Source organism: Bacillus rossius, chromosome 8 (assembly GCF_032445375.1).
Source record: "Bacillus rossius redtenbacheri isolate Brsri chromosome 8, Brsri_v3, whole genome shotgun sequence".
NCBI classification, from domain to species: domain Eukaryota; kingdom Metazoa; phylum Arthropoda; class Insecta; order Phasmatodea; family Bacillidae; genus Bacillus; species Bacillus rossius.
This window is the reverse complement of record NC_086336.1, coordinates 58,730,428-58,840,517: the sequence shown is the minus strand read 5'-3', so window position 1 is coordinate 58,840,517 and position 110,090 is coordinate 58,730,428. Positions and strand designations below refer to the sequence as shown.

The 110,090-nt window shown below is 39.9% G+C and overlaps 2 protein-coding genes across 2 annotated transcripts; one reads left to right on the top strand and one right to left on the bottom strand.

Annotated features, from left to right (window-relative positions):
• Positions 1–1,427: 1,427 nt before the first annotated feature.
• Positions 1,428–71,376, bottom strand: LOC134535030 (GTP-binding protein Di-Ras2). Its single transcript, XM_063373861.1, has 4 exons — positions 71,099–71,376; positions 15,105–15,271; positions 6,076–6,429; positions 1,428–2,685 (listed from the first exon to the last, which is right to left on the bottom strand). Exons 1-4 carry the CDS (start codon positions 71,106–71,108, stop codon positions 2,569–2,571), a joined length of 648 nt encoding a protein of 215 aa, XP_063229931.1. The 5' UTR covers positions 71,109–71,376; the 3' UTR covers positions 1,428–2,568.
• An 11,651-nt stretch (positions 71,377–83,027) lies between these two features.
• LOC134535332 (uncharacterized) lies at positions 83,028–87,072 on the top strand. The gene is made up of 2 exons (XM_063374403.1): positions 83,028–85,160; positions 86,836–87,072. Exons 1-2 carry the CDS (start codon positions 83,392–83,394, stop codon positions 87,020–87,022), a joined length of 1,956 nt encoding a protein of 651 aa, XP_063230473.1. The 5' UTR covers positions 83,028–83,391; the 3' UTR covers positions 87,023–87,072.
• Positions 87,073–110,090: the final 23,018 nt, after the last annotated feature.

Sequence of the window (110,090 nt, the reverse complement as noted above, 5' to 3'; positions counted from 1 at the left end):
CATTAATTTTACGATTGCAATTATTAAATAAATACAAATAGATTTTTAATCAATAATTTTTACAGATATCTGAAATATTAGCCAACTGTGAAGTGTATTGTATTAATAATAAATACATTCAAAAATTTTAATTATTATTTAAGCTATTATTATAAATTACAAGTTTCCGTAACAATATGACTTACATGCCAGAAAAGAAATGTATATTTAATGAAACCAGCCACTTGTAATTTTACAAGACTTTGCCATAAATTAAGTTTTAAATAAAATTATAAAAATCTACAGGTATGAATACATCTAATACTCAGTGTCAATCCATACAAATAAACTATGAAATGAAATATTCTGAGGGCTATAATTTATTAAAAGAACGCATTTAATCTGTTACAATTATACATTTTTCCAGAGTATAAAATTGAAAAAGGTCATTGCTGATGCGTTAATATATGTACGTAAATGCCATATCGGACATGGCGAATTAAAATTATTTTTGTCATTATTCATTCTATAATTTCACTACGAGCTTTTTGGTCAGGAAAATGCCGCTATTTTTTGAAGTCGTAGGAGTATTTGGAAGCAGAAAATGTCAAACGATGATTGAAAACTCTTGAGAAAAAGAGTTCAATAACTTTTTTAAGTTTAAAACTATGTGTAAACGTAAGGTATGTGAAAGCCGAATAAAAATGTTATTGGCTATGCTAAACATTTGAATTCATGAGTATTGTAAATTATGTTTTAAACAACGAAATTAACCTTCGTGATAATTAAGGACAAAGAACTGAGTACCTTATCACCAGAGACTATTTGTGTGGACACTTGTTTATTTTTTTTAAATTTGCTGATTGCAAACAATTTATAAGCAAATAAAATACCTAATAATTAAAACGTTATCACAATAACCATTTCTAAACAAGAAGAAATATTTCGCAAAATTTTACAATTTTTTAACAATTTCTCAGACAAAATACAAACACAAGTGCTGATTTCATCGCAATTATAAAAATAAAGTGTTTAATAGTTCTTACCTACGTGACAAAAATAATAAAGAAAGATGAACAAGACAAACACATAACATACAAATTCACTTTCAACCGCTTTTATGCAATTAAAAAATGATACAAATTTATGTTAGTGCTTCTTTACTCATTTTTTTATCTAATTCTCTATACAAGCTACAAAATATTATAAAACTCTTAGGCTAGAAAATTTGTTTAAAAAAGTTCAACATTATTTATGTCACATTCTTTTCTGAAATAACAGTTTAAATCAGTCGTGGACATAAATTACTTTAGTATTTACAACCTCTTTTCATTATTAATCTCTCAAACTCACAGAATCCTATTGCACATGTAAGGCATAAAACGCGTATTGCAATAGTAAGCTATTGTATTTTTATTTTTACTTTAAAGCTGAGTTAAAATTGAGTATTTTTGTTGAGGACAGAACTAAACAAAATGCATGAAACAAGAGAATAGTACATAAATGGACTATATTTAGCTAAATATTGAAAGATTTAGTTTTGAGGCCATGCTTCACGATTTTTCAGAGTAAAATTAAAATTTATATTTCAATTCTAAGAAAAAAAAATACTTTCCAACCTACATAACTTCTGTTTAGTCACAATATAAATTTGCATAGATGGTTTCTTCTAATAACAAAAAAAAAATTGTTTTTAATTACTATTTTACAGTTAGCGTGAAAATAAATGTAACTATCTGGCAAATGTGCGAAAGAATTAAAAAAAATAATTTAGCTGATATAATGACACCAATTGAATGTCAATTTTCAAAAGACGCTTTCCTTTATTTGTCATTATTTCTTGTTACGAATGCAGTTTATTAAGTTATTTTTTTAATTAGTAAAATCACGAAACATCGAACACTATAATCAAGTAGCAGAGACTCTTTTTTTAACTTTACACTTAATTTCATAATAAAAAGCTACAATCTACATAATATTACATATCGACATCCACTCCGCCTGGTTCTGCGTTTCTCGTCACAAAAAAATATATAATAAACAGTAGTGAAAGAGAAGCCGAGAAACGAACACAAGCGAACTCCTTCTTCTGAGAGACTGTTTCTTCGGAACGAACGATCACCCGAAATGTCACGCGCCCCAGTGTCCACTGGATTGGTTGCAGTCCTCCCGGTGATTTGAACCGGTTTTGGGAGAAGGGGGGGGAAGAAGATTAGAGGGGGGGGGGGGAAGGAGGGGAATTGGGGGAGGCTAGGTGGGAGAACGTTGGCTACGGGAGAGACTGTCTTCGTTATTTGTCGATTCTTCGGACACCCGCGACTATCGTCACCTGTCGCCGCGGAGGTGCCGAGAGCGAGAAAGTGCGGTTTGTAGTCCGTGCTACGTGAGAGAGTGTGCGCGCGCGCCGGAGAGAGTGAGAGTGAGAGAGGGAGAGGGGGAGAGAGAGTCCGTTGCGCGCACGGTGACGACCCGACGAGGAATGCTGGCGCAGAAGGGGGTTGATGAGAGGGGGGGAGAAATGACTTCCCCTCCCGCCCTTCAGTTGCCCCGGAAGCAAGTGTTCCAGCAGCATTCCTTCAGGTCACTCAGTCACATCACGCAGCACTTCTCCTTCAGCTTGCCGGAGCCGGGCAGCTTCTGGCGCCCGCCCTTTTTCGGGTCCAGCTGCAGCGAGATGTTGCGGTTCTTCTCCATGTTCAGCAGCTCCTGCGCAGACACAGCAATATTGCAACAGATTACTCTGGAAACAAGTTTGCGGTACTTACAACAATAGGTACGTTTTTTTTATAGAGACAATACTGAGTATTTTATATTTTATTATCTTTGAAAGATTTGTGCAATGGGAGTGCATGACTTGATGTAGGCTTTTGGACATACGCCATTGCTAAGCACACGTATGTCTGTAGAAGAAAACTACAAAAAAAACACAAATTAAGCAAAAAATTGCTGTTGTCAGGATATAAACACCACACAATACTCCACAACAGGAATATGGTCAACAAACAAAGAAAAAACAAAGAAAAATGGACTAACAGAACTAAAAAAAAACCGTAAATGATGACAGCACAAAAATACCGAACCCAAAAAATTCAGCACAACAGACATACATGTGTTTAGCAATGGCGTATGTCCAAAAGCCTACATCAAGTCATTTTATATTTTAACTACCTAATACCCGACATGCATTGCAATGCCTCTATGTATTTTTTTATGTTTGAACACACATACAAAGCATCTCTCTATCTATCTCTCTGTAACTCTATACATCTCTTAATATCTCTTCATATTCATCTCTCCATATCACTACATATCTCTCACTCTCCCTATCTCTATACATTTTTTATCTCATATATATCTATATCTGTGTATCACTATATACATATGGCTGTATAATTCGCTATATCTCTAACCTTTTTATGTTTATCTATGTATGTATATATTTCACTCTATCTTTATATCACTCTATATATTTCTCTAGCTCTATTCCTATCCATACATTTATAGCTCTCTTCATCACTCTGTATTATCTATCACTATCTCTATGCCTCTCTATCTCACTCCGTCACTCTCTACCTCTCTCTTCTCTAAAGCAACGCACATGCTCTGTCTCGTGCCGAGTGAACTAAATTTAAAAGCCCGCATTCTTTCGTGGTTAGTCTGAACTACGACAATGGAATGGCAAGATTTCACCAAGAATAATTAATTATGCTTTAAAGGTTTTGTTTCATCGAAATCTCGCCTAGGAGGTGACCTTCCCCTTGTTTCGAAGGTCAAGTGTGCAAAGTTTAAACTCAGTCGGATGAACGATGCGTGAGACGAACACGCATTCATTTTTATATACAAGCAGAAGAAGAAGAAGAAGAAGAAGAAGAAGGAGAATATTGATGTTTCATTCAAGCATATATATGTATATATTAAAAAACCATGGAAAATATAATTGAATATTCAAAAATTTCTATTTATTTTGTAGTAGCGTGCTTATTGTGTGCGCAGTTAATACTGGAAAGCTATTCTGGGAAATAAAATCACTTTAACTATCGGAAGTACTGGGTCAACAACACAGCATAAATACCCTGATAAGAATTCGAGAATGTACAGGTTTACAAAATTCTGCAATTTTACGTGAATATTTTTGTTCCATTTACAGTTTGTGGGATATCACAACTACAGTGCTGCCAACTCAATACCTACATGCCTACTCTGCGCTGATTACTGCCTAAACTATTACAAAAAGAAAAAGAAAATTGGCCACTACAAATATTGTGACTACTCACTGTTAATTATCTTGTAGTGATAAAACAATAATATTTTATAGGGTGCACAAAGTGGTTTATTAGTGACCATAAGATTTTATCACTAATAAATCTCACTTTGAAAAAAAAAGACGTTGATTGTTTTACATGTTAGTTATATTTTATTGTCACATATCGTCGACATTATCGTATAGTGGTGTGATTTTTTTTGTGTGGCCTTCTCACATAAGATTCGTGAATATTATTTTGTGAAGTAAATTTTCTAGCTTTTGCTTTTACGGTGGAGCTTTGTGAACCCTGCAAAATTATTTTGTAGTCACCATTAAATATTTGCTGGAGGTGAATGTTTACAAAATTTCTGTGGCGACTTGAAAAAAAAAAAATTTCCCCAGGACAAGGATGATTCCAAGACACTAATAAACGCTCTTCTTGGCACAAAAAGTGATTTTATGCGGAAAAAAAAGTGTTTTAAAATAAACTATTATTAAGAATATGTTGCTGAAAGCAAATTTTTTGTTAGAAATGTAAACTTTTAGTGCAAAATCTTGAATATCCATTAAAAATAGCTCAAAAACTTTCTTGTTTAACAAACTATTAATTTCTGGTACGTAAGAAAACGTTTTTTGCAAGCTAAATTATTTTTATCTTAATAAATACTGGTAAAACAAACCAAATATATATCCAAATAAATTTTACTAGCAATAAAAATGCGATTCTTTAATATTTCACTCTATTTATGATAAGACTAGACTAGTTTGACAAGTACTACAAGGAACTTTCGTACTTTGAAAGATGAATATCAACAAGAAAATTACAATATAATTATCGTTGCGTTTTTTTTTTTTTAGTTTGGTACTTCACAATAGTTACCTGCCAAACTCTGAATGTATTCTGAAGCACCTTATATCGAATAGAGAGCATCATTATTTAACGATTAATTGGGATGGAATGAGTTTAAAGTCTTGTCGATATCGGGGTCAGTAGAGAGTAGGAGGTGCTATGAAGTGAGAATAAAGCAATGATGAATTGAATGGGTTGGGGAAATGGGATAACCCAGATAAAACCCTTTGGCTCGCGGCAACGTTCAACATTCACCACGTTGCCAAATGGTGCCAAAAAAAATCCCAGGTATAACGCCACCGGAAATTGAAACCAATCCGATGGGAGGGGAGTGATTTGACTAATTAAGTTTTTAGATATTACATATTTGACCATTTCCTTGATTTCATGACATACTGGTGACTAATTTTGGACATAACTAAATATACCTTACCAGAGACTCGAAATTGAAAAATTTCGCACCGGAAGCCAGCTTGCATCCTAATTTTTTTGAAGTTATACATTTTAGATGCGTTATGAAAAAAAAAAAAAAAAGACTTTTTCCGAGTGTGCAGATGATCGTGGAGTTTATTCTTATCATGAGAAACCTACTGTGTTCATCATCGGCGTCGTCGTTGTGTTGTCCACAATACCTGTTAGGGTCATCGTTGTTTAGTCCATAATACCTGTTAGGGTATTCGTTGTTTTGTCTATAATACCTGGTTAGGGTCATCGATGTTTTGTTCATAATACCAGTTAGAGTCATCGTTGTTTTGTCTATAATACCTGGTTAGGGTCATCGATGTTTTGTTCATAATACCAGTTAGAGTCATCGTTGTTTTGTCTATAATACCTGGTTAGGGTCATCGATGTTTTGTTCATAATACCTGGTTGGGGTCATCGTTTGGTTTATCTGTTCGGCACCAGCTGATTTAGGCTTGTTTTCTCTGTGGTTTTGTGTTTTCAGTTTTGCATTGAAGAATGTTTCCCAAGACACGAGTCCCTGGAGTGACGGGGGACGCACCTGGAAGAGCTCCTTCACGTTGTGATTGGTCTTGGCCGACGTCTCCATGAAGTTGCAGCCCCAGCGCTGCGCCTCCGCCTCGCCCTCCGAGGCGTCCACCTCGCGGTTCTCCGTCTCGTCGCACTTGTTGCCCACCAGCATGACCGGGATGCTGGCCAGCTCGGAGCCCTTCATCTCGCGGATCACCTCCCAGATGGGCCGCAGCTCCTCCAGCGACTGGCGCGACGTCGCCGAGTACACCAGGATGAAGGCGTGCCCTTTCGAGATGGACAGCCGCTGCATGGCGGGGAACTGGTGCGAGCCCGTCGTGTCGGTGATCTGCAGCGTGCAGATGTTCTTGTTGCAGCTGATCACCTGCAAGGCAACACGACGACAGTTAGATACCCCCAGCGACTGGCACGACGTCGCCGAGTACACCAGGATGAAGGCATGCCCCTTGGAGATGGACAGGCGCTGCATGGCGGGGAACTGGTGCGAGCCCGTCGTGTTGGTGATCTGCAGCGTGCAGATGTTCTTGTTGCAGCTGATCACCTGCGAGGCAACACGACGACAGTTAGATCCCCCAGCGACTGCCGCGATGTAGCGCTCTTCTTCGGGTGCGCTACGGGGATAAATGATCATGCAACGAGGAGGATGGATGGGGATACAAAAGTGCGACTCTTTACAGTTGTGCGCGACATCTATTGGGGTAAGTCCAGCAGACCGATCACTGCCTAATACTGCGGAAAGAAGACTGAAGAGATGTCTACCAGCTCCACCAAGACCGGAAGACGCTGGCGTGAAACGGAGAAGAGAGCCCAGCAGAACGATTACCTCCCTGGATTATGAATTTTTTTTTCTTTTCCTGTTTTGCGCCTCTGTGCATTTTTATGTAACTCTGTTACAAGCATGTTTATTCAAATTCTTTGTTATTTGTTTAATAAACGAGTTCTACAAGCAAAAATGAAACCCTCGGAAAGAAGGGTCAAATACACAGTGTTAGCAGTGGCGAGGCGTGAGGTTTACATGAGGGGAAGCAACAACTCCGTTCACCCCAAAACATGTCGGGGGGGGGGGGGGGGAAGGGGATCCGGGTGCCCTCCCCCGGGAAAATATGGATTTCAAGGTACAAAAGGGTGCTATTTATGTAGTTTTCTTACTGAACATTGACTATTCCACAGGTAGAAAAACTGACATTTTTTTAATTATAAATTATTTTTGAAAAATAATAATTTTTGACTTACATTATTCTGATAATAAAATACCTACTCTACATTATTTATATACTAATTGGGAGTGTAGTATCATCGATATCTGGTACAAAATATATAAACAGACAACACATGGCAAAGTAAGTACTTAAAATAAAGAGAAGAACCTCATAAAAATGTACTTCTTACCTTAAATTTTATATTTCAGCTCAATTCTGCGGTTTTTAGTTGCGAAGATATCGATCACATCATCATTAAAAGATGATCCACGACGTAGTTTCTGCAGAAGTTTTTTTTCAATGCTGAGTAGTGCAAGGGCAGACAATCTTTCCTGACGCTGGCTGTTCCGCAAGTAGTCTTTAATTCGCTTCAAAGCTGAGAATGATCTCTCAGCTGAAGCACTTGTAGCTGGCATTGTCAAGATAAGCTTTGACAGTTTTAGTGTTTCTGGAAATACGTCACTTAGTTCGGATGCTACCAAATACAATTGGAAATCTGACACAGTACATTTGTGCATGTCACTGTCCGTGAATAAAACGTACAACTCACTTCTTAAGCTTGGTAAATCAAAGAATTTCCCGTAGTTTTTCTTCAGAGATACGAAAGCTTCTTCTGGGAAGTTTTGTGAATGCTGAAGGAAAAGTTTGCTATCCAACAAGCTTACGAATTTTAGCTTGGGTACTTCTGAAAATCTTTGATTTACATGCACAATAATGGCATCCACAATTTGAAAAAAAAGTCTTCTGTAAATAACTTTTCTATCCTCACCCGAGGAAAAATCTACACGAGCGCGTTTTGCTGTTGGGAGAGTATTTTCACACTCTGAGCAAACATTTCCCCACACTCGGTCAAAATCATTTCTCAAATCGTTTAGAAAGGTTTTAAAGTTTTCAATCTTCTTCATACAGAAATTTATGTCACTGATTTTAGTTTGAAGTATTTGGAAAATTGAATCAGAATGCGGGAAAATGTACGAAAATATGACAAGAAAGAAATTAAAATCGAAATCATTCAAATGTGATAAAAGACCACGGGCAGAACATAATGTTTCGGAATCCCACTTGTCAGCATTTTCTATCATAGCTCTTAGAAGATCTGCTATATTTTCCTTGTGTTCGTTCACAGTTTCTACAAGCTTACTATTGTAATTCCAGCGAGTTGGAGCAAGCGCGGGAAACCTCTTTTTCACCTCTGCATCTAGAGCCTGCATCCTCTTCGTTGATTTTCCAAAAAAACTACCAAACGCTGTTAGAGAGATGAAAAATACCTTGCACTGTTTGATGTAACTTACAGACTGCGAAAGAACAAGATTTAACTTGTGGGCGTAACAGTGAACAAAAATAGCTTGATCACAGACTGCTCTAAGTTTTGTTTGTAGTCCACCATGCTCTCCAGCCATCACTGCAGCTCCATCATATGTCTGCGCTACTAATTTATCGACACATTTAAAGTCTTCTAAAATTTGTATGGCATGTTGGTAAAGTCCATTAGCTGTTCTATCATCACTGACATCCACGAACTTTAAAAATCTTTCCTCAACATCCCCATTTCTTGTAACATATCGTAGTACTGAGGATAATTGAGATTTGACTGATATGTCGGTTGTCTCATCCAAAATCAGTGCCACAAAAGGTGACTCCGATATTTCTTTTTTTACTTCACGTATCAGTAAGTCAGACAGAGAAAACAGAATATCATTCTGGATGTCACTCGATAAACCTGTGAAAACTGTTGAGTTCTCAAGGTGAGCTTTGAGCTCATTGTCATATTCAGCCAATTCATTAAGAAATTCTATATAATTACCCTTGTTAAGTGACAAAGTAGACTCATCGTGACCACGAAAGGCCAGTTCTTGTTTAGCCAAAAAACAAGTTGCTCTTATCAGATGGCTCACGATCCGTCTGTTTTTCCGCACTTTCTCATTATGCATCTCAATGCCTAGCCGATACTGACTGCTTACCGCGAATTCAATACGTGTTTTACCGAACTGTTTGAGTTCTTTCAAACACATAATATGGCTGTGGGATAATTTGTGCCGTTTTTCTGCTTTCTGAAGATTATTTAAATCGCAAAAACCGGAAGTACTCCACACTGAATTTTCTTTTGAAAAGAGTAAGCAAGGCCAACAAAAAAGTTTCATCAGTTTCTTGCAGCCACATAACCAGGTTATATGTTCGTAAGTGCGTGGATGAAAATGCCTAGTAAATGCTTTTACTTTTGTCTCCAGAGCTAACGGAGGTATAGGTCTGCCACTGAGGATTATTATTTAATTTTTTTGTTCAAAAGTTAAAGCACTAAACGGACTGTTTATTAGTTTTTCTATAATACATTTACAATTATTGACGCATGATTCCTCTGAGTCCAACAAAAAAGCATTACCTGAAAATCCAGGTTGAGAAACCTCACTACTCGCCATTATTCTGGCGTGGAAGCTCTCTTCACCACAGCTTCCCTTATTGTTCTATGCAGCCCGCTATAGCCCGCCACACTACGCATGCATATCGCAGCTCGTGTATTGAAAGAAAAGTTTACGGTTTATTTATAGACCACAACTATTCACTTTAACAAAACAAAACGTTTAAGCATATTTTAAGATAATCGATACTCATTAGTTAACGTTAAAACATACGTATAATGTTTTATCCTTTATATTTCACACGTGGTTCTTATACTGTTTTTGCACAACTGGAAGCTGCAGGCGAGGCCGCTTCCAGGCCAACGGCAACTCCCGCAAGCCCAGTTCGTAGTTCCTTTTATCCCTCCTAGATAGAAGCACCAGTCCAGCTGCGCGCGCAGATAGCAGCTGGTCGTTGTTAGTATGGGCGGACTGCTCGTACGGTTAGATTGTGACATGCATCTACACTGCCCATGATTTTTTTTGTTACTTATTACATTTTCTAGATAATATAAAAATTAAATATTTTTATTGTTGTTTACTGGTTAATGGAAGGGAAGCGCCGCTTCCACAGCTTCCATGGACGCCTCGCCTCTGAGTGTTAGGTATATAGTGTCAATTCAGCTACTTAACGACTAACCGATTTAAACTGTGCGAGAATCTCTTAATGCTGTTTTGTAATAAAAAAAAGAACACGTCAGCTATATAAATTAACAGGAGATGCAACGTTTCTGGTATGCCACACCACCAAACATGTAGCTACCAAAATAAAAAATGAATTAATTTTCACTAGTTTGTTTGCCTGATAACGGCTTAAGCATTGCTTCTCACAGTCAGTGAAGCTATGTTAGTAATATATGTTAAGAAAACTACTATCTAGAGGGTGGAAAAAGTTTCAGTCTACGCATTTAGAGTTTCTCCTCCATGAAAATGATGAGAGTGAATTTTTTACGATGTGCATACACCATGCAACGACATTTTCACAGGAAGATGGCGGACCCACGTGTATGAACTTAACCCATTATATAATCACTTTCATAAAAAAATAGGGGACATTACAAACGTGTAAGTGTGCTAAATGAAACTTTGTTATAGTGAAACTACCCTGCAAAATATTTGGTAAACTAAAATAGTCATAGTAAAGAGTACTCTAAAGATACTGGTATTACAAATTCTCCTTACGATCTTCCTTTAAGCATCATAGCTCTGTGACATAGTGCGCGGTTATTAAGTTAAAGGATCGTGGTTCAGAACTTGGCAACTGAAGAAGTTTTTACTTTTTTTTAATTAGAGATTACTAAATTATACATTGAACCTTAAGCAATTGTTTATGAATACATTTCATTTTTTTTATCGTACGTATATAAAATTATTAAATACACAGCTCAGTAAATTGACTTGATTATTTTATACTAAGTAGGCCTATATCCTCTTTTTTATTTAAAGAAATGTTAAAATGATTACGTTTGATAGGAAATTAATTTACACAAAATCGCATAGTTAATAAAATAAAAAATAAAACTTAAAATATTTCAAATGGAACAGAAATATTCCTGTAAACTCAAAGATATTTGTCAATTTGTACATTTACATGAAAACAACTGTATCACTACAAAATAGTGTTCACAGTAATACTGGGTTCGGATTCTTACCCGGGAATTTATACTATTAAATATTCTTTTATCTTTTCCTCGGTTTAAAAAAAAATTTGCTTGAATTAAACCTGAATTAAAATATAAAAATATGCATCAATTTTTTAGTAAGAAATACCCAGTATTATCTGTAAGAACGTATTTCATACACGCAAAAATTAACCATAGCCTTGTGTTGTAAAAATTTACAATATCTTTCTTGTAGTACGGTATTACAAACTATTTCTGGGAAACTGGTTTTCAAAGGAAACTTTTGTAAAATTGGTAGACTCTTTGAGTGGCCGAACTTCATCCAAAAAAAAAAAAATATATATATATATATATATATATATATATATATATACATATAGTGCATAATTATTAACATTTTTGTGCATTTTTGTGCAGTATGGATAATGAGAACAAAATCGAATAAATAACTGAAAATGTTTTTATTTAAAAGGGCAATGTTGGTGGCCACTGCGTGGTATGGTATTAATTTATGTCAGAAAACTTATTTAATTTTATTTAGCCTCTTAAAATTATAAATATTCCGATGATTTTAAAAGGCCATGTAAAATTAAATATTATTTTCTGAAAGAAATTAATATCACATAGCAGCCAGTTAAATTGACTTTAAACCAAAAATGTTCCAATTTCATAGTCTATTTTATTTTCCTTATCTATATTGCACAAAAAAAGTTCAAATTGCAACTTACCCAGCTAATTATGCTAAATGTGTATAGTATAATCACTATTTTTCTTCTTTCATTTTGTGAAAGTTCAGCCACTCAAAGTGTCAACAAGTTTAATCGTGTATAAATTGATGATCTGGAATGGGACGCACGCCCTTAAGAGAAGAAAAATAGTCGAAAATTATTATACTAAGACATTCTGTTTTTTTTACTTTGACGAGAAGACAGTTTATAAATTTGGTGAATCAGCTACTCACTGCCAACCTAGTGTATGACTACCAGTCACATTAAGATGATTCCCAAGTTTAGTTACATTTCTCTTAGATTATTCTTACCCAATAAAATATAAAGTTTGGGAGCGGTAGAAATTGTATTCTGTCACGATACGTTCCATTCGTGTCACCGCGAAAATGATTTAAAAGCATTTCATGATATTTACGGTGTCAGCCGGTTACACAGTTTGAAAGTTTTTTTTTTTGCTTTCGTAAGTAATTTGTCAATTTTAAAAATGCCACGTTCTCTGGACAGCTGTAGGCTAAAACGGGTGACGGTATAAATTGTCTGTATCGATCCATCAAATTAACCTCTCCCACTGCGCAGCCCATGGAAACTTCCCCATTAAATAAACCAGCTCGGATCTTATTCCTGTCGCATTAGCAGGATTAGATTACCCTACGCTATTTGCAAATTGGCTATGCCACGTAATAAAATTTCTGAAAGGAGCAAGAGTTAATCAGGTTCATAACGGGGACAGGTTGCGTCGTCTTTTGATAGCTGTCAATCTGAAATGGCAATCCACCTAAAGGAATGTAATACTGCAAAGGGAGAAAATTATGCCTGTTGCCTACTCACACGAACAAATAACTTCTTATTCTATGCAGGGCAGCCTTGAATTACTCTCAGGAAGTAGTATATATTGATGGGGGCTCCTGAAAATGGTTCTGGTTTGAGGAGCAAGGAGCCGCCCGCCATTTTGGATTGTGACGTCACGACAGCCATTTTTAATGTAAAATTTCTTCAAAATTCCTCCAAAATGACTCAAAATTCCTAGAAAAACATATTTCGAGGGAGAAATACCTGTTTTGAGGGAAAATGTAAAGACTCTAATGTTCTGGTGATGTAAACATTGTAATGTTCTGGCAATGTAAACATTGTAATAATGTTCCGGCAATGTGAGCATTGTTATGTTACTGCAATGTGAACACTGCAACGTTTTTTTCATTATGAACACTGTAATGTTACTGCAATGTGAACATTATTTGTTCCTGCAGTGTGAACATAATGTTTCTGCAATGTCAGCAAAATAATATTTATGTAATGCAAAGACTGTAATGTTAACATTGTAATGTTATGGCAATGTGAACATTGTAATGTTCCTGAAATGTGAACACTGTAACGTTTTTTGCAATATGAACTTTGTAATGTTCCTGAAATGTATACATTATCATGTCCTTGCAGTGTGAACATTAATGTTTCTGCAATGTCAACAAATTAATATTTACGTAATGCAGAGACTGCAATGTTCCGGCAATGTAAACATTGTAATGTTCCGGCAATGTGAGGATTGTTATGTTACTGCAATGTGAACATTATTTGTTCCTGCAGTGCGAACATAATATTTCTGCAATGTCAACGAAATAATATTTACGTAATGCAAAGACTGTAATGTACCGGCAATGTAAACATTGTAATAATGTTCCGGCAACGTGAGCATTGTTATGTTACTGCAATGTGAACAGTGTAATGTTCCTGCAATGTGAACACTGTAATGTTCGTGCAATGTAAACAGTGCAAAGTTCCGGCGATGGCACGTGCTTGACAGGCAGCAACGCGCACAGCAAGAGAGGGAGAGAGGGAGAGAGGAAGAGAGGGGGAGAGGAAGATAGGAAGAGAGGGAGAGAGGGAGAGAGGGAGAGAGGAAGAGAGGGAGAGAGGGAGAGAGGAAGAGAGGGAGAGAGGGAGAGAGGAAGAGAGGAAGAGAGGGAGAGAGGAAGAGGGGGAGAGAGGAAGAGAGGGAGAGAGGAAGAGAGGGAGAGAGGAAGCGAGGAAGAGAGGGAGAGAGGAATAGAGGGAGAGAGGAAGAGAGGAAGAGAGGAAGAGGGAGAGAGAAAGAGCGGGAGAGAGTAAGAGAGGAAGAGAGAGAGAGGAAGAGAGGAAGAGAGGGAGAGAGGGAGAGAGGAAGAGAGGAAGAGAGGGAGAGAGGAAGAGGGGGAGAGAGGAAGAGAGGGAGAGAGGAAGAGAGGGAGAGAGGAAGCGAGGAAGAGAGGGAGAGAGGAATAGAGGGAGAGAGGGAGAGAGGGAGAGAGGGAGAGAGGAAGAGAGGGAGATAGGGAGAGAGGAAGAGGGGGAGAGAGGAAGAGAGGGAGAGAGGAAGAGAGGGAGAGAGGAAGCGAGGAAGAGAGGGAGAGAGGAAGAGAGGGAGAGAGGGAGAGAGGAAGAGAGGAAGAGAGGGAGAGAGGAAGAGGGGGAGAGAGGAAGAGAGGGAGAGAGGAAGAGAGGGAGAGAGGAAGCGAGGAAGAGAGGGAGAGAGGAATAGAGGGAGAGAGGAAGAGAGGAAGAGAGGAAGAGGGAGAGAGAAAGAGCGGGAGAGAGTAAGAGAGGAAGAGAGAGAGGAAGAGAGGAAGAGAGGGAGAGAGGGAGAGAGGAAGAGAGGAAGAGAGGGAGAGTGGAAGAGGGGGAGAGAGGAAGAGAGGGAGAGAGGAAGAGAGGGAGAGAGGAAGCGAGGAAGAGAGGGAGAGAGGAATAGAGGGAGAGAGGGAGAGAGGGAGAGAGGGAGAGAGGAAGAGAGGGAGATAGGGAGAGAGGAAGAGGGGGAGAGAGGAAGAGAGGGAGAGAGGAAGAGAGGGAGAGAGGAAGAGAGGGAGAGAGGAAGCGAGGAAGAGAGGGAGAGAGGAAGAGAGGAAGAGAGGGAGAGAGGAAGAGAGGAAGAGAGGGAGAGAGGAAGAGGGGGAGAGAGGAAGAGAGGGAGAGAGGAAGAGAGGGAGAGAGGAAGCGAGGAAGAGAGGGAGAGAGGAATAGAGGGAGAGAGGAAGAGAGGAAGAGAGGAAGAGGGAGAGAGAAAGAGCGGGAGAGAGTAAGAGAGGAAGAGAGAGAGAGGAAGAGAGGGAGGTCGGCTCACCTGCCGGTAGGTGTCCTCGATGGTGGGTATGTAGGACTCGCGGAAGGTGCCCTTGACGAACCGGAGCACCAGCGAGCTCTTGCCCACGCCGCCGGCGCCGAACACCACCACGCGGTAGTCGTTGCTCTGTTCCGGCATCCTGACGCTGCAGCTCGCATTCACCGCCACTGCAACACCGGCCAGCACCAGCCATCAGCACCGCTCAGGCCCGCGGCCGTCGTCACACTAGTTCAAGTCGCTCGGCAATCAAGTCGCCAGTGGCGTAGCCAGGATTTGTGTATGGGGGGTGTTAGGAAGCATGGGCTCCTCCCCCCCCGTATTAAAGCGGGGGGTCCGGGGGTCCTCCCCCGGGAAAATTTGTATTTTAAGGTGAAAAATAGTGCTATATTAGCAGTTTTCGGTACTTAAATTTAAATATTTTAATGGTAAAATTTTTATTAATTTTAATATGAATTTGTTTGAGTGATGAACAATAAATTAATTAAAGATTTGGAGCTAAGGGGGAAGGGGGGTTTGAACCCCTAAACTCCCCCTGGCTACGCCCCTGCAAGTCGCTCGGCAGAAAATGCTTTGGCAAAACAAACTGCAGCTGTATGAAGGTTATTGCAAAAAAAAAACTTTTGATAATTTAATAAAAAAATCACCATGGATAATAGTGAATCTGCTGCTATGAAGTGACTATTGTTAAACAAACATGCTTAACAGCACACCAGCAAGGAATTTATGTTAAACTTCATTAAAAGTGCGTATGCAATGAAAACGAAACAAAAAAAAGTGGGCGGGGAAGCTGCTTCCTCTCGAAAGTAGAAACTATTTATGAAAAAAAAAATTTAATAACGGATGTTCTTACTTATGTTATTGTTTATTATTGCATGGTGCCAAAAACCCTTCTCCTCCCTTAAATAGCCCGGATTCTCAAAAAATGCCATACCAATATCTGTTTGGAAATGGATATGCTCTTGCTTCATTGTAACAAAAAAAAATTGTTTGGATACCAGATGAGATCATTTTGACTTTAATAATTGGAAAAATTACATACTTAACGAACCAAAATTATCAATATTACACATACATCAAACCAAAATTAATTCTACCGAAGTGTTTCGTCATGACTTTATAACCTCACCCACACGCACATGATATCACTTCGTCTGTATGCTAGACTTTCTCACAGTGACTGATGGTATCGGTAGTGAACTGCCATTCAATTGTTTTAGTTGATATATAACTGCTTCCTTCCCCTTACGAGCTATTATCACCTCTCCACTAAGACAAGCTCTTATATCGGCCATTGTTTTAACGTTTGGACCAGCCCACTATGGTGAATTATTGAATCTTCATACCACCATTTCTATTTAAGATAAATTTCCTAACTCTGAATACTAGGTTTCGGTCGTTAAGTAGGAGCATATGTAGAAATTAATTTTCTTGGTAGGATAGAGGAAGAGGTGAGAAGAAGAGAGAAACATTTTCCCCGCTGTTTTCTTTCAAATTATTTCATGCGTATGCCTCTGGTCGTAAGTTATGGCACTAGATATAAGCTAAATAATCCGCTATTTGTAAGAAGTCAGGCGAGTTTCAATAAAATAAGATTTTTTTTAATTGACTGATTGAGTCTTTATAACCCTCTGTGAGGTAATTTTCTATGTCTTCATAGGTCGGCAATGCATGCAACTTAAAGGCTAAATACATAAATTCGATATAATTCTTCATTAAAAATTTATATGAAGAAAAACTCAAAATTCAACTGGACGGGTGGCACAGAGCGTTAGTGGATATTATCCTAACTTATTGTGATTTCATGAATTCGGGATTTTGCCTATAACATTAAGTAAATTCATAAAATAACAAGGGTTAATTGTTTATAACGTATTTATTAATTATTCCGAGTAATTGTTACATATGTTTTTTTTTTTGAGAAATACAAAGGCCATTTTTATATTTCAATCGTAGGATTAACAAAAGGGGATAAATTTGATTAAAAAAAAACATGCTGAATGGAAACTGTTAAATAAATATTTTATAACATAAAATTTCAAACTCTCAAATAACGCTAGGGTTGACATACAAACGGGCGATTACGAACGTGGTAGAAACATTCGTGAGGGCATCGAATGCAGTTACATTATTATTGTTTCGGTTTGAATCACCAGAAAAAAAAAAAAAATTTTTTTTTTGTAGACGTGATGATGATTGAGCTAACGACCCCCCCCCCCCCCCCAAATGAGGGGCCGAGTCAGTCCGCGGGGGTCAGGAGAGGGCTGACGAGTCACGGGGTGGACGGGAACTCGCGAGGCTGTCGCGATCACGAGCAGATAGGGCTAATGGCGGTGCGGTCAAGCTGATGGCAGCAGCGTCGGGACCCCCCGGGGGCCCGCAGGGATCAATACCCGAACACGCGCCTCCGGTGTCACATTGCCGGGACATTACAATGTCCACTATTGCCGGAACATTACAATCTTTACCATTGCCGGAACATTACAATGTTCACTATTGTCGGAACATTACAATGTTTACTATCGCAGGAAGATTACAATGTTTACAATTGCAGGAACATTACTATGTTTACCATTGCAGGAACATTACAATGTTTACCATTACCGGAGAATTACAATGTTTGCCATTGCAGGAACATTACAATGTTCACTGTTGCTGGAACATTACAATGTTCACTATTGCCGGAACATCACATTGTTTACTATTGCCGGAAAATTACAATGTTTACCATTGCCGGAACATTACAATCGTTTCAATTACCGGAACATTACAATCTTTACTATTGCCGGAACATTACAATTTTTACTATTACCGGAACATTACAATGTTTACCATTACCGCAATATTACAATCTTTACTATTGCTGGAACATTACAATGTTTACATCGCCAGAACTTTACAGGCTTTGCATCTCATGAATATTATTTTGTTTACATTGCAGGAACATAATAATGTTCTCACACAGTGTAGACCCCGGTCCGCGACAGTCCGGTGCCTGCTGGCGATCCCACGTGCCCGACCCAACGTCGCACAGAGAAAAAGGTTTGTTTTAATCCAACAAATATTTGTTTGTATGTGGCGAAACAAATATTTACTTGCTGCAACAAAATATTTTGTTAGCCTAACCAAAATTGGTAAGTAACAAAATTGATTTGTTAAACCTAACCAAATACACAGTTGAGTTGACAATATAATTTTGGTTAGGTCAACAAAATCTTTCCTACTACAAAATATTTGTTTGAATTAACAAAATATATTCATTTCGCCATATACAAACAAATATTTTGTTGAGGCAAACAAACCTTTCTCTCAGTGGCGCCCCGCGGAAAACCTTCATGTCGGCCACTGTGACGCCCTATGTCCTAAACTAACAGGTTTATAGAAGTAGTCACCACGGCCCAGTAAATTTACAGCACCTAAATAAATCATCTTCGATTGTTTCCATTAACTGATTTAACACATTATAAATTAGTAGGCCTACGTAGCTAAGTTTTGAATATTCAATTAAAACTTGTGAAGGTTCGTGGGAGTTTAATGGCATTTATTTATTAATTCTGTAAGGGGGTTGAAAAAGCTAATAAATGAATTCCAACAATCACCCTGCAAAAAAAAAAAAATGAATTCGTGTGTTCGGCCTTTGAAAAGCGTCGGTCGCAAACGGACAGGCAGTGCTGATCAAAAATTTGTCTTGGTGTTCTTGGCTTCCTAACGCATCGTCCCTTATTTTCTGTTCACTTTTTTTTGATGGATTTCAAAGAAATACCACCTATTGTAGCCGTTACCGTGATACGACTTTCGGAAAATTTTTGTATATAGTCCATAGACAGTTTAAACCATCGTCAACTCAAAAGTTTATATAAATCACAATTTTGTGGATAAGATAACTGTCGCAATTTTTCACAAATAACTTCCAAAATGATACATAAAATCTAGTAGTGGAAAATCTCGGCCGAGTTCCTTAATGGGCAATATTCGATAGAAGGAGTGAAAATGGAGAAGGTTTTTTTTTTACTGCACTACGTTCTGGACAGTTGTCGGCCCTCCAGCGGAAGGATATGTCCGTGGTCGGCGTCCCCTGCCCCCCGCCAAGATGCCATGGGCAAGCCTTCTTTTCACAGACGAGAGAGCCAAACGCCCGATCGTGCATCTTCGGTTTTTTTTGTCCATTGTTACTCTTGATAACTAATGGTCAATGAGGTTAGGTTAGCTGCATTATAAATACTTTAAAACATTGTGGACGGTTGAATTGGTTAGGATAGCTACATTAAAGATACTGTGAAATCATGTAAACTGTTTTCTAGCCCTGGATAGCTACATATTAAAAAGTTATTTGCTAAGCAACTATAAAATGATTTTACAGTATTTTTAATGTAGTTATACTTACCTAATATAACCAACCATCCACAATGTTTTAAAGTATTTATAATGTAGCTAACCTATCCTAATCGACCACAAAATTTAATGCCACACCGGTTTATACAATGAGATAGAACGGAAAAAAAAGCAAGAATGAACTTCGGGGAACTTCGAGTGTGGCCCTCTCGTCTGTGAAATGAAGGCTTCCCGATGCCGAGAGTGCTGCACCGAGAGAAAGGTTTGTTCGCCTCAACAAAATATATGTTTGCATATGGCGAAATAAATATATTTTGTTAATTAAAACAAATATTTTGTAGTAGGAAAGATTCTGTTGATCCAACAAAATGATTTGTCAACTCAAATATACATTTGGTTAGGTGTAACAAATCATTTATATTACTTACCGAGTTTATGGTTAAGCTAACAAAATATTTTGTTCCGCCAGGTAAATATTTGTTTCGCCATATATAAACAAATATTTGTTTGATTCAAGCAAACCTCCGCGACCAGTCAGCCCCTTTGTTGTCGGCGTTCCGTGCTTCCGGTGATTCGCGGGGCAATTTGCTTGAATACGATGCAGTCTCTCCCAAAATACAGCGTGTCCACAAAAGAATGTCCTAGTTTCAATGGTATATAGGCTAATAGCAGTTTAATTTAGACAATTTGCAACGAATCATGCATCAAATTGAAGGTAAACTATAACCTAGATTTTTATTTTACTCGTGTTCAATATGTGAACCTTTGAGCTATACGGCACACATCCAAACTAAAATCCAATTCTTCCCACACTTCGGTCAACAAGTCCGGAGACATGGAAACAAAAATCCTCTTCAATTCTGTGTCTCAACTCTGGCAAATCATTAGGTAGCGGCGAAACGTAGACACGATCTTTTAAAAAAAAAAAAAAAAAAAAAAAAAATTCTCATGGCGTTACATCAGGTGAACGCGGAGGCCAGCGGAAAAAAAAAAAGATGTGTCGTCTCGATGATTACGACCAATCCAAATAAAACTTTAATACGAAACGCGCATTGAACTGAAATTTATTACAGATCCAAACTTGGCAAATCGCATAACACAACACACTTTACACCCAGCAGTCGGCATTTTGCGGAGGTGGCGCTGCAAGCGAAAAAAAAAAAAAACAAAAAAAAAACAACAAAGCAGTACTCGCGCATGCGCTTATACAAAACAGTTTGAGTTTTTTTTTAATTGTGACGTTGAACCAAAACTCTACAACGCTTACAGTTGATACTTTTAAAATGTATTACTGGGACATATTTTATGGGCATACAGTATATAACATACGATAAAATGTATATTATATATAAACGAAGGATTAATATCTTATAGATAGAGACCTGCAAAATTCGCGGTTTCGATGGCCTTCAGGATAGACTGCACATACCCCTGTACACTCGGGCAAATAATGCAAGTTCATTGGCTGCCGACTTGTAAGTCGTCTCAGCTGGTTTGTCTGTGATTCGATCATTCTTTGGTTGAGGGTTTATAACTGGTTGAGATTCGTCCAGACGAACAGTAAGCCAATAGAAAAATTATCTAAGAGGTATATGTGTTTGAATTCTAGCCTATCACCGAATGAATCCGCGAATTTTGCAGGTTTCTACTTATAGAATATGTAAAAATATTTAAGGATTTAGATGTGTTTGCCTGCATCGGCCTGCGTGAATTCTTCCCGTACCCGAGTAATACCAGTCCTTATTTAGTGTGCGCCGTTACCCAGTTTGTTTCGACCTCCCCTAATGCGCTATTTAGTCACGAAAGCTGGTCTCGACCGTGTGGTTTACGCGGGGAATTTGGGTCAGCGGGCGGTTACTTGCAGCGAAAGTGCTTCTGCAGGAACAGGACGTTTAAAATAATGTCCAGTGGCTTACCCCGCATTTGGCTGGTGTCGGATCTTCCTTGGGAGCTTAGGGAGAGGCGGAATAAGGGAAGCTGCAGTTAATGGATAGCTTTATCATTGAAATAAGTGTTTTTTAAATGAATGGTTTGAAAATGTTTGAATGCCGATTTTCAATTTCATTCCAGCACGATGTGAAAGCGCTGTATTCACGATATGGCCATTTTTGGACCAACTAACAATGGCTGCTACTACCTGAACTGCTTTATTCTCCTCAGGATTTCATTAAAAAATGTTTAAATATTAGTTTTTTTTTTAATCTTGGAAACTAAAATTTTTAAGAATTTTCGCAGGCTTTCACGGCTATTGTTTGAAGTAGCTTGGCTTCTGGGTTGTAGCCGTGTCCTTGGCGATAAATTCACCGACGTTTCGGTCGACATTGCGCCACTGAGGCCGACGTCCTCTTTTTATATATCAGCCGCCATTTCTGGAACTTTCGAGCGCGGCTGGGGCCAGTCGCGTCATTCCGCGCCGGCACGAAGGCAGAAATCTCTCGAAACACGTGTCTGCGGCTCGCGTAACACCGCAGCTGTGAGGTGTCAGTTACCTGTCAAAGGCAGGGCACCGCGCGGGGAGTGGTGGGAAGGAGGAGGGAAAGCGACAATCCTTGTTATCTTCCAGGCGCGCGCGGTGCATATCATGTTGCGGCAGCCGCAAGCCAGCTCTGCACCTGCACGTGTACCTGCCTTGCTCAAGTTCATAACAATATTATAGCAATAATATAAACAAATAAAACATATTCATATTTATTCTTTGAAGAAAAATTTGTATATTTAAGTAATGCATTATTAAAGAAGTAAAACAATATTCTCTCTGACGAAGGTTGAACCACATTCCTCGAAATCTTTAAGCGCTGCTCGACCGTTACGCTACCAAGCTTGCTGAAAGTACATAACGAGAATTAACATTAGAGCACTCAGGCCAGTATTGTTAGGTTTTAAAAACTTGAGATTAATTTTTAATTTGACTATTTTAGTTTACCGTATATATTTCAAGGTAATTTCGCTATCGAAATGTTTCATTTGGAACACCAATACGTTTGGTATGTCCCTTGAAGTTTATAAAAGTGACTATATGTATATGAGTTTATGAAGTGTTAATGCCATATTCCTTTGAAAATTTCGTTGCATGGTGCGTGCGCATCGTAAAAAAAACCACACTCATAATGTTTTCCATAATGCACCTAAGGAAGTATAACTTTAAAATCAATTTTATAATTGAATTTATAAATGAGTTAAAGAATTTAGTTTGCAAATAATAAATTCGAATTTTTTTTGAAACATGTTAATATGTCAGATTTATCAGCTGTAGTCACCTTTTTACAAACAATAATAAAACATGCAGTAAGAAGTAAGCGTAGATCCAGAGACGTGTAATTGTGTGTTTGTGTGTATGTGTGTGTGTGGTGTGTGTGTGTGTGGTGTGTGTGTGTTGTGTTTGTGGAAAACGGCAGAAGGGGTGATAGTCCCTTTTGAGCCTAAATTTTATTTCGGAGAATATATATATGTTCATCTAAATACTATAATTTATGTGCTACACATTTCTTTCATAAAAAATTTCATAAGTTCTTTATTTTAGAATATAAAAAAACTGAAAGATTTGCTGTTGGAATTCAGTTTTTATTCTATTAATGATTTTATGGAAGCAAAACTATGTTAAAAATGTATTATTATTATTATTACATGATGTACATTATTTGTTTTTTTACTATTATTTTTGTTTATGTGTATATGATTGTACTTAAATGTGTATTCATAATGCTTAATATTTTTGACGAGTCCTATACTACATGTACAATATAATTGTATATTTTTGTAGTCGACTTGGACAATAAAACTACTATACTATAAATAATTATATAATATTATTAATTATATGATATTATTAAGCCAATTATTGACTTATTTAATGTCTTGTTTTGAAGCTAAATACTTTCTTTGTAGATAGCCACTTCTGAAAAATCTTCCTGGTGTCTCTCTTGGCATGAGTACAAGGATATCGTTTCACATGATATGTAATCAACACACATTTTTTTTAGTGCGTGTGTATGTGTTTTGGTAGGCGTTCAGTATTTTATCTCCTGGCACACGGCTTTTTTCATATCTGGCCCCGCGCCGGGTCTCAACTCAGCTGGTCGCGAGGTGGGCGTCGCCTCTCTCCTACCCGGGCACACGGCGCGTAATCGAGACTTGGTATCGATTATCCGGCGAGTCGGGATCGAGTGTGTCGGGGAGGGGAAGGTGGTGTTTCGCCCTGCGCGTAGCGGGGCGCGAGAATGGCTAGCTCCGGGAGGGCAGCCCATTCATCACCGCGTCAAAACCCCTGCCCCACCATTCAGCAGGCAACCCGCCTCGCAGAGAGTGCTTCCCCCACTCCTCACTCTTCTTCTCTCTGTCTCTCTCGCGCGCGCCTCCCCCTCCGTCCGCCCCCCCCCCCCCCCCGGCACGCTACCTCCCCTACCTGTCCCAGTACGCGCTGTCTCCCTCTACTATGTTCGCGTGGGCGGCGTGGCGTTTCCTCAAAACTTTTTTCGCAGCAGACGCGCCGTGGAAGCCATGTCTCAGCGCTCGCGTCTCTTTGAGCGGCAGACATTGTCTCTGCCGCAGACCAGTACGGCTTCGCCCGTGACGCCGCCAGATGGGAACAGTTGCACAATCGTTCCACCCACGAGCGAAAAAAAAAAAAAACTACGTATGATTGCAGGCTCATGCGTCAGGCAAAAGTTCACCAATTGCCAGTTCTTTATTTTGTAATACGTGTTTAGCAGATTATGCATTCAGAATTTACTTGTTTCAGAACAAAGCTCCGATGCGGTTCACACTACTATTTACACGTAGATTTAAAAAGTTTCAAAGTTATAAGCTCAAATGTAACTATATTAAGAATATATTATTTACCCTACCGATTACAGATGGCATTACAATAATCGTTAAAAAAAAAAAAAAGCCGAAACAAGTGTCGTGGCTAAATGCATTTCATTATAATTATTCTTTTTTTTATGGTTATAATTAATTTCGAATATTAGTAATTTTGTAGTTTGTAACTTCGCGAGATTCATTAAGAAAAAAATGAGTTCAGGAATAAATCACCAAAAATTTTAAACATAAAATCAGTTCACGTTACCTTACTGTCAACAAAATCTCTTTTTCCCAACACAGCCTGAGAGAAAGTGTCGCCTTATCCAGACATAGAAGATCTTCAACAATACCAGATAAGAGAAAATTTTGATATCACCAAATACGTGTTATTATATGAAAAGGTCTGATTAGTAACAATCTATGTGTTATAACCAAATGTGTTTTTTTTTTTTTACGGTAACCAGTCGTTTTTATTATTCGGGAGGTCGTGGCTTCAGTATCAGCCGTCCGAACTGATGAGAATTTCGATCGAAATGCAGGATTCTACCCCCACTCCAGTCGAATGCACAGCCAATCAGGAACGGGATCCTTCGGTACTGGCTGCGATAGCATACCGAGTCCAAACGAGCACCCTCGATGCATTTAATTTTGTGTTGCAAATATTTCCGCCAGATGTATGCAGTTCTGCTATTTGTAAACATCTCTGGCTGCATTCAGAATTCATATTTTTTTTTGACTAATTGAATTATTGCTCTGATTAAAAATTTTGAAGTTATACTTCTTTAGGCGCGTTATGAAAAAAAATATATATTGAAAGTGATTTTTTTCGATGCGCGCAGCACCATTCAACGAAATTTCCAAAGGATGAAAAAGGGCTACATACAAATAAAAATTGTATACGTGCTTTTAAATCTTATACTTTAGTGATTTGTAATGAATACTGGTACACATAATTATAAATATACATTTATTGTGAATATTAGTGACAGAAATTGTGTTTATAATCTTTTTCAAGTGTATTTATATAAGTGAGTTCAGGTTAAACTTCTTTAGGCCTTCGCTGTTAAATTTTTTTACCTTAAAATTTACGAAGAAAGCCGGTTAACATATTATTCGGGGATCTTCGTTAATTTGCGAAATATTTTCGAAAATTTAAGGTACTGAGTTGACAATTTATTCAACATAAAACAACAATAATAATCTTATTATAAGAACAAAACATTCAGAATCTTGACTTGATGTAATCTTTTGGACATACGCCATTGCTAAGCATATGTGTCTGTAGAAGAAAACTACAAAAAATCCAAAAGACAAAAACACAAATTAAGCAAAAATCTTGTTTACAACGAAACAACCGTAGTTTCTACGAAGATCCAATTATCTGAGATAATGATGAGCGCTTCGTTCATTTCAGGTTAATCCTGCGTTGAAAAACCTCGTAACAGTGTACCTGGACGCACATACAAGGGCTCCAGAAGACACTACGCCGCGCGGTTTGAAAGCCACTCGAGATAACTGAGTTGGTGTCATTTCACGCAAAGCTTACGAGAATACTCCGAGGGTGGATGGACAGATAGGTTTCCGTATTTCATTTTTAAAATCTGTAAATTTTTTTTGACGCGATAACGTTTAATAAATCTATGAACGCCGGCTGCACGCACGAAAAAGTGTCCCGTTACGCAAATTGTTCCGTTACGCTGTGTCCCGTTACGCAAATTGTTCCGTTACGCTGTGTCCCGTTACGCTCATTGTTCCGTTACGCTGTGTCCCGTTACGCTCATTGTGCGCTTGCGCCGCATCTATCTCTCTTCCACTCGATTGGCCTATACGTCCGAGGAGAAGAAAGACAGCGGCAGCACACAACTTACATCTACACGTGAACTGTTATCGTCGACTGTTTATAAAGTGAAGTGAAAAGTTAATGTTGTTTTCATTGCTTATTACAACAATTTCAGCAATAAAGGTTAATTATTCTTGCATTTAAAAAATCTGATTACTAGTATAATTTCAAGTAGGTATTTATTCTTTTATTATTAAAATAAAAATGATTCAATTTGATTCATAAAAGTATGCAATCCTTACATCAATGTTTTGTTATGACGTTGTCACGTTAAACAATCGTCCGTAAACCGACTTTACAGACAACCAATTTTTTTTTTAGGAGAGAGTAAAGGTTTTGAACGCGTGTTTCAGAGTTAATTTCAGAAAACGCCCGGTAACGGATTCTTGAAAGCACCCAAGAAACTTGTATTGCATTTTTATAATAATTTCTCCGCCGTCTAATGTCAATATTACCGCTCAAATTTCAAAGTTTTCATGTGCACGACGAGAAGACTGCGCGCCAGTTCAGAGGCGACACCGCGCTAGAAGCACCGGCGGGCGTCGCGCTTATCACCCGCCTCACTTATATAGATACACCCTTAACTAGTTAGGTCTCTTAATAATAGAGAATGACTGATGCAAATAGTTTTATTTGTGAAATTATTGACACTATGTATTGATTTTTTTTTGTTGAAAGGACCACTATTGTAATAATACTGACAGTAGGTATACACTTTATTATGGTCTTTTAAAATCTCTTAATGTTATGTTATATCTGCCTAAACGAAGGCAAAATTTTAATACTGAACGGTAAGTCATTGTTTCACGTTGAAAATCTGATCATCCTTCCCCTCTTTAGCCCAAAGAAACGTGAACATAAAACGAAAGTTGCGCTAACCACTGAACTCTGCGCAAACTTGTTCCCCCTGTTGACCACGAGTGGTTGGCGAGTGATTGAGGGTGGGGGGAGAGGGGGTTGTCTTTGACTGGGTATCGGAGGGCAGCGACCCCGCGGTGACGTCAGCGCCGCCGACAAAGACGGGCGGGTAAACACCGCACCCCGCCTGGGCGGGGAGGAATAGCGTGCCACGTACACTGCCGGAAATAGATTCCGAGCCGCTCACGGGTGTGGCACGCTGGTGTACCGCAGAGACGGTTGCGAGGGCGTGTTGTACTGGGTGAATGTGTTATCTTCTTTGATACAATGAACGTTATTCCCCCCTTCTTCAAAAATGCATCCTACGTGTAATTAAATGTCACGTTTTTTTAGTTTAAAAAATATTTTTTTCTCAAAAATATATTTACTAAAAATTTATATAGTAGTGATTAAAAACTAAATTCACATTATTGTTTTAAAAAATGATTATTATTTGGGTGAAATTTTAACAGCTCTTAATTTACCTTTAGTAAATATCTGGTGCGGTAAAATAATGTTGACCATAACAAGAAATGCAAGCGAGCTATCGCAATAAGTTTTACAGGGAAACATGTTTATTGGTGGAAGTGACGATGAAATGAAACAAGCAACCTGGTGTGTAAGACCGAGAGTTGGTGCGCCGCTGTTTGAAACGACTTCGGGCAGTCAACTTACGCGAGCGAGGATAGGGGAGAAGGGAGAGAGATAGTGCACGAGAGATAACGAGAGAATGACAGAGAGAGTGAGCAAATGAGTCGATGAAAGAGAAAGAGTATGAGAGAGAATGAGAGAAAATGTGATGGAGTGACAGACAATAACAGAGAGAATGAGCGAAGGAGAAAGTGAAAGAGAAAATAAGAGGGAGTATAGGAAAGAGAATGAGAGCGAATAAGTGTGAGAGAGAATGAAAGAAAGAATGAGGGTGAATGAGAGAGAGAATGAGAGAAATGAAAGAGCGAACAAGAGAGAGAACGAGAAAGTGAATGAGTGAGAGGGAGAATGAAAGAATGAGGGTGAACGAGCTAGATAATGAAAGAGGGAATGAGAGAGAGAGAACGGGAGAGCATGGAAGTTTCCGCGTGTCCTCGGCCGGCGGTGGTAAACGAGTCAGCAGATACACCCGGCAGGCGAGCGCTTGCAGGTACGTACGTCACACAATGGCGGACGGCGTCTTCCTCCGGTGCACGCCAAACTCTCCGGGTCACGGAAGCCCGCAATCCGGGGGTCGGCGAATTAAAACGTGCGGGCTGAGGCGCGTTTTGCGGCAATAAAGTTAAAGCGAAGGAGCGGTTTTGGGGAGAGGAAGGGGGGGGGGGGGGAAGGGTTTCTGGGCCGAAGAGACGGTCACGCGACGGGCCCTCACGAAGACTCCCTCCTCCCGCTTGTCATGTGACTCTGGAGCGAGCTGGTATCGCGCGGGTTGCCTGACCCCACGGGGCGGGCATTGATCGCGCCGGCGTAGCTAGGCAACCCCGCGCTGCATCCACGTGTAGGCCGGGTTGCCGGCCCCTCCAGGCAGCCGGGCGAGGGAGGAGCTGGCCTACTTGGTCGAGCGGCGATATCTCCTGGTCGCCATCACGCACAAACTTTCCGACGAAATAAAAAAAAAAACCCGCCACATGAAATGAGTCGCACTCACGTAACGATAGTTTCTTTAAGATAAAACTAAAAAGATTTCTTAAAAAAAAAGAACAGCGCAAAACTTTGTTTACAAACAATCCCTTCGCAATAGTTACATTCTTTTTTTTCTTTATTTCGAAGTGCAGCATTCCTTAACGTTATTTTATAAACCAATCCAATTTACGTTTGCTGTAGAATCTCAGCACACTGGACAATTCATGGAAATGTGACAAAATAAAATCCGACTCAAATAAATAAATCATTTAAAAATTATTAATTATATGTAAAATAAATCACCAAAAAGTTTTGATTTGCACGATTACAAAAAATTTTTTTTAGAAATCCTGAATAACTTTTTGGTCGATCAGACGAGTAGAGATGATGAAATCTTTCGTCGAGAGCTGATAAACGTTGCTGCAACAAATCTATCGCAAGACAACAGCCGAAATGCAAAAACGTCTCGTGGATGAAGATGTTGCTCAGGCGAGAAGAGATGATGAAATCTTTCGTCGAGGGCTGATAAACGTTTGATGCAACAAATCCATCACAAGACAACCGCCGAAATGCAAAAAAGTCTCGCGGATGAAGATGCTGCTCAGGCGAGTAGTGACGATGAAATCTTTCGTCGAGGGCTGATAAACGTGGCTGCAACAAATCTATCGCAAGACAACCGCCGAAATGCTAAAAAAAGTCTCGCGGATGAAGATGCGCGCTGCGACGGGCGGCTGAAACGCCGGAGAGGCGCCAGTGACCCTATTTCCCCCGGGGCCCTAATGGCGTCGTTAAAACGACTGTTAGCGGCACTCCGGGCCGGGAGCGGCGGTGCTCGGTCAAGTTCAAGTGCGCCCCGACGCGCGCCAACTTGCCGAAGGCCCGTCCTGCAAACATGCGGCACTCACTCACTCACTCACTCACCCACTCACTCACTCACTCACGTGACTTGCCCTTGAGCGGGACGACAGGGTCACCTTGCCAACTTCGTCCCAATCAACGAACTTCGGTTCTCGGAAAACAAAACTAACGCATTAAAATGTTTGCCATGACGAATTCAGTTTAACGTTTTAACTGCAGTAATTATCTCGCTATGACATTTAAAAGACGGTAATTCCATTAATTCTAATGTATTTACGTTGATTTTTCCAAAGTTCAAAATAAAAAAGAAATCACTGCCAGATTATCGAAATTTTTTCGTAATTTGGATCGATGATATTATTCAAGGTACTTTAAAATATATGTTAACGAAAATATAAAGTGTGTTATGTATTAACACGCATTATTATTGAGGAATTCACATCTTCAAAAATTAATAATGCATAAAAATTCACTCACAATAATCAATCCCAAAATATTTCACTGGTAGATTACAAATACTTATGTACAAATTTAAAATATAAACTGGAATGCGAATGAAATCAACAGAACAAAAACCAAATGTTTTTTTATTTATTTAAATATTTAGGTACAAAACGTGTAGCGCGAAAATTATGTCATTTAGATAGATAAGATATTTGAAGTGTGACTTCTTTGTTGAGGGGGACTACAATTTTCGAGTGTTACGAAAATTCCGATCGCACGAGAGGAATAGTTAGGCACGTGGTGGGGGAACAAGTAGAGGAGGAGAGTGCGTCAGCGGCGACGCCACTCCAACGCATGCGCTAGCGGTCGAATGGTAGCGTGATATATGCTAGTTGTAAAGACTGGAAGGGGATATGCTCCTTGCGTTTGTCTACTCCTCAACTTTCGTAACAGCTAACGATTGACATGTTTCTTTTATTTTACCTTAAAGTATCTACAAATTATTTATACGTGTGAAGAAGCGTTATTGATTTGTGCAATTAACTTCATAAGTATAATTTAATTTTTGACGTGACAACGTCTAATAAATCGATGAACGCCGGCTGCACGCACGAAAAAGTGTCCCGTTACGCACATTGTTCCGTTATGCTTGGCCCGTTACGCACATTGTACGCTTGCGCCGCATCTATCTCTCTTCCACTCGAATGGAACAACCACCGATTTGACTTTTTCGGATAAAATTAAACTTGAAACACTCCCATTCGTTTCCTACTTTTCCTATCATCGTCCTATCCTTAACAGAATAACACATATTGGAAGAAGTTAAATAGCAAACATGAATAAAAGTTATAGTTAAAATAATATGTTCGTTAAAGTAATAAACATATTTGAATTAATGACTGCAAATAAAAATAAATTTATCAATTAAATTGTAGATTTAATTTCACTTCTTTTTTTATATAAATAGTGATAATTCAATAAAAATTATTCAATTTTATTCATAAAAGTATGCAATCATTTCATCAATGTTTTGTTATGACGTTGTCACGTTAAACTATCGTCCGTAAACCGACTTTACAGACACCAATTTTATTTTTGTGAACAGTGTGATTTAAAATGCAAATAATTTATCTCTATCTATGTACCTAACAAGCAAGAAATTTAACTTCTATCGTGCGTGGATTACACGCACACGCTTTGTTTTAAAAATTCTGTTTGATTAATTGGTAAAACTAATACACTAAAGTCTGGATGGATAAGAAAAAAAAATTGTTTGTGGGCAGAAACCATTGAAGTGGATGTCTGAGGCTGACGAAACTAAACTGTACCGAAGCGTAAAATTACAGTTAAGTGTCATAGCATTATGGTTATGACGCAGCGCTACCAACTTGCCGACATTCGCGAGCGGCGAACAGGTGGTTTATGTCCACGTTTACGACCGCTGTGACACCTCACGCGTTGCCGGGGCGTGGATTGGCTGTTTGCGACGGGTCGCTGCAACGCAGTTCTGTGGCAAGCATCAACTACGCAGCGCAACGAACGGGCCACATTTACTCACAATTCATTCACCCATTAATAGAGACCTGAAAAATTCGCGGATTCATTTCGTGATATGCTACAATTCAAATAATTATACCTTAGCGCTGCTTCTGCAATTGGTTCACTGTTAATCTGGAGTAATGAGAGCCAATTAGAGACCCTCACTCATAGAAGTGTCGAATCACAGGCCACCCAGTCGAGACGACTCACAAGTCAGCAGCCAATGAAAAGTTGGCATTTTCCCGAGTGTGCAGAGGATATTGGAGTCTATCCTGAAGGTCAATGAACCCGCGAATTTTTCCGGTCTCTACCCATTAAGCTGGGTCAACAATTAAAAAAAAAATAACAAGCGAGTTCATAGCAGGCCATGCGCACGAATCTTGATTTCAGCCAATAAGGATTTTCGCGATGTATTCGACATGTGTTGGTGGTTTTAATGAATAACTATATTACATATCAAATTATGATCCCACTACGACCAGCAATTTAAATAAAAACAGTTTTCCAACATATAAATTAATTTGGGTTATGAAAAAGGTTTTTACCTACGAAACATTTTTTAAATTATTTCTTCACATTAATAAAGACCGGAAAAACTCGCGAATTCAGTTCGCGATAGGCTAAAATACAAATCTTTATTCCCTCAGTGCTGCCTCTGCTATTGGTTCACAACTCACCTGGATGACTCTGGGCCAATGAGAAACACCCAACCAAAGCTTTATCGAATCACAGGCTGCTACGCTGGAACGTCTCACAAGACAAGCTGCCAATGAGTGGGTGGCATTTGACCGAGTGTACTTAGAACTATGGAGTTCATCCTACAGGTCATTGAACCCGCGAATTTTTCCGGTCCCTACAAATTAATTTGTCGGTGACCTTTTTTGACGTGACAACGTCTAATAAATCGATGAACGCCCACAGCACGCACGAAAAAGTGTCCCGTTACGCACATTGTCCCGTTACGCTGTGTCCCGTTACGCTCATTGTACGCTTGCGCCGCATCTATCTCTCTTCCACTCGATTGGAACAATCATCGATTTGACTTTTTCGAGGCACATTAAATTTGAAACACTCCCATTCGTTTCCTACTTTTCCTATCATCATCCTATCCTTAACAGAATAACACAGATTGGAAGAAGTTAAATAGCAAACATGTATAAAAGTTATAGTTAAAATAATCTCTTCTTTAAAGTAATAAACATATTTGAACTAATGAGTGCAAATAAAAGTAAATTTATCAATTAAATTGTAGATCTCATTTCACTCCTTCTTTGTATCCATACAAAATAGTGATAATTCAATAAAAATGATTCAATTTTATTCATAAAAGTATGCAATAATTTCATCAATGTTTTTTTATGACGTCAAGTTAAACTATCGTCCGTAAACCGACTTTACAGATAACCAATTTTTTTTTATATTTTTAAATATACTTTACGCGCTGTGAGAGCCAGCAGAATATTATCGGCACTGGAATCCCCACGGCATGCGTCTCTCCCGACGTCGCGAACTGGACTATATCGTGTGTGGCCGTCTGGAGCAGCGAACACGGCCTGGCTGTCTGTGTGGCCTCCCCTTAAGTCCCCCGCCCACCCGGGCACACTCACGGTGCGCAGAGCTTCAGGAAAAACAACGCGATTTCAAAACTACTCGAGATATACGAGTAGGGTCTGTTCACGAAAAGCATTTAAGAGTTCGCTGAGGGCCGAAAAGTACTTTTGATTCCGAATTAAGCTTAACTGTATTTTTAGAAGAGTTAAAATGGCTGAAACGCATGTTTTCGGAGTAATTTCACGCGTAAAACAACCGGTGCAGATTCTTGAAAGCACTTAAGGGACTTGCATTACACCTTTATCTTCATTTCTCCGCCATGTAATGTTACGGTCACCGCTCAAATTTCACAGTTATCCTGTGCACGACGAGAAGACTGCGCGCCAGTCCAGAGGAGACACCGCGCTAGAAGCACCAGCGAGCGTCGCGCTTATCATCCCGCCTCGCTAACACAGATACACCCCTGACGAGGCGGGCCCCTTAAAGAGCGCGGTGTTGGCGCCCCGCGCTGAATCCCGATGCGTGCACGTGGTCGATACCCAACGTGGCGCCTGCCGGGTAGTGGTTGGAATGGGGGGGGGGGGGGGGAGGCTGGAAGTGGGCCACGCCCTTTTCTCTCGCCCCCGCTGGGCCCGGCCTTGCCGTACCTCCAGCATTCCAAGGGAAGTCCCTTCCAGTACTCGCCAGAGGGTCGTTACCACAACGCCGAAATACCATAACGCCGAATGTCAAAATTGACCACAACGCCGACAGCTAGAAAACTGCTGTGTACCACAACGCCGAAATAACAACTGAATGAATTTGTGTGTGTTTCTTAAATACGACAATCAAAAACCTCACCTAACCTAACCTAACCTAGCGTAATATAACCTAACCTAACTTAACCTAGCCTATCCTAGCCTAGCCTAACCTAACCTAGCCTAACCTAGTCTATCCTAACGCAGTCTAACCTAACCTAGTCTAAACTAACCTAGTCTAACCTAACCTAGTCTAACCTAACATAACCTTTGTGGCAGTCCTGCAATGACATTTTTCGGCCTTAGTGTATTTCGGCGTTGTGGTAATTTGGCGTTGTGGTTCACAGCAGTTTCATAGCTGTCGGCGTTGTGGTCAATTTGGCATTTCGGCGTTGTGGAGCGTCCCCCTCGCGCTCTCGCCAGACATGTATGTGTTCCCATGTTACAAATACACTCCTTAATGTGAAACTCGGACACGACATTTAACGTTGAATGCTTCGAAATAATGCCGAGCGCGATAAATACACACGCATAACTGCGTTTTCAAACTAAATTTCTTAACGCGAATCACATACTTAGTTACCTCAACCACCGCTAGAATTCGCTGCCAGAGCAGCAACGGCGTCGACTATCGAATCATTCGAATTTGCAGAGCGAAAATTTAAAACTATATAATGAAAAAGGCTCCTATAAAAGTGAAAAAAAAGGCTCGGCTCTGGATCTGATTTTCGACCATCAATTTTACTAAAATACTACCCATCTGGTTAAAACTTCATTAAACAGTTAATGCTATGTTTCCTTTTGTTTCTATGAACTTTGGTTCGCGCCATCCGCCACAGAGGGGAGCACCGTGGTTACAAACTTACGTTCCAAGCAACTTCCGTTCCATTCACGATATTTCTTACACTGTTAAAAATTTTCAATTCAATTTACGAAGAACGCTGTTTAAAAAATAATCCAGAGATTTTTGTAAATTTATGGTTATATTCGTAAGTGTACGGTCACTGAGCTGAACATGAATACAAAAAATACTCCTAATATACTAACTAAAAAAAACTGATTTATTCTACAACAAGAACACTCTTCTTTTGTACAGGTATGCGTTAACCTTTGTTAAGAACGAAGTTGAAATGCGGCGTATTTTCTACGGTTATTTGAAATAACGAAGATCTCTTAGTTTATTCGAGTTAAATTCCTCGTTGTGAAAGACGGTAAATTTACAGTAAAGTCTTAATTTGTACCAAGTGCCATGTTCCGACAGCTACGACGTCACACATCGAAGAGTAAATTGGTTGATTGGCCCCCACGCGCGCGTTAGTAGTTAAACTTCACACAAAAACAAAAATATTCAACAATCCAACGAAACGATGAAACTTGAGGATAAAAATTACACGACGAAGGTTCAAAGTTGTGCAAAACATGGCGGCGAAAAAACAAAAATTGGCAAAGAATCTCACAGTGTTCTGAGTCCCTGACTTTTATTCGTAGTTACTCCAATTTCACCTTTTCAGAGTGTTACACTTTTCGCATGCTCTTATGAATCATCACCTCGATTTTCCCTACCGGCGGTAAAGAAGCTTCATCTCAAAAAGTCGCGGCCTTTACAAAATATTTCACAAAATTTCAACTACTAGAACGTTTACGAGCTACATAAAAAAATTAAATGACGTGAGCTCTAAAAAAAAAATAAGTTGATTTGAAATGTTCAGTAAGTAAGAACTACATACGTCAAGTGTTAATCCCAAAACACTTTTTTAATCATAATTTTCCCATTTCCTGTGAAATCGTTTAGTTTCACAGTAAAACAAACCCCTGTGTGATCATCGACATAAGCTAAATTACTTTACCTAGGGCCCAGCCCAGTGCCTTGTCGCCGGCACCGTCTAAGTTAGAGAAGAACTTGCCAAATGCAAACAAACAAACATGTCCTAAAATTTGGCATGTCATCACCCACGTTTCTCATCGTCGTAGATAAATAAATACATAATTTTAACAAGTAAGGAATATCAACGATTCCGTTTTTATGTCGGTGGATTGATCAAGTTCCGGTTTACAGGCGCTGATAAAGGCTCGGTTTCACGTTATTTTTCTTCTTATTATTTTTCGTCATTGCTGTTATTTTAAGTTTATTTCAAAAATTTAAATCGATACCTTATTTGGCATTTGTTGCTGTTACAAAATTTTTTAAAATGGATATTCTCTTAGTGTAATATCACAGGCGTAAAAAGACGCAGAAGTAATGACAATTACAAATACTTTCGCGCGCCTTTTTTACATGCATGATATTACACTAAGTTCATATTTGTTGAAACTATCTGTGCTATAGCCAAAAATGTAACTGAAGTTACCGAGTTAAATTTTTAGAAATATAATTTAAATAAAATTAATGGGAAAAAAGAAAGAAAAATAAACATGTCTTGTGAGACCAAGCTTAATGAAATATTACAATCTGAAACACCACAAACATTTCTTGCCTCACTCGAGATTTGAACCTGGAACTCGTCGCAGCGAATTCAGTCTTCAGCCAACTTTTTAATTTATTTTTTAATTTATTTTTTAATTTTATTTTTAAAAGTTATTCATTTTACTTTTTTTTAAATTTTAACATTTGGGGCTAGTTAGTGATTTTCATCACCAACCAACCCTCTTTATTTATTTACTATAGTCTGACAGTTTTGTTGACGTTGACAAATCGGTGACAAATTTTAACGTTTTCAAATATCACCCCCACGTCTTACCCGGGATCCGAACCCAGCACCTCTCGCTCCGTAAGCCAGCGTGCATCCGACTACGCTAAGGAGGTCAACGTCAATTGCACCACGGAGACAGTACGTTTTCGTGTCCATAGCGTTGGTAACATGTGGCGTGGGGATGTTCGGTTCAGTCAATGTGCTGACTTGGCTTATATTTATTTATTAATGCACGAAAGAAACTCAGCACTATGCCGATTCACAATTTTCTTGTGTTATTACACAGTACGGGGCTGGGTTCTCTAGATAAAACAATTCACCGCATTCTATGGTCACCGATATTTTGAGTGGTACGGGAAAAATAAAACCGATGGCTCAGTCATCTGGAATTCAGTAAGAACGCTTGCTATTGCATTTTTTTTTTTTGCTTTTTTAAGTCTCAACAAACATATATAGTACGAAATTTAAAAAAAAACACATTTAATTTTAATTAAATTAATATCAAAATTGTGCAATATTAACCGTGTTATTTAATTGAAGTCAAATTAATGACAGTTCCATTACCTACTACTTTCCCGTCTGGATAGCAAAATTTCATTTTGTTATAATGAAGTTTAACGCTAATACTTTCCTGGTGTGTTGTCAACGTATTTTGTTTGACAATATTCCCTTCATTATAACGTATTTTTTTTTTTACAGTTCTTCTCACAGAGTTACTTTCAAGCACTATAACTCACGAAAGATGCTTTGAATATTAATATATCTTGGAAGATTTTAATGCTCCGGTGTAGATGTAGTATGGGCTTACTAGCATATTAAGAACATTTTAAAATTTGATTTCCGTTCTTAAGTGAACTGTAAGTTACAGAATCAGCCTCAATAAGCAGTTTCATGTGTGGCTGAATTCATTGCAGTCGTTGCAGTTCTCAAATCCAACTAGTTTATTGGTGGATTCAGACGCGAGTGCTTACAATGTACGCTTATGGGTGCAATAATGTTATTGCGTAACTTTATTCTTAGCGTAATCACCCACTCTTTCGCAACAGCTCGTAGAAAGTACTCTGTAAGATCAATAAAGTAAAACTATTTATTTGAATCTATAGTCAGATTAAAATAACATGTCATACCATTGCTACTATGCACACATTAATTCGTCGAGTCTGAACAGTGTTGAAGAATGTTTCTGCAAAGTACACTAAACTCTGTATTTTTACACTTTTTATTTACTATATCATACATTAAATTAAAATTTTCCGTTTCCCTTTGTCACTTGGAATATGGAAACAACTGACATAATCTGCATAAATAATTAAAAAAATGATATTACGTTAATAATTTGTCAGTGAGTTTTTAAAACATCTATAAAATTACGCAGAATCAATAACAGCACTGAAGATGTCATTTTAAAATGGGATATTTTAGTATATTTTTCTAGAAACACGTACTATTATAAATTTTCTTTCCGGTCCCTAAGGAAGAACCAATATCACTACTATTCAAACGTAGGCTATATGTATCTACAGGTGAACCAGAAATTAATTACGTAACGTTATTTAAATTCAGAGATACGAAATAAACGAAATAAACATAAATATACGATAAAAAAGTTATATCACCCTGTTCTGTCCAATATGTTCCATAAAAATCAGAAAATTATCCACGGAAAAACATCTTTGCCATATTAGAGCTTCAGGGACAAGTGAATACTAAAGTCTGAGTCACAATGCCACAACTATTACGACACATAAATTCCGCATAAATTCGTATGTACATCGGTTCCAGGATGACGGACAAGACGACATAATTAACACTACCAACTCTAATATGGCTGTCGTCAAATCATTCCAAGCAAAATGCGTCCGTAAAATGCAACGTAGAATGCGCTAAAAACAGCGTAGGCGATTTATGAATATTTTATTTCCTGTTGATAGCTGACGTGCATAACAATATAACATTTAGTCGTATCTGAGCCTAAGTGGATAAGGGACAGTAAATTATTCCGATGTTTGATATGCTAGAAAATAAAAATAAACGTATTGAAAAGTTGAGGTAACACTACAAATGCGAAAAGTGCACCCAAACGTAAAAATAAATTTCCTTTTTGCAGTATTAAGATTTACCAAGTAGTTAAATATTTTTGAAGTTAAGTTCTGTAAGGTTTCCTTTTTGCTTACCGTCGTGCGACACGACACGACGAAATTTGAAATATAATCTACTTCCTGTAGACCGTCGGGTCGCGTCACTTTGCCGTGCTGACGTCACGATGACCTTGTATTTCATTGGCTACTGAGCGTGTCTTGTCCCGTCGTGGCATTGCGAGTCCAGCTTTAGTCTTAACACGTTACACAGTTGAATCTCAAAGTAGCACATATGTAATATAAATTAAATGGATTAATCCCCTGTGGCTACAATAAAAAAATAACGAACGTTTTAGTTCTGATCTACCGATATCTATAAGATGGCATGACTTGACGCATTTTGTTACAACAATTCCAGAAACATCAAGTACGTATAGAAAGTTATAGATATGTATTTTTTTGCCAGCGAGAATACACAAAGCAAAACAAATAAAACGTAATGTTCCCATTTGGTCTTACATTTTCAAAGAACTGGTGGGTGAGCGCATACGAATTTTTGTCACCGAATAATTCACACAAGTAGAGGCCAAAAGTGAAAGTTGATACCTTGCGTTTTAAACCATAGCCAAGACGGTGATGCCTCGCATAAATTATTTATTTTCACTGAGCCTGTACATAGAATAAAATTTTTCTGTACTTTTACAAAAAAAAAATATTTTCGAAACAAGTTGCCAATAAATAATTTGTAACACTACAAGAAATATATTTTAAAATTTTACAACACATGGCTAAGGTTATCTTTGCTTATATGAAATACGTTTTATTTTACTTACGAAAATTTGGGCATAATATTATATTTTGTTACATGTTTCATTTGAGCATAATTTTTAAAACCATGGAAAAGATAATGGAAAAATTTAACAATTAGAACTTTATTTTGTTGAATCATGCTTACTATGCCAACAAAAAGCATAAATGGCCGGGTAAGAATCCGAACCTGGTATTATTGCAAACACTATTTTGTAGTGTGCAAATATACAAATGCCTGTAATTTTACACGAATATTTCTGTTCTAACTGTTGCGTAATATTTTCCCCGGAAACAATTGAAGTTGGGTTTTAGTGACTTGTCGTCGGAGACTCACCCAGGCGAACACGGCAACGCGGGGGCAGGTACGCTGACCGCGCGACGCGCGTGCTGAGAGAGCGGCCTATGCTCCCAGGGGTAAGCGACGACTCTCGCGGGCCGACTGACCGGTCCCCCAGCGCGCGCGTCCCCTCCACCCCACCCCCGCTCACTCTCACCCTCCCCTCCCCCGCCACCCGCGCGGAGGGGAGTGGGCGTCGCGGGGGCGAGCGCGCGCGTGACGTCAGCAGACCGGCGTGCGCACGTACCCACCTCGCCCCGTGGCGAGGGGGGTGAGCGTTGGGGAGGGGGGTAGTCAGATAACGCGCAACATCCTCCCGGCGCCAATTCCGCGCGAGAGGGGGTATGCAAGGGGGAGTGCGCGGTGTTTCGAAAGTGGCGCACGGGAAGTCGTTAGCTCGAGCGTGCATCCCAAACAAGGGGGGGGGGGAGTGGGACTGTTCCCACCCCTCCCTCATTCCAACCCCTTTTCGCCTTAGGGGGCCCGAAACATCGCGCACAGAGACCCACCCCCTCTTGAAGGAGAGTCGCAAACTGGAGCGACCTTCAAGATTTTCTCCTTCCGGTCGACTACTGCCGTTTCTCCCCCCTCAGGCGGCGTCATTAGGCAGATTCCCGGAGGTTGAAATTCCTCGAAACGCCCCCCTATTTTATTTTTAATGTCAGATAAGAGCGTGCATTAACCACAGTATCGTCTAACCAACAACACACGAAGTTTCCTAATTGATTTTTTTTTTTATTTCTAAGGAAAACTACGTGAATGAAGTTCGCTGTGCGCTTGTTGTCCGAGGCTTCTCGGCGGGTGGGGTGATGACTGACGTGTCTCCGATCGCGCAGGGGAATGTCGACGGTTCGATCGCGACTCACGTGCATGACGGCTCATCAATACCCGGGGGGGGGGGGGGGACGAGATGATGGGCGGAGCACTGAGGGGTCCGCCTAGTGCCACTACGCCCGCTGGTGCTTCTAGCGCGAGGTTTTTCTCTGAGCTGGCGCGCGGTCTTCTCGTCCTGATATCTGAGCGATTACCAAACACTAGGGACTGGAAAAATTCGCGGGCTCAATGACCTCCAGCATGAACTCCATAGTTCTACGTACACTCATTCATTGGCTGCTGTCTTGTGAGACGTCCCAACGTAGCAGTCTGTGATATGATGCTGCTTTAGTTGAGTTTTTCTCATTGGCCCAGAGTCATCCGGGTGAGTTGTGAGCCAATAGCAGAGGCAGCACTGAGGTATAACTATTTTAATTCTAGCCTATCGCGAAATGAATCCGCGAATTTTTTCGGTCTCTACCAAACACTATACGGCACGGGAATGAAGATAAAGATGTAATGCAAGGGCCTTTTTTTTTTTATTTATTGATTTTAAGAATCGGTACCGGGCGTTTCTTGACTAAAAATTATTCTGAAAAATCGCCTTTCAGTATTTTTAATTTTTTAAAAAAATTACAGTTTAAATAAAGAATTACGAAAACATAACTACTCATCCAACATCAACGTGTTATTAAGTACTTTTCGTAAACAGACACCACTTAGATATGTTGAGAAGTTTATTTTTTTCTTTTCAAATCGTGTGGTTTTTATTTGATGCATGACACACCATTTGTGTTTCCGGGCAGTGGGAAAGAAGTATCTAATCACAAGTCACCCAGCAGCCAATGAACAGGTGACGTTTGCCCAAGTGAAGTCTATCCTGGAGGTCACTGAACCCGTGAAATTTGTCAGTCCCTAGTCATTTCTTATACAAAATAATCAGCAGGAATCGTCTCCAAACAAAACTAAGGAAAGGTAAATGAAATACTCAAACGTTGGGGGTTAAGCCAAGTTTTATTTTTGCCAGAATCACGATTAAATATGAAATATGTATTGCCATTACACATCCACTTTACATACGATATCCATAAATGTTAACAAATTATTTTTAACAGACCTCTTTGATGTAAATCAAAATTTGACATTCATCCAGGAAAATCACTACTGCATGGAAACATCTCAAAACAAAGATTACACGGATAAAATAAATAAGCAATACCTTAAACCTTAAAAATACACGAATAATAAATAGCATTCACAAACACCAGTATAACCATCATTCTAAAACAAAATTCTGAACTGCATTTTAGTAATGTCGCACCGCGATAGATTTCAAAATAAACAATTGGGGTGGGGTAAAAGTCGGTGTGACTACCGCTGTTCTTTTCGTGAATTCGGTTCAAGATCCAAAATGCGATGTTGTTATTTCGTGATTACTCTTGGTTTTCCACGTACGTTGGTTCTATATTCGATGTGTCATCGTCGGGTTGGGCCTATGCAGATGGCTGCAGCTCGAGGCGTCGATTTGCGTCGTGTGCGCTCCCCACTCTGTTGCATTTCCCTGGGATTCTTTCTTTCTTAGTCGATACAGCTCTCATCTCTCTGCATCGGAAAGTCTGGGTGGCCGGTCAGAAATGGGTGTCATTCGTTGCTTCTTCGATTCTTCACAATTTTGTTAGGGCATTTATTCCTTGCTGCTTGCGTGAAAATAATATTAAAGTAATTAAAGATCGACGGCTTTCGCGTCCATTGTCTGTAACTCTACCCTGATGATGGCGACTGCAATTTTGGCCGAAACGTCGGTGAATTATTCACCTTGGACGCGGCTACAACCCAGAAGCCAAGCTACTTCAAATGTTAGAGTATTTTTTTTTAATACAAAAAACGTAGTTTTCACTCTAACGTAAAGAATAAGAGTTGTTTGGAGCAAATCGACCAAGTACTTTCGTTGTAATCTCGCTTGCGACTGAGCGCTAACCGCGCCTACTACGCATTTTAGCGGTCCCTGCCACGCGGTTACGTCATTACGGCGGTCGCAGGGGAAAAAGGGGGGGGTGGGATCTTTGGCCCCAGCGTTTGCCGTTGCCGTCAGAGCGGGCTTTACGCGGCGTTATAGTTATTATTAGCCTCGAGTGTGTAGTTTGGCCGAGGTGGGGGGTTTCAAAGTAGCATATTTTTCGTGTCGCCAAGATTCTGTCATGACCTCCCGTGCGAAACATCGGACGTTCGACAAATTCACGTAAAAAAAAATATATATATATTCGGTTGTCTGTCGCGCCTGCGGATGTTGTCTTGTTGACGTCACGTGACTAGCTGGGAAATCATTTTAATTGCGCCCGTCGCACCGTCGAGATTGCATCGGCGGCACACACACCCCGGGGGAACATTCCCTCTGGCTTCCAGGTCGCCGAACATCCACTCCCCTCCCCTTGTACGCGCAGCTGCAGGCTTCAAGCGAGCCCTGACGCGTCGTCGCCTGACGGTTTACGTCACGCGCCGGCTCCACAAACACCGCCCCTCCCCCTCCTCGTTTCCCTCCCTTGCACCCCTCCCGTCCACGCATCGCCCGGGCGTCCAGTGTTGCCACATCTGCTCAATTATCGTCCGTTGCCACAAATTTTCCCTTCAATTAATGAACACGCACAGTTCTTCCCCCCCCCCCACACACCTCGTTAAAAAAAAATCGAAACCGCTGTTTGTACGTGTTTTTTAAATTGAAGTAAAAACTTCTTTACAACCTTTGGAGTAAACCGAGGCGATGTGTGTAACGTCCGTAGGTTAACGACATTCACGTGTCACATTTTGTCTGTCAAGTTACTTGCCGAAAACTCAGATGGCAGCAGGAGCGCTTCATGTGACGCGTCAAGAGGCAGGAGTAACTGCGCATGCCCCACTGTCGCCGGGCGGTCACGTGACGAGCACGGCAGCGGGTGGAGGGGGTTAGTCAAGCAGCTGCCCGCTAGCCGAGAACTTTCGACGGACGATCGGATGAAATAACCTCCAAAACGTTAGCAAAGGCATTTCTGGCAACCTTCACTATCTTTAAAGTTTTTTTATTAAAGTTAGTTTTTTTTTGTTTAGTACTTCTATTAAATGTTTTTAAACCTAAGTTTTTTAGAACGAAAAATATTTTAATAAATAACAGAGCTAAAAATAACGAATTGAATGATATAATAAGTGCTTAACTCCCATGATCATCAATACAATATATCTATACAAGATAAAATTTCACCCCTATTTAAGCCTTTTTGTCAGTTTACAGCGTCAAAATGGAAAAAAAAAAAGAAAAGTGTTTTACGAACGTGCGGAATTGTGAATCATTGGGGATCACTGTGAACAGCTCGGCTTGTTAGCAGGAAAACAGACGCGACGTGAGTCCAGCTTTACACGACCCGATTTACGCAATGCTTTCTACGTGGAAATTCAATCCCGTGTTAAATCCGGTACACAATTGTGGGCGGAAGCACGGGTGGCGTAGTTTACGATGCTGAGAACTATTTCCGAGAAATTTTGGCGCACGATGTTGCTGGAACAACCAGTGCTGCAACAGGCGATTGAATATGAACGATCTAACAAGTTCTGGAAGAGGTAAAGGAAAAGAGCAAAGCCAGTTTGACTTTTTTTTTACACCTCCATGTAAGAAAGAAGAGCGCCAGAAAGTAATTGAAGTACACGGAGAAAAAATCCAGGAGTTTTATTCTCTAAAGGAATCGACCCTAACATCAAAGAATTTAAATAAGTCTTTGCAAGAAGTCTGTGATTCAAACCGCGCAGAGAAATAACTGAGAAATGATGAAAATGATTTCGCTGGAAATATGTATCAAATATAAGATAAATATTTAATTTGAAAAGCCTGAATTAGCTGTTTGGAGAACGCGCTGTCTCTAACAAATAAGTGAGTTTTGAAAGTCTGGCAGATCCCTGGTTAATGCTGACAAAATAACGTTCGTAAATCAAACATTGTAATTTCAATTTTTGGAATTCAATTACGGTAATTTTTGTCACATAATCCACAGGGACAGGTACACAGATAATTATACTCCATGTAGGCCTATTCGTTAAAAAGTTTTTTTTCCTTAATGGTTCGCTTATTTTTAAGTCAAAGCAGAAGTTTGGATAAAACCCTGTGAATGAGTTTTGATAACTTTTCAAGGTATACTTAAATGCTAGCCCAAGTTAACATGAAATATCTGTTATAATATTCAGTGGAACAAATCCTACGGCGTCATCCTTAAACAAGACAATCACAACTAGTTCAATGGTAACAACGATGAAAGTGAATCTTTTGTTTTTAGTAAAACGTGTGCTGAAAATTGCTTTGTTTTATTTTTTTTATTCACGCAACCTTTTATTCCTGTTTCAATGTTCTCAAGTGGCACATATGTGTTGAATAGACACTAAAGCACTTTAGTAATATATTGGCGGATTTTAAAATTTTAGCAATGCCATAAATATGACTTAGTTCACAACAGTTTCTTCAACCACACCTTTTACACGGACTTTTAAATGAATGCGTATCTGGAATAAGTTTGTAAATATAATATTATTTGGACAACAGTAAAAAAGAACTGGGCTGTTATTAAGTAACCAAACAAGCGATAAAATTGTCAAATAAAATTTCCGAGTTCCCGTCAGTTCTGCTCGTGTAAGACTGACTCAAGCCAGGGACATAGCCGTGGGGTCTCTTCCAAGATTCAAGAGGCAAAAAAAAAAAAAAACAGGCGAAGACACAATAAGAAAATTACAGCTTCGTTGCTGAATAAGGTTACAGAGAGATTATTTTAAGAGTTCTATTGTATGTAATCGTTAGTGGGATACAATGTGTATTTCCTCCCGATTATAGCCGGACGTGACTAACTTGACACGTGTGTTTCATGCATTAAATAGTATATGACTTGTTTTAATGAAATCGTCAAACAGTTTACTTAAAACAAAGTATTAAAAAGCAATAAAATACAAAATCCTAAATACAAAAGTTAGATTTTTTTCAAGCAAAATCATTACTTAAATTTGTATGTGTAAAAGTTGGAGTTTTAATACATAGTCTACTATTCCCAGCACAAATGCCCGGCCAAGAATCCGAACCCAGTAGTAATAATTACTATTTTTTTGTAGCGATACAATTGTTTTCATGTAAATGCACATACATCTGTAATTTTACATAGTGATTTCAGTTCCATTTACAAAAAAAATACAGCGTAACTTATGATGTTTGTAAAAATTCCTTTAACCAAGACTGGTTAGTTGAATTTATACACCCTTCACATATTATATATTATACTGTTAATTACGATATGCCATTCATTGACTACCTCTACAGCATTTTTCGCTTTACTGTTCCCTCACTTCCTAAGTAATCCAAACCTGGAGGGCTTCAAATTTGTTGAACTTGTCCTTATCGTCTTTCAGTCAAACATTTCCACAAACTTCAATCTTCACCTACATACGCTTATTTCACCAAGGTAAAAAAACTGTTTTACTTGACAAAAATTTAAAATTGATATTATTAGCGCAATTGCACCACCTAATTTATTTGGAATTGACCGTATAGTTGTATATGAAAATAGAAATACCATTCATTTTGAATATGTGTAGGAGTTAACCAGAGGGTTCGCTGGTGTCAATTTATCTGGATCTCCTAAAATGTAAAGTTCTATTAATGTAAAATATTTTAATAATATAATTAGTAAATAAGTCCAACTAGATCTTTTAATGAAAAATATGGATGGAATGGAATTTTATCAATATTTCTTTTTATCCATTTTGGATTGTTTGATCCTGTTTGATGAAAAAATAAATAAATGAATTATAACTATTGCTAGAATTATGAATGATTTTGTTTCAAATCTTGCACCTTAATATGAATATCACTTAGACAATGTAATTGATTATTTTAATAAGTACAATTTTTGTATAACTAAAGTGTATGTTTCAACAAACATAGGACAAGCCAAAACAATTTAAGCGCCTTACTTAAATTTTCAGCATTATTTGAGATTTTTAGTTTTAATAGCAATGTTATTTTCTTTCTCACTGTCAAGGCTTCATCTTGAATGTTCACCGTACTGTATATTCATAGGTGGGTAGTCTTGTAAGCATGTACTAACTACTCCAAAGTTTTTTTTTTGCTCACTTCGATGTGAGTGTATTAGTATGCTGTCTGGTACAATGTTACATAACCATAGCCGTTGTTCAGTGTAGGGCGTGACGCTTTCTCTGACGTAACGATAATTTTGAAAGCTATAACGTGCATGAAATCAACATTGCGTCACTGTGATGAAATACCCTTCAAACCATTAACGAGCCTCGATGGGTAGGTACCTGACATGCCGTTATGTATTTATATATGTTTTAAGGTAGATTTCGAAGAAAGACTACCTATTGCAGCCGTTACAATGATGCGACTTCCGGAAAAATGTTATATAGTTTTTCGTTTAATAATCCAAAGACCCCAAAACCATCATCAACTCAAAAGTTCGTATATATATATATAAGTAGAGATATATATATATAAGTAGATATATCACATTTCACATTTTTGGGACACTATAACTATAACTATCCTTGAAAGTCAGAATTTAAATTATTTATTATTGAGTACTGAAAAAAAATCGAATGTGTTAACTTTTTTTTATTGCTGAAAGAGACGATAAAGGAGAGTATAAAATGTTCTTTCAAGATCTTCTAAGTCAACCAATAAAGTTTTATTGTGTATTTCAAAACGACACCTACGACGTTCAATGATATAATTAAATAATTTTTTTTTCTTGCACGTGGCACAGACACTTGTTTTCAAATACACGACCGATTAATTTTTTTCCACTCAGCCATTGTCACGGACCTGTTGGTTAACCTAAAAACAAGCACGCGGACGTCAGGATTAAACGCGCGGGAAATTCAAGCCTGGTTCGAAGCGACCGACCAGTTCTGACGCGAGAGGCGGTCGCAGGCATTGTTTTAATTTCGTTCTCGCCACAACCCTCTTTCCCGTCAGAGCCTATTCGACCGCGGCCTGTGCGTGATGGGAATCCTTCTTTTCACAGACGAGAGAGCCAAAACCCGAAGTTCCCCGAAGTTCATGCTTTAATTTTCGGTATCTTTAATGTAGCTATCCTAAACAAATCAACCGTCCACAATGTTTTAAAGTATTTATAATGCAGCTAACCTAACCTAACTGACCATTAGTAGGTATCATTTTATCAACACCGCCACATTTATTTACAATGAACAAAAAAAAAAAACCTAAGATGCACGATCGGGCGTTTGGCTCTCTCGTCTGTGAAAAGAAGCATTCCCGTGCGTGATGACGTGAACCAGGTGCGACGGGAGAGTTGACGTGGCACCTCGCCGCTGGAAGATCAACCGCGCCAGCGTGGTATGGCCTGCAGTCGCGACTGCGCGCTTGCGGCAGGGGACCTCTATCGACCCGATTTTTTTTTCCCTAACCTAACTAAAACTAAGTGTATTTTGGAGGGGTCCGGGTTAGGGAGGGACCTAGGTGCGTCTCAGGCCGTAGCCTATACGCCTAGTCATGCTGGGATTAGCCATGCAAGGAGAGAGTCGCATGCATCATGTGCTAGGAGGGGATTGGCCAGCCATGGCAGCGATTGGCGCCATGACTAACTCCCCTCACTCTTAAATCTAGACTATAACTAGAGATAGGTTGGACCCAGGTAAAACCTGCATAGACACAGGGAAAACCCTGGGCACATTCATGCGGGATGCAAATTGGCATGCATTACGTGTAGGAATTTACAGGAGACAGAGGATGGTCTGGATGAAGTGTTGGACAGAGTAGAAAAGAGTCTACCATGCGGGGGTTGGGCACTTGGACTCGTGGTCCGCCTTGCTAATTGTCCAGTACTGGATTTAGTGACCAGGGACGCAAGCGCCCCTGGTGGTGAGTGGTTGCACTTCTATATCGACCCTCGCCTCGGGTCGCTACCGAACAGATCCGACGCGAACCGAGGGCGGCTTCGGTCCGAACATCCCCCCTCCTGCCCCCTTCCCTTCGGTGGACCATGTGACCGCAGCTGTTAGGGCAGGGAAGCCTTCATTTCACAGACGAGAGAGCCACACCCGAAGTTCCCCTTATTTCATGCTCGCTTTTTTTTTCCCGTACCACAAAAGGTGTATTTATTTGGGATGTATCTTACTCATACGTCATACGCCGTTCTATCTCATTGTATGAACCGGTGTGGCATTAAATTTTGCGGTCGATTAGGATAGGTTAGCTACATTATAAATACTTGAAAACATTGTGGATGGTTGGTTATATTAGGTAAGTTAGCTACATTAAAAATACTGTAAAATCATTTTATGGTTGATTAGCAAATAACTTTTTAATATGTAGCTATCCACTGCTAGGAAACCGTTTACATGATTTCACAGTATCTTTAATGTAGCTATCCTAACCAAATCAACCGTCCACAATGTTTTAAAGTAGGTATTTATAATGTAGCTAACCTAACCTTTTACAATGAACAAAAAAAAAAAAACCCGAAGATGCACGATCGGGAGTTTGGCTCTCTCGTCTGTGAAAGGAAGGCTTCCCTGTGACCGCAGCTGTTAGGGAAACCCGCGTACGTCAGGATTGCGCGCAGGGCCTGGCGAGAAACCACGCTTCCGCTACCGGAGCGATGTCTGTGTACAAAAAAAATGGGTTACCTCGGTACCTTCCCCGACTACTGGACTAGGGGAACGTAGGTATCACACTTAGTCGAGCAGTTTACGGCTGGTGCACCCGAACACAGCGGCGCCTTTCTCGGTCCGTCCATTTCCATAGGCCTGATCCATTCACTATGGGGCCCTTTGGGGCCGAAACGCCGAGGCTCGGCAGTCGAACCACCCAGAAAAAATTTCAATCGCATCTGCTGTTGCCCGCAGATGATTCAGACAATCCACTATTTCTGGTCCCATAAATGCAATTGAGGATGCACTGCGGGCAGGGTTACGCCCGGCATTGTCCTCTTCAGTTAAGGCGATGCTATGACCAGAGGTTGAGGCTACCCATCCCAAAAATGGTCAACAGCAGTGCCCACGTGGAGGCAGAGGATTGCCACTTGGTGCGGAGAGGCTATGTGTTCGCATCCTTGCACCCATTCCGTGAACCTGTTGGATCATGTCTCGGATAACTAGAGCCGGCGACAGCTCTGACACCTCAGGGGACAATCATCTTCCCTCAAGGGTCACGTCCACTCCAGTGGCCAGATTATTCCAACCTTACGGCCAGCGTTCTCGCGTTCCCCTCCCACATATGCGCCCTAATAGGGTAGGGTGGGAGTAACTTCCAGTTCTCTTGATTTTAACATTCCAGAGCTTTTTAAGCAACAGAACTGTGAGGTATCGCTCCCTGTTGTTCGGGAGGGTATTAGAGCTTTGGCCAGTGAGCAAGTAACGCCTGCGCAGATGATCATGGCGTCTTTACTGGAGGTCATTGAACCCGACGGAATTTATTCCGTTGCCTGCTCGCGGGCAAACAGGTAGCTGACGGAACGAACGAACTTGTTAGAAAAGTGAACGTCGGGGAATATTTAATACTCCACGGTGCATTCCACCTCCACCACCTGTAGCTACCTACGCTCTATGCAGATTCGTCCGTCGAAGAAAAATAACGAATTTAAGGAATAGCTTAAAGTTTTGTGTTTGCGTGCGTCCAGTTTCCACGAATAAGGTTTGCACTGGGCGCTTTGGCTATTCAAAGCCAATACTTTGCCAGAGGAAATGCACTCTTCGCATAAATAATGCTTCCATGTTCTGTTTGTGCCAACTCACGTCACGCAAGGAAAAAAAAAAACACCAAAAGAATTTTAAAATTGGTTCCTGTCTTGAATCTGTAAGTTCGTTTGCGCCTGTACAGCTACATCATTGCCGCCCGAAGACGGATTCTATTTTTTTATATTTTTTGCAAAGAAAATATGTTTATACTATATTATTTATTTTATTCTTTTGTTTAGCTCAAATTTTGATGTTTCGAAGGTTTTGAAAGATATCTCCAATGCAATGGTTTAAAAATAAGTTACATACATAGCTTAATATTTGACTACGTATCCTACTCTTCTACTCTGTAGTCAAGAGTAGTTATGTTGACAAGCAAATATGTTTAAATAAAATATTTTAGTATATAATTTTTCATTAAAAGTATAAACATTTTTATCATCTGGTTCTATGAACATAAATGAAAACAATTAAAATTAATCAATATATATTTTTTGGAAGAAAGTATGTATTTATTACCTTCGTAGAAGAAGATTTGATTTGTTTTACTGTACTGCAACAAAGACTACAAAAAATCTGTCTTATTTATTATAAATGTACCAAGTAACAGCTAGAATAGTCACATAAAATGCGGTTAAAATGTACGTTAGTCCATTACCTCATATGAAAATTATTATCAATTAGGTCATCATAAGTAATAATAGAATATTATCGATGAAGAGAAAGCACGAAAAAAGCACGTGGTTTGAAATACAAACGTCTATTTTTTTTTTTTTTTTGCGAAATTCACGTTATTCTAAAAACACTTGTGTACGCACGTTATAAGTTAAACTTTCTTGGCGTAATAAAAAACTAAATTTAGTTTTGCTTGCAATAATTAATATAAATAAAATAATAAAAGGACTGGAGTGATAATTTAAATTCGGTTGGTACAGTATAAATTCAATCAAATAAAAAAACAATTAAATTGGTACTCAGTACTCAATATTAATATGAACACACGAATAAAATTAATTAATTATTTAATTTGTTAAAATCATGAAGATAAATTTCAATAAATAATGAAAATCGATGAATATCCTGATTGTTCCAATTTATTAATTTTAATTATTTATTAAAGAATAATATGATGAGATATAATGCAAATAAATTATACACATGAGAACACAACCTCACTTACAGATATACACTGGAAAAAAAAATTAAAAAGTTTTAAACACAATTTCTGTCACTACTATTTGCAATAAATAAATGTTTTGGTTTTTAATTATATGGACCAGTATACAATATTAGTCACTAGTGTATAAGATTTAAAAACACAATGTAGCTATTTTTTATGTAACCTTTTTTTTTCATCCTGTGAAAATTTCGTTGCATGGTGCGCACGTATCGTAAGAATTCATTATAATTTTTTTTTATTCATAACATGCCTATCCTAAAAAAATGAAATGTCTTAAACCTATCACAGTCTAAGCTGTTTATCACCACCGAAATGAATCTCAAAAGTAATGCGAGATGAGATTACCTATATTCGCACGTCTGTCCATGGGCAAGTTTGGAAGGCGTTAATGAAGTGCCGGCTTGGAGGAAATGGAAGAAAGGTACCGGAGAAAATTGAATGTCAACACGCAGGTGGATTATGGTTGGATGTTGAATAGCTCTTCTCCAGGAAGCAGGGGAAGAGCAGCAGGGGTGAATAACACTTCAATTTAGTTCGTCTTAGAACAGGTTTTATTTTTTTTAAGAGTCAATTCTAATTTTAGAACATTATTTATATTTTAATGTCCTAAATTAACTGATTTTGTAGAGGAATAATTTCACCTTTTTTTACTGTTGTAGGCCTATGCTTGACTATCATTCTGCTAAACGCAGAAATGTATTGTTTCACTACTTGGAAAAAAAATTTTTAAGTGTAAATTTCTAAAAAAAAAAGGTTTTTGTTCTTTAATTTATTTTTGTTTCGTTTTTTCATTATGCACTTACATATTTTCTTTGAGTAGCCAAGGACGTAAATATATAACACTGTATATACAACATTTTCATAACTTGTTTAAATACTTTTAATTCGCATCTTCAGTGGAAAAAAAAAAAATAGTTTCACATTATAACAGACGGAGATTTTTCTGAAACACCAACACTCGAGAAACTAACAACTTGAATTAAACATACTTCACAACACCAGGTTTACTTAATTGAGATAACACTGGGTCCTCCTGACATCTAAGATTTCTAATGTTGTATACACTTTGTATAGTGTTACGAATTGGGCTAGGGGGAGAGGGGGGGGGGGAGGGTTCGTGAGGGTAGCCCAGTTAATTTAATACAGTTTTAATTTGTTACTAATATTTACATTAATAATTAAATCACCACACTTAATGTGTGCTCACAAATCATTAAGTATCTGCCAAGTCCACAGCTCAGCAGTGGTTCGCCCCTTACCGCGCACCCGTCTACACACACACACACACACTCTGCGTGGCAATCCCTATCCACCTGCGCTAGTCCAGGGTGGGTTATGATGTTAGGGTTGTAACCCTTCCCCCACCCCTCCTTTACATCCTATCATTGCTCTGCGCCACCTGCCCCTCCCCCCTTCCCAGTCCCCCCGGGCCACGAATATACACCAACCTCCCCGGCGTGAACGGAAATTCGCCTCCAAAGACATGAATGTGCTGTTTGTCAACCGACAAACCCTCCCCCCCCCTTACCCGCAACAACAGCCCATGAACAATGGGCATTCACGTCACGATCAGGCGCGACCACGAAACTTGTCGCATCGTGATGGATTGTGGGTGTGGCTCCCCATAAGGGAAGGGGAGTAGAGAGGGAGAGAGAGGCTTCTGTCATTGGGTGCGCGGTGGTGCAGCTCTCAGCTTCCATCAGCCCCCCTCAACCCTTATTTTCCCCCTTAAAGACAACTTCTGGAACTTCCTTATGCTTGTAAACCACCCATCTCTCACTCTCACTCTCTCTCGCCCCTCTTTTTATTTTCCTTTACTCACAAACTCTGTTTCATCTATCGCGTCACCCGTCCGCGGAAAAGTTTACCCGAACCGAACACCTCGCAAATTCGAGTTCCTTTAAACTTTTTCTCCTATTCTACTATTCATTGACATCGATTCAGACGCCCAGATGATAAATCTGCGTTTATGCATATTCCGATTTTATTTTATGTTGCTGCAGTGAAAGCAAAAGGTAAATTAGGTCCAGTTTGGTACATAAGTAAAAATTCTCGCAAAAATTCGTACTCTTATCTTTTTTCCGGTGGTGTTGGTTGTACGTCTAGGTGGATCATAAATGAAAGTTATATTGGACCGAAAGCTTCGGGGAGAATAAATTATCATTTAAAAGGAAGGAACAAAGGCAACAAAGGAACAAAGGAACAAAGCATTTAATATCAAGAGCTCAATGTAACATTCACAATTTTATAATAACTAAAACATGTATATATTAGTTTTTTTTATAATAATAGACCGTTATCTCGAAAATATCGATATCTTCAGGCCGATATTTGCGCAGGTTGACACAGGCAATGTGGCAGATGTTGACACCAGAACAATCACGTACCAAAATAATTAGACAAGAAAATAAAATCCGTCTTTCCTTGTGGTTGACAGACGATAGTTATACTAGATCTCAGAAACGCTAAAAAAAAAACAAGCTTGGTTGAAGATTTCATACTTAATTAATTACGTACAAAACAATGTTTCATATAAATATCGCAACTTAACACTGTTATTATTAAACGTACATTTATTTATAAATAAAGTTCATCCTTCAAATGGTTATCTGGGCTAATCTCATTTTTTTTTAATTTCTCTATACTTAACCATGAAAAAGTTACGCACAGTTCGGTACTACATTTCCACTGGTCCATTTACTTTGTTATTACTTACATACAATCTCGTCTTGAGCTCACTAAGCCACTGCTACCTGGTATCATCTCATAAGTTACGAACACCGGTGCTAGTCATGATTTGATTGACGGGGGAGGGGGGGGGAAGGGTTTGTGAGAATCTGGCACGGCCATCTGTCGCCAATATCAACTAGTTACTCACTTAGTTGGATTACGGTGATAGCTATATCACCACGTGACGACTGCACACTTCCCGGTCTCAGTTTCATCGAAAAAGTGAACTGGTCGCGACACTCTGTCATCGGTGAAAGCCATTCAGCACTTGGGTTCGAGTCCCTCCCGCGATCCCGCCAAAGAAACTAATTTGAACACCGCCTTATAAGTAACTCAGTAAAATTTTTTTCAAGGACATCCACACATAAACTCTATTTCACAACAAGAGGCGGTGGGCGGCACTCCGCAGCCTGGAACGTTTCGCGGGTCCTTGGTTCGATGCCGGGTTCTGGCACACGGACCACAAGGCCCGCAATAGCTATGATGACAATACAGTTTGCGACACACTGTGTCGCGGTGTTGTTTGACTAAGCAAACTGTTTGTGCACGGGTGATAGTCATTTTTCGTGGATGCGCGCAGTGCTATTTCACCCCGCACTTGCAGTGCCCGCCGTTGTCCAGTTCTTCGGCACATGGACCCGCAACGGTTCCTTGTCGAGAACTGGAATTCCTTGCGATACGCGCTTTGTTTTTTTTTTTAATTTCAAATAATATAAACTCTTGCGCGTTTCGCCTCCCGATGGTTGCACGTACAGCCATAACCCAGCGTCCGGTCTCGACCGAACACTCGACCGGGAAGCCCAAAGTTCACAAGGATGAGAGACACACCCGAACTTTTCCGAAATTCACCGAAGTTTTCCGATCCCTCGTGAAATGAAACACCATATTATTGCAGGGATTGATATATTTTACGGTCTTAGAGTATTCTGAACAGCGGTAACCTAACCCAGCCAAACTTTCATTTTGGTTACGATAACCGAAACTTACCTAACCTACCCTCCTGAAAAAAAAAAGACACGGACAAACCTAACCTAAAATTCGGAACTCTTCGGGCTGTGGTTGTGGCTCTCATCCATGTGAACTGTAGGATATCTCCCTTCGGCCGTTCGCTGACATCACACGTCATAGAATTTGTTAGATGGTATTGTCTAATCTTACACTTCCATTGAGTAACTTTAGCACAGCTTTTTTTTATTAGTTTCCTTAAATATTTTAAGTAATATCTACATATTTAAAATACAATATGATAAATACATTTTTTTTAATATACACATTCCAATAAACACCTAAAATATTATTTACATTAATAAACACCTCACTAGTGCGACATTATAATAACGGCAGTTAAAGAAAATTAATTATGTTGGTTTTTATTGTATAATGTTACCTTATTCAATTTTATTTTGCATGTAATTTCATATTTTATAATTCCAACATTTTAAACTGAACTTAAATAGTCAAGCTTTACTCACTGGGACAATTCAAGAAAGTAAATAAACAAAAAAAGGTTTTGCTTTCTGCATTTTTTTTTTGGGTAGTTTTAGGTAGAAAGTGACTTCAGCCACGTCACAGCAACCGATTTGTCCCTCAAACTCCTGGGACGTGCTTATTTTATTTTTATCCTTTCTTCGGAGGCGTGGGTTAGCCGACGTCATTTTCTCGGAGTCGATGTCGCAGGCTTCCGCCTTCGTATCCTTCTGTACTCTTCTTCTTATTATTATTCATCGAAGGCGGCTTGCGGTGTTGACGTCGCGGAAAACGTAACTCCCACGCACAGAAGACCTCCTCGCGTCCAGGAATATCCGGTACGCAGCGTCCTCAAGGACTACACATGGGCGCAAACCGCGAGCCCAAGTTGCGCAATAGAGTCCAACAATAGACCCAGCTATCAAAATCACGTGACACGACTAGAGACCCTGAAATTTCGATGAATGCGTTTTGGCGTCATGATAAAATTCGATGACTTATTTGCTCTACCGAAATTATCTTTTTTTATCATTTATTGATTTTATATGTGATGACATTTTTTTTTGTTTTGCTCTCTTTAATCTGCAGTACCCGATCCGCTCCTAGTGGTCCGATAACATGACAATTTTCATTCTAGCTTGCGATCAAATGAACTCGCGAAATTTCCCTTACTTCTAATCACGGTGGCCATCGGGTTTTATAAAATGTCGCATCACTTTGGTTCATTGTTAAGTGCTTGATATTTCATTACCGATGCGTTTTATACAATTTTCTGCGGTTATTGACTAGCGTGTGTTTCGATGATTTTAAGAAATTGTTAAAGTATTCATTTCTTTTTAAATAAGCGCAAGTGTGAATGTTTAACATCTTCTGAATTGTGGCAGTACTTACGGCGAGTCGTTAAGACAGTGTTTTCCTTATGCACAGAAGAACAAAGGTCGGTCCATGTACTAGCTGATACACCCGCGCTTCGCTACGGAAGTCCACAGGCAGAACATTCTCGCAGTGCTCGTTTCGCACGTAATTAAACTGAATCCAAAATTTCGAGTCTGTAGGTCCTATAGTAGGTACCACATATACGGTCCACCCTTCCCTAATCGCTAACACACCCCTATTCCCCGTATCTTGGGAGATGATTTCCATAAGCTCAGTTCTTAGTGGATGCTCATTGCTCATTGCTCATCGCTCATGTAGCATAAGGAACATACCTGCCAAATTTATTTTAGTTCTGGAGAATTCACGATTAGTGATTAGTGATTAGTGAGTCAGTGAATGGTATTTCGCTTATATATATTATATATAATATACTAGCTAAACCCGGCCACGCTTTGCTGTGGCACAGTTTAATATTAATTCATTGTTTAATTTAATATTTTACTGTGCATGGCTGTGGAATGTAATAGAAGAAATAAAAATGTGTTTAGCTTAAATATTTTTATTGTAAAGCTAATGGAAGGACTACATTCCTTGTTTTCCCATTTTTTGCATAAACATATAGATCAGATGGTTTACCGACTCTGGAGCACCCGACATATAACTGTCCATGAGAGAAGCATTCATTTTCTAAATTCAAACCGCACACGTGCAAAGATTGTCCTTGTGCTTTATTGATGGTCATAGCGAACGCAAGGCGTATTGGAAATTGAAGTCGTTTAAACTCGAACGCCATATCTGTCGGAATAAGTGGCATTCGTGGAAGTAATACGTCTTCACCTTTATGAAGTCCAATCAAAATTGTTGCTTCAATAAGATTATCCATTAATTTTTTAACTACTAATCGTGTACCATTACATAATTTAGGCTGACAGATATTTCGAAGCAATATAATTGGCACACCAATTTTCAAATTCAAAATATGTGGTGGTAATCCTGGAACATCGAGTGAATTGAGAAATTCCGTTGGAAAGTTCACTGCTTCATTTTGGTGCACTACTGAATCAATAGATTTGTATGTCATTGTTTCACCTTCGATTCTGTTTATAATACTATTGTTCATATCGTGTACGTCAACATTTTTAGCCGCTAGAATGGCTCTTTCGCTCAACCATGCATGATTTTTGAATTTTGTTTCGATGTTTTGGAATACCTTGTCTACTAATTCCTCTTTTGAATCTACGATGTTGCATAAATCAGATGATAAGCTGATTTTTCCTGTTTCTGGATTTGTAGGTACAGTGCCGTTACCAACTTCAATTAATTGTCTTGAAAATATGACTGCTGTTGGATCGTTCTGAAGTTTAACTCGCATATTCGTGGTTAAATGAATTTTTTTTACTGTGCTCCAAAAATTTGAATATTTTTTAATTTAAACGTATTTTTATCAATAGAGTCGAAAGAATATACTTTCAAATTAAATAAAGTTTTTTATTCTTTCTTGAAATATATATATATATACATATTTGTGTAATTTACAGTCGTCAAGGCACAATGGTCGAGTAGCTTGAATTTGAATTTGAACTTCGACAAAATGGTACAGCATCGTCGAGCGTGGTCACAACTAAGTTGGGTGACCATGATATTTAGTTATAGAAACTTTTTTTTCCGACTTTTCCGGTGGATTTTCCCAAACTTTTATTTCATATAAACACTCTTCTGTTAAGATGCAATGTTCTGTAAAAATTTCAATCCAAACCATCGTATACTTTCCGAGTTTTGCGGCCAAATACATACGGAAGCTAAATTTTTATATATATAGATAATATCATATATATAGTATAATATAATATATATATAGTAATCGTCGTTGCCCGGGCTAATTCCCCCCCCCCCTTCCCATGGGAGTTGATTTACGGATAAATCTCGTTCTCTGTTGTTGTCTATGTAATGTAAGGAACATCACTGCCGATTTTAAAGTCTTTAGGACATGCGGATATTTGAAAAACGGGAATGATGATTTTTAACGCCCCCGAAACCCCCTTTGGGAGCTGATTTTCGTAAAATACGTTCCTAGCGGATGCCTGAAATTTCTAGTCATTTGGTATTATTGTTATGACACCCCTTAATACCCTCATAGTAATCGATTATCGAAAGAAAAAAAAAATCACCAATAATTTTTCTTTTAATTCAACAGATTTCAATGCCAAATTTCCAGTTGATAATTGAAATTATGAACAACCCCGAAAACTCTCATAGGAATCATTTTCGAAAAAAAAATTAATCAATCTATTTTTAACGGATATTCATGACAAATTTCAAGTATAATGGTTAAGTAACTTATTTTCGTCGGCCCAGCGAACTCCCAAGGCGGTCGATTTTGAGCCTGCTTACCTACTTTCGTGTGTATGCTCGTAAACTCCATTCTTAGCTGATCTCCATTCAGCAAAAAGAAACATGCCTGCACAATTTTAAGTCAGTAGCTCTAATAGTACCAGAGATATCAGATCTCGTGATAAGTGAGTCAGTGAATCGTTATCCACACACACAAATTCACACACACATACACACACATATTATGAATTATCTTTCTCGTGGTACGAAAAGTCTAAATAATTAATGTTATATAAGGTGGGGGGGGGGGATAGTGTTATCGTATATATGTTCACAATTCAAGCAATTCAAAAATTTTATTTTCGCTACAATACATTTTTATTCCTTGAAGTCTTCATAGTGGTACATGGTGCACACGAGTCTATAAAACTGTATAATTACCATAGAAATGTTTCGTCCGACAACCATGCTCGCGTCGTTGTGAGAGGTTGTAAAAAATAATTTTTTCTCGTAATTTTTTTTTCATCCCCTTTTTCTGCGACACCAAAACTGCCTTCGCGCACTCGCGCGTTTGCGAAAATAAAATCTTTCGGCCAATCGAATCCTACCCTTTCATCCGGACGACGCTGTTGGGACCGCGGGGGGACTCAAAGCTTCCCCTCGGCTCACGTGACGGCTTCAAAGCGGCTTTTGACAGTCGGTCGCCTGGTTCTTCTGCCGGCGCGCGGGCACTATTTATACCGCCGCCCTAACGCCGCCCTACGCCGCCCGCCGCCGCCCACCGCCGCCCAGAGGTCAGGGGCGACTTCTCGGCTCGGTCTCGAGCCCGAGGACTACACCCCCGCCCTGACACCCCCGGATGTTCCTCGACGTGGGTGGACACCCCTCTGAGGCGCCCTCTGTCGGCCCAGGACCACACTGGTGTAGCTTCACAGCGGTGCGATCCTGGACTCGCCGGCAGGGGCGTAGCCAGGGGGTGGTTTTAGGGGTTCAACCCCCCCCCCCCCCCCCCTTAGCACCAAATCTTTAATTTCTTATTCATCACTCAAACAAATTTCATATTAAAATTAATAAAATTTTTACCATTACAATATTTCAATTTAAGAACCGAAAACTGCTAAAATAGCACTATTTTACACCTTAAAATCCAAATTTTCCCGGGGGACTACCCCCGGACCCTCCCGCTTTAATACGTGGGGGGGGGGGGGCATGCTTCTTAACACCCCCCATACACAAATCCTGGCTACGCCACTGCTCGCCGGCAACACGAGCTCCCAAACTTTTTCAGTTTGTGACCCACCTTTCCTTACAGGAATACCTCCACGGTCTATCCGTCCATGGTGGAGTAAAAAAAACCTTATTTGTATCGTATCCCTTCCTTATGTATACACGATTTACCATCAAATATATACCTATGCCCTTTTTTGAGATAACGATTGATTATTGATAAACAATTTGTGTTTTGATTTGACTTTGTAGCAAAACAGTTATTTATCTAACAATAGATATGTGTTTGCACACAATTCGATTTGTTTCGGTTTTTTTCTTATCTTTTATGATGGTTTATTCGATGGTTTCTGATAGTTTTAGGATCGAATCGCGACCCACCGTTTGGGAACCGCTGCCCTAGAACCACGGTGGAAATGGATACGCCGTTATGATCGCAAACTCGGAGAGGTGGAGGAATACCCATCCAACTCCCCCTTTAACCAGCAGGCTAACTTGGAGTCGACTCTGAGGAATGCCCGGCCTAGGAGTACCGCACGGCGCACAACCGAGTCCGTCACACATCTCTGGGACTCCTCGGACAACCCAGAGAGCCCGTGATCTGGCCAGAGTGCAGCCGACCTCTACTAGCCGTCCAGGGGTGGTACAGGAGCTGTTTGGCCGCTCTTCAAGGCTTGGAGCAGGCTCGGGGGGGGGGGGGGGGTTTCTAGCCCTAGGAGGAGCAAACACCTGACAGGCCGGACAGGTATTCACCGGACCACGGGTTCCCTGGGTGACTGAGGGGTCCCGGTGTGATTTGGGGGATCGGGGTTGGCTGTTCAGCTGAGTGAGCTACGGGGTTCCTTGGTAGTGACCATGTCATCGGTAGAGACCTGCAAAATTCGCGGATTCATTCGGTGATAGGCTAGAATTCGAACACATATACCTCTTAGATAATTTTGCTATCGGCTTACCGTTCATCTGGACGAATCTCAACCAGTTATAAACCCTCAACCAAAGAAGGATCGAATCACAGACAAACCCGGCTGCAGACGACTTACAAGTCTCGGCAGCCAACGAACTTGCGTTGTTTGCCGGGAGTGTACTGGGGGTTATGTGCAGTCTATCCTGAAGGCCATCGAAACCGCGAAATTTTGCAGGTCTCTCGTCATTGGTGGTGACCATGTTGGGATGGGTAGCCTCTCGTTATAGCCGATGCCGGATCCCGCAGGAGACCCAGGCCGGGAAGGCTTAGTCGCCGAGAGCGCTGGGTCGACGATCCCCGCGTGGCTCGAGTGTCTCTCTCTCTCTCTCTCTCTCTCTCTCTCTCTCTCTCGGACAAAGGCAACTCCGCGAATACTCCGTCGAGGAGTTCACTGACGTAGCATTCTAAACTATTTGGGCTTCCATCACTTCGTGTTTTTCAGCATGTGGTCCTAAGTAAATCCACACTATAACCATATTCCTTTTTTTTCATTCAAGTCCTTTTCCACAAAATTTTCATGTTAGTCCTAGCATTTACTGAAACCATAAATAAAAACACCCCTCGAAACTCGTTACTCGCGTTCTTCTTCTAGACAAGGTCCTGTGTCGCGCACCGCTAGAAGCGCGGGACGACCCGAGTAGGTACTCGTTTGTCGTCAGGCAGATCGGTCGTCGCCCGACCAACCATGGAGCGAGCCGCCGGACGCAGGTCACGTGGATGCACTCCTGTCCGCCTGAACCCATCCAACACGATGAAGCTTCCAGTCCAGATATACCAGTTCCTCGTCACCGATCCCAAGACAAGCTGAGGACGAATCCGACTCGCTTTTTTTTTCCGGACGTGAAGATTGTGTGGTGGAAACAGTCACCCCTGGGTGGTAGACAGCTGGACTCTGCAGGGTGGGTCTGTGATAGGTTGTTACAGCTGGCACCCGGCTGGTACCACCTTAAACCTCCATGTTCTGCGCCTCGTCATCTTGCCAAACTCGCTACGCAGTTTCCAGTTCCCAATTTCCATACTCGCCGCTGCAAGCAAGCGCAATACTTCCTACGTGAAGTCTCTTCTGAACTCTTGTTTCCACACAATGGGGCTTGTGCACACACTTTCAAGTCCAAGTCCAGAGCGACCACTGCGCGGGATGGTGGCTGAGTCGGGGCGTTACCGTCATAGTTCGGGCTTCTTCTCTCGGCGGACATGCCCCTCTCTCCGAGACGAGGGGCTTATATGCCCCTCGAAAAAAACAACGGCTGACTAGGCCCGGAACATTATACACAAGCCTCACCACCCATGTACACCGTATTTCGGGAGATGATTTCCAAATTAATGTTTTTAGAATTTTGTTTGAAAAGTTTCTTGTGTAATATAAAAGGTCAGGGTTCGTACTGTCTTTAAGTCCTTGTGAATTCATTAATTTCCCATTTGACGTTTAAGGGCTCTTTAAGGCTCAATGTTACATGCCGAGTTGGTTTTTTTTTAATTTTCTTGTCATTTCCATTAATAAAGTGCTTGTCTTGTGAATTTAATTTGATAGTTCTCTTTCATTGTTGGTGGGGTACAAACCTTCTCACCAGATATTTACTTAAACATTATTTCCGGAGCTGTAAAAGGTCATGCACGTAATCGTAATTACAAACACTTATGTGACTTGGTGGATGCTCATTGCGACCATGTTTTGTGATTTCTCACACGAGGGGCGCCAGTGTTTTTTTTTTCCCCCCCTTGAATTGGCGGCCGTTGAGAATTATCATAAAATTTATGACAAATAGTTTAGTTTTTTTTTTAAATTTCCGCGCGGCTGTCACCGCGACGGTCGGGCTGCGAGTTGGTCGTCATCGCGTCGCCGGAGAAGACGTCGCACGCCGGGCCGCTATAGGCCGACCTCGGCCGAGAGGCTAGCTTCCTATCCTTGTATCGACGTCTCCTCAGCCAACCAGCACGGCCGGTCCCGGGGCGACGTCGTCCAGTTGACCGCAGTTGGGGAAACTTCCCACCCACTCCGCCGGCCCAGAGTCCCGGCTGTCGAGTCCTGCGACGGACGACAGAGGAATGTGCGCGCACCTGTTTGAAGTTTAGTTGATGATGATGATGATAATTCGTAAGGATTATCTATAAACAGACGTAAACTGTATTCTCAAGTAGTCTGAACAGAATACCTAAGCACGGAACGCTGACAACATAGGGGCTGACTGGTGGCGGAGGAGCAAGAACCGCACAGAGAAAAAGGTTTGTTTGAATCAAACAAATATATTTGTTTATATATGGCGAAACAAATATTTACTTGGTGGAACAAAATATTTTGTTAGCTTAATATATTTGAGTTGACAAATCAATTTGTTGGGTCAACAGAATCTTTCCTACTACAAAATATTTTGTTTTAATTAAAAAAATATATATTTATTTCGCCATATACAAACAAATATTTTGTTGAGGCAAACAAACCTTTCTCTCGGTGCAGCACTCTCGGCATCCTGGCGGGGGCCAGGGGATGTCGACCACGGACATATCCTTCCGCTGGAGAGACGACAGCGGTCCAGAACAGCGGACAGCCCACGACACTTGCTGACCAAGTAATGGGCCTACAGGCTTTAAAACCTTTTTACCACGCTTTTATTAGCTACACCTGTATGTATGAAGGGACTAAGTAATTAAATATTTCCATTCAATTTTTACCCACTTTTAGACGTCCGAATGTGTTGAAATTTTGCATACACATAAAGAAACCTCTGACGATACAATATTTTGATAACTTAAGACCGTAGTGTTAACGGGTGAAATTTGGGGGGAGGGTGTCAGGGGTAAAAAAAAACCACTCATTTCGAGCTATGGATAATAAACAGGCTTTTTGTGTATCCATGAGGTCGGGGCATGGTGGGAAGTTTTCCCGGAGTCTACTGTTATCCTGGGTTGCAAAGGAGGGGGGGGGGGGGAGTTTGTCGTTAAAGCCCCATAATTTCGAAAATTTTAAAACTCAATTCTTTTTAGATTTGGAGTGTTTCCGATCCAAAAGGTCGTGTTATGGTGGAAAATTTTCAAAGGTAAGGGGTTGACCGTATGCTCCTAAATTTTGAAAATTTTAAAAGTATATTATTTTCAATTTAGAGTGTTTCCGAGGTCGGATTATGGTGGAAAATATGCCCAGGGCGTAATGTCCCCAAATTTCGAAAATTTCAAAAATATATTCTTTTTGATATAGTATTTCAGAATCGCGTTATGGTGGAACATGTGCCCGGGGTTCGTTAATGGCAATATGGGTACTAGATCTGAAATTATTTGGCCACTCTTCACTCTTCCGGTGAGAGCATGTACCTATATGATGCGGTCATTCCATCAGTCCGTGTTGATTTCGGCACAGATGGCGTACATGTAATTAAACCAATAACATTCAGTTTCCAGCGAAATACAGCTATGGTACTTCTGAAAGGCGAATGTTGCCATTAATACTGAATTGGGTATCTACCGTGCAGAAAATGCAAGGCTTCACTGTAGATTATGCAGTTGTTTATTTGGGATCGTGCCTCTATGCTGCCGGACAGGCTTATGTAACTCTTAGTCGCGTAAAGTCTAAAGTCACTGGATGGTTTCCAAGTATAAGAACTTGATTGCTCTAAGATAACAAGTAAAGTTCCATTTAATGTTTACGCATTAGCTGAAATGACTAGATTACGTGAACATTAATGACTAATTATAAATGTTCGTTGTAACAATCAAATACTTTAATCGCTCATATTAATTATTTTTAATTTGTTTCAATTACTCATTCAATATTTTTATTTTATTTTGACACAAAAAGTTAAATAAACTTACAGTTTAAAAAACAAAAAAAACCGGTTTTATCGTTCAATGAACTAAAAATAAAAATAAAAATTTTAATATAAGTATTTGTCCAACAGCCAAATAATGGACAAAAACTCCGTATAACTAAAAGCGTGGGGTGCTATATTATTACATTATCATAATTACTATATCTTAAAATTAATTATAGAAAATTTAAGACAAATGATATCAGGCACCTCCTGGGCGTAAATCCCGTGGTCCGGGGGGAGGGGCAGGGTGGCCAGGGACCCGTCACTAAGGGTGGGGGGGGGGGGGGGGAAGCTGCCTGCACTTGCAAAAGAGAGACTGTAAAACGTGTTTGTTATCAAAACTATATCTTAATGGAAAACTTTCAGTATATTTTAAAGTTTTCTTCTTATTGCATACACGTACGCCAAAATATGGGCAGTGTACAGCATACGGGCACCGCATCCAGATAAGACGTCACGGTTAACCCCACGTGCAAATTTATCGCGTTTCACCCCCTCCCTCCACCCCCCCCCCCCACCCACTCCACCACATCGTAAATTTCCGCGGGCTCCACTTGCGAATCCTACAGTAAAAATAATTTTACGTTCATTATTGTTATATATAGTTCATATATTCATTTTCGTAATAAATATATCGTAAAATTGTCGACATATTCTAAAAATTTTGTATTGACCATATCATAAAATTAGTGATAGAAGATCTATTAAAAATCATTTTGTTATTACTGATAGAAATTTTAAAACAAATAATATCAAGCACTACTCTATTTACTTATACAGAGTTGTAGTGTTTTATTTGGTTGTTGGACAAAAAACTTAAATTTAAATTAAATTTTTAGTTTATTCAATATAAAAGCGTTTTTTATGGTTTTTTTTAACGATACGTTTATTTTCCATGATAATGAATACACTTCTAAAAGCGCATTAGAAGTTTTGCTTCTTTGGCATGATTAAATATACAATGTACGAGGGGGTGTCAATAAGTAACGCTCTTATAGATTTTTATATAGGAAAATAATTAGTAGAAAAGTATTTACTATAAAGGTAACTAGAGGGCGCTAACTATGCTCATTGCAAGATATTGTGATTCCACGTACCGCTATCGTTCGTCAGTCAGCAGTAAAATAGAATTAGTGATTATATCGTCAACTGTGGAAGAGCAGTGAGCTATGATAAAATTTATTTGTGCAAAAGGAAAGAAAATTGGAGATATCCATTCAGAGATGAGGTAAGTTTGCGGAAAAGAATGTATTAACCGTACCGATGTGACTCGACTAGTTTGCGGTAAGTCTACTATTAAGACATTTATGGTTTGGTAAATATTTATTCGAAGCCTTTCAGCATGGACAAAATGAGCATTTTTAACACTGCTGTATCTCAGAACCTTGTTACTGAATACATATAAAACCAGCCAAGGCGTATTCATTGAGTTTATAAAATTACTTTTTAATATATAATAAAAAATTTAATGGCTTAAAGTCTTATGTGTGGACGCATCTCCAGGTTTGCCAATGCAGGCGAGCTCAACTGCCTAGCACGTAGAGGTGAATAGGTACCTGTTGTGTGTGCTGGTATCGTCCTTAACGCCTGCTCGTTGATGTGCAAATAAAAAAAAAACAGCAATGAATTGAGTAAGGCAGTTATTTTGGATGAGATAATTAAAAGTTGCTTACTCAATAAAAATTCAAGATGATTTGAACTGGAATTTATAAGACGTTGAAAATAACTTAGCAAAAATTTGTTTTAACCTAAAACGCACGTTGCATGAGTAGGTACGTTCATGAATGGAATAGCACACTGAAACGAGGTAGGGATCTTCAACGTAAGCATTTAAAAATGTGTCATTGAGAACAAAAAAAAATTCGTTTCTGTAATGACGAACAAATGGTGCATACTACCGCAGTCAAATTCACCTTGATTTTATTTTCACGGCATTTTGTCTCGTTCACCTTACTTGCATGCGCCATTTTTTTTTTCTTCCAACTTGAACGAGGTGTTTGTATGCCCTCGGAACCAGTGACGTTTCATGGAAGTTTCCGAGTTCGACTTCCGAGAGTACGTGGGGAAGAGTTGCGCCCGGACCACTTCCCCTTCCGCTAGGAGCAGTCGATCGATCAATACTGCAACTTTGCGGCACGAAACAAAGCTTCGAGACGCAGTCTAGGGAATGAAGTCGTGACACCTGGAGGCGTGTTCGTTTAAAAGAGTTTGTTTATCTTGAACCCACTGACGTGATTGAAACAGATCCTATAGCGGGAGCTGAATTAAAACTATTATTATTTTTCTCGTGAACTCTCAACATTCTTACAAAATTTACACATCACAAAGATTTGAAACCCAAACAACTTTATATTAAAACGGTATTTCTTCTATCTATTACCAATGAGCAAACAAAAAAAATTGATAAATATAGAAATTTGATAACTCTGACACAATCTGCTAAAATGTATGCAAATTAAAATTACCAGAAAAATTATTTAATTTTGCCCTCATGCAGCTGTTTTGTTGAAAACTTAATGGTATTTACAACCAATCAGATCATCAATTAATATATACATGAATTTGTTACCTAAATGTAGACTTTGTAAATCACATACTGTTAACGAGGTTGATCAAGATCAGCTGGATTTGAATTATTTTTCCATAATTCGGTATCACAATGACAACTGAAACGTTTTGATATTCAACCACAAGAAAAGTTGAATTGTCTATAAAAATTAAAATTTGAATTTTAAAGTCAATATTTTAGGCTGTTTCAAGAGACAATTCAATTTTCTTTTAAATAAATTTAAATCCATTTCTGTCTAAAATAAAAAAAAAGTTTGATGTTTTTACTTTTAAATAAATTAAGTTAAATGTATGGAAGGGGAATTTATGAAATTGAAATTATATTGTCAGGGTCATTGACTTTAAAACAAAATATTTAGTTCTGAAACTGTAAACATAAATTTTAAGATCTTTGACATCTAAATGATAAAAAAAACACATTATTAGAGAGAGATTAAAATTTTGACATAAAGTAACCAGAAAAATTGTCGTTAAAAACTAAAACGTTTCAGCTTTATGATATTTTTACCATCACGTTTGTGTAGGTTTCCTGCAGGTATAAATGTGGAGGTAATATTCAGTGAATAACTTCCAGTATTACTAAAATAGTTTTTTTTAAAAATAATCTACTGTTTGAACAAAACGTAAAGAATTATAAATAATACAATCAAATGTTCATATCTGGCCAAAACTGACTACTTTCAAGACAGATTCTCACATATGTACACACGATTTGAAGCATTTGCTGTAGAAACACGTGTATTTAATCCTTTGTATTTATCTCTAACTCAGATGATAGGTGGGATTGAATTAAAGTCTCATCTCTTGAGTAAGATTCTGATATACTATCGCTGAAGACACGTAACGTTAGCTATATCAATTTGTGCAGACTTCACAATGAAGATACCTTAAATAAACGTTATACTTCGATCGCACTATTCTATTCAAAACCAAATGGCGCATTTGTGTTTTAGAGTTACACAACCAAATAATTATTCACCTAACTATATCACCAATAGTGTTTTAAAAAATTTCGAAGCTAAAGAGATATTATTAACAGATTTAGTTCATCACAATTTACATGAAAAAATTCCCGAAGGACTCTTAGATAATATTTCAAAAATAGAAGGCATTTTGGTGTCACGTAATTGTTTCAAAATTCACTGATAGTTACGCGGTACAAAAAAAAATTAAAAAAAAATCTTATTTGCACTTTGATAAGATATGTAGTATCTGTAACCCTTGAGCTATCACATTTTTTTTTCTCCTCCTTTTTTTTTATTTTTCTCCTTTGAAACAATAGTCCGCGAACTTTAATACCACAGGCCGGGCTTGAGTGTTCCAGCTTGCAGCTGTTTCGTGTTCCGTGCGCGGGCAGTGCGAAGTGTCGCTGCGCAGTTCGGGCGGGTCAGGGGCTCGAACCCGGACGAGATAGCGGCGTCACCGCCGCACCCAACACCCGGCGCCTCTGACGCGCGAGGGCCGGTTGTTTGGACCAAGCGTCACGGGGTCCGACTGATCTGTTGGAGCTGTGGTTACGAAACAGAACTGACCATTGTCCTTGTTTGCAGATCTGCAAACGGTCGCCCTGACATCCCAGATGAGTAAGGGGCAGGCAATTTTTTCGCGAAAAGATCCGCACACCTACTACTAGACTGCAACAAGGTATACTCGCGCACCTGTGGTTTCTGCCTTGTGATTGGCGGCCGTCTGGCGAGAGAAGTCGTTTCCCTTATTTGGCCGAGCCATTCAAGACGCGTTTGCTTCCGGCACTGGATCACTGTGATTGGTGTTGTTACAATCGATATGAATCTGGGAGAAAACTCACGCCCAATCACGAAACACAGACGACGCTACAGTGTTTTAACTTTCAGCTAGTCTCAAAATCTTTTCGCGAATTCTGCATGGCCCTACAGACGAGTTCTTCCCCATCAGCCCTTAGTACAGCCATAGTTGCTTATTTACAACAAAACAAATATATTTTGTGTAATTAACTTTTAGTTACATAAACTATTAATTTCCATGGAGGATATCTTATGAGTTCAAGCATTTTGAATGTGAATTTATTTTTGTCCTTTTTTTTTTAGTAACAGTAAATTTTTAATTTGTTATTTTAGTTTGACTATATTTTACTTTCCAATGTGTTGTGTATGTTTGCTTGGATATCCGCGTCTACACTTCACGTTTGATGTGGTTTTTTTCCCTTATTTATTTTTCATGTTAAAGTTGTTTACGCTTGTATTTATTTTACACTTGTGTAGTGCCAGCCTAGTTTGGACTACGTCTGTTGGCCGGTGATTGATAAATGTGTGAATAGATAAAACTTACATATCACTATCTGCACATAGGTAGGTCTTTTTTTTTTTTGTCTTCTGAGACTGCAGGATAAATTATTATTTAGTTTTGGTTATAGTGTGTGGGTTGTAAGTTAAAAAAAAAATTTTGGTATGAAAACACGGCAGATGTTCTTCTCCCTAAGTTCCCTTAAAATTAATAGTAAAAAAAAGCAAGTAACCCCCTCCCTTGGATCACCCCTTCACAGCAGAACCAGTTTTGCGGGTCGCTTTGTGACGTCACCCGCTGCAGCCCTAAAGGTACCGCCGACACTTCCTCCTGTCAGTTCTCTGCACGTGACGTGTCTGGAGGATCAACTGGAGTGACAGCTGAGTTCCGCCGGCGTTCCTTCCGGTCGACTGACGGTTGGTCCAGGTGTTCGTTCAGATACGTGACGGCCGCAGCTGTGTTATTTGCAGAATATCAACAGCGAATAAGTTCCAAGAGACTGCAGCGTACGATGTACTCGTATGGGGAAGTTAAAAGTAACTAACTGAACCACGTAAGCTAATCGCGAAGCGCTTACAAAAACCAAATCAACAGCCTTGTATGTTTTTTTCCCCACGCACTGCTAGAGATTACAGTAAATTTACAGTAAATTTTCAAACGAAGAATTAGACCTACTTCGTAATCTCAGATAACTGGATATCCGTTAAAAAAAAACTACTCCGGGCTACAACTTTCGAGTTCTGTGTTACGCAAAAAACACGCGCTGAAGACAAAAAAAATGTCGATGCTGTCGACTCAACGATATTTTAAACGTTTTGCTAATGTAATAAGATTACTATTGTTAAATCGTGTTCAAAGTACGTGAACTCAAACACTTGTAAACTTACGAACATAACCTTAAATAATCGAAGATGTCTGGATGATCTGTAAGCAGCGTTCTACGAAAAATTTAAAGGAGGAAATTTCTAACACTGCGGAGAGCTGACACAACTGTGCAAAAAAAAAAAGGGGGGGGGAGAGGAGGTTAACTGGGGAAACAGGGTAGAAAACTGAACTGAGACTACAAACTGATCGTTCTGTTTAATGTTTCGACCAGGATTCAGGGGGGGAATAACAGCGAGCGCGCGTTTCCTTTGTTCCGGTGCTCGGCAGCTGGCAGCAGCGCGGCTGGGGTTAAAGGGGATGTGTCATTGGGGTCGGCCTCCTCTATCGAGCGGGGGCTCCCACACCAACCCCGATTCATAAACACGACGACAGTTTCCAAGGCGGACAACTTCCCGTGCGCGTATTTCGAGATCACGTCAGGTCCCATTATAAAATTTAAAAAATTAAATAAATAAAACATGACCTCGCGATGATAATAACAACCTAGTTCTAAACACAAACACAGAGGGAGGGGGGGGGATAGAGGTGTTTGGAGGGGAGAGAGGAGGGGGGAGAACTAGACTAAATGTATGTTTCTCCCCGTCAGCACGTAAGACGTTGAACACACAAGGGGGAGAGACACACAAAGAAGAATAAGCTCACGTTACCTTGTTCCATGAATTTAAAGGTGGTTTTCCCCGAGTCCTCTTAGCGGGCGACGAGCGCGCCCGGCGAACACATAATACCGCGAGAGAGAGAGAGAGATAGAGAGAAAGATAGAGAGGAGGGGTAAACAAACGAACGTACGCGCAAGGAGGGGGGATGTATTTACAAAAAGACGGAAAAACTTAACGGAGGAAGGAGGCTCGGGTCCGCACGGGAGACGCGAGGCTGCTCGGCCGGGCGACGACAGCGCCGTTATCGCGAAGCGGCCGCCATGACAGTCTCCCGTGGCGACGCGCGGGTTGGTTGAATGGTGGAGGGGGGCGGGCGGGGGTGGCAGAGAGACGCCGAGGCGCCTGTACGCGACCCTGCTCGCCCTCGGCTGGAAGACAGGTAGCCTTTTTTTTTTAAATTTTTTTTTGTTTTTTCCACCGCCGCTGGCGTCGTCGAGGATCTAGGAACGCAGCCACGAGAGACGTTCGAGTGTTTCCGCCCTCCCCTCCCCTTCCACCAAAAATTTTTCCCTCCTCCGACACTCTCCTACCTCCTCTTCAGCGACACCGAAAAAACGAAACACGTGGTCGTAACCTACTAGTCCCGCCGTCGGGCGTGGAGGAAAAACCCGTCGCATCATACGCATCACGGGATCGTGGTGAATATATTTACAATTTTTTTTTTTAAATTTTCGGAGGTTGGCTGGCCTGGGACGGGGTTGGCAGCCCTGGTTCCGCGGCGCGCGCACGCGCGGTGGTGACGTCACGGTGGCCATGGCTACAGTTCCGCGGGACCTTCCGCGCTATTGATCCCTGGTAGGGACAGGTACAGCAGGGGAGGGGAAATAGACCTTGTTAGAGGGGAGGGGGGGGGGGTTTGCGGGGGGAGCGCAGGGAAGGAAGAAGAGGGGAAAGCGGAAACAAATTAACACGTTTTTTCGCCGAAATGGAGAAAAAGAAAGTCGTGCTCTCAATGGTGACTGTGTGATGGCCCTGGAGAAGGTGGGGTGCGGAAGGAGATTAAAAAAAAAACTTTTAGCGTGATTCTATTGTGCACAGCAATGCCAAGAACTAAAAGGGAAAAAAAAGGAAGGCGGAGAAGGTTTGAAACCTTTTAAAGTGAAATAAATGCTAACAAAATATTTTTTTTTGTCGTGTAGGACGTGGGAATTTCGTAATTGCGGTAAGAAAACGATGCCCGGGAAATAGTTGTGCCGAAAGGAAAGAAAGCAGAATTCAAAATAATATATAGTTTACGCCTACATAAAGGCGTGGGTAATCACGCCTTGCGATCTATCATTGATGAAGTCTTAACAATGCCGTCAACCAACAAAAGCGGACAATGCCTCGGAGATTATAATTTGTAGGTATTTATTTACCAGTAGCATTTTTCAATTAAGTATTAATACCATCGCTGCAATTCTTTTCCATTATTTCGAACGCTTAAAGGTATTTTTGAGTCTATTAGATAACCAGGTAACGGCTTAAATTTTTTTAATATATCGTTAACGTTTAAAAATGACTCACATAAACATGCCATACTCAGAATTTTAGCCTAGAATTGGTAGCGTTGAACCTACTGTACTACGTAGATAGGAATATATATATATATAATTTTATTTAAGTTAGGCATAACGTATTGTCGACAACTAGGTCAGTACTGTCGGTAACACTTCATGGGCCCGCCTAGACATGGGTGTGATGATGATGGATGCTCGCTGGTGCTTCTAGCGCGGTGTCGCCTCTGGACTGGCGTATGGCAACTATGAAATTCAAGCGGTAGCCATACCACTATACTGTAGAAATTAAGATAAATGTGTAATGAAAGTCTCTCGAGAGCTTTCGAGAATCCCTACTCAGTGTTTCATGTCTAAATTTTTTTTTTTAAAACAGGTGTTTTAGCCATTTTAACTATTCTAAACATACAGTATTTTTGAAGTGACAACGTCTAATAAATCGATGAACGCCGGCTGCACGCACGAAAAAGTGTCCCGTTACAAACATTGTCCCGTTACGCGGTGTCCCGTTACGCTCATTTTACGCTTGCGCCGCATCTATCTCTCTTCCACTCTTTTGGAACAACCATCGATTTGACTTTGAAACACTCCCATTCGTTTCTACTTTTCCTATCATCATCCTATTTTTAACAGAATAACACAGATTGGAAGAAGTTAAATAGCAAACATGTATAAAAGTTATAGTTAAAATAATCTCTTCGTTAAAGTAATAAACATATTTGAATTAATGAGTGCAAATAAAAGTAAATTTATCAATTAAATTGTAGATTTCATTTCACTCCTTTGTATCCATACAAAACCGATTTTACAGACAACCAATTTTTTTTTCTTCTAAATATAAGGAAACAATACCACTCATTCGCCCTCAACACATTCTTAAATTCTTTTAGTAAACAGACGCCACTCTGTTGGCGGGAGCAGTTTTCAAATCGCGTGTGTTGTTTCTTCTGAAGATCTGCGTGCCGTGTGTGTGACAGGATAGGCCGGGAAGGGGCGGGGGGGGAGGGGGCGCTTAAGTGCACATCCAGGGACGTTGTGGGAGTTATCGACAATGGATCAGCAACAATGCTCAGCTTCACACCCTTCGAGGACTACCTGAATGGTTCCAAACCCATATACCAACCACACTGACGGCACTGCAATGAAACAGGAGAAGCGATCCACTTCGAACAAGCCCAATGCATATAGAGACCTGCAAAATTCGCGGATTCATTCGGTGATAGGCTAGAATTGAAACACATATACGTCATACCCTCAACCAAAGAAGGATCGAATCACAGACAAACCAGCTGAGATGACTTACAAGTCGGCACCCAACGAACTTGCGTTATTTGCACGAGTGTAAAGGGGTATGTAAAGTCTATCCTGAAGGCCTTCGAAACCGCGAATTTTGCAGGTCTCTACAATGCATTATAAACGTTACCAACTACAGCCACAGATTAACCCGGGGAAGACCACAGGAAAAAAAAAACTTAATAACATCAACAGAGAAGATGGCCACAGATTAAGTAACATTCTGCACTGTTAAAAATTTTAACTTTGAATTTACGAAAAATTGTTGTTTGAAAATCATCCAGGGATACTCTGTTCGTTTTACTTCGAACGTGAATCCGCAAGAACTATCGTGGTGAATTGACGAAACATTCCAAAAAAATTTTAATCCTCAGAAAAAACACTCCTGATTTAATCTAGCGTTTGTTTACCATTTTCTTTTTACTAAGTAACACAAAACTCTTGAAGATGGTTACTACACGGCATGCCGAAACGTTGGCACATCTTCAATTACAAGGGATGTGACCTCAGCCCAGTGGCCAAGAAGTACACTGTCAGATATTACAGAAAATTTACTGACTTTTCAACGAAGAATTTAACTCAAAAGAAGAGTTCTTCGTAATTTCAAATAAGTAAATCTTCGTAGAAAATACGCCGTATTTCGACTTCCGAGTATTATTTTTCGTTCTAAAAAAACCCATGGTCAAAATAAGAGTGTTCTTTCTGTGAACATAACCAGTTTTTTTTTAAGTTTTGTAAGTATACCAAGAATATTTTTTTCGGATTCATGTCCAAAGTGAGTGTAAACAATTTCTGTAAATTTCCGAAGAAAGCAGTGTAAACATTTGGACATGTTTACATGTTTATAATTATTGTTGTATCTTAGCTTTGTATTTTGTGATCTAAGTAAGAGTAACTATACATTTTTATGTAATGTATGTAAATGCTAAATTGTACATGGTGCGACGACCCAGAGATATTCCATAGTTCATCAGTTGACATTGATAATTGGGATGTTATTCTTCTTTGTTGAACATTTATTTGAGATGTATTGTTACGTTTATTACTGACTTCGCATCATGTAGATACTGTTAGCTATGGTCTTCGAGTATTGAATTCTCGCCAGGTAAGAAAAGAGGTTGTTTAATTATTCTTCCTAGCTGAGATGCTCGCTGGTCGGCATTTTCGGGAGGAACGAGGGACTTAAGTTTTGAACTGCGGAGCGAATGGACGTTCTCTGTGCGCGTGACAGTTCCTGGGTTCGGGAATTGCGCGCAGAGGACAAGAAGATACGTGGCTACCGCGTAATTAGTTATTTTTGCAAGTCTTAAGTGAAGGAAGTCTGATTCTTCGTCATGCAGACTATAGGGAGTCGCATTTCGCGATTAATTTTACTACCGCGTCGGGCGAATATCCGTCCTTGCAAGACTTCCGATCATCTTCATGCTGCAGTTCCTGTCTGCGCTGGTGAGACCTGCCCAATCTAAAGATTTTTCAGCACACCCGGAATGGCGTCAACAGTAGCTGTCATCATCAGTATTGCTACTGGATCGTAGTTTAGACTTTCTTTCACAGCAAGACTGCTCGTATATCCTGGAAAGCTGAGGGCGAGATCAGTGGTCCAAGAAGAACGGAGTTTCAACTGCCCTCCCCTGAACTAAGCCGGATTATTTTCTTACGAATAACTTATTTATTAGCTAGAGGCTCATGAAATTCAATTTAACCCTGAACATTACTGGAATTAGATGTAGGTATCAATGGGTCGTCGCGTGCTAGGAAAATTTGTATAAACTTTAGAGTTATCAAAGTTATCATTTTTTTTGTCTTATCTCCTTATAATATTACTTAATAAACTATGATGAATTTAAATGTTGTAAATTTATGAACCCGTATGATACTACTTCACGTTGACCTGATACTAGATCACACACATCCATTAACATCACAAAATAAATTAAAATATTTAATTACAAATGACCCATCAATGTAGAGCGGAAAGCAGTAAATTCTAATTCCAATACATTAAACACAATAACGTGGGTCTGAAATCTAGCCTAAATTTGATAGCAGTAAAATTGCAAAGATCCCTGGATAATTTGTAATCAGCGTTATACGTAAAATTAAAGGTGAAAATTTTTAACAGTATATTTATTCTTAGGAGAATATTGTACACAGAAAAAAAAGTACTTTAATAAAATATTATTTTGAAAACCAGTTGCCAAGAAATAGTTTGTAATCTTAAACGAAAGATATTGAAACTTTTTACAAAACATGCTCATGGTTATTTTTACATATATTAAATACAATTTCGAGGTAATACTGAGTATTTCTTACGAAAATTTTGCACATAATTTCATATTCCCTTTTTAAATTTAATTCAAGCATTTTTATTAAACCATATAAAAGAAATCGACCACTCAAACATTTGAATTTATTTAGTTTTACCGTGATATTAATTTGCGTAGTAAATACTGGAATGCAATTCAGGGAACGGTTTACAAATAACTTTAACAATTGGTGGTACTGGGACAACACAAAGCATGAATATCCGGGTGAGAATCTAAACCCAGTATACCCACAAACACTACATATTTTGTGGTGATACAGTTTTTTTTCCATGTAAATGTACAAATATTTACAAATATCCGTAATTTTACATTAATATTTCAGCGTACATAAACAAATAGCTAATAAAACATTTTTTTTTGCTACACGTATTGTTAAGTTGGTAATACTGGACTGCTGCGAGGAAGCACCCCGGCATTTGCCTGAAGTGATGTCAGGGAAAACAACAGTAAACTGCAGTCAAGATGGCTCTCACTGCGATTGGAACGTTGGGCCAATCTCTTAGCACAACGCCATCTCACTGCATTTTCCGTATCGATAAAATACTTTATTTTTAGATTACGTTAAACGATTTTTCCCCCCAATTTTTCCACGAATATACTTTTAATAGATAACTACATTTGGGCTACACGAAACTCAACTATTTAATCGATTTCACTTGTGGGTTCGAATTCCGGTTAAGACATGGATGTAATTAAGTGTTGCCCTTATCGTCTCCTAGGCGATTACCCATAAACCAACAACTACAACTACAATTTCAGAAAGACGTGGGGTTACATAAAAAAAGACATTAAGGGGGAAAATGATTGGTACATGACTGTCAAACTTGCCAGTGTGCCACCCATCTTTATAATAAAAAAAAGTCGATCCTGGTTCGATTCCACGCGGGGTCAACCCCATGTTTTTCCGCAACTGAGAAACATAGCTGACGTTGCCGTGACCCAGCGGGGCCTCATCGTAGAGACATTCCTTTCGTCACTGCTCCATTGTCATCTCAAACTTCTCAACGATACGCGTTAATTCCCTGATTCATTCATTCCTCCGCCTCCCACGTAATGCGTCATTATTTTATTATTGAGGGAGGGGGTACGGAAGGGGGTGAGATAAGTCATGACGTCACCTCGTCATTGTGCCTTCTCCCTCCTTCGCCCTTTCCTTCCCCTGAGACGGTTGAACTCTCCGCTCTTCGGGGGAGGGGGAGGCGGGGTGGGTCTCCGCCCCCGCAGACGTGAAGCACGCAACCCGCAACGCACTCGCTTCGCGGGTCATTTATCCCCCAGGCGTCCGCCCACCGTGTTGAGCTGGAAAGGTTATTCCCTGTATTTAACAAATTTCCCTTCGAAATTAGGAACTCGAGCGGCTGTGCGTGAAATATAGGCGTGAAAGAGATTATCCACCGTTTGACGTGGTAAAAAAAAAAACAATAAGTAGGCCCTATAAGAATCGATAACTCCGACTAAAATTTCGCGCTTGAAGACGAAGATTAAATTATGCGGTTTGGAATAGACGCATAAACTATAAGTTCCAGAAATGCCTGGGGACGTTTTCGATTTTGGCAGTAGGAAATAACTAAAAAATAATAATTAAATATATTTAGCTAACAATCAATGGATTGCTATGGTGGCTCAGTTATCAAAGAAAAGTTACTCGAAGACAGTATGAACCAAAGAAAACTCGATGAGTCAAGTTTATACAATCACGCTTAAATGAAAAATATAATTTGTACAGTATGTTTGGGTTGAAACTGTGGTTTCCTGCTGTGGTACACAACAGTGACAAACCTGGTGACGAAAAAAAAAAAAAAAAAACCTGCAAATCGTTTTGCAGTTGTCTGAGTCTATTTTATTCATCAATTTCCCCCCCCCCTTTTTTAAATCGTCTCTTTCATTTAGAGGCTTTGCCCACACCCAAGAGCACACGTACCCTTCAGAGGCCGAGCCGAGCCGAACTCGTTCCTTGGGAACGGCATCAATACATTTTAGTATCGAGTAGTTTTCTTTCGATATCGATCGATACCTTAACTCGATCCATTTAATCTATTATTTTACCTCTATGTAAGGGGGGGGGGGAGCAGGGTGGTTCAATGTTAAATATGTAAGGAAAGGTCACCTCACGGTAACGACATTCATTATTCTTTTTTGACGTGACGACGTCTAAGAAATCGATGAACGCCGGCCACACGCGCGAAAAAGTGTCCCGTTACACTGTGTCCCGTTACGCTCATTGTACACTTGCGCCGAATCTATCTCTCTTCCACTCGATTGGAACAACCATCGATTTGACTTTATCGAGGCACAATAAACTCGAAACACTCCCATTCGTTTCCTACTTTTCCTATCATCGTCCTATCCTTAACAGAACAACACAGATTGGAAGAAGTTAAATAGCAAACATGTATAAAAGTTATAGTTAAAATAATCTCCTCGTTAAAGTAATAAACATATTTGACTTAATGAGTGCAAATAAAATAAATTTTTCAATTAAATTGTAGATTTCATTTCACTCCTTCTTTGTATCCATACAAAATAGTGATAATTCAATAAAAATGATTCAATTTCATTCATAAAAGTATGCAATAATTTCATCAATGTTTCGTTATGACGTTGTCACGTTAAACTATCGTCCGTAAACCGACTTTTACAGACAACCAATTTTTTTTTAACTACTCATTCGAAAACCGTGTCCCGACACGTGCGTGTACGAGTCACTCCCAATATATACCCCCCACCCCCCCCCCCCCCCCCCCACTCCCGACACCTTTTTAACCTTACAAACCACCTCAAGCCCTACTAGCGCCAACACAACACACCCGTCCAGTTCCGCGAAGCACTCTGTGTAATTTCCTGTCGCCGGCAAATGTCAGGCCCACACGCCGCCTCGCGAGTCACGGTGACGCGAGATCAACTCTTTTTTTCGCGGGGTTGGCACGCCTGTGCTGCGCCGTGCTACCCGGAAAGGTTGGCACACCTGCGACGTCCGTGCTTCCCGGAACAGACCGCTAAGATAAATAAGCCTGCGTGGTGACACGGTTTTATTTCCACCCCTCTCTTTTTTTGTCCCCCCTTCAATCAATCCAATTTTAAAAGCACGCATTTTCCCGTTTTGTCCTTTGACCGACATTTCTATATTTACGAAGCTTCACGGGTCATTCGACGAGTGGTGCAAGTCAATAAGGTTAACGAAAAAAAAAAAAAAAAAAGCATTTCTCTTCGGGGAAGAAAATAACCTCCGCTGACGTTGAAATATCTAACGAACGTCAATAAATCAAGAATCACCATACGACGTAAAGCTCATTACAATAAAATTATTACATATTTATAAATGCGTGCTGGGATGATGAAATTGAAATTAACTCTCACAAAAACATCTCGTTGGTATTAATGTAAAAAAATTGTAGGTAATTGTAAAACTGTGTCAGTAGTACAGGAATGTGGCTCCTCCTGCGGCAGGGTTTAAGGGGTGGAGACTGTTGAGCCAACCAAAATCTTGGTTTGTGATGTCATGGCGGCCATCTTAAATGATATTTATCTTGAACTTTGAACTTGACCTTCACCGCAACGACTATTTTGGTGGATGACGTCACGCCCGCCATTTTGTTTTCCGCCAATTTTTTCTATAATTGTACGTCATTTTGAAATCCGCCATTTTGAATTATTGCATAATCGTTGCAATTTTAGTTACGGCCGCCATATTGGATGTGTATGGCATCATCGTTGCAATTTTCGTTACAGCCGTAATCTTGAAAATCCATTTTTAAGCTAATTTTGAAGCACATTCATCTAGAGGTAGCTGTATTTTGAGAACTCAGACTTAGCTATAAATTATATATATATATATAGAAGTAAAACATTCACTATCAAAATCCAGAATATAATTTATTTTTTAATTTAATACACAAGTAATGCAAATTTCATGCAAGTTAAACAATTCATTATTGTATGTAGCCAGCTTCCCTCAGTTATTTTATTATGAAGGCTACTTCGTTCATGTGCAAGTAGTTTCCTTCACTAAAGGATGCCAGTAGCAGTCTCAGATCTTCCCATGAAGTGTAATCAATATCTTGTGCTGCCATCATCTTCCTGGAATGTTTATTATTAATATTATTTTTAAGATCTCTGAAGTCTTCTGTTTTATTACCAGCCTCCAAAGCAATTGTTGCCATCATCATAGCTGTCAGTATCATCAACTACGACAAAAACATTTTTATCTCCACCTGGATTACCGTAAGATATCGAAATCTTTGACGTCGAAGCTTCTTCATCAACTTCCAGCTTCCTTTCTAAGTTTCCATCATTTTTCCGAAGTACGTAGGATCTACTTGAATTCGACTTGAATATATTCTCATATTTCTTGGCGATGATACTTCGATTGTCTTCAGTCTTCCTTAAAACTTCAGAATCCTTCAATTTAAGTTCTTTTTCGAGATCAGGAAAGACATGAACATAATCACATTCAAGACCGGGAAGATTACACCCTTCTTTAGAATAGAATCTCCATCGTTGTCCTCTATCTCGTAACTAGTGTTGGCTTTACAAGTTCTGACGTAACTTTTTAAGCTCTCTCTTCGCGTAAACGACTTACTACACCAAACACAACTTATATTTTTGCATAGTAGTTTTTTAACACAGTCATTCTTCTCGTGTTAACTGGCGTTCTACCTCAGGACACATTCCTTGCTGCAGAAACTATACATTTGTCCTTTTGATAATGCTACACGCATCAAACTGGGATCCATATTAGCTACTACGACTAATACCAAAAGCAAACTGAGAAATTTAAATTGGAACAATTAGTTAAATAGATTTTTCACTATTTAACCAGCGGGCATGTATTGATCTCACACAAGAAACTTGTTGCAAATAGTACCTATTGTTGCCAACAGATGTCACCACGTGTTGTGCTGAGGAAAGGGAAGGGAAATCGTATTGCGTGTTAGTGTTAGTGTTAGTGTTAGTGTTTCTCAGCCTTTTCAAAGCATAGCAGTCGACCTAGTAATAAATATTTTGTTCGATCTGTTGTACAAGCAGTCGCTCTTTCATGTTGGATGCGGGATACTCACTCACGATCGCAAGCGAAGGAGGGCTTCGCTTGATCTCAAGGGGAAGGGAAATCTTGCATCATTGTGTTTCTTAGTTGTTTTAAGGCAATTAAATCGTCTGAGTAATGAATTTTGCTGTCTGAATTTCACCTGATAAATAAATATTGTGAGTGCTGATTTGGTAACAGAAATTCACTAATTAAATGAAACTCTGACTAAAATTTATTGACTCATTATGAAAAAATTAATTCATGCAGGGATTTTTTCTCGGTAATAACCAGATTCACTCGTAGAATATCAGCAGAAGTCTCACCAGTAATAACCAGGAGCACACGAAGAAAACCAACATAATATTGACAGGAATAATGAGAATCATTTGCAGAAAACCAACATACATTTTGTAGAATCAAGCTCAGTGAATTACGAAATATTGCATTTAAAAAAAATACAAATAAATTCTAGTCTCTGTTATAACTCTATCCTTGTTGAACAAAGGAGAATTTCACAAGTTGGAAAAAGTTATTCTGATTATGAAATAAAACTTTTGAACCCAACACCAGTAAGATGACATCCATACCAGCTGGACCTTACTAGCATGTCTGGAATGCTACATTACAAAATATGGGTTACCAGAATAAAGTAAATTAATTTTCGCTGGCTCTTTTTTCTGACATCAGCTGGTGCATTACTTATCACAATCAATGTGGCTATGTTAGTGATGTATATTATGAAAGCTACTATCTAGCAGGTGGGGCCAAAACTAATTCAAAAACTACGTCCCGGTTTCAGCATTAGATATTTTCCCCCATTAACATTCCTTTATATAATTACGCTCATCGCTGACTCACTGAATCTGTAACGCCAAAGATATGTGTATACCCTCTCTTTTCTATGCCTTGGAGACACGCACACATATAAGCATACTCCATAGAGATGTGTAAGTTATAAAATATAAAATGGAAATGTAACAATAGAGTAACATTTGAAATACAGCTATATATAAGCTATATATATATAAGTGGAACACGCCTTATTTATTAAATTAAGGTGTTTGTTATATTCGTAATTTTTCAATCGGCTCCATAGGCGTATTATGAATAAATATGCGTATAATTACTAAAAATATAGTTTAGCTCCAAAGAAAAAATCGGTGAAAAATTTACCTTTTATTTAGAATTTAAGTTTTTACTTCACTGGGAATATTTTAATGATATTTAATTTTATACTTATGCTCTTTAGAAAAAACTTTGTCTATATTTTTATATATGCTTATATCTTTGAAGTGAGTAATACTTTGGAAAAATTTGGTATTTTTATTTTATATATAATATAAAATGTTATATTCACGAAATTATTTTTTGTCAGATTTTTTTAATTAGACTCTTTTTGAATTTTTATTTTATATTATATTCTTGTTTTGTGGTCACCTAATTTATTGCTGCTAACATATCGGTTAATCGCATAGATGCACTAAATACATATTAATATAATTTTATTGTGTATATGTTTATTATTTCATATATGTAAGAAATAATTTTCATTTGCTTATAAATTAAAATAAAATAAATTTTTAATAAAATTGTGTTGTATATTAAATTGAAGTGTTTGTTATAGTCATTATTTTTCAACGGGTGCCTTAGGCGCCTCATAACCTTCTAGTATAAGTAAAACAATACTTTCTATGACATTGCACCTGAAAAATATACAAAGAGGAAGTAATGTACAAACGTTTCCAACACATATTTACCTATTGATTGTAGTTTTATTTAGCAGTGGTAAACATTTACTTCGTTTGTTTCAGTGTGTTTGTAGTATACATGTACAAAATCTTATTTTTATGATTCATGTAAAACATTTATTTTTGTTCATATCGTCTTAGTGTAGGATTTATCAATTTTTGTTGTGATTTTTAGAAAATGATTTTCTGTTTGGTATGTATTATTTTAGATAAGAAGAAACGTGTCTTTAGAATTGTATTGCCTCTGTGAAGTGTGCTGCCCGTGAATACTGTGGTAGGTATGCGACTTATTTCCGTGACATAAAACTAGAGTGCGTGCAAGGCAGGACCTGTTCCACCAGGTCTGGATGATCGGGACGTCAGTACTTCATTAGAGTTGAATATTTCCAACAGCATGTGCGCCGATCTAGTGGCATACAGTCCCAGATCTTCAGATTCTGTCGTTGAAGTCACCTTGGTCACTTCCTCGCCTTCAGTCGATGAAGATGTACACAAGATGGAAAATGAACGCAAAGGGGAACCTCATCAAACACTCACGACGTCGAAAATTGAAGGTGCAACAGAGACTCCTGATTTTGTTTCCAATGGTCATCTATCAAGCAGAAGTGAGTACGAACACTACAAGGACCATTTCGATAAAGTTATGGAGGAGTTTAATCATCACATTTCTAAAATTGAGTCTCGATACCACAAAAAGGAAATCGCTCAAAAGGAGGACGAGCTCCTGAAACAACATCAGGACAGGGACCACATCGAGGAAAGTTCAGAACAGGAGGCGAGAAAACCAAGGGCTACGATGTTATTGATCACAGACTTGAATGACGATGTATTTCAGGACGTTTCTGAATTTCACTTAAAGCTGCATTCCTTATTAAAGCTGAAAAATGCTAAAGAAGATAAATTTCTAAAAATACATCACGTGAACTCGCGACCAGCAAAGTCCACGTCATGCTGCTCATGTGGAAATTTCGACTGCAAAAAGAATGTCCCGTGTGACGACTCCACGGAGAAAGTGTCACTGTACAACATTAATAATTTTAACAAAGAAGCAGGATTTTCTGATAGTGAACGAGAACATTGTAAAACAACTGACAAAAGTGAATATTTAGCACGGTTCAAAATATATAGTCCAAGATCGATGAGATCATCGAAGCAAAGTATTCTTCAAGACGAAAATTTTGCAGCCAAAGGTGATTGTGGTGAAATTGACAAGTTAGCAACAAAACTGGAAAATCTGCCGATTTCATCGAAATGTATGACCACGAAGCCTAGTAAAAAGGACAAGCAATACGACACTGGAAAGTTAAGTGCCAGAGTGCGGGATGAAACAGAATCTGAATGTGGAACTGCTTCGATCAACAAATCGCGCCGACCTTCAGACCTCCCCGTATATCCCGAGGCTCGGAAAACTTACGTAAAGTCGTCGGCATTGCAAGCTGTTTTGCAACACGCTCTTCAGATTAAACTTGGCGGTGTTACCGTCTGTAACAGGATGTCAGCTGAAGAAATGACAAACATTCTGAAAAACAGACTTCAGAAAATGTTAGTCCAAGAGAAAAATAATGCTGACGGAAAAGCGAACCGAAATTCGTGTGCAGAAGATGGTATCAAAGAAAAACGTGTACATCGTAAAGATGAATCAGAATTTTTTCAGTGCAACAGATGCGACGGGATGGAACGGCGCAATGAGGTTTTTGGAAATGTATTATTAGATGACGTAGATCAGACGAACGAAGTTGATGTCCTGCAGTTCGGCGATACGAGAAGTGGAGCGCCTGGCCCGAAGAAGGTCGGCCGTCCGGTGGCATGCGATTGCGGCGACGGCAAAGACGAGACGATGGGAAGGAACGCGGACACGCCGAGAGATGTCGAGGAGGACCGTGGAATCGGGCGACGGAGTGGCAGGACACGAGATCATCGCGACCACGACGTTTCGCCTCCGGGCAAGAAGCACCCGGCGTGCCGGCGCTGTGGCGCCGCGGGAGACGCGCCGCGCCCCCGCGAGGACCCCGGGCTGGAGAGCCCGCGGGAGGCCGGCTCATGGAGGGACTCCTCCCTCGCGGACAGGAGGCTCTCCCCGAGGTCCGGCCCGGGTGCCAGCCCGTGGGACGCGTGGTCCGTCCCCTCGGCCACGGGGAGCAGCGTCAGCGTGACATCCTCCAGGTAGCTATGGTCCTTCAGGAGGCTGATGGGTCGGAGGTTGTAGAGGGAGGAGTGAGCCCGTGTTGGGCAGGTGCAGGTGAAGTGGGAGATGACATGAGTGCGGTAGACGGTGTTTCCGTTGGGGAGTGATGTGCCTGAGGTGGGACGGAGGACCGCGGCCAGCTGCCCCATGATGGAGTCGATATATGGGAGGAATGTGATGTTACGTGATGCCGAGGTTGCGGATAGTAGCAGACCATGGGTCTGCATGGTGGGTGATGCGTGGTGGGTGGTCGTGGCTGGGGGGGTGATAGCGGGAGAAGAGTATGAAGTGGTTTATGGTGTTATTCATCTCGATGCCATGTGCAAGGAATTGCGTGCTCAGGGATGTGAAGCCGTGATCGAGCCTATCCCCGAGCAACTGCTCCGAGATGGAAGAGACTAGGGGACAGGTGTCGTCTGCATATTGGACCAGGTAGGTTACAGGAGGAGGGGTGAGGTCGGCAATGTGGAGGGTGAAGAGGAGTGGGCTGATAATGGCTCCTTGGGGGACCGGTTGGATAGTTCACCCTCTACTCGGACCTGGAAGGAATTGTCCTCCAGGGATGAGCAGAGGAGGTGGATCATGGATTGGGGGGGGGGGGGTTCAGTGGCGGTGAGGCGTTGGATCAGTTGAGCATGAGGGATGGAGTCGAAAGTGCGGGCTAGGTCCAGGAGCACCATGCCCGTGTGTTTCCATCTGGAGAATCCCTGGACCACCAGGAGCTCTACACGAGCAATGACATGTGTGGTGGAGTTGGGAGGGGGGGGGCAAACTAGTTATTTGGGAGGAGGTTGTGTGTGTTGATGATGAGAAGGAGTCGTTGGAGAATGGCCTTCTCCGCCACTTTGGACAGTATGGGTAGCAAGGAAATGGGGAGATATGAGGATGATGGCAGTTTTCAGGATGAGGGGAAGTGTCAGTGGAGAAAAATGGCATTGAGGATTTTGGTGAGGAAGACGTTGGCTTTACGGGGCAGGTGGCGCAGGAGTGGTGTCGGGATGGAGTCTGGACCAGGTGCGGGGCTGAGTTCCTTGAGCGTGACCAGAGGAAAGGGCGGAGTCTCTGGGAGAACGGGGATTGTGGTGTGATGAGAGATATGGGAGATGGGGGGTCTCGTCATCCGAAGAGTCACAGGACAAGGAGGTGCTTGTGGCTAAAAGGCGAAGGTGGTTCGGAGGTAGGCGGCCACTGCATCATATCTCTCTTTGGAAATTTCCACCACTCCTGTGGGAGTCGTGATGTGTGTGATCGTGGTGGGGGGCAGCCTTCAGGCGTCGGAGGTATGCCCAAAACGAGCCTGTGGTTTTGAAGAGGGATGTGAGGCACCGTGCTTCCTGCTGGGCTTTCCGATCCGTCGTCAACCGGCGGCACCAGTCTCGCAGCAGGAGTTAGGCTCTCCTGCTGAATGGGGACCTGCCAAAAGAACACGGAAGCGATCCCGCAGGGACAGGACGTCTCGCAGGGCGCGCTGTCATTCGTAGACGCAGTAGAGAGTTCTCCCGCTAGACGGGGTTAGTAGATACCTTCACTAAACAGTTGCCCAGTTGCCACCTGCTGCTTTCGATCCGTGGATGGACGTTGACTCGTCCGCGAGTACAGGATGGAAACAAGTTTTGGGCTGCCGGTCTTTTGAGACGTCTGGTCTTGGGCCAGGTGGCGCCTCTCCTGGGAGGACGCCTTCCTGGGGGACCAGCTGCAGCTGGCGCCGGGCGGGACCGAGGAGAGCTGCGTGCGCCAGGCTGCGCGGCGGCTGCTGCAGCTGCTGGAGCTCAAGCAGCTGGAAGGCCAGGTGGTGCTGACGGCCTCGAGCTTCGGAGACTGCGTGCCCCTGCGCGGCTGACCTCTCCCGCTCTTGTACGCCGCGCTGCAAATACAGACACCCGCGTCCAACGCCTCGAGTATTCTTTCGCACGTGTCATAATATTTTCCTTTTGGAGTGAAACTTGTTTGGGGCGCGTCGGGCGTGAAATTTCAAGGCCGAATTTTTGAAATTAAAAACTTCTGTAGGAAGGTTTGGATAGGGAGTAAATTCATGTAAGTCGTCATCGACATGGTCACGGGGCGTGTTAATTTTTTTTTTATATTTCAAGGATAAAACTTAATTTATTATATTTTTAAAGATACAAGTTTTTAATTTTATCATTATTTTCCAAGGAAATTTTAACGTTATTGTGTGGCACATATTGCGAGTATTGGATATTTTTTAGAAGGTAGTTGGTTGAGGTTATGTTTTTTTCTTTTGTTTATTTATTTACGATTTTAATTTCTTCAAATGTCAGGTTATTTATTTATTAGAGATAATGTTGATTATTTGTAGATTTAAGTTAATTTTTTTTTTATTCTTTCAAAGAAAAAAACTTCATTTCTTCCAGTTTTAAAGTTATTATTGGTATGGGCAAAACTTATGGGTTCGCGTCACCGACATGATAGTGATATAATACCAAAATCATTTTCTTGCTTACATTTGACATAGAAATGATTTCATGTTACACATTTAAAAACAAAATTTTAAGTTTTCACTTCTGTCGACAGTCCTCATGACTGACTTTTAGTTTTTTTAATGCAACGTTTTCCGTGAGACATTGTTGATTACCCCCCCCCCCTAACCTAATTAAAAACTAAGTGTGTTTGGGAGGACCCCGTGTTAGGGAGTGGCCTAAGTCCGTCTCACCTAGCTATACGCCTCCAGCCTGTACGCCCGTCAGCTACACTCTGCTCACGTCACTCTTGTGAACCTGAGCAACAGACACTCTTCCACGAACGACGATGAGAGTTTCATCATATTATTGATGATCACTTGTACTAAAACCACAAGAAATTAAGAAAACTAGCTATACGTCATTCCCGCCCAGAACGCAGAGATCGCCTACAAAAGCCAAATAGCATTATAGATCTCGAACTGACGTGATGATCTCGTGATGAGATAATACTGTGTCTACTTACTGGAATATTTTAAAATCTCTTTAATTATTAAACTCACTTAATATTTTTGCAACTCAATTATTAATTTGTTTGGAAAGAATATTGAGGAAAAAAAATATTTCAGTTTTATTCGATTATTTAACCTGTAGTACTGTCTTGTTTATTTATTTATTTATTTGTTCAAATTAGTGGTGTAATTATTTCCGTGTTGTTAGAGATCTGGTGTGTTCACTTTGAGTTGAATCATACCACCATTTCGCTATCGTTTGCACCTGCATTGTCACAGCCCGTTATGTTTCGTATTTGTTCCTGTTTGAGAAACCGTCCACTCCCGACATTAATCTCTACTCCCTTTCTTATAGCACGACCCTAGCAACTCGAAACCACCTTTACGAGTGGCGGAAATCAGAAACGCCAATTTTCTAACATTGGAGTCGTGTATTTGATTACCACTGCGGGGATTTGTGTATTTAGAAATAGAGGCCTTGATAATCCTTCACCAAACTTACAACTACACAAAAAATGAATATAATATTTTTCATGGTGGAAAAAAAAACATTTATTATTGTTACCTACGTATTGTTGGCGTGGTCACGAAGATAAATTTTGAAAGCTACAGTTTCTGTGCGCAACAACTGAAATTGTAGCCAAGGAACAACAACAATAAAAAAAAAAGACTTCAATTGTTTCACGTCTTCAGTATCCACCTGCCGCGGCGCATCGATTAGTTCCCGGAAGATTAAACCAGAGGAAACGACTTGAACTTGGGCCAACTTGATCGACTTGGATCAGAAAGGTTGAAGCCAGCTGGAGCCGATACTTTCTCGCCGGAGAGTTTTGTGCCAAGGCAGGCTTCGAGACACCTTAGCTCTCTCTCTCCCTTGATCCTCTAATTTGGTGGAGTCATTCATCGACAAGATGTGATTACTAGAGACCTGTAAAAGTCGAGATTTCAAATCCCTAAAGGATAGACTCCATGACCCTCTATGCACTCGTGCAAATTACATCTGCTGATTGGTTACCGACTCGTCACACCTGTTGACTGGAAATATCGTGATTCGCTAATTCTTCTGTTAAAGATTTTTCATTGGCCCAGAGTCCTTCAGATAAACTGTGGCCCAATAACTGAAGTAAAATAATGTCAAAAGTATTTGGACTCTATCCTATCGCGAAATGAATCCGCGAATTTTACAGGTCTCTTGTGATTAATTTTAGAGCGAGCCACAAACATTAAAGTGTTCAATCGACTGCGTTTTATCGCGTCAAACGTGATGTGAGCTTTCTTCACCGATCACAGCCCACGCGCAAAAAAAAAGGGTCCCTGTAATTATGTACTCGCGTTATAAGTTATACTAACTTTAATTTTGCATGCAAAAAAATAATAACAGCACTGGAGTTATGTTGTAAATACGGTTGGTAAAGCATAAATTTCAACTACAGGTTAAAACATTACATTGTTACAGGTATTGATACCAATTTATTGTATTTGATGCTTGCGAAATAATGGAACTAGACGTCCAAGTCATCCGAAACAAGGTGACGTTATGATGCTAAACAGAATTATGTTCCACCAGGACTTTTCTCATTCTATAACCTGAAGAGAGTATACAGGAAGAGGTGAGGCGTTTAAGCCCACCCCACACAATGCCCATTTTTACATTTTCTGCTATAACTTCTGTTTTTACCCATGGGTATAAAATTTTGTTTAGCAGAAGAGAAGAAATAATTCTTAACTCCGTACACACGATACCTAGAATGCTAACAGAATATCAGACAACGCAGTGGCCGACCAAAGCAAGCATACCGGGGGAGGATAAACATATAAACATGTTGTTGTCAATTTAACAAAATACTGAAAAAAAATTATGCAAATTGCAGCTGTTTATGTTGAAAATGATGTAATCTGGTGAATGATATTTTATAATTTATCATCTTTATTTCAGTTGCCAAAAAAAATTGGTTTAGTATTCAAAAACAAAATAATACAGAGCAACACATAAGACTAATACATTCATGGTATAATCGTTTTTGAAAAAAAAATGCAAAGAACAAGGCTTCATAAAATAAAATAAAAAAATTGTTCTCGCTGATTCCTAATCATTGTCATTGTGTCCATAATTCACAAGATTGTAGGCTTTCACTTTTCACATCCGAGGTCTTGAAATACTTCTTTGAATAATCGTGGTAAAATAAAAAGTTAGATTCGGGCAGTGGGTTAGAATCCTACGGAGTACACTGTAAATGTTATTTTTTTTTGTAAATGAAGCATAAATACTCATGTAAAATTACAGATATTTGTAAATTTGTACATTCACATGAAAACAACTGCATCGCTACAAAATAGTGTTCGCAGTAATACTGGGTTCAAAATTCTTACCCGGGCATTTATGCTTAGTGTTGTCCCAGTACCTCCAACAGTTAAAAGTTATTTTTAAACTTTTCCCCTATTAACTGAGCTTATTAATAAGCACGATAGAACAAAATAAAGTCAAAATTTTTTTTAATGTTCGATTTTCTTTTCCACGAATAAAAAAATTAATTAAAATATAAAATTATGCGCCAATTTTCGTAAGAAATACTTGAGGTTATCTGGAAAGAAAGAAAAAAATACGTATTTCATATATACAAAAAAAAATAACCATAGACACGTGTTGTACAACGTTACAATATATTTTTCTTGTGGTTTTTCAAACTGTTTCTTGGCGACTGGTTACCAAATTAATGTTTCGTAAAAGTACATGTATTGTTTTTTTTTTCCCGAGAAGTTGCAGTGCTGCCGCCCAATCAGTTGGCCCCTGACATTGTTCTCACTGCGGCTGTGGTGGCTACCTGCCGCGGCTCATCACCTTATCAATGAAGGAGGGGGGTGAAAGGGGGGAGGGATGCTGGGTGGCGTCCAATCGGAAACCAGAACGAGGCCTTCCCCGCCGCTCCTCCGGGACCGCGTGAAAGGACGGAAGCCGACCCTGGAACAATAAATCTAGATCGTGTGAAGGGATGATGGTCGAGTGGAGGAGGTGGGGTGGGGTTGGCTGTCCTGGAACCAGGCCAATGGCAAGCGGGTGGCTACCCCCACCCCCTGAGACGTCGCCCCTGAACGGAAGCCTGGGTGGGTAGGAGGAATCTGCAGAGCGGTCTTTTATAAGGCGTAATTACTGCTGGAAACACGGACCAAGATATCACGTCAGTTCTATGCACATGAACTAAATACGATAAAAACCATAAAACATTACAATAGAATAATTAAAATCGAAGCGTCTGATCTGAGGTTTTCCAACAATATAATATGCCTACTTACGATTTTTTCCTGTTAGGAAACTAGATGCCTAAACAAATCTAACTTTAAAACGGGTTTTTAGATATTAACTCCAAGATTAATTTAATCCGTATCTTCTTTTGACAAACGGTTACAAAGTTATGATAATTAACCACCTGAAAATTGATCCCTGTAAATCATTACATCGAGGCGTTACAACGTTTTCCGCATTTTATTTTTCTAAGCCATCAACGTAACTTTCAATTTCAAAATTTTACAGGAAAGGCAAATATCACTTATCTTTAAAATTGTTTAGTGCGACAAATAATCTTTTCAACGGATGTCAAATAATACACATATTAAAATCCGTCGTATTAATGATAAAAAAAGTATTTTATAATAATTCACATAAACAATAGTACTAACATGATTTGTAATTTTTTACTTATTAAGAGTTGCGTGATATGCTTTCCAATGGTTACATGGATTGCAATATTAAAAGTTTTCTATAGTTGGAGTTAGTGATTTGTATGTTTCTTATTTTTTACAGGCCCTATGCATTTCATTTAGGACATCGTAATAATGTTTGGAGATCCACAGTAAATACTTGATTTTAATCCTTCTTACCTTATCTCTTGTCTTTCTGCACATCTGGTTTTGATGATAATTGAATGCTCATTAGTTTATGTTCTCATCCTGTATGCTCTACTAGTGTTGCAAAGGTCATTTTTGTGCGTCAAAAGAGACAACTTTAAATCATCAAAAGCTTTATGAAAGTAACTTGACAACTATTGTTTTACACCAATTTGTATACCTACTACATGCCATTAGGTTGCCGTTTGGATGCACATGTAGTATTTAAAAAAGAGCTTCTTGGATGAAGACTAACAATAATGACTGACACACTACATTCGGCAGAGATGCCATAAATCCTTTTAGCAGGTAAAAACTTGCTGTTAACTAGTTTTGCCTACTTCTTGTATTGTTCTTTCGGAAATGGAATATATCGTTAAACTGTATTCCACAACATTATCTGTATCATCGTCATTCTTAAACTCTTCACTTACATGCTTCTGTTTTTCATTTTGTAACCAGTTGTGAACCATTTGTCCACCCAATCCTAAAATAACGAATAAATACCTCTTCTCATACTCTATGTTTTATATCGCAAACTTTTAAATGGAACTTATACAAACAAATTTCGCTTATAAAGAGCATGAATTCTTATAAAGTTCTATCTGTGTTAAGTTTACTACAGTTATTCCTTTTACATACTTTCCCACCTCTTTCAATGTCAAATTCCAAAATTCTTGAAATATACTTTTGTTGTAATATTCAAGTATATCAGCAAGGAAAAAACTTACTTTAACATCTGTATGTAACTTCTTTCATTTTCTTTCTTTTTTTCTGCCAACGACATACATATACTTTTTATCTGTACGTTTTCTACCTTTGTAGTTTTTGCCTTTTTCGCTTGAAATCTTGGCTTTATTTTACTCACATTTTTTCTTCTTTCTCTTGGAACTTTTTTTTCTTTTCTTAAGTTTCTTCAATAGCTCATTATTGTTTTCCAGGTCAAGTTGTCCAGGACATTTCTTTTTGAACTACAACTACTACTACGTTATATTTCTTATATAGTACCTGCAGTTGAGACGAGTTCAGTCTCGGTTGAATAGTCTTTATCTTTTTCACATTTTTATGGCCATACGCCATTGCTGGTTTTCATTGTATGTCATAGATAAACCACAATAATGGACAAAGAATAACGAATACACAAACCCACAGAAAAAAAGCCAAAAATCAGCATATCAAATGTTAAACGATAAACAGCACAGAGAATTCCGTGGAAGGGGTAAGTGCGCTGACCCTGACAAGACAGTTGTTACAAGAACACACACAAAAAAAAGCACTTAGTACGTTTTAACAAAGTTGGTTGTCTGTAAAGTCGGTTTACGGACGATAGTTTAACGTGACAACGTCATAACAAAACATTGATGAAATGATTGCATACTTTTATGAATAAAATTGAATCATTTTTATTGAATTATCACTATTTTGTATGGATACAAAGAAGGAATAAAATGAAATCTACAATTTAATTGATAAATTTACTCTTATTTGCACTCATTAATTCAAATATGTGTATTACTTTAACGAAGAGATTATTTTAACTATAACTTTTATACATGTTTGCTATTTAACTTCTTCCAATCTGTGTTATTCTGTTAAGGATAGGACGACGATAGAAAAAGTAGGAAATGAATGGGGGTGTTTCAAGTTTAATGTGCCTCGAAAAAGTCAAATCGATGGTTGTTCCAATCGAGTGGAAGAGAGATAGATGCGGCTCAAGCGTACAATGAGCGTAACGGGACAATGAGTAATCCTTTTTCGTGCGTGCAGCCGATTTATTAGACGTTGTCACGTCAAAAAAAAAAGACAAACGACGACGGCACAGGCGAACACATCAGGCTTCCGATGACAAAACCGTTGCGAGATTCTTGCCTGTTTGTGCCTGATGACGGGAACAGCTGTCAGTTTCCGAAGCGCACGTAACAATGCTCATACAAATGTTTTAGATCAATTTCCCCCTACGTTGCACAAATCATTCAAAGAAAGTATTTTCTTCACTTGTTTCAAGCAAAACTTAGGTATAAGGAATGCTCGGTTTTTGCTAGTGCTTATAACAGATCAATTATTCCTAGAGGCCGGAAAAAATTTTCGAAGTCATTTCGTAGTGGGTCTGTGCGAAACTTTTGCTGTTGGCTAGCGGTTGAGTGACCCCTCTTCCAAAGAAGGGTTGCATCACGAGAAACCCAGTTGATACGTCTCATGAGTAGAGACCTGCAAAATTCGCGGTTTCGATGGCCTTCAGGATAGACTGCACATACCCCTGTACACTCGGGCAAATAACGCAAGTTCGTTGGCTGCCGACTTGTAAGTCGTCTCATCTGGTTTGTCTGTGATTCGATCCTTCTTTGGTTGAGGGTTTATAACTGGTTGAGATTCGTCCAGATGAACAGTAAGCCAATAGCAAAATTATCTAAGAGGTATATGTGTTTGAATTCTAGCCTATCACCGAATGAATCCGCGAATTTTGCAGGTCTCTACTCATGAGTCAGTTGCCAGCGAGCTGGGTGTTTTAGGTCAAGCATACAGAGGAATGTGGAGTCCATCCTGTATGTAATTGGACCTGCGAATCTAATCATTCCTGGGCGATACACAGTGGAAACGTGCTTTAGTTTTACTTCGCGAGCCGGTGTATCAGCGAAGGGGCTGTGGCTTTGGTTACACGCTGCGTCCTCCAGGGATCCCAACCAAACGACAGACCCGCAACTGAAGAAGCGCCGGACAAGACAACGGTCTCGTCAGCCAATAAACTCGAGACTCGTGACGCCGACTGGAATATGGCGAGGCACGTGAATTCCAACCGTCAATGAACCCGCGAATTGCTACATTCTCAGGCATGGGTTCAAAAATAAATTAAAAAAAAATGGAAAAGTCTTTCAATACTCGCCAGAGATTGTAACATCTAACCTCGAAAAACGAGTAAATTCATGAGTAGATACCTGCAAAATTCGCGGTTTCGATGGCCTTCAGGATAGACTGCACATACTCCTGTACACTCGGGCAAATAACGCAAGTTCATTGGCTGCAGACTTGTAAGTCGTCTCAGCTGGTTTGTCTGTGATTCGATCCTTCTTTGGTTGAGGGTTTATAACTGGTTGAGATTCGTCCAGATGAACAGTAAGCCAATAGCAAAATTATCTAAGAGGTATATGTGCTTGAATTCTAGCCTATCACCGAATGAATCCACGAATTTTGCAGGTCTCTATTCATGAGTTCTCACGTCGCATACACACTTATAATACGAAACTCTGTTGATACGAAATTTGACGTAGAATTCTTTTGAATAATACCAAGTGTGATGAATACACGAAAATTGTGTTTTAGACTACATTTCTGGACGGGAATCACACGTAGTTTCCTCGGTCGCCGCTAGAATTCGCTGCCGGAGCAGCGTGCTACGTTGACTATGGAATCATTCGATTTGCAGAGCAATGTTATAGTAGAAAGTAATACATGTTATAGTAACTATAGGTAATAGGAACAGTGATCGTAGCAGTAATAGTAACAGTGATAATAGTAACAGTGGATTCACAACGATCAGAACGGTCGTGTGCATGGGAGAGAGATCACAAGAACGGTTTACAATTGAATTCTTATGTGTTTATTTTAGACAATTAAATTTCGTAAAGTATCCTATGTCTGTTGGTAGATAGTGTCAGTAAATAAATATTTTAAGTGTGATTTTCTTACGACTCGGCAAATTTACTACGTTATGTCAGGGTAATCCAATTTTTTTGTAAACAACATTTAAGGCAACTAAAAATATTTTTAAAAGTATTTTTACATAAATTAAACACGAGTCACTTATACAAATAAGTATGATTATAAATTTTAAAGGATGAATTACATAAGACAATTTACTTCTCGACAGTTCTACCAACATATGATACATAAATATAAACAGTTTCTAACTCCCGCCGAAATGGCTCCCTACCATGATCTTGTTAGCTGTTGCGTCATACGTCCGTTACAGAAATAAAATATAGGAATTCATAATTTCCCTCCCATGCACTCGTTAATATAGTGTATTTTTGTGAATCAGTGGGTTTGAAAAGAAGGCGCTCAAATCTTGTGCATAACACCTTCTGTTACTGTTACGGTTACTGTCAGTGCAAAGTTGGACTCAGAATGATCCGTCTTTTCTGGTCCGTCGGTCAATCACGTGACCTGCAGCCAATAAGAGGGCACGAAAAATTCCGTCCGTCTAAACAATGCCAAACTTTAACTTTCGATGGATGGACGGATGAAATCATAACCTCAAAAATTTCTGGAAGTAACTGTCTATATTAAACGTTATTTAAACTTGCTTACGAACATGTTTTAAGCTTTATGTTTGAAACAAACATTGTGCGAGTCACTAATTTAACGGTAACTCAAATATACACTCACATAAATATTTTAGAATTTGTTTTATCGTTTAAAAGTGCTTAACGTAAATGATCCCTCGGACTGGTAAACCTTTACAAAATGAATTTCCTCAGAAATATAAGCCTCAATAAGTTGTTGGCAGCGTCCGAGTGGAAAAAAAAAAAATATATATATTTTGACGGACTTGCGGATGATTGCGAGTAGCTCGGCTTGTTGACGGACGGAGGACGGACGCGTCGGTTCGTTTGAGTCCAGCTTTATTGTTTTTTTCTTTTATTTTCCATATGTTAACCCAGCTTCGTGCGTCACGCGCCCGGCAACCCACGCAGTGACTTGCGCGGCTGTCAACCCTTGGCATTTCCGCGCTCCAGGACAAACACGGCGCTTCGACGAAACTACCCACGGGGTTGTTTAAAAAAAAAAAAATAAAGACGTAATTTGAAACTGGCCTGTACTCGGAGCACCGAACGGACAAGTATTCTCGTGCGCGCCGGGTTCGAAAATTATAAAATAAATAAATAAAAAACGACAACACCGCGAGTAAACACGAACAAACGGATCAAACAGCGGACTAGAAAAATGAACGACCACGTACGAAGCAACGAGGCTTAAAAAAAAAAAAAACTTCAGGAGATCGGTTTGTAGTTCGACCATAAGCTAGAGACCCGAAAAATTCGCGGGTTTATTTCGTGTTATGCTAAAATTCAAATAATTATACCTTAGTGCTGCTTCTGTCATTGGTTCACTGTTAATCTGGAGGACTGAGGGCTAATTACAGACCCTCACTCATAGAAGTGTCGAATCACAGGCCACCCAGTCGAGACGACTCACAAGTCAGCAGCCAATGAACAGTTGGCATTTTCCCGAGTGTGTAGAGGATATTGGAGTCTACCCTGGAGGTCATTGAACCCGCGAATTTTCCGGGTCTCTACTAACGAGTAATGAATTAAAACTTTTACTTGCTTGCGTGCAAGTGGGTGTAGTTTGGCTTGGCACGAGAAAATAACGAGAAATTTTTCGGGGTCCCTGCACCACCAACATCACCATCTTCATCATATAATGACCTGTCTGTCTAGGAGACGAAGGCTACATGCAGACCCTAGCCAACAAATGGAGCACTCCGCACTGCCGTCGCTTTGTTTCAAAAGTCATGACCTTGCGAACTGCGGCAACGCAAAGCCCTTGACTTCCATCGCCAACCCGGATGAAGTATCGTTATGAAATAGAGTGCTCTCTGTCCGAGCCTCAAGCATGAGTGGTTTGCAAGGGGGGAGGGAGGAAAAGGGTTAGAGCTTTTAAAAAAAATAATAATAATTCCCCACGCCCGCGCGCGCTGCTTTTTGGACGGCGTCCATGCAGCACATGGACCCGGTAGAGGAGGGGGGAGAGCAATTTTTGGTTCCGTTCCCAGATTCAGATTGCAAACCTCCTCCTCAACCATCCCTAACGTAGTCGTGGACACAAAAGAACCGCCGTCCGCAATGCCCGCCGACGCGCGAGAGAGATCAGCGGTCCCTTTAGAATACTCTGTTCCCGCAGCTAAACCAACCCTTATCATCCACCCACGCCAATCCTCTTCCCTTCGCCGGCTGATAATGACGGCGCCGGAATATGATTCATGTCCGCCGACGTCCGCCTGAATTCTTGGCCGGAAGTTCCCTCCTACCCCCTCCCCCCCCCCCTTTCTCCCTCTTTCACAACATCGCGGCTTTTTCTCTTTTCGGGGGAATTCGTTGAACGTCGAACCCTCGCGATGACGTAACACCCCGGGCGTTAGCGCGATCAACCCACGTTTCAAGTTGTCTACCCTCATTTTTTAATATATATTTTTAAGTTTTGAAGTTTGACCGTAATTTATCCATAATATTGATTTATTTTATGAGGTGAAGTTGGCTTGGCCTTATCTTACACGTATGTTTGTATGATGTTCCAAAATCACTGCAAATTTTGCCGCTGCAGAAGATTTATTTCATTGAAATAATTGGAAGTAACTCTTTTATTTTCCTCATATTTTTTGACACATGTTACAATTCCCTATTATTTGAATGAAATGATTCTGCTACAGCGACAAAAATTTGTGGTGGCTGTAGAACATAATTCTATTAAACTTAAATCAGACACACAATGTTCCATCTTAATTACTTTCTTTATGATCTTCTATCACTGTAGTGACCTGTAAAATTCGCGATTTCAAATCCCTAAAGGATAGACTCCATGATCCTCTATGCACTCGTGCAAATTACATCTGCTGATTGGTTACCGACTCGTAACACCTGTTGACTGGAATGATCGTGATTCGCTAAATCTTCTGTTAAAGATTTTTCATTGGCCCAGTGTCCTTCAGATAAACTGTGGCCCAATCACTGAAGCAAAATAATGTCAAAAGTATTTGGACTCTATCCTATCGCGAAATGAATCCGCGAATTTGACAGGTCTCTATCTATCAGTAGTAAGAGGCGCGGTGGTCGAGTGGTTAGAACAATTCACCCCCCCCCCCCCCGCAGATGACAGGGGTTCGATTCCCATCGGATTCGAACCTGGATGGCCGCAAGTGGGAAATGTAGCGGACGATGCCGTGGCCTGTGGATTTTTTCTGAGTGATCCCGTTTCCTACGGGAAGCCTACGATGTACATTCTGTATTGCACAGACCCGAACAAGCCCGAATATCTATACCTTCGGCCAACGACGGCATTAAAATGATTTGACAGTATTTTTAATGTAGCTATACTATAACCTAACATAACCAACCGTCCACAATTTTGTAAAGTAATAAAAAAAACAGACGAAGTTGGCCGAAGGTAGATATTCGGGCTTGTTCGGGTCTGTGCAGTACAGAATGTACATCATAGGCTCTTCGTTTCCCACACCAATTCATACTCCATCTCATTTCCCCTCATGCATTCTCCCTCGGACAGGGCAGCCGGCTTCTTTAAGTGTCAGCCCCATTCCATCCATGCAGACCCTGCCTCAGGCGGGACTCTGTGTGTCGATTCTCGAGGAACTTTTTACAACATTACAATTTTCAACCCATTTTTTTAGTTTTGTTATTAATAACATCTTAATAACTGACGCGACGTGAGAGAATTATCACAGCGCACGTTTAAGTAAACCACAAAACGTCCGTCAGATTGGTGGGGACCGGAAAAATTCGTGGGTTCAATGACCTGCCGGATAAACTCCATAGTTCTACGTACACTCGGTCAAATGCCACCAACTCATTGGCTGCTGTCTTGTGAGACGTCCCAACGTAGCAGCCTGTGCAGCTTTGGTGGGGCGTTTCTCATCGGCCCAGAGTCACCCAGGTGAGTTGTGAGCCAATAGCAGAGGCAGCACTGAGGTGTAACTATTTGTATTTTTAGCCTATCGCGAAATGAATTCGCGAATTTTTTCCGGTCTCTACAGATTGGTGGCGAGTCCCTCGCGGACATTTCCACACACCCCTGATCGTCGTCATCTCTGGCTGCCGTCACCGGGGCGAGAGGTCGCGCGGACGCCCTGCGTGCGGGAGTTCGACAAGATGGCGTCGTGGCGTTCTCCCGACCGGGACCCCAGCAGTCGCGGATTTAATGCACCGAGGATAAATTTCGCGATAGAGGCTACAATGCTAACACACACACACACGGTTTACGTGGGCCAATGAAAGACTCTCGGTCAAAGAAGTGTCGTATCACGGACAACACAATCTAGGAAACTCTCGAGTAAGCGGTAAATGATCAGGGGATAATTTGCTTTGAGTATGTAGAGGAATGTGGAGTCTAGCTTATAGGTTACCGAAACTGCGAATTTTTCCCGTCCCTACGAATATAGAACGGAAAAGGAATGGAGGAGGGGTAGAGGGGTACAGGCGTAGACGTGCGCAACGAATTTGCCACATATGCCTTAACATCATCGTCATAGGACGATTTATTTTTACCGGCTGTAATACTCACCAAAATTCAATAAGCAGTTTCTCAGATACAGTTAGATTATTTGACTTGTTGAAAAAAAAATTTTGTCCGCGCGCGTTGAAAGTGAAATTTGTGAAGAGGGGTAGAATGGGCATGATTTTGGCAAAAGGACAAGGGGTGGACGTGGCTTACAACCACTAGCGAAGTCCTGTTCGCGGACATGGGCACAGGGGCATCCTCAAACCCTTTCATGGACGACCATAGAACACACTGCTTACCTAAAATTGTACTCTGAGACCGGGAATATTCGCGGATTCACTTCGCGATAGCTAGAGACCTGAAAAATTTGCGGGTTCATTTCGTGTTATGCTAAAATTCAAATAATTATACCTTAGTGCTGCTTCTGTCATTTGTCACTGTTAATCTGGAGGACTGAGGGCCAATTAGAGACCCTCACTCATAGAAGTGTCGAATCACAGGCCACCCAGTCGAGACGACTCACAAGTCAGCAGCCAATGAATAGTTGGCATTTGTCCGAGTGTATAGAGGATATTGGAGTCTATCCTGGAGGTCAATGAAACCGCTAATTTTTCCGGTCTCTAGCGATAGCCTAATGTTCAAAAAAAACTTTGTATCTTTGGAGGTCTCTCCTGCTATTGACTCACGGTTCACCTGGAGGACCCTGGGCGAATGAGAGACCCTCGGCCGAAGAAAGTGTCGAATGACGGGCAGCCCAGTCTAGACAACACTCGAGTCAGCAGCCAATGAGCGGGGGGATATTCGCTCAAGAATGTAGAAGACCTTTAGAATGTCTATGCTGAATGTCACTGAAACCGCGAGGCCTAGAGTCCTCCAGGTACAACTGTGAATATCACAAGGGTCGCGAAGATACAAGTTTTTGCATTTCAGCCTAACGCGAAATGAATCCGCGAATTTTTTTCCGATCTCTACTCATAAGTAGAGACCGGAAAAATTCGCGAATTTATTTCGCGATAGGCTAAAATACAAATCGTTATACCTCAGTGCTGCCTCTGCTATTGGCTCACAACTCACCTGGACGACTCTGGGCCAATGAGAAACACCCAACCAAAGCTTTATCGAATCACAGGTTGCTTCGCTGGAACGTCTCACAAGACAGCAGCCAATGAGTGGGTGGCATTTGACCGAGTGTACGTAGAACTATGGAGTTCATCCTACAGGTCATTGAACCTGCGAATGTTTCCGGTCCCTACTCATAAGTAGGGGCAGGCATTTTTCGCGAAAAGATTTTGGGACTATCTATATATATATATATATATATATATATATATATATATGTGTGTGTGTGTGTGTGTGTGTGTGTGTGTGTGTGTGTTAAAAACTTTAGCATCGCCTGTGTTTCGTGATTAGTTGAGTTTATTTCAGGTGCATGTCTGCCAGCAGCCAATTTGTGCGGAAGCAAACTCACAAAGAATAAATTGTTGGTGCGGGCATAATTTATTTAAGTCTAACAAGCTCTCAGATTGTTTCCATAATTTATTTTTAAAAAAATAAGTAGGTTACGGATACCTTTTTTTTTTATAACGTAACTTGAGATTTACTATATCAGATAAAACAGTACATATCGGAACATTAATAATTCCTTTTTTTACGCTGTAGCAAGACTCAGAGCTTTAATGGGCTAAATCTAACAGTGCTTCATCACATTGTATAACGCTGTTGTAGAAAATGATTGAATTGCATAAAGTTTGCGGCTCTTAAAGTAAAAATCAGTTTATAATTTATTTTGCTATCGAGATTGGTCTTATCCTTTTACGAGTGCGTTCAGGAAGTGCGTCTGTATGGAAAATACTGCCAATACGTCAGTCTGTGAGTGTATTGTTTGTTAGTATTCCTGAGCGAAAAAGGATTGGATGTATTATGAAAGTTGCACATATATAGGACGCTTTTTATTTGACGGTAATTTAAAGCGGGTTCAATTAATCCCAGATTCTAAAACAATTACAGATTGTTTAACAAAAATTTCCAATCAACACAGTCAAATATCCAACAAAAGGCATTCTTTAATTGAAAACAGAGCCTTTAGATTTTTAAAGAGTTCTGTACATAAGAGGCATCGTTAAATTAATATTTTTCTGGAAATAAAAGTTTTTATGTATGGAGAAAATGGAATAGGGGTGTTACTGTGTATGGAGAAAATTGAAAAAGACCGTTACTGGTATTTTAAAAATCAATACGCATATTCTGCAAAGCTTATCCTTTGACCTTTTTTCCAACACATATTTGGGATTATACCGGATTCATTTAAGTTCAATATTAATTAATTTTTAAATTATCCGCAGCGTACCTTCATTGTTCATCGTCTAACTCACAAAACTATTCTTTAATGCTCAGCAGCTAAACTGGTTTAGATATTATTTATTACTGTGTGGATAAAGTCTTTATATATAAATATTGTTTCCATGTTTTTTATAAATTATTTTTTTAAACTCAAATACTTTGTCGCTATATTGTGCATGATTTAACAACTAACATTCTGTTAAATCCTCTCTGTATGACTTAAATTTAGAAGGTAAGCACAATAAATAATATGCACTGAGAAGAAAATAATTTAAATCTGTTTCCTCTTTAAAACCAACCAAAAACTTTACCTTCAGAATTATTGGTATATTCCTTAGTGGCGATTGAGGCTCTTGTTTTAAGGCCCTTAACCCGTGCTAGCTTGCATACCTCGACACAATGAAAAAACTCCACCCTTAACAAATTCCCCCACAGTCGAAATATATTTGTTGAATTAAATAAAATGAATTCAATCCAAAGACACAAGTGAAAGTACTTCAAAGTTTTTATTCAATTGAAATTTTTTATTGAATGTCATTTTACATATTGTTCTAGAACTTTGAACTGTTTAAGTTTACATTATTATTAAATAAATAAATAATATTACAGGTAGTTTATTTTTGGTCTATTTAATTACCTGTGTAAGACACTGCATTAGAAAACACGTCGGTTGATAAATTCTGAAAAAATTGCTTATTCCTACAAATTTTTTAGTTTGTCATCTTAATATATTTTACCCATTTCAGCGAAAATTATTATTTTTTAATTAATTAGATCGTTTTCAGTATGCTTACAATAGCTGCGAAAGCTTTGAAATAATTATTAATGATAACTATAAAAAACATATTCAAGAAAGTTAATACTGTTGAAACAAAATTCTGGGAAGGTGATGAAGCATTCACTACTTGAATAATCAAATTCGGAGCGTTTTCTAACTTTTTTGGTGACGTCACATGCCGTTAAAGAGCTTAAATTTGATTTAAAAAAAACTAAATGTGTTTTGAAGCAATGTGTTTTTATCAGTCGAACGTTTGCGAAATGGCGTACACGAGTCACGCATCATAACTGCAGTTTTAAAACAAATATTTTGAAGGTCTCAAGCCTGTTTACCAAATAGAGAGATAGCAATTTTTTTTTTTTTTTTAATGCGACTGTTGTTTTTGTGACGCTATTTACGAGCTAAGTATTTACGCCGAAATGTTGTTGAGTTGCGTCGTCTATTGCTCGCTCCGCGTGGACTATGCTCTTACAGTTTCTCGATCAGCGAGGGTGGACTTTGACGCTCGTTTAAAGCAAGCGCCTGCTGAGCCGAAACCGACCCGTAGATGTGACCTTGACCTCCGTGGATTCCGCGTCCACGTCTTCACGACGCCGCATTCCTTTGCACGACGCATCGCAGCTCCCTTCTCGAAAACAACGGACCGGGAAGAGCTGAAACGTATTATTTTCACACATCGCACTCGAGCACATTTTTTTGGCGGTGCCTGCATTACCTACCACTGCAAAACTCTGCTTTTCGGATTCTTCACCCGAGAGTTTATGCTTTGTGCCGTCCCAGTTCCTCCAATAGTTAAAGTTATTTATTTAATTTTATTTGGAAACCCATCCCCTGAATAACTTTCCGGTGTTAACTGCGCAGATTAATAAGCAAAATAAAATCGATTAAAGTCCAACTATTCGATTTTCCTTTCCCGTGATGGTTTAAAGAAAATAATGCTTGAAAGAAACATCAATTAAAATATAAAATTACATACACGGCAATTTTCATAAGGAATACTCAGTATTGGCAAACTGGTTTCCAAAAGAATGTATTTGTAAAAGTACAGAATTGTTTTTTGTGTGCCGTGTATTCACCCGAGAATATGCCTCCAGCATTCTTAAAGTCCGCCAGAATATGCTTGCCTGTTTCGAACCAGCGTGGGAATATGGGATACAACGAGAAGAGCAGTCCCCAGGGAGGTTAGGAGCTCGGAGGTTGACCTGACCCCTGACCCATTTGACGAGGACAGTTTGTGACGATCCGCCACTCTGTTGATGCCCCATGCGTGGTTGGTGAGTGCCCGTGAGGGGTGAAGTAGGTGGAGGGGGAGGAGGATATCACCCCTCCTGTCAAACGAGGCTTGGCGAACAGCACATTGCCGACGGACAGCCCAAAGCAAATATCCAGTTATGACAACATGGGGGGAACTCACGCGACGATTGCGAGACACTTTGATGCAGCGCTCTTCAGCTGTTTCCCACCGTATGCCGCACTGTAACTGTAATCCACGCGCACACACACACACTGCTCCAAAACACAGGGGCAGTCCGCGCCGTCAGGTTCGCTGACGTCACTTGTCTCGCTGTGTCGTCCTCCTATCACAGTGTTCGCACGCAGTTCACTCGCTGCCAAGCCGATAAGCCGATAAGCCATACGTCGAGACTGGAAAAATTCGCACTTTGGATGACCTCCAGGATAGACTCCACCATCCCCTACATACTCGGGCAAATGCCACCTGCTCATTGGCTACTGACTCGTGTCACCTGTCAACTGGGACGCTTGCGATTCTATACTTTTTTGGTTGAATGTTTTTCATTGGCTCAAAGTCCTTCAGATAAACTGTGAGCCAATCAGAGAAGCAATTTAAAGGTACAGTTGTTTGGATTCTGTCATATCGTGAAATGAATCCGTGAATTTTTTCGGTCTCTAGCCATACGTAGGGTGTAGGGGTGATGCATATTTCGCGAAAAGATCTGCACACCAATTAGACTGCAACAAAGGTATACACGCACCTGTGGTTTCTTCCCTTGTGATTGGCGTCCAACTTCGAGAGAAGTCCAGACACTCAACATATTAGGTCAAGCAGTTTCTTACATAAAAACTTTCCTAAATAAAAAAAACTCTTACCAAGAATTCAAAAGTGTCCTGATTAGCTAGAACTAGTCTCTTATGTTCATTTATTTACTAATGACTTCAATGCTAAGAAAAGGCGCATATTATTTTTTCTTACACTAAAACATTTGACCCACTGCTCAAAGATCGTGTTATATAAACTTATACTTGGGGGGGGGGGGGGGGGTCGTTGGTTCAAGGAAAGACTGTAGTCGTCCTTAGAGACTGGGAAAAACCGCAGAATCATTTCACGTTATGCTAGAATCCAAACGTACGTACCTTCATACAGCTTCTGTGATTATCTCACAGTAAATATGGAGGACTCTGGGCCAATTAAAGACCCTCTGTCAAAGAAGTATCGAATCGCAAGCGTTCCAGTTGACAGGTCTCACACGTCAGTAGCCAATGAGCAGGTGGCATTTGTCCGAGTATGTAGGGTAGTCTGAAGTCTATCCTGAAGGTAACTGAAACAGCAAAAATTTCACCAGTCCCCAGTCATCTGTTTAGCACTGAGGTGACTTACACGTGTTCATTGGCTGCTGAGTTGATAGAGCCACGATTATTTTGCGGACTTTTTTCACTCCAGGCTATACTCAACTTGCCTATACACAATCAAGCCTTTAAAGAGTACGTATTGGTCCATAAAGAGGTCACAACTTTTGGCGGATTAAAACTGTTTTGTAGAGACCGGAAAAATTCGCGAATTTATTTCGCGATAGGCTAAAATACAAATCGTTATACCTCAGTGCTGCCTCTGCTATTGGTTCACAACTCACCTGGATGACTCTGAGCCAATGAGAAACACCCAACCAAAGCTTTATCGAATTACAGGCTGCTACGCTGGAACGTCTCACAAGACAGCAGCCAATGAGTGGGTGTCATTTGACCGAGTGTACGTAGAACTATGAAGTTCATCCTACAGGTCATTGAACCCGCGAATTTTTCCGGTCCCTACTGTTTTGGTAACCACTCTTTCTTGTTTATAACTAGAGATACGGAAATATCGCGCATTCATTTAGTCGCAAGTTAGAATGCAAACCTTCACACTCTCGCACTGTGTTCATAATTGGACAGAAGTTATTTGGACACGCCCCTCTACGACCGTGAGCCAACGATGACCGGCTAGGAGAGAAGTAAGCGAATCAGCTAGTGCCAATTAACAAGTATAAAACTGTCCTAACTAAGAAATCAACCAATGGATAAGCAAACATCGGTTTAACTTTGAATTCTACCCTGAGGCCAGACGAATTCGCGAAATTTCCGGGTCTCTATTTATAACTGACCCCTGGTCCTTGAGAGCTTGTCAAGAGCTCTGAGGTCCAATCACCAACCTGAGCAGATGTATATGTGCTTCAAGTCTGCTTTGCTACCCAATGAACTATTCATTAGGGGTAGGCATTTTTTCGCGAATAAATCTGAACGCCTATTGGACTGCAACAAGGTATACCCGCACCAGCGGTTTCTTCCTTGTGATTGGCGGCCGTCTTCGAGAGAAGTCGTTGCCTTATTTGACTGGGCCACTCAGAACGCATTTGCTTCCGCATTCAACTAATGTTATTGGTGTTGTAACAATCGACGTGGAACTGAAATAAACTCACCCAATCACGAAACCCAGACGATTCCACACCGTTTTAACTCTCAGCTAATCTCGAAATCTTTTAGCAAAAAAAAAAAAAAAAAGTGCCTGCCCCTAATCTCATGCCTCTAGTTGTCGTCTGTGATTAACCTCGCTGTCGACAAGACTTTAAATAAAGCCCAAATAAAATAATTAGAATAAACGAGACTCAGATTTGGTACTGTCTGTAATCCGGCACCAATCAGGCCAACCACGTCTAAAATAATTTTTCGGGTGGATTCCAGCTGTTTACCTCTGCCGCCAGGTAGCAGCACTGCTTTGCCGGCTCGGGGTTTATCGTTACTGTCGGTTTACATTTCAGTGTAGCGTGTCTTGATTTCTAGCGTGATAGTTAGACACCTGAAAAATTCGCGGGTTCATTTCGTGTTATGCTAAAATTCAAATAATTACACCTTAGTGCTGCTTCTGTCATTGGTTCACTGGTAATCTGGAGGACTGAGGGCCAATTAGAGACCCTCACTCATAGAAGTGTCGAATCACAGGCCACCCAGTCGAGACGACTCACAAGTCAGCAGCCAATGAACAGTTGGCATTTGCCCGAGTGTGTAGAGGATATTGGAGTCTATCCTGGAGGTCATTGAACCCGCGAATTTATCCGGTCTCTAGTGATGGTCTGTGCATTTCACGGTCACATTTCCGTAATGATTTTTTTTTAAAAAGACCAGCCCTCATCTCTAATATTTATTTATATGTAGTATCTTTTACAACTAGTTATAAAAATCATATTACTGTATATTTATTTTTCTTTCGTACTCCCATTGTATCTATATCGAAATACTATCATCCGACGATATCGCTAATGTGTCATTGCATGTAAGAATTTTCAACTGAAAAAAGTGAATTTAACACGAGCGTGTGTCTGTGATTTGTAACCAAAGGTTCTCGTAAACTCAATAAAGAAAGTAAAGGGGGGGGGGCCTCCACACACACACACACACACACACACACACACACACGGCTACATATACCTACTGTGCACTGTGATTTTTTTGTAAATGTAACAAAAATACTCGGGAAAAATTACAGATATTTGTACATTCGTACATTTACATGCGTTTGCTGTAATTCTGGGTTTGGATTCTTACGTGAGCATTTATGCTTTGTGTTTGTTGTCCCACTACCTCCAATAGTTGAAGTTATTTTTAAACTCTTATTTATATGTATGTATACACTTATATTCGCATAGTCTTAATTAATCACTTAAATTTGTGTTTATAAGATTTATGCGGGCACTCTAGCGGGTAAAAACTAAACCAATATGGTGGCAGCGCACTCTGGCAGACGTTGTGTGTACTACGTGACACTAGTGCTCCTGGCATCGAGTACTGAAAAGAAGATGGCGGTCGTAACGAAAATTGAAACGATGTCGTCACAATTCAAAATGATGGTCTCCAGCAGACGACAAGATGACGTAAGGGACTTTGGCGGCTTAGGGCGGCTAGAAAACGGGGAATTTGAGTGGCTATGGGAAATTTAGGTTTTTTTTTCTAAGGCAAAAGACTTTTGAGGCATACAAATTTTTGAATTTAGGTTTTCCCCTGAAAAATTGAACTTTTTAATTCTATGTTTTTTTGACATATTTTTTGCAAAGAAACTGGAATTTTTGACGATTTCCGGTGAATTTTTGGCATATTTTTACAAATTTTGAAGGTTAAGGTCATCCAAGATGGCAGCCGTGACGTCACACTCTAAAATGATGGGCACCGCCACTGACACTACGCACCAGCACCGGGCGCAAGGAAATACAATTTATACCATTAAAATATATTTTTTCCATTAATGACTTTAAAAACTTTTTTTTTATTATTATCTATTTGTCACTAAAACGTGTGTGCTGTATGACTAGGGCCATGCATATTTCGCGAAAAGATTCCGAGACTAGCTGAAAATTAAAACACTGTAGCATCGTCTGTGTTTCGTGATTGGATGAGTTTCTTCCAGGTATAGATGACGATTGTTAAAACGCCAATCACAGTAATATTCATTGCGGAACCGAATGCGTCCTGAGTGGCCACTGCCAAATAAAGGCAACGGCTTCTCTCGCAGACGGCCGCCAATCACAAGGGAGAAACCGCTGGTGCGGGTATACCTTGTTGCAGTCTAGTAGGTGTGCAGATCTTTTCGCGAAAAATGCCTGCCCCTATGCATGGGCGTCGCAAGGATATATTTTTTTGGGGGGGGACTGCAATTGATTTATTTGTTGAGGAATATCCATCCCCTGGGAAAAGAGCGGGGGGTCCGGGGGTCCTCCCCCGGGAAAATTTGAAGGTGCAAAAAGGTGGTTTTTAGGCATTTTTCTTTCCTAAATATTCTAATTATAGTTGGTTGCAATATATAATTTATTTAAAAAATATATATATTTTTTCAGAGAACAAATTTGTAAAAACACAGTTATCACATTACCACGAGATTGCACTAAATGCACCGTGCGCAACATATGGGTTATAGCACAGAAATCATATTTTTAATACAACTACGAAACTCAATATGTTATTGGAGGGGACGAAATTGAAGACTTTTATTTTTGGGGGGGGGGGGTGTCCCCCCCGTCACCCCCCCCCCCCCCCACGGTTGCGACGCCCATGCCCTATGTATGGTTAGGGACACCTGTATTTCGCGAATAAATTTCGTGTCAAGGTATTTCACAAAATACTGTAGCTTTTCTCCTGTGATTATTGGCTGAGGTCGGTGAGAGGTGTCGTCCCGCTCTTGACGGGGCCAATGAGAATGTGGTCACCGTACTGCTGCACCCTCACAATTTGCCATGACTAGAGACCTGCAAAATTCGCGGTTTCGATGGCCTTCAGGATATACTGCACAATCTCCTGTACACTGGGCAAATAACGCAAGTTCATTGGTTGTTGACTTGTAAGTCGTCTCAGCTGGTTTGTCTGTGATTCGATCCTTCTTTGCTTGAGGGTTTATAATTGGTTGAGATTCACCAAGATGAACAGTAAGCCAATAGCAAAATTATCTAAGAGGTATATGTGTTTGAATTCTAGTCTATCACCGAATGAATC

What these genes read in the sequence shown, in the direction of transcription:
- LOC134535030 (XM_063373861.1), bottom strand. An exon ending in TCGAGGACACCTACCGGCAG is followed by an intron (nt 6,430 to 15,104) that starts GTGAGCCGACCT and finishes GTTGCCTTGCAG; the next exon opens with GTGATCAGCTGCAACAAGAA. An exon ending in ACGTGAAGGAGCTCTTCCAG is followed by an intron (nt 2,686 to 6,075) that starts GTGCGTCCCCCG and finishes GTGTCTGCGCAG; the next exon opens with GAGCTGCTGAACATGGAGAA.
- LOC134535332 (XM_063374403.1), top strand. Translation starts at nt 83,392, where the DNA reads ATGTGCGCCGATCTAGTGGCATACAGTCCCAGATCTTCAGATTCTGTC. An exon ending in GTCAGCGTGACATCCTCCAG is followed by an intron (nt 85,161 to 86,835) that starts GTAGCTATGGTC and finishes GTCTTGGGCCAG; the next exon opens with GTGGCGCCTCTCCTGGGAGG.